At 41.8% G+C, this 144,179-nt stretch overlaps 1 protein-coding gene and 1 pseudogene across 4 annotated transcripts; one reads left to right on the forward strand and one right to left on the reverse strand.

Moving 5' to 3' along the window:
- Positions 1-21,235: 21,235 nt before the first annotated feature.
- LOC122320321 lies at positions 21,236-65,188 on the reverse strand (annotated as a pseudogene).
- Positions 65,189-122,894: 57,706 nt separating this feature from the next.
- LOC122320324 lies at positions 122,895-124,250 on the forward strand. Of its 4 annotated transcripts, none has more exons than XR_006245623.1 (4): positions 122,895-122,935; positions 123,061-123,263; positions 123,334-123,724; positions 123,815-124,250. XR_006245623.1 is itself a non-coding variant. In XM_043208505.1 (4 exons), the coding sequence occupies exons 1-4, from the start codon at positions 122,905-122,907 to the stop codon at positions 123,595-123,597; spliced, it is 426 nt and encodes a 141-aa protein (XP_043064440.1). In that variant the 5' UTR covers positions 122,895-122,904; the 3' UTR covers positions 123,598-124,250. The 4 variants fall into 4 exon arrangements, 3 of the variants coding, with proteins under 3 accessions (XP_043064440.1, XP_043064439.1, XP_043064441.1); XM_043208505.1 differs by having other exon boundaries at positions 123,334-123,487; positions 123,560-124,250; XM_043208504.1 differs by having other exon boundaries at positions 123,334-124,250.
- Positions 124,251-144,179: the final 19,929 nt, after the last annotated feature.

Raw genomic sequence — 144,179 nt, forward strand, 5'->3', positions numbered from 1 at the left:
TCGCTTAGCGACGTTCTTTTTTCGGCAAGACTGACCGATCTTCCTTCCGCTTTAGCATTAGCCCAAGAAGTAGAGGCTAATCATGAGCGATACATGTTCGCAAGTAGTTTTGCTCGTAGCACGGAGGAAAAACTCCAAAGGGCTGAACAAAAAAGTGCAACAAAAGACGCAAAGTTTAACCCACATGGTAAAATCCCCACTTTACTAAAATACCAGCAAGATTGCCACTCAGAGAGGAACCGACACAACCAATGGATGTTGATCCCTCATTATCCCGTTTTAGGCAACCAACCCGAAACCCACAAAGTGGATCGTTTTCAAGGCAAATTCAAGGCACTTATAAAAATATTTAACCCAACAGTTACAATAATCAAGGACAGACGATTAAAAGACCCAATAGTAGTAGCGCAGAATATACAGGACCGAAACACCAGAGGATAAACCATCTGGCATTAGACCACGACCCATCCAATGAAACCAATCATGAATACCCTACTGTAGCCGAAAAAGAATGTTAGGACATAGACGATGACCTAGTAGAATACGACGATATAAATTTTTTAGACATAACTCCCAGCGTGGAAAATTTAAACATTTGACCCGTCTCAGATCGCAATCCAAACGCGTACAACGCCCAAATTTTATATAAGCCAGGAACAGAGAACTACGTTGCTGACGCACTGTCCCGACAGCACATCCACGCGCTAGAAGAGGATGCTCACCCAACACCATGCATGGCCAGCCGGGTCAGCTCTTTCAGGGCATTGGGCCATCTTTTGTTTTAAGAAATAATGTACTGTAATAGGTAATGTAATTTATATATATACGATTGCCATATTCCAGCTTCGCTTTCCTTTCCAATTGCATTCCATTACATAATTACTCATATGTATATGTATGTGTAACGATTCTTCTCGCTGCTTTCTAACGATTGTTTGTTAGTGCGCTTTATTCTACCTATTCGCCAGGTGTTCAGAATAGTTCGATGCGAACATCTTGCGTGAGGTTAGAGGTTTGAAAAAGGGTTACGCACTAGACGATTGTCGTGCGTGCATGCTTGAGCCACTGCGAGAGACAGAGATGCCAGTATGTGCATTACAACATTTGCGATTTCACAGTTTTTCGGGCTTCTGGAGCAGTCTAAAACAGGCAGTGGTGCGTTCAAGTCTATTCGCCATCTACAACCGTCTAAAAGTTAAAAAAAGACATGGACAAGGAGAATCTTAACCCGACATCAGAAGTGGGATCAGTGCCAACTCCTGCATTATCTGAAGACCGGTGGCGTGCTATTGTGGAATTACAGAATCGAAATGTGTGTCCATAAAATCCCGTGGTTTTGCCAAAATTTAATCCAGATTAAACTGGGACTGATGCGACTCAATGATGTGCAACTGCAAGCATTATTATGGACGAACAGAAGATTGATGGCAGCGCACTTATCATGATGTTAAGTACTTGCATGCAGGGTAGTTCTTCGGCGTGGATTGCACAGGTCTGCTATCCAGGCATTTGTTTATACAGCGTTTCGAAATTAAAGAAACGCCGGCAGCTATGTTCTTGAATCTGCTGAATAGCCGTTCAGCCCTCAACGAGTGCCATGCAGTGACGTCATTGACCACAAAAGGGCGCAATATTTTTTTTTTTTTTAATTACGGTATTTAATTATCGGACCTTCTCTCAATGAGACTAACGATAAGTATTCAAATCTTAGCCTAATACATATAATTAATTAATTAAAATTAAGATTAAGTTTTTTTTTTTGTGGTAAAACGGCCCTTGTGAATATTTTCATTTCGTATGTACCACGGTGCACCCGTTATTGTTCTTAGTATTTTTGATTGGGCTCTCTGGATCACTTCTAGGTTACTAACGCATGCGTTCCCCCATAGCTCGAAGCCATACTTCCAAATTGGTTTGAGAACTACATTGTACAAAAGTACCTTGTACTCCAATTTAAGCGGAGAGCGAGCATTTATTAGTCAGTGTAGGCTTCTTGCTTTTAATTTTAGTTGTGTTCTCTTGGCTTCGATGTGCCTTCTCCAGGTAAGCCGTCTATCAAGGTGGACTCCAAGATACGTTACTTCCGTTGTTTGTGGAATATGGATGTTGTTCAGAGATGGTGGGGGGCAAGTTTGTCTATTAAGGGTAAAAGTAACGTGTTTGCACTTTTGCTCGTTAACCTTTATGCGCCAATCTGCTAGCCATTTCTCCAAAAGCCCGAGATGAGCTGATAGATTTTGCGTTGCTCTCGTGGGGCACTTAGATCGACTTAGAATGGCAGTATCATCAGCAAATGTTGAGGTTATTGTAAGGCCGGTTGTCGGAAGGTCTGCTGTGTAGATTAAATACAGCGTTGGTCCAAGCACGCTTCCTTGAGGTACTCCAGCTTCGATTGGATGGTAATCGGAGAGGAAATCTTTACACCGTACAGCGAAACTTCTATGCACAAGATATGACTCCAGTATTTTGTGGGTGTTCTGTGGTAGCAAATTTTGAATTTTATAAATCAAGCCGTCTAACCAAACGCGGTCGAAGGCCTGGGCGACATCCAGAAAGACTGCGGAACAGTACTCTCGACTTTCAAATGTATTTCGTATCTCTGCGGTTATACGGTTCACTTGTTCAATGGTTCCGTGTTTCTCGCGGAAACCAAATACGATTCAGCAGAAGCTTTTCAAATATTTTTGATAGGCACGGCAGAAGACTGATTGGCCTATATGATGAAGGCTGGGACTTGTCCTTTCCAGCTTTATGGATCATAGTGATAACGGACTTTTTCCATTGTTGTGGATAGTAGCCCCATTTCATCATGCTGTTGAATATGGTGGTGAGAAGATTTACTGCACAGCTTGGCAATTCCATAATCATTTTCGGGGAGATTAGATCGTGTCCTGGCGCTTTCTTTTTTCCTGAGCCTCGATCACTTTTGTCACTTCTCTTGGTTCGAATACGATAGGCAGGGTAGCCTCTGGAGTGATGATTGTTGGGAGCACAAAGCTGTTTGTTGATGGAAGCGGTTTGAAGACGTTTTCCAGATGCGCAGCAAATACATTCGCCCTCTCTTCGTTGCTGCGAGCCCACTCTCCTGTTTGTGTGTGTAATGGCGATTCGCTTTCGGTTGGTGGACATATACCCGATTTAGCTTTCCACAGTGGATATCGTCTGCTGTTAGGGGAGAGATTCTGCAAATAGAAAAATTGAGATCGATTACTTTCATCTTCTAGGGCTGTGCGTAGAAGATAGTTGGCTGTTTTAAGCCGCTCCTTTGAGGCAGGCGATCTGTGGGCTTGCCACTCCCTCCGAAGCCTTCTCTTATTGCGTAGCAGTTCGTTAATATGCCCAGAAGCTCGACTGTTGCTAAAATTAGAATTAAAATTACAAGCCGATATAGTAGGTGTGGAGTGTTGAGCAGCTAGTGACATAACAGACACTAGTGCTTCGACTGAGCTATCAATCTCTTCTTTTTGGTACATGTTTGGGAAGCCATCAATATGGGTACTTACATACTTTCTGTATTTAAGCCAATCTGTTTTACTGGAAGTTAGGAGATGTGTTTGTTTAGAAAGCTGTGGATGGTCGTAGAGAAGAATTAAAATGGGGGAGTGATCCGATGAAAGATCTGATAAGTGTTCCACATGAACATGTCCTCTAGGCACTCTTCTTGTGACGGCAAAATCCATCAGGTCAGGCTTCTTGTTAGGATCTGTTGGCCAATATGTAGGCTTACCTGGAGAGATAATGTCAAGCTTGTTTCTTGGTGTTATTATGGCGTTATACAGCTGTCTTCCTTTCGGATTGGTGAGTCGAGAGCCCCAATGGGGGTGTTTCGCATTGTAATCACCAGCCGCTATAAAACGGTCACCTAATAGGCTAAAGAACTGTAGAAATTCATCTTCGGAAATGGAGAAGCTTGGTGGGCAGTATACAGCGGATAGGCTTAAGAATCCGCTTTGGGTATCGATCTGTATTGATGTAGCTTGTAAAAAGGTTGTTGCGAATGATGGCAACTGATAATGCCTGATGCGTTTCTTGATCAGTATGCCAGTGCCGCCATGTGCCTTACCATCAGGATGGTTGGTTTTATAAAATGAATAGCCATTTAGGTGAAAGTAGTTTTTGTTAGTTAGGTGAGTCTCTGATATAAGCATGGCGTCAATGTCATACTGATCTAGGAACTGCAAGAGCTCATATTTGTGCTGAGAAATGCCATTCGCATTCCAGAAACATATTTTTAAGGAAACCATCTAAACCGATATTTGTTTAATTAATAGCTCCAAAAGGAGATTTTGAGAGCGCATAAGTTCCTGCAGCGTTTGCTGTATTGCTACCATTGTGTTGGTTATAGTTACCAACATTGCTTCTACGCCATTAGGCAGTTGTGTATTTGCATTCGCATGTTGGCCAGTAGTTTCTGGAGTCTGGTTCAATATTTGTTGCCGCACTGTATCAGCAGTGGTTTGCTGAACTGTCACCTTAGATACTGTGGCGTTCGCCCCGTTGTTGTTACTTAAAGCCTGTGCAAAAGAGACTCCCGGGATCGTGGTCGTTGGTATAAAAGAAGAACTGTTTCGGGTTACAGGATTTCGAGCTGCAGTTATGTGTTGGCCTAGTCGACTTTTCAACTCTTTGTAGACAGGACAACCTCTGTAATTTGCAGTGTGGTTTCCCCCACAATTACTACATTTTATTGCAGAATGGTTATCCTTATTTATTGGGCAGGCCTCAGTTGAGTGTGCATCTCCGCAGGCAACGCAGACTGCACGTAGAGTGCAGTAAGTCTTCGTATGACCGTATTCCTGACAATTCATACATTGCACAGGCCCATTCCGCTTGTGGGGCTCATCCACGGTGATCCTACGGTGCAGCAGATATTGAAGCTTGTAAATTGGGTGGACTTCATTATTTTTGAATTTCAAAATTTCCGGCTCCAACTCTACCTTGAACATTGGCTGTGGAACTTTGTTTTTATTTAATATGTTCATAGCCTGTTTGACATTAAAGCCCTTTTCTTTAAGTCCAGCTATTATCTCATAAGTAGGGACTGTTGCTTCGATGCCTTTTATAACTACTTGTAGTCCTTTGCAACTTTTAAGTTGGTAGGTGTAGTAATTAATTTTTCCGTTGTCAAGGTGTTTGGCAACAGATCGATGGTCATGTTCGTTGTTCACTTGTATTTTTGTTTCATTAATGTTTCCCCTTTTTAAGGATTTAACGTAGAAATTGTTTGCTGCTATTTGATCAGTTATTTTTTTGACCAATTCAGAACAATTTGCCTGACGTACAAAGATTGGTGGTGGCCTTAGTTGCTTGGTCTGAGGTTTTGGAGCGGTTTCATCTTCCTTTGGGTCACTCAAAATAGAAAATCGGTTTCTTGTTAGTGCATTGTTAGGTGCGGTGGCTTCAACTTTCTTGGTGACTTTTGATGCATTTGTTTTTTTGGCTGCTTGTGGGCTTAATTTTCTCTTAATTTGCACGTGCCGATCGATTCCGGTTTGAATTAACGATCCATTAGCATTTTTGTTATTTTTGGGTTGGGTATTGGCTAGCTTGTCAGTAAGGGCTGACGAAACAGAAACTGCAGTTGATGTGGTTGTTGTAGTGGTTGTTGTCGCCGCTAGTGTCGATGTCACCGTCTTAAACGATGGCATTGTGCTGGTCGTTGTTGTTATCAGCAGATCGTTGGTAATGTTGTAGGGGTCGGGGGACGGGCATTGGGCACTCCACGGCTGTTTTTGTGATGCGCCGCTTGGACATAATAAGGCGGGAGAGAGCGAGCGTGCTCTCTCCGTACTCACTTTTAGTGTTGCACTTGTTGTCGGTTCCAACTCTTCCGCTCTTATGGAGAAGTAAGCGTTGTTTCTAATTGACGAGAGCCGACGTTCGTCTTGTTGTTGTTGCCGAGCCTTGCTTATTATCACTCTTCGTTACAGAGCTGGTGCTCTTAAACGTTGGCTTTGTTTATGATCAGCTGTATTATTGTTTATTTTCGTATTTTGAACACAACTTGAAATTATTTCATAGGCAACACGAGTACATGTACCCATGCGTTACGATTTGCTTCGACTCTGGGGCCGAATGTTCGTTAATTCGAAGTAGCGTTGCCGATAAATTTGATGGCAAACTTATTAATAATATTTTTGTAATACGAGGTATTGGCGACGCTGGCATTTTCAGCAAGCAATAAAAGCTATCTAAAAGTATTATTAAATGAAATATTGTTGAAACCAGTGTTTAAAAAACTGCAGTCGAATTAGCAGAAGTCGCAAAATATAAGCTATTCGGTACTTCGACTGTTTGCAATATTCTAAAAGTAGCAATTGCTTCTGCTTCTGCTTTTGAAAAAATTAGAAGTCGCAGTCGAAGCATAGCACAAACTTATAAAAGCAACGAAAAGCAAAAATCATCAGCAGGCCTCGCTTTTCGTTTTCTTGCTTCTGATTTTGCTGCTGCTTTCAATCGTAGCCGAAAGTCGTTGCTGTTGCAGCTGTCGGCTTTCGGAAGTCGTCAGCAGTCGAAGCCTCAAAAAACGAGGCATTCGACTTATTGCTGCTTTTGATTTTTGATTTCGACGCTGCTGCTTTTAATTAGAAGATGAATAATTTAAAATTATAATGTTTTTATTTTCTAATATATGAACATACATGGTTAATCATTAAATTTTTTTAGAAAAATGTACATTTTTATGTACTTCTTATCTCAGCTGCTTCAGCAGCAGCTGCAAAATCAAAAATCAAAAGCAGCAATAAGTCGAATGCCTCGTTTTTTGAGGCTTCGACTGCTGACGACTTCCGAAAGCCGACAGCTGCAACAGCAACGACTTTCGGCTACGATTGAAAGCAGCAGCAAAATCAGAAGCAAGAAAACGAAAAGCGAGGCCTGCTGATGATTTTTGCTTTTCGTTGCTTTTATAAGTTTGTGCTATGCTTCGACTGCGACTTCTAATTTTTTCAAAAGCAGAAGCAGAAGCAAAATCATATAAAATGACACTTACGGCAGTTTTTCAAACGCTGGTTGAAACACTGTTTCACGTCATAGCAGTCAAGCATCTCATAAATGATATTGTAATTGGTAGAAAAATCCTTAGTCAAGGATATGAAATCATATTGACACCTGATAAATTTTAATTTGTTAAGTGAAAATCTCTAAATGTTTGTAAAGTATCTGAGCCTTCTGCCTCTGTTCTTAAAATTGATACTGAATTGATTGGTAATGACAAAGAAAATTTAATTAAATTACTTAAAGACCATTCAGCTGCATTTATTGATGGAATCCCTTGCACAAAGGTTAATACAGGTGAAATGACTATTAGGGTAATTGATCAAACAAAACTGACCAGCGGCGTCCATATCGTTTAAGTCCAAATGAAAAAGAAATTGTACGTGAAAGGATACCAGAACTGTTAAACTGTAACATTATTCGACCTAGTTATTCTCCCTATGCTAGCCCTATACTCTTGGTTAAAAAGAAAAACGGATCAGATCGATTTTTCATTGACTACCGTGAACTGAACTACAATACGGTTTCTGACAAATATCCCTTGCCACTTATTAACGATCAGGTTGCTAGACTTGCGGGTGCAAAATATTTTACTTGTCTGGATATGGCAAGTGGATACCATCAGATACCCATTCACCCTGACTCTGAATATACGGCGTTTGTTACACCGGAAGGGCACTATGAATATCTAGCAATGCCATTTGGCCTCAAGAACGCTCCATCTGTTTTTCAGCGAGCATTCATTCTTATGTAATCGTTTATATGGACGATACAATGGTGTTAGGTATGGAGAGATTGAGGATTGTGTTGGATGTATTGACTGCAGCTGGATTCTCATTTAACATATCAAAATGTGTATTTTTGAAAACTACTGTACAGTATTTGGGGTATGAGGTACGAGCTGGAGAGTTAAGGCCTAATCCGCGAAAAATTCTTGCGTTGAATTCCTGCCACCACCGCAAATGGTTCGTAGTGTAAGACAGTTTATTGGATTAGCGATTTATTTATTGAAAATTTTTGCCTCGGTTCTCACAAATTATGAAACCGATTTATTCTCTAACTTGGAGTAAAATTGTGTTTAGTTGGAATAGCGAGTTAGAAGAAATTAGAAAAAATATTATTTCTATCCTTACAAATGAGCCTGTACTTGTTATTTTCGATCCACAACTTCCGATTGAGTTACACACAGATGCAAGCTGCTGCTGGTGCTTTGTTAATGCACCGAATCAATGGTAGTCCTCATGTAATAGAGTATTTTAGTAAAACTACTTCCTCTGCAGAGTCTAGATACCATTCATACGAATTGTAAACCTTGGAAGTAGTAGAATCAGTTAAACAATTCCGCCATTATTTGGTTGGCCGTGAGTTTGTAGTGTATACTGTTTGTAATTCTCTTAAATCATCGCGGACAAAGAAAGATCTAACATCAAGGGTGCATCGTTAGTGAGCGTATTTGCAGTCGTTTGACTTCAAAATTGAATATAGGGAAGGAAAGCGTATGGAGCATGTGGATTTTTTTTATCTAGAAATCATGTGCAAGAAGACACCAAAGTTGTAATGTCTTTAGTCCCTGAAAAGTTGTAATAGGCGTAAAGTTTAAATGAATTTATTCGAGCTCAAGGCCCGTCTTTTATACGTTTCGGTTTACATTAGCTCTTATGCGTAAGCTTAAATTTAACTGTTCTTAGGTTCTTATCGTAATTTTTAATATTAACATTAGTTAATATGAAACATATGGTTATTAAAAGAGCTTTGAAGTTTTGTCAGATTGATCGAGAAAGTAGCTTTGTAGCTTTGAAGCATAGCTTATGTCTGTTATACAAAGGTTGTTATATTTGATGTTTATATACGAAAGGCTGTCATACGAATGTTACACCTCCCTTTTTTGGAAAAAAAATATAATATATGTCGGAGGGTCGTTTGTCTTTTCCATCACTTTAAGGGGTTACATGGGTTTCACGGTTTCAAAAAATCGATTTTTTTTGTCTTATTAAATTTTATAACATTTCTAGAATATTGTCCTAAATTTTCAAGTTGATCCGAGTAATAGTCTCGGAGATACAGCCTTGAGAAGGTGGACGCTTGAGACCACTTTTATTGTCTCTTAAAATTTTAAACGCGTTTTTCTCAAAACTATGTTTTCAAAGTCGGTTGTCAAAATTTCTCGCAAACTACTCAACCGATCTTAATGAAATTTTACACAAGTATTCGAGATATCATTTACAAGGTATTGAACGAATGGAAGGCATCCACCGTGCCTTCCATATCATCATTCCCCACATGGGAATCAGAAGCATCTGCACTAAAGTCGTCTAAATCTTTATCAACTTCATTATTTATTTGTCTATTTGGCAATGCCCTCAAAAACTCATGCGCATATTTATAAGTTCTTTTGCTAGTTAAAGAATTTAAAGTGTACCGATCTCCATCTAATAGTTCAATTATTTCAAAAAGACCTTTAAACTTTGGGACTCCAAACAAACACACGACGGCTCTAACAGCCTTGATAGTATTTTCAGTGTCAATTTTTAAGGTGTGATAAAAATAATAAAAAATTTCGTAAACGTATCTACCAAAACAATAACGTACTCCTTTAAGTCATTTTTTTTCCATTCATCTTTCCTGTTATGTCAATATGTAGGGTGTGCCACGGAATTTCTACTTTAGGAATCGAATGTAATTCAGCCTGCATTTTTCCAACTGGTGGCTTAGCTAATTTACAGGTGATGCAATTTTCGACAAACCTACGAACGTACTTTGACATGTTTTCGAACCAGTAAAAACCATAAACTTTATCCAACGTTTTCTCCCAACCTAGATGCATAATAGATTCGCGGACGTGATTAATCACTGCCCATCTAAATGCCCTAGGGATTACAGGCAAACATTTAGTTTTGCCGTTTCTTTGTATTTTCCTATATAAAACTCCTTTTCGCAGTTCATAGGTTTTATTTAAGTTTTCCGGCAATTCAATATTTTTAAGCTTAACTATTATCTCTGTCACCTCAGGATCACGTATCTGTTCAGAAACTAGCCAATTATCAGTTATCTATGTCAATTCAACCCGCTTTTCCACTATTTTTTTCTCTTTCTCTTTAACCAGGAGATTCCTTGACAAAAAAATCTACGTGTGCCATTCGTTCTCCCTTCTTATATTGGATGTCAAAATCAAACGACTGTAAAAAGGCCCACCATCGATGCACCCTCGGAAATAGGTCTAATTTTGTACGACTAGCTTTCAGCGAGTTGCAATCAGTAAACACTACAAATTTTCGCCCCTGTAAATAATGACAAAAATGTTTAATGGCATTGACAACTGCCAAAGTCTCAAGTTCGTAAGAGTGGTATTTTGATTCAGCAGGTGATGTGCATTTACTAAAATATTCAACAACATGGGGCTTTTTATCTATTCTGTGTAGCATTACTGTTCAACATTTATATTGGAAAGAATTTGCATTGTGCTACAGATGAAGTCGTTACCTATGCCATTCAGTTTTACAATATTATTAAGTCCTTTTCCTTTAAATTTCTCTGCAACACTTTCCTTAACTAATGAGCACTCTGCTCCGGAGTCAAAGCAAAATGGAATGAGCTCACCGGATACATTTATCGGGGCCACAGTGCAAAAGTCCACACGCTTTTCGCACATATTCTTCTTCTTCTATATACGAGGTCGACTGTTGTACACCAGGCTGAGGCGTCTGCTCCGCCACCATCGGGATTAAATTTGGGTAAGGTGTCATGCGTAGCCTTATCGTCCGCTGCCGAAGTCCTTGGTGTCTGCATAGATTTTATTAGCTCCATCAGGGTTCGGTTCTGGGCTTCCAACGCTGCCATATATTGTCCAGGAGTATTGTCTGTAGGCGAGGCGAATCCCACTTCTGATGTCGGAGGGTCGTTTGTCTTTTCCATCACTTTAACTAAAATCCTCAGCAGCAAGTTCCGTTCGATTGCCAGGCGCTTTCTGAACTGACTCCCAAGAGTCTACTTTCCAAATTTATACTTTCTACTCAATTCTTATACATTGTTAGCCATCTCTTTCTAACATGTATGTCAGCGCTTAACGAACAGACCTCACTTGGCAGCAGTCTAAATCTGTCCTGCTCTGCCATGCTTTCACTCAAAAGATTTCTAACTTCCTTTTTTAAATGTCCCTGCTTCACATTAAAGAAGGCCCCGCTTCACCTGTTCTGACCAAGAGAACAAAGTAGGCCCCGTTTCATACGATCCGACATATATAAATTTTTAAAGTTATTATTATGTTTTTTTTTTGGTTTTTTTTTTATTAACCTATTAATTTAATTCTATTTTAGTGTACAGTTTGTTTTTTCTATCTTTTTTTATGTTCTATTATGACATTCTTATTTTCACGTATGTTTACAATGGTGTATTTTCCTATGTATTGCTTGTCTAGCTTATGTCCTATTTCGTTTCTTAGCAACATTTTTTGACCTATTTTTGTGTTAACATTATTTGTGTGTTTATCATAGTTAAGTTTTTGCTTTAATTTGTATTTTTCTATCATTTGGTTTGCTTTGTTTTGGGCTAATTGTAATTTATATTTGAGTTCTTTGTTGTAGTCTTCTATATTGTAAACTGGGTCAATGGAGTTTGAAGAAAAGGGTATGTCTTGAGCTATTTTACCAAAAACGAGTTGGAATGGGCAATAGCCGTGTACTATTGGGGGTGTTATATTAGTGTTTGAGTTCGAACGCCGCCGCGTATGGACGTGTTTTTCAATCGCTCAGTGAAAAGTCCTATTTTACCAGCATCCAACTGCGAAAATATAGGCCCACTAGTGAACCCAACAAACCCCAGCGAAAAGACGCTTCCCCACACAAAAAAAACCCTGTGTTTACCTTATTTAACCTATCATAAACAAATAAGCAAGCTCCAAACAAAAATGAGTGAGCGTTGCGCTCAAACTCAGAGCGCGCGCCCTCGCTCAAGCATCAACAACGCTTACTTTACAATAAAGTCAAGCGCCGACAACAACAGTGCACATAGCACCCTCTCAGTGCAACCTCAGAGAGCACGCTCTTGCTCTCCCGCGCTTTTACAAGCAACGCCAAACACACCAGGCGCTCTCCCTATGGAGCAATTACCTTGGAGCGAGCAATGCACCTCACCGCTGCCCCCGCTCTCTACTCTCCCGCCAACCTCAACGTCAACACAACCCAAAAAATTACCAACAACGATATCCAATACCGCAGCAAGTACCAAACAAATAAACTCCAAGCTTTTAACATCGTCTCTGCCACTCTCCACAACATCTGCAACAACTTCAACAACGACAGCTTCCCTAACAACAACAACTACAACAAGCTACTTCTCTACATCTTCCTGTTCTATAACAACAACACTTACCGAATTAAACAAACTAAGCCTTAAACGGACTCGTGATAGACAGTCGCCTGGACAAGTAAACGAGCCAACGAACTCAACCAAAAAACAACGGAGTAAAAACCAAAGAGCCACTCAAAAAACACTCAAAGAGTAGGGGAGACCGGGGGGGTTTTGAGACGGGTTTTGTTTTTTGACAAAAAATATAATAGAAAAGCCATTTTTCTGCCCGTACAAATTTTTAAATCATAGTTCAGTGTAATTTCACTCAGACAAGAGTATAATTAGTTGAAATTTTAGTTCGACCTTCAAGTTTTGCCTGCCTGCTCAAAAGTTGTTTTTTATGGATTTTCGCAATGTTCGGGGGGTTGTGAGACACAAATTTATAAGAATGAAAATGGCTTCATTTTATCAAAATTGTTTATTTTAATCTTTAATAAGGCATCTTTTGTGGTCTACCATTTATTCAAATTGAAAAGATTTCGACTTTTTCTCGATAGCAACCTCTTTTATAGCAGCCACAAACACATTGTCATCAATCGCAGATTTGGCAGTCTGACTATACTTATGACGTACCATGATGACTAAAGAAAGAAAAAACGATCATCAAAAACACTGAATCCATCAAAAATATCAAAATTATCATTAAACGTTTTGGTTGTGTACAGAAACACTATATCAGGCTATAAAATACAATTTTATGTTCCTAGATGACGCGGTAATAGAATGTCTCATAACCCCCGAGAACGTTGTCTCACGACCCCCCAATACCTATATTTTAAATATGGCTACTGCTTTACGGACGCATTAAATGTTTATGCAAAATTTGTTCCGTGTGTCAAAAGGCTACTCAGCAAGGATTGTTTCGGATATATGCACTCTCGCAAATAGCTTGTAAAACAAAGCGAAAAGACAGCAAACACGAACGGTCTACAAAACTTTCGATCACAAAATTGGAGTTGCCATTTGGGAAGACATAAAGAATCGGCATGAGCGGAATATTTGTGATGTGGAAATGAAGATTGGAAACAAGCAAGAAGTTTCGAAGTCAGCTGGTAGATGTCGCGCTTTTTAGTTCAGGGCTGTAAGCGCGTCTCACGACCCCCCGTGTCTCATGACCCCCCGGTCTCCCCTATTGGCTAGCAGAACCACGCTCAAACAACCGCTTTGAGTTGCTGGCGCATGAGCAAGACGATGAAGCTGGGACAGACCGGAACCTAATCGCGCAAATATCACAGCGAAAACCCAAACCTCCACCGATCTACGTACAAAATGTAGAAAATATCCATGCACTAACAACTGCACTAAACTCACTGCCAGAGACAAAATTCGAGCTAAAAGCACTCTCAACGAACGAAATAAAAATACAACCACAAGAAAGTATACACTACACAAACATCCTAAAGTTACTTAAAGACAAAGAGACCAAATTTTACACGTACAGACCGAAAGATCAGAGAGGATTCCAAGTAATACTCCGCCATGTACATCATGCTACCGAAAAAAACGAAATAGTTAACGAACTAGCCGACCTTGGGCATACAGTACTAAACATCCACAACATTCAACGCAATGACACAAAAAAGCCGCTACCCCTCTTCTCAATTGAACTTAAAACGCAAGATAACAATAAAGACATATACAAAATAAGCCATCTATTACACTGCAAAGTTACTTTTGAGCCACCGCACCAAAAACGTATAATACCGCAATGTACAAACTGCCAAAAATACGGACACACAAGAAATTACTGTACGAGAGATCCCATTTGCGTAAAATGCGCTGGTAAACACCAATCAGCCAACTGCCACCTACAAACAACAAACTCTGACAAGAGCCAAATAAAATGCGCTCTCTGTAGCGAGAACCACACTTCCAATTATAAAGGTTGTATGGTCTACAAAGCCCTACAACTTAAAAAATATCCAAGTCTCTGGCAAAAAGAAATACCACAAATCCAGACCCCACCCGAAATTGCCACAAAAAGTACACCTGACCTGATCAATCCTTAAATATCATACGCAGAAGCTCTACAAAAAAACAAACCTCCAACATCAACCCACCAAACCTTCCTACACAATGATGAGCAGTCCATTCCAACAAACAATAACCAACAACAAGAGGACATGCAAGAACTGAAGACACTTATGAAACAACTGATTGCACAGATGTCAAGAATGATGAACATAGTTACCATACTTGTATCCAAACTTGAAAAACAATAATTTGATTATCGCATTCTGGAATGCAATTGGACTATCGCGCCATATCCTAGGAATAAAGAGCTTTCTACAAGAAAACCAGATTGACATAATGCTAATTTCAGAGACCCACGCCACAGACAAAACATATATCAGCATTCTTGACTATAAGATATTCTTCACAAACCATCCAGACAACAAAGCCCATGAAGGCACAGCAATCATAATCAAAAATGACCTAAAATGTGTAGAAGTAGAAGGCTATAAGGCTGCAAACATACAAGCCACGACAATAACAATTTCGAACCAGTTTGGACAACTTAACATCTCGGCTGTTTACTGCCCACCCAAATTTAATATCACGAAAGAGCAATACCTAGACTACCTAAATTCGCTTGGGAATCAATACCTGGCGGGAGGAGACTACAACGCCAAGAATGCCATGTGGGGATCGCTCCTGACAAATGCAAAGGGAAGACAACTTTACGAAGCTATCAAAGCAAATAATAGTCGTACAATAAGTACAGGAGAGCCAACATACTGGCCAACTGATACAAAAAAACTTCCCGACTTGATTGACTTTTGCATTACCAAAAACTTGACACACCAAAACATAAAAATAAAGTCAAGCCTGGACCTATCATCAGACCACTCACCAATCTTAGTAACTATTAAAAGCACACCAGACCTGACAAGCAACACTCCGAGCCACAACCACAAAACGAACTGGAACCTATTCAGGGAGATATTACTTGACAACATGGATACCATGGCCTCTCTAAAAACAAATGAAGAACTAGACTCTGCTATAATGCACTTAAACGACAAAATAATTAGAGCTCTATGGCAATCGACGCCGGCTCTGATCCCCGTAATAACCAAAAGGACTCCATCACACATAAAAGACAAAATCAAACATAAGCGCCAACTAAGAAAAATATGGCAGTCCACCAAGCACCCAAATGACAAGGCCAAGCTAAACCGTGCAACAAAAGATCTCAAGCAAACGCTACAAGAGTACAATGAAAGCCAAATCAGGAGTCAACTGGAAAATCTGGGAACAACGACATCTACAAACTACTCCCTATGGAAAGCAACTAAAAAACTGACAAAAGCAATTATACATAAACATCCGATAAAGACAAAGAAAAACTTATGGGCAAGAACAAACAAAGAAAAAGATGACACACTGGCAGATCACTTTGAGGAAATTTTTACGAACCGTATGGACAACCAAAACGTTGAGCTTCCATCACGTTTACCAAAACCCAACTGTGCAATCAGAAGAATAACGATAAACGAAATAAGAGAACAAATATTAAAAGTCAAAGACAAAAAGACACCGGGCTATGACCAAATCAGTGGTAAAACACTAAAAGAGCTGCCAGACAATACGATTAAGTTTATAAGAGACATTTTTAATGCAGTGATAAAACTGAAATCCTTCCCTTCGACGTGGAAAATTGCGCAGATTACAGCAATCCCAAAACCTCATAAAAGTGCATCTCTTGTTAGCTCATATAGACCAATCAGCCTGTTACCAATTTTATCAAAAATCTTCGAAAAAATTTTACTTGACAGAATCAACCCTATCTTAGTAGAACAAAATGTAATCCCACCCCATCAATTTGGTTTTCGAAAAAAACACTCAACGGTGCAGCAAGTGCACAGAGTTATCAACAAAACAACAGAAGTCTTTGACAACAAGAAAGTTTGCGTAGTAGTATACATGGACATTGCAAAGGCGTTTGACAAAGTATGGCATACAGGACTACTCCATAAGCTTCACAACATCCTACCATTTAACCTATTCACTACACTAAAAAGTTACTTGACTAACAGATACTTCTATATCAAATGCGACGATGAATGTTCAGATCGTATGCCTGTGGCAGCGGGTGTACCCCAAGGCAGCGTACTAGGACCAGTATTATCTACACTATCTATACTAATCTATACTAATATTATAAAGGGGTAAAATTTGTTTGTTTGTTTGTTTGTTTGTTTGTTTGCAGCGAATAGGCTCCGGAACTACTGGTCCGATTTAAAAAATTCTTTCACCGATAGAAAGCTACATATATTATCGTGGAGTTAAATAGGCTATAATTTATTTTGAAACAAATTAGGGATTCGTAAGAAAATTGCAATATTGTCGCATATAAAGTGAGTTGCTACCTCATCACACTGACAAACACGCTCCCATAGCATTTTAACTCAATTTTTGTGTTCACTGTGAAATTGTGAAAAAAAAGAATTTTTATTCAATTTAAGTTGAACTGTGAAAATTATGTGGATCGTACATTTGAGGATAAATTCACCACTCTCTCCATAGTCCAAAATGCTTAGAGGACGACGTGCAAACATTGGCCGCAGACATCCAAGCCAGCAGCCAGTATATTCACAAAACTTAAGCGAAGAAAGACAAATGAGCACATGGAGATCATTGGCATCATTCAATCGCTTGGCATTCCAATATGACCCCACTGCGAACTACAGTGATAATGAAAATTTAGATATTGGACCAATGGCGACTATATACCGATATTGCAGTGCGTTAAAGTTTAAAAGAGAAACGGCTGGATTGTGCTGCGCAAGTGGAAAAGTCAAACTGGAAAAGTGTTAAATCACCATATTTCTATACTTCCATATATTTGAAAAATGTTGCAACATTGACTTTATGTTGTTAAATTGTGTTGACCAGCGAAGCGGACACAGGACCTCTAGTACCTTATATACACAGCAGACATCCCAAACCCACTGACCCATGGTTCCATGATTGCAACCTTTGCTGACGATACAGTGCTATTGGCCTCTAGTTACACAGAAAAAAGAGCAGCAAACACACTTCAAGAGATATTAACAACAATAATGTCATGGTTTGAAAAATGGGGCATTGAAATAAACAAGGACAAAACCCAACAGGTGGTATACACAAAAAAAAAAAAAAAATAACTACCCCAACAAGAATAAGAATAGATGACGAAATCCTGAAACTAAGTACTAGCGCAAAATACCTGGGACTCACTATTGACTCAAAACTCACGTGGAAAAAACATATAATAAACAAACGAAACGAAGTAAAAAGTAAATTCCGACAACTCCATTGGCTTCTGGGAAGACAATCAAACCTAAACGTATCCAACAAGCTACTAATCTATAAAACAATAATAAGACCAATCTGGACATATGGTATAGAAATATGGAGAACAGCCAGCAAATCCAACCTTATCTTAATACAAAGAGCCCAGTAGAAAATATTAAGAATATTAACTAACTCAGACAGATACACAACAAATGACCACATCCACAGAGAGCTAAGAATACAGACGATCTCAGTGATAATTAAGCAGAATTGCATTATCCACATCCAAAAAATTACTTGCGCACCAGAATCATAGCCTAAGAGACATTCCGAGAAGAGAAGCACAACCACGAAGACTAAAAGGGAGAACTCCCACAGCATTAGCGCACCAATAACAGAATAAAGATAAGTAAATAAAAATAAGCGAAATTAAAAAAGTTATACCGACACAATGGTGTTGGTAATAAGTTAAGCCCACATGTTGTCTTCCAAAACAATTACTTAATATCCTATTGAATAGATGTAATAAATAAAGGGGTTGGAAAAAAAAAAAAAAAATATTAAAACAATAAGTAAAGTTTTGTGGGTATTCGTCCCAATTAGTTTTATTAATTGAAATACATGATCTTATGTATTCGTTAAAGGTTCTATGGCTTTTTTCTATGGTACCAAGAGTTTGATGGTGATGAGCTGTAGAATTTAATTTTTTGATTCTAAAATTTTTACAAAGTTCTGATAAAACAGAATTCATGTGTTCTGTTCCCATATCAGTTATATTAGGATACATTTTTCGAAAATTGCTTTTGCGATTGTGTCAGTGCTTTTATTTGGTACCGGTATAGTAACTAGATGTTTTGTTAGATCGCATATAATTGTTACTGCATATTCGTTCCTGTTTTCAGTTTTTGGTAATGGTCCTATTGTATCTATTAGGACTCTTTCGAAGGCTTTTACTGGTGTGGGTGTTAATATCATTGGTGTTTTGATATTAGTTGTTTTTTGCCTACTTGCATTTTTCACATTGTTTAATGTAGTTTGTGATATCTTTTATCATATTTTCCACTTATATTCTCTTTTTATTATGTTTAATGTTCTTGTGACCCCACTGAGACCTCCCGTTATTGGGTTATCATGAAATTGTTCTAATATAGTGATTAGTTGATCTTTTTCTTTTTTATTTATCTTTTTTATGGGTGGTAATATTATTATTTTTTTCAAAGTTTATTACCAATTTCATTAAATTGGTAATAGTCGTTAAGTGGAAAAGTTCATTATTTATTTCAATAAGTAGGGAATGTCGTCAGGGTTGGACACACTTTCGACCCTTGCCCATAATTATCGTTTTAATAAGGATTAAGATCATTTGCGTAAATAGTTTGAAAGGTAAAGGCAAAAGGTATGTCTGACAATGAACATTATGTTGTAAAATGAAAAATATAGAAATGTCGAGTATTTAAAAAAAAAAAATTGTAGTCAGGCTTGGCCACTGTAGTCAGGGTTGGACACTTGAATTGCTACTTCAGAAAAGTAGCAATAAAAGAGGACATTATCCATGGATCAGGTGTATTTTATGTCTTTTGACTCTTTTTTATTGTGCACAACTAATATTACTTTTTAATTTAACTTTCCTTTCTCCGACTTAACTGCTTTAATGGCCAGGACAGAATTATGCAAGTCGACTTTACCTCTTTCCGTCGTTCGCTTGTAGCGTGAACCTCTTCAAAGGGAGAAAATAAATTATTACTCAAAGAATTTTTTTTTTTTACTTATTTACTAATTAATTCACTTTTTGTTGAATCAAGTTATTAATTATTAAATTTATTTATTCATCCAACTCATACTTTATTTTTAGAACTTTAATCTATTCCTTTAATTAATATGTAGGTATATTTGTTCACAATATAGAAAAAAAATTATTTCATTGAATGTATTTACATGTTTTGTAGTGAATAACTGTAAAAAACATTGGAAAAATTAAAATATTCTGACAAAAGGGAAAAACCAAGGGTGTCCAACCTTGACAACAAAAAGTGTCCAACCCTGACAACATGAGTCATAACCCTACCGCACAACATAACCACCAAATCGCTTTATTTAGAACAATTTTTTTTAAGGATTTCGTTAAGGGGGAACCACTTAACGTATTTTTAAACTTACCCTGCGGATAGCATATTTTCCGCTGAATTATGCCACTTTTTTTTGCGTGTTCTCCAATACTTTTTTCATCACTATCACGACACTATGTCAACAAAACAGGAAAATTAACAGTTCTGGGATGCGGCTTGGCATGAAAAGTTTCCCACAGTGGAAACAATTAATACCAAATTCGCACACAGATGGCGATTGTTGGTTTATTAGAAAAATTGCAAGTGTCCGACCCTGACAACTGTCAAACCTTGACGACATTCCCCTAGAATATGAATTTTTAAATCATTGGCTTTGTTGAACTAATAAGCTTTTTTTATTATCTATTGAATTTATACGACTAAGTTTATGCCTTGAGTTCTGCAAAGGCAGCGATACAGCTTACAGCAGACACAGCTTATTTACTGCTCGTTTCGTCACTCCTGATGTTATCTTGAGAACTGCAACTCGAGCAACTCCATCTCCACCACACATAAGCTCAACGAGTCTCGCTAGGGGCCACTTCTTCGGAGGCAAGTTCTCGTCCTTGACCAGCACTAGGTCCTCGAAAACCAGGCCAGGCTTCGAGGTACGCCATTTGGAGCGCTGCTGCAGTAGCGTCAGGTATTCTTCCTTCCATCGAGTCCAGAAGACTTGCTGCAAGTAGGCCACACGTTGCCATCCATCCAATCGTTCCTTTGGGAGAACCGCCATTACATGCTCCACTAATCGAGGCTTCGTTCGAAAGCATCTGGCGCATTTGTTCAATTCTTCCTCCCCCTAATAAGCCAATACTGGGATCGAACTATGCAGAGTAGGGCCTGAAGTCCAGTGTGCAGATTGCGCTCATGAATGTGAGTAATGATGGCGGCTGTGACAGGATGGCTCCGTGGCAATATGATTGGATGACGGCTATTGAAGTCCAGCGACAAGTTCCTTAGTCGGCCATCCACTCTTAGAAGCCAAAACTGATCCATAAAGGGCGATAGAGATACAAGCGAACTAGATGGGGCTACTACTCCTTTAGACTGCAATTATTTTATGTCTTCCCATAAATAAGAACGCTGAACCAGACGAAGCAATAATTGAGTACCGCTTTGGATATCCGACACCTTAAGATTCGGCTACCAAATGCTATTGATGAACTTGTAGACGTATCCGAAAATCCTTTGCAGCGCAGCGAAGGAAATTGCAAATTTGGAACAGGCTACGATGTCTACGTATGGCGATTTTATTAGCAGGACCTTTCGACGATCATCAAGGTGATCTAAGCTATTCTCCTTACTAGCGAGAGGTAAAGCAAGGGACGAGATTAATGAAGAGCTATTAGAGACGCCATATTCTCCGGAGACAACCCATCCCAGTCGAGTCTTTTGAATAAGCGGTAATCCAGGTGGGAGCTTAATTTGCCTAACGCACAACAGCTCATAAAACAAACTGGCTCCAATCAAAAGATCTACACGCTGAGGGATATAAAACTTAGGGTCAGCTAATTGAATGTTTTGCGGTATTTTCCAGCTGCCACATTGAAACTAGACTGTAGCTCAGTTATATTCGGAGCAATAACTGCGGTTAGGTTCGCCGTGTATTCAGACGTTCGGGACTGCATCGTAATGTTAACTGAGTGACCATTTGTAACAAAGCTGGAATCACCTATTCCAGTAACAGAAGCCAAAGTCTTTATCTTCTTTGCTTGAAGCTGATCTGCGAAGCGAGATGTTATTAGATGCAGCTGAGAGCCGGAGTCAAGAAGGGCTCGACATGGAACGAAAACTCCAGAACGATTTTTTACGAGAACGGTGGCAGTGGCTAGGAGCACATTGTCAGTACTGAAATCCTGAGCAATAAGAGCAGTGGATAAGGAAGGCACGGCAGATGGTTCTACGAGACTAACAATAAGTGTATCAAATCTTATACTATAACCTAACTATCAGTCATATAGACTGGAACAGTAAAAAATGGCCCTGACAAATTATGGCTGGGTTGGAAGGTCGTTACGTTGCAGGCGGGTTCTTCTGGAAACCCGAGTCAGATCTCTTGCAAGAGGATTTGGGTGTGCTGAGAGTTTTTCCTTGTATGAGGCTTTTTGCTTTTCTATTTCATCTTTTACTGCGTGAATGCCAAGGTCCCTGTGGATGTTTTCGTTTCGAATATACCATGGTGCCCCAGTGATAGTTCTCAGGATCTTTGCTTGAGCGCGCTGTATGATGTCTATGTTAGTTTTGCTCGCGTTTCCCCAGAGCTGGGAGCCATACGTCCAGATTGGTTTAAGAGTGGAGTTGTAGAGCAGTACCTTGTAGTCCAGACACATGGGCGATCGGGCGTTTATAATCCAGTGGAGGCTGCTGGCTTTTAGTTTTAAATGTAGTTTCTTGCATTCAATGTGTCTACGCCATGTTAGACGTCTGTCGAGGTGGACGCCGAGATACGTTACTTTGTTGACTTGGGGGATCATTGTGCTATTCAAGTGGATCGGAGGGCATGTTTGTCTGTTGAGAGTAAACGTTGCGTGCTTACACTTCTGTTCGTTTATTTTGATACGCCAGTCGGATAGCCACTTCTCTACTACCGTGAGGTGGTTGGCTAATTGGGATGTTGCACGGACTGGGCATCTGGAGCGGCTGAGGATCGCAGTATCGTCAGCGAAGGTGGATGTTAGTAGTCCCTCACTCGTGGGAATATCCGCTGTGTAGAGGACGAATAGGGTTGGTCCAAGTGCGCTTCCTTGTGGGACTCCAGCTTCGATTTTATAGTTTTCGGATGTTGTTGTGTTGCACCTCACTGCGAAGACTCTGTTGTAGAGATACGACTCGAGTAATTTGTGAGTGTACCCGGGAAAGTGTGTTTTAATTTTATGCATAAGACCGGTGAGCCAGACACGGTCGAATGCTTGGGATACGTCGAGGAATATCGCGCTGCAGTATTCTCTATGTTCGAAGGCTGTGCGAATCTCTGATGTTATTCTGTTTACTTGCTCGATAGTTCCATGTTTTTCTCTGAAGCCAAATTGGTTGGCTGGGATAATGTTATGAGCTCCCATATATGGTAAAATGCGTGTTAGAAGGCATTTTTCGAACAGTTTCGACAGGCATGATAAAAGACTTATTGGTCTGTAAGAGGACGGAATCGTGTGATCTTTTCCGGCCTTTGGTATCATTATAATTGTTGACTTTTTCCATTTTTTTGGATAGTAGCCAAGACTTATGATCCCATTGAAGAGTTTACAGATGACCTCAATAGCACAGTTTGGAAGTTCAATTATCATTTTTGGAGTTATTTGGTCACCGCCGGGAGCCTTTTTCGGGTTCAGACTCCGGATGACTTTGGTGATCACATTCGGTCGAAACGATGGTATTGTGGATTCGCTTTCAGTTTGGATTTCCGGTAGAACGAAAGGACTTGCGGCGGGATTCGGTTGGAAGACGCCCCTGAGATGTGAGGCAAATGTTTCGGCTCTGTCTGTGTCGCTGCGCGCCCAGCCACCTGAAGAATTTCTTATCGGGGAGACGGTTTCAGCCGGAGAGCTTAGATTTGGGTGAGCCCTCCACAAAGGATGCTTTGCACTTGTTGGAGAGAGTTTCTCGATATATCTCAGTTGTGCGTTTTCGGCATCTTGCTTCAGAACCCGGTTTAGTTTGCGGGTGGCTTCATTTAGACGTTGCTTTGAGCATGGCGATCTACTGGTTTGCCACGCCCTTCGCAGACGCCTCTTTTCCAGAACGAGCTGTTCGATTTGCAGGTTGGTTTTGAACTTCTTTATTTTCACATCATGTCGTTGTGGTGTTGAGATCCTGGCTGCTGTGACGAGTACCTCTTCCAGGGCGGCGGTAGAGCAGTCGATGTCCTCTTCGATATTGAGCTGGGTGTTAAGCTCAATGTGGGAACTGACGTACTTCCTATATTTCATCCAGTCAGTTCTGTGCGACGTCAGCCTGTAGGTGTAGTCCGTAATATCTGGGCTTTGAAGAAGGGTTATCAACAATGGAGAGTGGTCTGATGAGAGATCGGGTAGGGCCGTGGCGCTTATTAGGTTGCGTGGGATGTTTTTGTAACCGCGAAATCAATTAGATCTGGGATCTTTCTAGGATCTGCTGGCCAATATGTGGGGCTACCAGGAGAAACGTAGTCCAACTTATTTCTCACATTTATAAGTGCATTATAAAGTTGCCTTCCCTTGGGAGTAACGAGGCGTGATCCCCAGTGCGTATGCTTAGCGTTGTAATCTCCAGCAGCTATGAAGCGGTCCCCAAGTGAGTTGTAGAAATCCATGAATTGACCTTCAGAGATTGTAAAGCGAGGTGGGCAGTAGACAGCGGCGATGCAAAGGTTGTCGTTTCCTGACTGCACTTTTATAGACGTGGCTTGCAAGTAATTTGTTGCAAACCTTTGGTGAAAATGGTGTTTGATGCGTTCTCTAATTAAGATGCCGGTGCCGCCGTGGGCTTTACCATCGGGATGATCTGTGCGGTAGAAGGTATACCCCCGTATACGGAAGTTATATTTGCTTGTGAGGTGAGTTTCAACCAGCAACATGGCGTCGATGTGATTTGCATTTAGGAATTGAGCTATTTCCAGTTTATGCCGTGAAATGCCGTTGGCATTCCACATGGATATTCTTAGATTGGTCATTTATTATTTGGACTGCTGTGATACAAGCAGCTGCATCACCATATTCTGGTTCTGGACCAACGTTTGCATGGTCGCTTTCATAAATGACATGAACTCCATCATACTTTGTTGCATGGTAAACATCATAGTTTCCAAATTACTTTGCGGCTGGGGTGGTACCTGTTTAGCGTTTTCTGAGTGTGGCTGGAGTGGTTTTTCCATGCCCGTTCGTAGAGCATCAGCGTAGGAGATGCTGTTGGTGGTACTGAGCGGACCGAACGAAGATCTGGCTGCCTTGGCGAAAAATACGTCTGGCGTAGTTTTTTGATTTAAAATACACGTTTTGTGTATTTTGTTGACGCGTAGCTGTCGCTTGTCGCATGCGACTCTTCAGCTCCTTGTAGACCAGACAGCCTCTGTAGTTTGCCGTATGGTTTCCTCCGCAGTTCCCACATTTTTTTGTATGGGGATCTTCTTTGTCAGGGCAGTGTGCGGCATTGTGGAAGTCTCCGCAGACTACACAAACTGACCGAAGTGTGCAGTATGTCCTGGTGTGCCCAAACTCCTGGCAATTTGTACATTGCACTGGGCGGTTCCGTTTGTGTGGTTCTTCCACTGTGATCCTCCGGTGCAGTAAGAACTGCAGCTTGTAGATCGGGTGCACTTTATTTTTCCTTAGGGTTTTGCTGTCTGGCTCGAGCTCGACCTTAAAGAGTGGTTGCGGCTTTTTATTTTTGTTAATAATATTGCTAACATTCTTAGCAGAGAATCCCTTGCCTTTAAGGGCTTCTAGTATCTCAGAGGGGGCGACGTCGGGTTCGATTCCTTTTAGTACTACCTGCAGTCCTTTGCTGCTTTTTAGTTGGTAGGTGTAAAAATTCTTTTTCGTTTCCTCCAGGTATTTGGAAACAGCTCGGAAGTGTTCTTCATATTTTGTCTGAACTTTGGTTTCGTGAATGTTCCCTTTAATAAGCGGAACAACATGAAAATTTTCGTCCCCGACCAGCGCAACAATTTTGTTGACCAGGGCGTTTGAGCTTTTTTCCCTAATGTAAATAGGTGGGGGCTTTGGTTTCTTTTTGGGTCACTTGCTCCGGCTCAGCTTGGGTCTCGCCATCTGCTAAGAGGGAAAATCGGTTGCTGTTGTTTGAAATACTGTTTCTTTCCTTGGCTTGGATTGTACGGTTGATCTTTGGTTTGTTACCAACCGTGTTCTGCGGACTAAGCTTACGCTTTATCTGGATGTAGCGATCCATACCGGTCTGTATGGCCGAAACCGCTTGTTGCTTATCAAAGCTTACGGTTTTTGTTGCTGTTGCAGTTTGCGATGGAGCCGTTGACACCGTTTTCGCAATATTGGTCGTTGCTTTAGTTGTTGCCGTTACTTTTGCTGAGGTAGTAGAAATTGAAGCACTGCTTGTTGTTGGTGCGTCTCCCATAGAAGCCGGTGGTGGTGGGGTCTGGCATTGATAACTCCAAGATGTGGGAGTTGGAATGAGTAGGGCTGGTGATAGAGAGCGGGCTCTCGTGCTTTCGACGGTCAGTAGGGCCGGGTTGCTCTTTGTAGACGTTTTCTCTACTTCGGTATCGCGGGTTGAGAAATAAGCATAACAAGCGTTTCTTTGGTTTACGGAGCTTCTACGCTCATTATTTTGCTCGCCGCTCATTTATTTGAGCTTATCGCGCGTGGCAAAATTTGTGAAAAAACTGTATTATATCACTTATATTAGCAATTAGATATAGGCAACATGAGCAGGAGTACCCACGCGTACCCTGAGCGAATTTCGCGAAATAGAAATCTGATATTTCCGATGTATTTTTAGTTACTCGGCGGAGCGATATAAAAACACGTCTGTTGTCATTGACAGTTCACTAAGTAATGTTAACTGAGTGACCATTTGTAACAAAGCTGGAATCACCTATTCCAGTAACAGAAGCCAAAGTCTTTATCTTCTTTACTTGAAGCTGATCTGCGAAGCGAGATGTTATTAGATGCAGCTGAGAGCCGGAGTCAAGAAGGGCTCGACATGGAACGAAAACTCCAGATCCATTTTTTATGAGAACGGTGGCAGTGGCAAGGAGCACAATGTCAGTACTGAAATCCTGAGCAATAAGAGCAGTGGATGAGGAAGGCACGGAAGATGGTTCAACGACAGTATTGGGTGCGACAGCGGCAAGAGCTTCTGGAAGCTGTGGTCCTGCCTGCGGAGAAGCTGAGGTTAAATTTCCCAAGTGAAGGAGGGTGTGGTGTTTAGCTCCGCATGCACGACAATTGCTGGAATTGCACTGCCTCAATTGATGCCCTATCTTAAGGCAGTTTATGCAAAGAGAGAGCCTCTTTACTTCTTGAAGCCGATTAGCAGGGGGCAGGGCTTTAAAATCTTGACAGTAATGAATGGAGTGACCAGAACTTTTCTATATTGGTCAGCTCAGTATGACTATGTAAGATAGTAGTAAGCATGAGTAAAAATCTGGCCAATTCGCATAACCTCCAGCGAATTTCTGATGTTCAAAGGCGGAAAGAGATTGTCGCTGCTGATGGTCGAAATGACCGGGCGTATTACCATCAGCAAAGGTTGAATGCTGAAGCAATTGCGAGAAGCGCTTTGTGATCTCCGATCGAACCGTCGACTTAAGAATTACGACGACGTCATCAAATTTCTCATCCAAGTCATTTTCAATTTCCTCGAAATCTAATTCCTTGAGCTCGCTGAGAACCTTTTTAAATGCACCTTGAAGTTCCTCGTTAAGTTCCAAGCTCACATGAAGGCCAGAATCGTCAAAAGAATTCAACACCGAACTTGAAAGAGATAACATTAAACTCTCCACTTTATTAAATAGTGAATTTGCCTTGCGCTTCAGAATTGCCATTGCCGGTGACGCTTACCGAATTTTCTGTAGACATGTTTGGCAGCAACAACAACAACAAAAAGTGCAGCAGACTCGGTGGGCAAAATTCGGCTTAGCGGGAAGATGAGCGCACAGAGGAATATCGAAAACGTTTCGCTACTGGTCTATGTACCGCCTTATGTACAAATTATGTAGTTCGAGTGCCGGCTGGCTGTACGTCCGTGGCGGAGGGTCGGTTGACCGTGGTTGCAGCTAATAATACTAGCCGCAGTGTATGAGGTAGGTGGCCGGTTGGCCCGTGGCATCAACTGTAGAAATACGTCGATTAGGGTGAAAACTGCCCTCTTTTTGCCCGCTGGCCTAGAGACTCAGACTGGGTACAAAATTAATAAATCAATAAGGGTGATGGCCGGAGTTTTAATTATTCAGCTTTAGCTCTTTATTCATTCAGATGGGTCAGATGGCCTTGTGAGAATTACCTCACAGTAGATACAATAGCAAGTAGCTAGGAATTTTATTTTCGACAAATTTTTCTATTTTTTGGGGGCGAAAAACTAAATTATTAGACCTCGAAAAATCGGTTTTTTTGAAAAAATAATCACTGTAACTGTAAAAATTTTTTTTCGTAAAATCCTTCGTTCACGAACTAGGTAACACTATATAATAACGTAGTTTTTATACCCTTGCAGAGCAAAAGGGTATTATAATTTCAGTCAGATGTTTGCAACGCAGTGAAGGAGGCACCTCAGACCCCATAAAGTATATATATTCTTGATCAGCATCACCATCTGAATCGAAATATGTATGTACGTCTGTCCGTCTGTCCGTCTGTCCGTCTGTCTGTCTGTCCGTCTGTCCGTCTGTCTGTTTCTCTTCAAACTAGTCTCTCAGTTTTAAAGCTATCTTGCTGAAACTTTCCCAAAAGGTGTGTAGTTATTGCACGCAGTATATAAGTCGGAACGAGCCAGATCGGCCGACTATATCGGATAGCTCCAATACGAAAGAATGAAATAAAAAATTCTCAGGCCGTTGTTCTTGATCAGATCGACTTGAATTCTTCCAGATGGCGTTTTCTAACTACTATTGAATTTCGGATTAAATTTTATCAAAATCGGATAACTCTATCGTATAGCTGCCATAGGAGAGATCAAAAAATATATATAGAATTAATGGAAATAAATTGATAACATCGTTGTTTTTTATCCCATGAGCATGATTTTTTGAATATCAAGTTTTTTTACAACTTTTATATAGAGAAAAAAGTTTCATAAAAATCGGACAACTATATCTTATAGCTGTCATAGGAATGATCGAAAAATCTATATAGAAATAACGGAAGTAAAATTATAACATCCTGGTTTTTCATCAGACAAGTATGATTTTTGAAATATAGAGTTTTCTTACGACTCTTAAAGTACGAATTAAATTTGATCAAAATCGGACAACTATATCATATAGCTCCCATATGATCTATAGTCGGAAATATGGAAAATGAATGGAAAAATCGTTATAGCTTCGATGTTGTTTAGCTTTTATGCATTTTGTTCGACACATTTGATGACTGCAAGGGTATATAAGCTTCGGCTTGCCGAAGATAGCTTCCTTTCTTGTTTTTTTTTTTTTTTAAGTTGAGGCGTTTCCTTGTTTGCCCTGCGCGGCAACACTGTTCTAATTGTCATTTCTAACTACTCTTGCACTCTTTCGCTTATCGCTTTCTGCTCTTTGCCCACGGCAAGCTTCAGTTAGTTCGAATTTGTACAAGTTATCTTGTAGTCGGTTGCTCGGTTGCTCCAGATCCGGCCGATGATGAGGTGGCACCGGTAGGGTGCTTGATGAGTAGTAGCGGTTCAAGATGGGTGAGAATTGGCGGCCGGGCTGCTGGTCCCAGGTGGCCGCTGATGGTGTGCCACCGATCTGGTGGTTGATGAAGTGTAAAATAAAGTTTATGTCGAGAGGGTGACTGCCCTCCTATATCCCTGGCCTTAAGCTCAGTGGGCGAATACAAATAATAAGACGGCGATAGCCGGAGTTAAGTTAACGGAGCTAAGTGCTCTTTATTCAAATGATTATAAAACAGAACTGTGGAACTTAGCAGTAGGGTGCTTAGTCGGCAGGCCGACCGCATGACAGTGGGAAATGCTGACGATCACAAAATGAGCATAATTCACCATACCGGGAACCAATGGGATCCAGGCACGGCCCCCAAAGGCGGGTATGCTGAGTCGGCATCTAGAAGGACTAGGGTGTCCCACGAATCACCCAAGATTTCTACCGACTGTTTGTTACCCCTCAGAAGTGTTAACTACTCCTCCCTTAGGAGTAAGACCGTCCTCGGTCGTCTTGAATGATTCGGCAACCTGTTGCATTTCCCATGCATCTCGTCTTCTCCTTTACACGAGATGGAGCAGGATGAAAGTGCTGATCAAAAAGCTTACTCCCACGCCGACAGCGATCCAGATGTCCGTTGATCCAGCCGAGTTTACTTCGTTTTTGAGGGTTTGGATCGTTTCCAGGTTTTGGTTGTTCATCCTCTGAAGCATTGGCATACTAAGCACGTGGTTATGCCCGATAATGTTTAGCAGGGGGGAGGCCGCCACGCCCGCAGTCTTTCATATGCTTTCGCGCCGGTTCAAGTATTTTGTGCCGTTTAGGGTTAGGGCTAGTCGCTCAAATGTTATTAGATGCGTGCCATTTGTTTCTATATTGGGGCCGTCATCCGTGCTGACTATTGCCGGACACTCATTGACTATCATTATACCATCGTCTACCAGCGTTATGGGGCTTAGATGGCTGGCCTGCGTTTCGCAATGCGCCGTGACTCCTGCGTGTAGACATCGGGCGCAAGTGTCCTGGGTTGCCAGTTTGCAGAATGCTCCGTACATCGTCGACACGCAATCAGTGATCGCCAAGATTTCTTGGTTGCACTCAGCTACCACATTGTTCCGTAGTTGGAGAACAGTGTGTTGGTGAGAAACGGGAAAGACGGTAACCTTTTTACAGTTAAATTTTATCTTAGGGTATGCAATGAGCACGTGAATAATATTGTCGGACTAAAGGACTTTAATATCAGATGCCTCTATTCGGCTGATAACGGGAACCTCTGTGGGATGATCAACTAAAACGGACTTCAAATCTTCATGGTTAAAAATGGCAGGGTTTATGATATTTGATTTTGCAAGTGTGACCGTGAGCATCAGATTCTGTATCTCTGTAATTAGCATTCTATTTCTGGGCAAAAGAACTTCGTATAAATGTGGTGTGTCAACCAGGTCATACTTTTTTGCCTTAATGATTTCGTTGACAGCATCTGCTTTTGCGTTTCGGTGTTAATAACTACTTGTCTATTGTTTGATTCGATTAACCGAGACTCGGACATTTTTAACATTTCGAGGTCAGCGGCATCAGGTGTGCCCGCTACCACTTTTAACGCGGTGCCTAAAAAGTCTAGGCTTCTGGCAATTCGGTGGTGTACCTTTTTATTATTATTAGGGGGGGGGAAAAGGTTACCTCGACCCAACTGGATCTATTGTACCCCCTATCTGAGCTTAGAGCTCACCCATCAGCCCGGCTCCTTCGATAAGGTTAAGGAGCTTTATCGGGTCGATGCCTCCAGAGGTCCCAAGTGTAAGGAACCTGGACCCGAGGGTTCTGCACCTCAGGCTACTTAGTGCTGGGCAATCTGATATTATGTGTAGGGCGGTTTCATCCTCGCTATCACAGAATCTGCATGTTTTCCTGTTTGTAATCCCTATATTAAATAGGTGTCTCCTTAGTTTGCAGTGTCCGGTTAGTAAACCGGTCACTATCCTAAGTGAGTTCTTCCCTAGTAGTATAAGTTTCTTAAACCTCTTCATGTCATAATTGACGATGAGGGTTTTGGCTTGTCTTTGGCCTGTGGTGTCTGCCCAGCAGGCTTGCCTCATATGTACCTCTTCTGTTCTTAGGTAATCTTTGACTGTGTGTCTGCCTATGCCACAGTAAGGCTCGGGTCCTATAAGGGGTCTTTCCGCCCCTAGTTTTGCTAGCCTGTCGGCTAGTTCATTCCCGGATATGTCTTTGTGTCCTGGAATCCATCTTAATGACAGCCTGTTGTTGCTGCCCAGGAGGTTCAGCTTTGTTCTTACTTCTCGTACCAGCTTCGAGGTGATTCTATTGCTGCATAGTGCAGTAATAGCCGCTCGACTGTCCGAGAGGATCGCAATGTCCTTGTTTGTGTACCCACGCTTCATATTGAGCTCTGCACACCGTCCTATGGCGCAAACTTCAGCTTGGAATATGCTGGTGTATTGGCCTAAGGATTCATGGTATTTGATTCGTGGTCCTACCACTCCAAGGCCAGTGCCTTGGTGTGTTAAAGACCCGTCCGTATACCATGCTAAAGTGTGACTCGCCATGGAGTGTACTTCCTTCATGGTGGTCCATTCGTTCTTGTTGCTCAGATGAGCAGAGAAATTCTTTTCAAAGATGAATTCTACTGTCATTTCGTCCCTGGGGTGTGAGCTCAGGGGAAGTTCGACTAGTAGTTTTGATGCATCCCTAGAACTGAGGATGCGGTCACTGCCATTACTACAAGAAGTGATTCTTAGTAGGGTGGCCTTCCGCTGTAACTCCACTACGCAGTGTAGCGGAGTGAGTTCCATGAGAACTTCCAGTGCCGCAGTGGGGCAGGTTCTCATTGCTCCTGTCATACATATACATGCCAGTCTTTGCAGCCTCTGGAGCTGTTTCTGTGCGGTAACGAGCCTAGCTCGTTTACCCCAGGCTACTGCCCCATATGTGAGTATTGGCCTCACAATTATGAGGTATAACCATCTGATAATTTGGGGTGAGGTCCCCCAAGATTTCCCTGCAATTTTCCGACAGGTGAAGAGAGCCCTGAGGCACTTATCCACTGTCTTTTGCATATGGGTTGCAAACGTTAGCCTTCTGTCGAAGGTAACTCCGAGGTACTTGACTTCCCGGCTTATTGCTACGGGAGTACCTAGTAGTATGATTTGTCTCATCTTCTTTAGTTTGTACTTCTTTGTAAAAGGAACAATGACTGTTTTTGCGGGGTTGAGGTTAAGCCCAACTTCCCTGCACCAGTCGAGCGTTATCTTGAGTCCGAGTTGGACAATATCGCAAAGCGTTTCTTCAAATTTCCCTTTGGCTACTATTACTATGTCATCGGCATAGCCCTGACATTGTATTCCTCTGTCGGCGAGTTTCTTTAGTAGTTCATCTACTAGTAGGCTCCACAATAAAGGAGACAAGACTCCACCTTGCGGACATCCTCTGCTTGTGGCAACGATCATTGTGCTGTTGCCAATGGTCGCCATTGCCTGCCTGGAGCTTAACAAGGCTCCAATCCACCTTCTTGTTGTAGCATCTATATTCCTTCTGGCGAGGGCCGCTAAGACAGCATCATGCGACGCATTGTCAAAGGCTCCCTCTATATCCAGAAAGGCGCAGATTGCAACTTCTTTGTTGTCCACTACCCCTTCAAGGGTGTGACAAAGTTGGTACAGTGCAGTGTCTGTTGAACGACCTGCCCTGTATGCGTGCTGCGTGGGTTGCAGCGGACAGTCCTTAAGAACTGTGCTCCTAATATGGTAGTCTACCAGCTTTTCCAACGTTTTAAGGCAAAACGAAGTTAAGCTGATAGGTCTGAAGGACTTTGGGTTGGTGATGTCTTTCTTCCCTGCTTTGTGGATGAAGACCACCCTAGCTCTACGCCACGCATTTGGGATGTGTCCAATTGCTAGGCTACTTAGCATCAGTCTCCTTAAGAGGGTTAGGAGTAAATCCAGTCCCTGCTGCAGGAATGATGGAGAGATACCATCCAGACCAGGTGACTTGAATGGTTGGAAGGTCCCAATTGCCCATTTAAGTCTCTCTGGAGAGACTAGAGACTTGGCAATTGCCCAGTCCTCTACGCTTGGTCTGAGGTGTCTTGGAGTGGACGGTGCCTCCATTGGGTTGGACGTATCTTCCGCCAGGGGTGAGCTCCCGGGGAAGTGTGTTTTAAAGAGTAAAGCTAGTTTATCCCTGTCGTCGGAAGTGTAAGAATTATCACATTTCCTCAGGGCTAGGTTACTTTCTGGTGCAACTTTGGCCATGGCCTTGTGCAATCTTGCCCCTTCATGGGCAGTGCTGATTGCCTCACAGAAGTCTCTGTAGTTCTTCCGTTTGGCCTTCCTGATCTCTTTGTTATAGAGCGTCAGGCTTTGTTTATAATGTCTCCAGTTATCCTCGCTCGTTTTTGCTCTGTTGAAGAGCCGGCGGGTGGAGATTCTGAGCCGTTCCAGGTTGTCATTCCACCATGGGGCGTCTCTATCTGCTTTCCGTCTGCCAAGAGGGCAACTGTCCTCAAAAGCATTGGTTATCTTCTTGCAGAGGTTATCCACTGCCTGATCCAATTCTAAGGAATGTCTGGGTATACCTGACGGTTCGTTAGAGAGATTAAGCTCAAGAGAGGACTTGAACCAATCCCAGTTTGTTTTCTTGGGATTCCTTTTGGGGGCGTCCCTAGCGGTGTTGAAGTCTACTTCAAATCTAATGATTCGGTGATCCGACATTGATTCCTCTGGCGACACATGCCAGTTCTTAATAAGTGGTCCTAGAGACCTGCTCATCAGAGTTATGTCTAGGACCTCCTCTCTACTCTAGTAATGAATGTCGGTGTGGACCCGACATTAGCGATTTCTAGGTTACTATTTACAATAAACTCTATTAGCTGCTCACCTCTGTTGTTGACGTCGGTGCTTCCCCATATCACGTGATGTGCATTGGCGTCACATCCTATGATTAGGGGTAACTTCTTCCTTCTGCAGCATTCCACGAGTCCGATGATTTCCGGTGGTGGGCATGCTGCATCCCCAGCGAAATAAGCCGATGCTATGGCGATCGCTGGTAACTTTCCTGTGCCGCTCAGCGTTACTGCGACACAGTCACTGGTTAGGAACTCTGAAAAGATATTATAGTTGATATCTTTTCTTATTAATATGCATGCTCTTGGGTGTGCACCCCGTTGGTCGCATATTACCTTTGGTTCCTTGGTGTACAGACCTTTAATGCCCTGATTGCACCAAGGCTCCTGAATGAGAGCTAGCCCGAGATGTTGGGAGGTGAACAACCTGGCCAGGACGGCGGATGCTGCCTTGGCCCGGTGTAAGTTCACCTGGGCTAGCTACGTGCTGCGATGTGCAGCCATTACTGGAGCGGGTGCTCCATGTTTTGTGAAGGGGGCGGGCATTCCCCTTCACTGCCTTCGGTCAGGGTGACGTCGGCCTCCTTCTCGTCGATATCTTCTCGGAGGGGCTCTTGTGCCACCTCCTGAGAGTGTGAGAGAAGTTCGTCCTCACTCTCCACGTCCATATCGGCGATAGCTTCCTCCTTTGCACCCAATGGCTCTTGTGGCTTTCCGAGGGATTCCTCGGCCTCCACTTTGCCGTCTTTGGGGCCGGGGGGCGCTGCTTCTGTTGCCGCCGTCTTCGCCGCCTTCCTGAGACCACTCACCGAAACGGTCCCGAATCTAAAGTTCAGCTGGTGCCCTTTAGAGACGATCTCATCTCGGGTGAGTTGGTCTATCCCAATAACGAGGAGTGCCCCGCCTCCGTCGTTCCTTCGGGAGATCACCTTCCAGGAATCGACCTCCATTCTGTTCTGGCGTCCCAGCATCATCAGAAGCTCCTCATCGCTTCTTTCTGCGCTTCTAGGGCAGAAGACTGTGACATTGTATGCCGCAGAAATGTCTTCCCCTACCCTAGTGTCAAGGGGCACGCCCTTCCAAGTCCTTAGCTGAGGCGTCACAGTCCTCAGCCAGTCCGCTGAATCCTGGTCCAAGCAGTCTATCAGGAGGTATCCGACCCTAAAGTGGATACCTCTGAAGGTGACTGCTGAGTCCCATTCAGACGTGACTACATCGTCCATTATGGCCTCCTCCAGCTCGGCAAGCTCTTCGTTGCTCAGGTAGACCTGCGGGTAGTCCTCAGGTAGTACCGCAACTCTGACTCTCTTGGCGGCCTCCGCGTAGGAGGTGCCCGTGAGAGGAGCCGTGGAAGTGGAGGGTGGCTGCTTCTCACCCTTGTCACCCGCCTTCGACACGCTGGGTGTGCCAGCAGATGCCTTAGGGGGGGTCTCCTCGTCGCCGCCGCCTTCGATGTGGTTGGCTCATCAGGCCTTGGTGGACGGGGGTGGGGTGCCGCTGCCTCTTTGATGCCCTCTGACTTGGCCCTCTTCGGGGTGTCCAGCGGAGGGGTGAGGGTGCTATTTGCCCGCTTGCTGGCAAGGGCAACGTTTTGTGCCACTGGTCGTGGCTCCTTCGCCTTCTTCAGAGCTTCAACAGGTGTCATGCCCTGTTGAAGGTACCTGAGGTACCATTTGACCTTGGACCCCGATAGGCCATTCCTGTAGGGGTCGCCAAGGCCTCCTGGTTGCCCTCTGGCTGGAAGGACATCTGCCTTATTGGCGGGCTTGATCTTCGGTACAGCCGCGGGGGGGTGGGCAAGCCGGCCGGGATGGTCCTGCCGGTAGCCCACGTTCCCGAACTGGAACAGTCGATCTTTGTGGGGGTTGTCCCACATTCTGCGTCCGCGACGCACTCCTGATGGAAGCTGCGCTCCTGGGTGGGGCTGGTCCCACCTGGGGTCGCACTCCGTCAAGGAGTCTTTCTTCAAGGAGCCTTGCGGCACTTGAGGCAGGGATATCCTGCGGTAATTTATTGGTATTAATCTTCTTCATGATCAAATCCCACGAGTTGCGGAGAATGTATGGTCCGCCCGGGCAGAGATCCGCCATACCCGGGTAAGGCGCAGTTAGGACAGGCGGTCGCCACTTGCCTGAACCCTCCGTGAGAGACTGGGCTATTTGTTAACCCGGGCCCCCAGCCAGGCTGACTATCGGCACGGGTCGGATGACACCTTAGTCCGGCCCGGAGTGAGATTGTGTGGGGAGGGAAGTTGATAGGTAGTCGTGAGGGAAGAGGAGTGTGTGAGGCTATACTTTCGAAGACGGCCAAACAAACGTCTCATCAGTACACCGACTCCGGTGTACCCGCTGTTTGTCCGGGGTTGCTTATTAGCTTACGCCTATTCGCAACTAACCTTATAGAAGGCCGTTCGCTATCCGCAACCTGCGACCCGCCTGGCGGCCCCAGCTAAGCCCCCTCTTGAACATCCCACTAGTTCTCGAGGACCAAGGTGCTGTACCTTTAGTACGGATAATATATTTCTAATATGATCAGTATTAACATCTAACAATTTTCGCATGTGCGATTATGGGAAGCGGACAATCTAGCTGTTTCGTCTATCATAATTGAAAACTCTGTCAAATTGCTCGAATGCCTAAAGTAATTCCTATGTTCCCACACCAATGCAGTTCCGTCGGTTATGGGGATGTACCGGAGTGTAGTCTGTCACTCTAGCGTTAACTACTGCTAATATTGTTAATATGATTCCCGCGATCCTGTAAGCAAATGACAGGTTAAATCTTTTGGCTATTTTCTAAGTGTGTGTTTGTGTTGGGTGTGTTAAGTGCATGTAAATTGGAGAAAAAGGTTTTTTAAGGTTGTCCTTGTGGACTACCCTCCCTCCAATGAGGACCGCTGTCCCCAGGTCCGCTTCTACGCGTTTTTCCGTGTATAACGGAGTTAACTTATTGCCTAGTCTTATATTGTTCTTTAAGTAGACTCTTTCTCCTACCTCAAATATTCTATTTTGTCTTGATGGGTTACACCTGTCAAGATTATCCCTCTGTGCTTTTTCAATATTAATTTTTATTGCTTCCTTAACTTTTTCGGAAGCAGAGTGGATTACATCAATGGGTTTTTGGTTAATGACCGAATGTAATGTTTTATTATATTCAACGGTCGCCCGCATAACTAGCTCCACTGTATTATTAATTTGTTTATCCATTTTGATGCACCTCGTTATTTCTGTTAGGGTGCTGTGGAGGCGTTCGATTTGTCCGTTTGAACTACTGTGCAGCGGGGGTGAATTTACAACATCTATGCCATACTGATTCTTGAGTAACGATGTGATCGTTTCAGAGCTGAAAGACGCTTCGTTATCACAGTATATTGTCTTTATATTTGGGAATAAGTTTATTAACTGGAGGATAGGGATTTTCACGTCTACTATTGCCCTAGACACTATTGGTTGTACAACCGCAAATTTGGAGAATTTGTCGATGGCCGTTAAAAATAGTTTTTTATCGGTGGAAAAAATATCTCAGGTTTTGCAAGAGGCAGGTTTCGAATTGGCAAAGTGGTTTTCGAACTGCCCAGAGATCTCCGCATCTGACAGCGCTATCATGCCATTATTGGCTGACTCAGATGTGACTAAAACCCTTGAGTGGTTTGGTTACCTGGTAAAGATTACTTCCAATTCCGGTTGGATGACTCTTTCCAGTATCTTCGTCCGAAAAAACGAAAAATACTCTCCGTGACTGCACTTTTCGATCCACTGGGCCTGTTGTGTCCTTTGGTCACGAAGGCAAAGATGCTTCTACAGGAGCTGTGGCTTCGAAAATTAGATTGGGACGAGTCGCTACCGATGCAGCTACAAACGTCGTGGGAAGCCTTCAAAGCAACTCTGCTGCAACTGCCCAAAGTCAAGGTATCGCGATTCGTTCATACAGATCCGCAAGTCCCGATTGAAATACACGGTTTCGCTGACGGTTCCATGCGAGCATATGGAGCGTGCATCTACGTTCGCACTCAAACTGCTGAAGGTTTAAAAGTGTCATTACTGACTGCCAAATCCAAAGTAGCTCCCCTCAAGACGAAAACTTTGCCTCGCCTTGAGCTGTGTGCAGCTCACCTTCTAGCAGATCTTCTTAATCGTGTAAGGCCATTACTAAATTGCCCTATCAAAAAGGTGGTCCTATGGACCGACTCTCAGATCACTCTGCATTGGATCAAAACTCATCCTTCGTCGTTGTCCGTTTTCGTCTCAAACCGAGTAGCTGAGATCCAAGAGTGGTCGGAGAATGCAATTTGGCGACACGTTCCCACGAAAGTTAACCCAGCGGATATAGTGTCTCGAGGATGTGACGTTGAAGATCTTTTAACGTCCATTTGGTTCGCTGGGCCGTCATTTTTACTCGACACAGAAAGTAGTTGACCTGTAAATCAGCATTTCGAACCCCCTTCAGAAGTTGTGTCGAGTGAGTTACGCAAGTCGGCGTTAACTCTTGTTGTCACACCAGAACCCAACTACTTGCTTCAGAAAATAGAGTCCTTTTCGTCGCACCTGAAGCTGCTGAGAGTTTTCGTGTGGGTTCTCCGATTTATTCGGAGGTGTAAGAAAGTTTTACAGCCTTTCGAAAAAAGCATTACGCCAAGAGAATTGAATTTTGCGTTCGAGAAAATTGTAGAAGTCATCCAATCTCACGAATTCAGTGACGACATAGGCAAAATTCGGAAAAAGAAACCGGTATCAACGCAGATTCAAAAGCTGAATCCCTTTGTGCAGGAAAAGAAATCAGATTGGTGCTCTTCGACATTATTGCGCGTTGGTGGTCGGTTATTGAATGCTCCTATCCCGTACGAAGCCAAGTTTCCGTTGTTGCTAACAAAAAGCTCACAGTTTGTTAAAACCTACGTGTCGTATCTGCACGTTACAAATTGCCACGCTGGTCCTCAAGCTCTTGTGAGTCTCCTGCGAGAGAAAGTCTGGTTGGTCAATGCTCAAGACGTATGTCGCCGAACAGTTCGTTCGTGCATGCGCTGCTTTCGATGCAAGCCGCAGCTCTTGACGCAAATTATGGGGAACTTGCCATCAGACAGACTCCGAGCTCTCCGCCCTTTCAATATCTGTGGCGTCGATTTTTGTGGACCACTTAGCACAACTTATCGCATCCGTGGTAAACCACCGTACAAGTCATATGTGGCCTTGTTTGTGTGTTTTGCGTCCAAAGCGGTCCACTTAGAGTTACTGTCTGACCACTGATGCATTTCTATTGGCTTTCCAAAGGTTCGTGAGTCGTCGCGGGATTCCGGAGAAGGTGTGGTGCGACAACGCGACGAACTTCGTCGGCGCGGATCGGCATCTGAGAGAGTTCCGGGCCCGTCTGGAGGAGCAGGGGGGCGGTATCGAAGCATTCGCGTCAAAAAAGGATGCGAGTTTGCGTTCATACCGCCCAGAGCACCTCACTTCGGCGGTCTATGGGAAGCAGGTGTGAAGTCTGCAAAGCACCTGTTCCTTCGGACGGTCGGTCACGACCTCTTGACCGCGGAGGAGCTCGGAACTCTCCTCGCCAGCGTGGAGGCGGTGCTGAACTCAAGGCCCATCGGAGCGCTAAGCAGCGACCTCAGCGACGGCGAAGCCCTAACATCCGGACATCTCCTGATCGGCGGCCCGCTGGTCGCTCCATCACCGTCGGCACTCCCGGACCAGATCAGCCCGACCTGCTTGCGAAGATGGCTCTTCTTCCAGCGTTGTCCTGAAGGACGTCGTCCCTTCAGAGTTGGCGGTGTTTGAAGATTTCTCTCTGATGTTCATGTAAAGCGGGAATCGGGGCGTAAATAAAGCTTTCTCGCTCAGGCGAATTCGGCCGCCGATCTCCCGCTCATTACTTTATGTTAGCATAAGAGAATTTTATGAAATTAAAGTGTTAGTTGAAAATTGAACTCCCTGTCGTACGCACTGCGTAACTTTCGCCTCGATCTCGTTTCGTCTTCGACTTAAATAAAACCAATCGCAAAGAATTAACCACTGCAATCGCAAGTTTTCGTTTCTCGGCAATAAAAACGCTTATTGTTTTTTCATGGTGACCTCGACGTGATCAGCAGTTGGTTTTTTCTCTTTTTTTCGCATTTTTTTTGGTGTGTAACAAACAACCAAAAACCAAAAACAATTCTCCGCGTCGGCTTAAATAAAGTGCAAAAGTGCCAATAAATAATTATTTGTCGTCGTTGGACTTGTTGCTGCCTTTTCGTCGCTGCCGCTGGAGAAGACTGTTGTTGCTGCCAAGAAGCCCTTTTGTTGCCGCTGGATTTGTTTGATTGCTGCCAAAGGCCTTTTCGTCGTCGCCGCTGGAACTGATTACGCAATTTGCACACCCTACGTCGAGGCAATGGATCCGAAAAGGGAAGTCGCTGATCAGACCGAATCGGCCAGCCAGGTATAGAGTGTAAAAAGTTGAAAGTTAATTTGTGGCGCTTTGTTAAAATTGTGTTCGGCCAATCTTTCAACTTTTTGCATTCGTGTAAAATCGGTAGATAGTGAGCATTCTAACCAAAAAATTTGATTTCGCATGCACTAACAATTTTAATTCGAATATTAATTATACATTCATAAATATATATATTATATTGCTTATATTTTATATTTTATATTGCTATAAATATTGAATTAAGTGAATCGCTTTGGACCTATAAAATTAAATTCGTCGTTGACCCAATAAGTGCAAATTAATTCCACCAATTTCGTCGTAGTGAGCACCAATTTAGGGTTAAAAATTAAGGCCGAAAATAAAGTGATTTTAATAGTGCATCCAGTGAACTATTGTGCAAAGAAAATTGCGGAAAAAACCTGTGCGCGCATTTTTCATTACCAAATTTGCCGCGCTTTTCCGCCATTTTCCCAAGCCTTAGTGCCATTTCCCGCGCTTCTGCATCCCGCTTATATACTCGTTGCCCTTATATATCGGTCAGTGCATCATTATCCGCTAGTCGGCATTTCCAAAGAGTGAGCCGCCAGCTAAATACATACATTCACACACACGCACTCTCACCCACAAGCGCTGCCAGTGTTTTTTGATCTCGCTTTCGCGCTTTTCGTTTTCGGTCGCTGGACTCTTGCAAGCGTTTTTGGTGTTATCGCTGTGTTTTCGGTGTTTGCGCTGAGCGTGTGCTCCTCTACAATTTGTGCGTGGGGTTTATTAGTTCCGTACGGAATTAATAAATTAATTAATATTATTCTAAACGACTTCGTTAATTTATTCGACCAATCCCCTACAGTGTAGACGTTCGGCATATACCACTCGTTTGTTTTTTTTTTTATTTTTGTTTAAATAATAAAAACTAAATTAAAATTTTTTATTTTGATTTTTGTTGTTTGAATAAAAATTAATTCCCAGCCTTTCGATTTCAAACCAAATTTAATCAAATAATAAATCACAATGAGCAACAAAGAAATCGAAGCGCTTAAAAATAAACGAGACGGAATTATGCGAAGTATATCCCGAACTCAACAATATTTGGAAGAGGGTAGATTATCTTTGAATCCAGTCGAATTAGAATGTCGTTTGGAAATATTAAGTTCGCACATTGAAAATGCTTCGACAATTCAGAATCAAATCGAAGCGAGACCCCCAGAGGATTTGTTTCGGGAAGAATTGGAAGAGACCGCAGTATTGGCCAAGTCTCTGCTAATTTCTCTAATAAATAAAAGCAGGCGTACGAGCGTCGATGAATCCGCTCCACCGGCAAGGCGCACTCCCAAATGCCGCCTGCCGAGCGTGTCTCTTCCAACATTTAGCGGAAAGCACTCCGAGTTTAAAAAAAAAATGTAACCATTTGATATCGTGTCTAGCTGGAGACGCTTTAGGCACAGTCAGGGCATTTCAAGTCACCGCGGCGAACTATCCCAAGGCCCTGGCTAGCCTGAAGCGGGTGTACGATAATGATTGTTTGATTTTCTTCGACAATATATCGACACTTTTTAATCTGCCAAAAATGTTCCAGCCATCAGCTACAGCCTTGAGGAACCTGATCGACACAGTCAGAGCTCTATACGATTCGTTGCTGTCCATTGGGGATGACAATCGTATAACGAATGCCATCCTCATTCATCTAATCATGAGCAAAGTCGATGCAGGGACAAAAAGAAAGTGGGAAGAACAGTTGGACTATACTTCGCTTCCGCTTTGGAGCGAATGTGAGTCGGCTCTGGACAGGCGATACCAACACATGGTCGCCGAAGAGGCTTCCAAGCCGAAAAATGTTCAACCAGGCCAGACTTTTCCGAAGAAGAGTGGAAATAAAAGTTTTTCATTGATCGCTGCCAGGGACGTCTCTTCTTTATGTGTGTTTTGCACATCAGCAGAGCATCAAGTAGGAAACTGCGCTTCTTTCGCAGCTCTAACAGTGCAGCAGAGGTTCGATTTTGCCAAGAAAGAGCCCTTATGCATTAACTGCCTTCGCAAGGGTCACACGGTCAAGAAATGCAAATCGAACAGGTGCAGGGTGTGCAAATCTTCACACCACACTTTGCTGCACATATACTCGCCTAAGACAAATCTCGCGTTCCCGCCTCCTCCTCAGCCCACGCTCATGCAAGAGACTCCATCCACTTCACATGTTTTGCATGCGACTGCTTCGGATAGAGTCATTCTTGCCACAGCTATCGTGAGCGTATTATCGAAAAGTGGCGAATTTGTTGTGGCTCGAGCGTTGCTTGACTCTGGTTCACAAATAAATTTTGTGACCGACGAGCTCGCTCAGAGACTACAAATTAAAAGAGAGGATGTGTGCATGAGCTTGCGGGGCATTGGTCAAACTAATGCCCAAGCAACAAAGAAGATACATACAATAGTGAAGTCGCGAGTAGGGAGCAGCCAGTTGTCGTCCGATTTTTATATCTTAAAGAATATTTCTGGTTATCATCCGGATCAAGCGGTGAACACCAGCGGGTGGAGGGTGCCTGAAAATATTAATTTGGCAGATCCATTCTTCTCCAAGCCCCAAAAAAACAGACATGCTTATCGGCGCAGATTCATTTTTTGAAATTCTGTCAGTCGGCCAGATAAAGCAGGGGCCTGAACTTCCCATCTTACAAAAAACTGTTCTCGGCTGGATAGTGTCAGGGAGATGTACCTCGGAAACCAAAATTAAGGCAGAAAATTCGGTACATCTCAGCTGCCAGGAAGAAGCGTTGGAGTCAATCCACACAACCCTGCAGAAATTTTGGTCTGTGGAGGACTTGCCGCCTAAGGCTAAAGTCCATACTCCTGAGCAGCAACTTTGTAAACAACACTTTGAGAAGAATACTCAAAGACTGTCGTCCGGGAGATTTTCGGTTCGTCTGCCGTTCAAATCTGACCCGAATTCTCTTGGTTCTTCGTATGAAGTTGCGAAACGTAGATTTTTGTCGCTGGAAAGGAGATTGTCCAAAGATCCTTCCTTAAAAAAAATATATCTGGATTTCATGGAGGAATATGCGTCAATGGGCCATATGTCTTCTACTGATAATAGAATTTCAGATGGTCCACACTATTTCATTCCGCACCAATGCGTGCTGCGGCCTCAAAGCACCTCAACCAAGTTGAGAGTGGTGTTCGATGCCTCAAGCCGCACATCGACGCAGGTTGCGTTGAATGATATCTTGATGGTAGGCCCCACTATTCAAGAGGAGCTGTATTCGACGCTACTTCGGTTCAGAATGCACAGGTTCGCCCTTGCAGCGGACATTAAAAAGATGTATCGCCAAGTGATGGTGGACGAAGCTGACCGAAACTATCAGCTCATAGTGTGGAGACGAGATCCTTCTGAGTCTCTGAAGATCTTTAGATTAAATACCGTGGCATACGGAACATCGCCAGCACCCTTCATGGCAATCCGGTGTTTAATGCGGCTTGGAGAGATGACGCAAGCTAAGTATCCAAATGCCGCAAAGGTCATTCAGAATGATTTTTATGTTGACGATTTGTTGACAGGCGCCGGATGCGTTGAGAACCTGCAAAACCTTCGTGAGGAAGTTTCTCAGGTTTTGCAAGAGGCAGGTTTCGAATTGGCAAAGTGGTTTTCGAACTGCCCAGAGATCTCCGCATCTGACAGCGCTATCATGCCATTATTGGCTGACTCAGATGTGACTAAAACCCTTGGAGTGGTTTGGTTACCTGGTAAAGATTACTTCCAATTCCGGTTGGATGACTCTTTCCAGGATCTTCGTCCGACAAAACGAAACATACTCTCCGTGACTGCACTTTTCGATCCACTGGGCCTGTTGTGTCCTTTGGTCACGAAGGCAAAGATGCTTCTACAGGAGCTGTGGCTTCGAAAATTAGATTGGGACGAGTCGCTACCGATGCAGCTACAAACGTCGTGGGAAGCCTTCAAAGCAACTCTGCTGCAACTGCCCAAAGTCAAGGTATCGCGATTCGTTCATACAGATCCGCAAGTCCCGATTGAAATACACGGTTTCGCTGACGGTTCCATGCGAGCATATGGAGCGTGCATCTACGTTCGCACTCAAACTGCTGAAGGTTTAAAAGTGTCATTACTGACTGCCAAATCCAAAGTAGCTCCCCTCAAGACGAAAACTTTGCCTCGCCTTGAGCTGTGTGCAGCTCACCTTCTAGCAGATCTTCTTAATCGTGTAAGGCCATTACTAAATTGCCCTATCAAAAGGTGGTCCTATGGACCGACTCTCAGATCACTCTGCATTGGATCAAAACTCATCCTTCGTCGTTGTCCGTTTTCGTCTCAAACCGAGTAGCTGAGATCCAAGAGTGGTCGGAGAATGCAATTTGGCGACACGTTCCCACGAAAGTTAACCCAGCGGATATAGTGTCTCGAGGATGTGACGTTGAAGATCTTTTAACGTCCATTTGGTTCGCTGGGCCGTCATTTTTACTCGACACAGAAAGTAGTTGACCTGTAAATCAGCATTTCGAACCCCCTTCAGAAGTTGTGTCGAGTGAGTTACGCAAGTCGGCGTTAACTCTTGTTGTCACACCAGAACCCAACTACTTGCTTCAGAAAATAGAGTCCTTTTCGTCGCACCTGAAGCTGCTGAGAGTTTTCGTGTGGGTTCTCCGATTTATTCGGAGGTGTAAGAAAGTTTTACAGCCTTTCGAAAAAAGCATTACGCCAAGAGAATTGAATTTTGCGTTCGAGAAAATTGTAGAAGTCATCCAATCTCACGAATTCAGTGACGACATAGGCAAAATTCGGAAAAAGAAACCGGTATCAACGCAGATTCAAAAGCTGAATCCCTTTGTGCAGGAAAAGAAATCAGATTGGTGCTCTTCGACATTATTGCGCGTTGGTGGTCGGTTATTGAATGCTCCTATCCCGTACGAAGCCAAGATTCCGTTGTTGCTAACAAAAAGCTCACAGTTTGTTAAAACCTACGTGTCGTATCTGCACGTTACAAATTGCCACGCTGGTCCTCAAGCTCTTGTGAGTCTCCTGCGAGAGAAAGTCTGGTTGGTCAATGCTCAAGACGTATGTCGCCGAACAGTTCGTTCGTGCATGCGCTGCTTTCGATGCAAGCCGCAGCTCTTGACGCAAATTATGGGGAACTTGCCATCAGACAGACTCCGAGCTCTCCGCCCTTTCAATATCTGTGGCGTCGATTTTTGTGGACCACTTAGCACAACTTATCGCATCCGTGGTAAACCACCGTACAAGTCATATGTGGCCTTGTTTGTGTGTTTTGCGTCCAAAGCGGTCCACTTAGAGTTAGTGTCTGACCTTACCACTGATGCATTTCTATTGGCTTTCCAAAGGTTCGTGAGTCGTCGCGGGATTCCGGAGAAGGTGTGGTGCGACAACGCGACGAACTTCGTCGGCGCGGATCGGCATCTGAGAGAGTTCCGGGCCCGTCTGTAGGAGCAGGGGGGCGGTATCGAAGCATTCGCGTCAAAAAAAGGATGCGAGTTTGCGTTCATATCGCCCAGAGCACCTCACTTCGGCGGTCTATGGGAAGCAGGTGTGAAGTCTGCAAAGCACCTGTTCCTTCGGACGGTCGGTCACGACCTCTTGACCGCGGAGGAGCTCGGAACTCTCCTCGCCAGCGTGGAGGCGGTGCTGAACTCAAGGCCCAACGGAGCGCTAAGCAGCGACCCCAGCGACGGCGAAGCCCTAACATCCGGACATCTCCTGATCGGCGGCCCGCTGGTCGCTCCATCACCGTCGGCACTCCCGGACCAGATCAGCCCGACCTGCTTGCGAAGATGGCTCTTCTTCCAGCGTTGTCCTGAAGGACGTCGTCCCTTCAGAGTTGGCGGTGTTTGGAGATTTCTCTCTGATGTTCATGTAAAGCGGGAATCGGGGCGTAAATAAAGCTTTCTCGCTCAGGCGAATTCGGCCGCCGATCTCCCGCTCATTACTTTATGTTAGCATAAGAGAATTTTATGAAATTAAAGTGTTAGTTGAAAATTGAACTCCCTGTCGTACGCACTGCGTAACTTTCGCCTCGATCTCGTTTCGTCTTCGACTTAAATAAAACCAATCGCAAAGAATTAACCACTGCAATCGCAAGTTTTCGTTTCTCGGCAATAAAAACGCTTATTGTTTTTTCATGGTGACCTCGACGTGATCAGCAGTTGGTTTTTTCTCTTTTTTTCGCATTTTTTTTGGTGTGTAACAAACAACCAAAAACCAAAAACAATTCTCCGCGTCGGCTTAAATAAAGTGCAAAAGTGCCAATAAATAATTATTTGTCGTCGTTGGACTTGTTGCTGCCTTTTCGTCGCTGCCGCTGGAGAAGACTGTTGTTGCTGCCAAGAAGCCCTTTTGTTGCCGCTGGATTTGTTTGATTGCTGCCAAAGGCCTTTTCGTCGTCGCCGCTGGAACTGATTACGCAATTTGCACACCCTACGTCGAGGCAATGGATCCGAAAAGGGAAGTCGCTGATCAGACCGAATCGGCCAGCCAGGTATAGAGTGTAAAAAGTTGAAAGTTAATTTGTGGCGTTTTGTTAAAATTGTGTTCGGCCAATCTTTCAACTTTTTGCATTCGTGTAAAATCGGTAGATAGTGAGCATTCTAACCAAAAAATTTGATTTCGCATGCACTAACAATTTTAATTCGAATATTAATTATACATTCATAAATATATATATTATATTGCTTATATTTTATATTTTATATTGCTATAAATATTGAATTAAGTGAATCGCTTTGGACCTATAAAATTAAATTCGTCGTTGACCCAATAAGTGCAAATTAATTCCACCAATTTCGTCGTAGTGAGCACCAATTTAGGGTTAAAAATTAAGGCCGAAAATAAAGTGATTTTAATAGTGCATCCAGTGAACTATTGTGCAAAGAAAATTGCGGAAAAAACCTGTGCGCGCATTTTTCATTACCAAATTTGCCGCGCTTTTCCGCCATTTTCCCAAGCCTTAGTGCCATTTCCCGCGCTTCTGCATCCCGCTTATATACTCGTTGCCCTTATATATCGGTCAGTGCATCAATATCCGCTAGTCGGCATTTCCAAAGAGTGAGCCGCCAGCTAAATACATACATTCACACACACGCACTCTCACCCACAAGCGCTGCCAGTGTTTTTTGATCTCGCTTTCGCGCTTTTCGTTTTCGGTCGCTGGACTCTTGCAAGCGTTTTTGGTGTTATCGCTGTGTTTTCGGTGTTTGCGCTGAGCGTGTGCTCCTCTACAATTTGTGCGTGGGGTTTATTAGTTCCGTACGGAATTAATAAATTAATTAATATTATTCTAAACGACTTCGTTAATTTATTCGACAAATCCCCTACAGTGTAGACGTTCGGCATATACCACTCGTTTGTTTTTTTTTTTATTTTTGTTTAAATAATAAAAACTAAATTAAAATTTTTTATTTTGATTTTTGTTGTTTGAATAAAAATTAATTCCCAGCCTTTCGATTTCAAACCAAATTTAATCAAATAATAAATCACAATGAGCAACAAAGAAATCGAAGCGCTTAAAAATAAACGAGACGGAATTATGCGAAGTATATCCCGAACTCAACAATATTTGGAAGAGGGTAGATTATCTTTGAATCCAGTCGAATTAGAATGTCGTTTGGAAATATTAAGTTCGCACATTGAAAATGCTTCGACAATTCAGAATCAAATCGAAGCGAGACCCCCAGAGGATTTGTTTCGGGAAGAATTGGAAGAGACCGCAGTATTGGCCAAGTCTCTGCTAATTTCTCTAATAAATAAAAGCAGGCGTACGAGCGTCGATGAATCCGCTCCACCGGCAAGGCGCACTCCCCAATGCCGCCTGCCGAGCGTGTCTCTTCCAACATTTAGCGGAAAGCACTCCGAGTTTAAAAAAAAAATGTAACCATTTGATATCGTGTCTAGCTGGAGACGCTTTAGGCACAGTCAGGGCATTTCAAGTCACCGCGGCGAACTATCCCAAGGCCCTGGCTAGCCTGAAGCGGGTGTACGATAATGATTGTTTGATTTTCTTCGACAATATATCGACACTTTTTAATCTGCCAAAAATGTCCCAGCCATCAGCTACAGCCTTGAGGAACCTGATCGACACAGTCAGAGCTCTATACGATTCGTTGCTGTCCTTTGGGGATGACAAACGTATAACGAATGCCATCCTCATTCATCTAATCATGAGCAAAGTCGATGCAGGGACAAAAAGAAAGTGGGAAGAACAGTTGGACTATACTTCGCTTCCGCTTTGGAGCGAATGTGAGTCGGCTCTGGACAGGCGATACCAACACATGGTCGCCGAAGAGGCTTCCAAGCCGAAAAATGTTCAGCCAGGCCAGACTTTTCCGAAGAAGAGTGGAAATAAAAGTTTTTCATTGATCGCTGCCAGGGACGTCTCTTCTTTATGTGTGTTTTGCACATCAGCAGAGCATCAAGTAGGAAACTGCGCTTCTTTCGCAGCTCTAACAGTGCAGCAGAGGTTCGATTTTGCCAAGAAAGAGCCCTTATGCATTAACTGCCTTCGCAAGGGTCACACGGTCAAGAAATGCAAATCGAACAGGTGCAGGGTGTGCAAATCTTCACACCACACTTTGCTGCACATATACTCGCCTAAGACAAATCTCGCGTTCCCGCCTCCTCCTCAGCCCACGCTCATGCAAGAGACTCCATCCACTTCACATGTTTTGCATGCGACTGCTTCGGATAGAGTTATTCTTGCCACAGCTATCGTGAGCGTATTATCGAAAAGTGGCGAATTTGTTGTGGCTCGAGCGTTGCTTGACTCTGGTTCACAAATAAATTTTGTGACCGACGAGCTCGCTCAGAGACTACAAATTAAAAGAGAGGATGTGTGTATGAGCTTGCGGGGCATTGGTCAAACTAATGCCCAAGCAACAAAGAAGATACATACAATAGTGAAGTCGCGAGTAGGGAGCAGCCAGTTGTCGTCCGATTTTTATATCTTAAAGAATATTTCTGGTTATCATCCGGATCAAGCGGTGAACACCAGCGGGTGGAGGGTGCCTGAAAATATTAATTTGGCAGATCCATTCTTCTTCAAGCCCCAAAAAATAGACATGCTTATCGGCGCAGATTCATTTTTTGAAATTCTGTCAGTCGGCCAGATAAAGCAGGGGCCTGAACTTCCCATCTTACAAAAAACTGTTCTCGGCTGGATAGTGTCAGGGAGATGTACCTCGGAAACCAAAATTAAGGCAGAAAATTCGGTACATCTCAGCTGCCAGGAAGAAGCGTTGGAGTCAATCCACACAACCCTGCAGAAATTTTGGTCTGTGGAGGACTTGCCGCCTAAGGCTAAAGTCCATACTCCTGAGCAGCAACTTTGTAAACAACACTTTGAGAAGAATACTCAAAGACTGTCGTCCGGGAGATTTTCGGTTCGTCTGCCGTTCAAATCTGACCCGAATTCTCTTGGTTCTTCGTATGAAGTTGCGAAACGTAGATTTTTGTCGCTGGAAAGGAGATTGTCCAAAGATCCTTCCTTAAAAAAAATATATCTGGATTTCATGGAGGAATATGCGTCAATGGGCCATATGTCTTCTACTGATAATAGAATTTCAGATGGTCCACACTATTTCATTCCGCACCAATGCGTGCTGCGGCCTCAAAGCACCTCAACCAAGTTGAGAGTGGTGTTCGATGCCTCAAGCCGCACATCGACGCAGGTTGCGTTGAATGATATCTTGATGGTAGGCCCCACTATTCAAGAGGAGCTGTATTCGACGCTACTTCGGTTCAGAATGCACAGGTTCGCCCTTGCAGCGGACATTAAAAAGATGTATCGCCAAGTGATGGTGGACGAAGCTGACCGAAACTATCAGCTCATAGTGTGGAGACGAGATCCTTCTGAGTCTCTGAAGATCTTTAGATTAAATACCGTGACATACGGAACATCGCCAGCACCCTTCATGGCAATCCGGTGTTTAATGCGGCTTGGAGAGATGACGCAAGCTAAGTATCCAAATGCCGCAAAGGTCATTCAGAATGATTTTTATGTTGACGATTTGTTGACAGGCGCCGGATGCGTTGAGAACCTGCAAAACCTTCGTGAGGAAGTTTCTCAGGTTTTGCAAGAGGCAGGTTTCGAATTGGCAAAGTGGTTTTCGAACTGCCCAGAGATCTCCGCATCTGACAGCGCTATCATGCCATTATTGGCTGACTCAGATGTGACTAAAACCCTTGGAGTGGTTTGGTTACCTGGTAAAGATTACTTCCAATTCCGGTTGGATGACTCTTTCCAGGATCTTCGTCCGACAAAACGAAACATACTCTCCGTGACTGCACTTTTCGATCCACTGGGCCTGTTGTGTCCTTTGGTCACGAAGGCAAAGATGCTTCTACAGGAGCTGTGGCTTCGAAAATTAGATTGGGACGAGTCGCTACCGATGCAGCTACAAACGTCGTGGGAAGCCTTCAAAGCAACTCTGCTGCAACTGCCCAAAGTCAAGGTATCGCGATTCGTTCATACAGATCCGCAAGTCCCGATTGAAATACACGGTTTCGCTGACGGTTCCATGCGAGCATATGGAGCGTGCATCTACGTTCGCACTCAAACTGCTGAAGGTTTAAAAGTGTCATTACTGACTGCCAAATCCAAAGTAGCTCCCCTCAAGACGAAAACTTTGCCTCGCCTTGAGCTGTGTGCAGCTCACCTTCTAGCAGATCTTCTTAATCGTGTAAGGCCATTACTAAATTGCCCTATCAAAAGGTGGTCCTATGGAACGACTCTGAGATCACTCTGCATTGGATCAAAACTCATCCTTCGTCGTTGTCCGTTTTCGTCTCAAACCGAGTAGCTGAGATCCAAGAGTGGTCGGAGAATGCAATTTGGCGACACGTTCCCACGAAAGTTAACCCAGCGGATATAGTGTCTCGAGGATGTGACGTTGAAGATCTTTTAACGTCCATTTGGTTCGCTGGGCCGTCATTTTTACTCGACACAGAAAGTAGTTGACCTGTAAATCAGCATTTCGAACCCCCTTCAGAAGTTGTGTCGAGTGAGTTACGCAAGTCGGCGTTAACTCTTGTTGTCACACCAGAACCCAACTACTTGCTTCAGAAAATAGAGTCCTTTTCGTCGCACCTGAAGCTGCTGAGAGTTTTCGTGTGGGTTCTCCGATTTATTCGGAGGTGTAAGAAAGTTTTACAGCCTTTCGAAAAAAGCATTACGCCAAGAGAATTGAATTTTGCGTTCGAGAAAATTGTAGAAGTCATTCAATCTCACGAATTCAGTGACGACATAGGCAAAATTCGGAAAAAGAAACCGGTATCAACGCAGATTCAAAAGCTGAATCCCTTTGTGCAGGAAAAGAAATCAGATTGGTGCTCTTCGACATTATTGCGCGTTGGTGGTCGGTTATTGAATGCTCCTATACCGTACGAAGCCAAGTTTCCATTGTTGCTAACAAAAAGCTCACAGTTTGTTAAAACCTACGTGTCGTATCTGCACGTTACAAATTGTCACGCTGGTCCTCAAGCTCTTGTGAGTCTCCTGCGAGAGAAAGTCTGGTTGGTCAATGCTCAAGACGTATGTCGCCGAACAGTTCGTTCGTGCATGCGCTGCTTTCGATGCAAGCCGCAGCTCTTGACGCAAATTATGGGGAACTTGCCATCAGACAGACTCCGAGCTCTCCGCCCTTTCAATATCTGTGGCGTCGATTTTTGTGGACCACTTAGCACAACTTATCGCATCCGTGGTAAACCACCGTACAAGTCATATGTGGCCTTGTTTGTGTGTTTTGCGTCCAAAGCGGTCCACTTAGAGTTAGTGTCTGACCTTACCACTGATGCATTTCTATTGGCTTTCCAAAGGTTCGTGAGTCGTCGCGGGATTCCGGAGAAGGTGTGGTGCGACAACGCGACGAACTTCGTCGGCGCGGATCGGCATCTGAGAGAGTTCCGGGCCCGTCTGTAGGAGCAGGGGGGCGGTATCGAAGCATTCGCGTCAAAAAAAAGGATGCGAGTTTGCGTTCATATCGCCCAGAGCACCTCACTTCGGCGGTCTATGGGAAGCAGGTGTGAAGTCTGCAAAGCACCTGTTCCTTCGGACGCTCGGTCACGACCTCTTGACCGCGGAGGAGCTCGGAACTCTCCTCGCCAGCGTGGAGGCGGTGCTGAACTCAAGGCCCAACGGAGCGCTAAGCAGCGACCCCAGCGACGGCGAAGCCCTAACATCCGGACATCTCCTGATCGGCGGCCCGCTGGTCGCTCCATCACCGTCGGCACTCCCGGACCAGATCAGCCCGACCTGCTTGCGAAGATGGCTCTTCTTCCAGCGTTGTCCTGAAGGACGTCGTCCCTTCAGAGTTGGCGGTGTTTGGAGATTTCTCTCTGATGTTCATGTAAAGCGGGAATCGGGGCGTAAATAAAGCTTTCTCGCTCAGGCGAATTCGGCCGCCGATCTTCCGCTCATTACTTTATGTTAGCATAAGAGAATTTAATGAAATTAAAGTGTTAGTTGAAAATTGAACTCCCTGTCGTACGCACTGCGTAACTTTCGCCTCGATCTCGTTTCGTCTTCGACTTAAATAAAACCAATCGCAAAGAATTAACCACTGCAATCGCAAGTTTTCGTTTCTCGGCAATAAAAACGCTTATTGTTTTTTCAATATCAATATGCAGCATTTCGCAGACATATGACGGAATTGGAGTTACCCCAAGTTCTTGTTTCTTGGGGTGCCTGTCATACTTTGCTGTAGTGCATATTTTGCAACTTGTCACTATTTCAGTAGCCAACTTTGACATTTTTGGAAAATAATAGTCGCGGAGGACTTGTTTGATATTTCCTGAGCAGCTCTGTGTGCACGATTGTGCTCTGCGGTGATTATTTCGATCTGCTCACTTTTATCAGAAATGTCTGACACAAAGTTTTTGCAGTGCCAAAATTTCGTAGCTGGAAAATTTGATACTAATGCATGTTGAATGCTTGCCAATTTTGGCAAGTTACAATGAACTTGACAACTTTTGGGTTAATGATTGGTCTGAATGTTTCGAAAAGGGTCGATTTTTCCGTGAAATGTATCGCTTTAAGGAATACTTTGCCTTTTCTAGGACTATCTGTTTTCTGAAACAATTTAGAGGTTTTTCCGTTGTTTCTATCGTATAAGTGCTAGATTCTTCACTGTGAACTGTTGCACAATCAGATTCGGGTTCGTTTTGAAGGGCGTTGATGTTTTATCGCGAAAGGGCGTCGGCGACAAAATTTTCTTTGACCGGAGTGTATATGAATTTTGCGCCGTAGTCATCTATAAATGCTTTCCAACGTTTTAATTTGTCATTTGGGTTCTTGTCGGAGACAGCGAACGTTAGCGGCTTATGATCTGTGTAGATTCTTATGTCACGAGTGCCATACAGATACTGCCTTAATTTTCCTAGAGCCCAGACTATAGCGAGTAACTCTTTTTCGTTAGTTGCGTAACGGGTCTCGCAGTCTTTAAGGATTCGGGATATCATGGGTTTTTTGTCTTGCGACAGTACTGCCCCGATGCCGTAAGCTGACGCATCGGTTTGTGAGGAGTTGGATAACTCCCCACAAATAATCACGGGCTGGATAAAAGGATAGCGTGGCCGCGGTGGACCTTGGACCCGGTTACGCGATCCAACCGAAGAAGTAACGGGATCTCCGCTGGACCTTGGACCCGGAGGAAAAGGAGACGCCGAGGATTAACGGGACCAGGGGGCCCTATATAAGCGCGGCCCGCAGTTCAGCCGGGATCAGTCAAATAGAAGTGAAACACAAGTATACATCAGGCAGCGAAAAGTCAAGTAAGGATACAAGCAAGGATTCAAGCGACGACGAACACGAACGACAAGAGGAGAAAGGATCAACGGCGCGGACGAAGGACGCAAGGATCCCCCGCAAGGAGTCTACAAGGAGCGAGATTGCTACGTCGAGACGTTCGGGACTGTAAGTTGCAAGTCTCCGAATTGAGACACAGGTAGCTGAGGTCCATTAGGCAGCATACAACTCGAATTAGGCGCCTGTGACGACCACTAGTTGGAGACATTGAGCCCGGCGTATTGCCTGGCGGGTCCTGACTAAGTCTACACATACGAGTCCTTAATCGAGTAAACCTGTCCTCGGTGGGGAAAACTCAAGAGCCAGACGCATACTGTAGAGTCTACCAGACCGTGATCCGGCGTACACTTGGTCCGTCTCGTGGCGAGAGTTGCGTTCTGGTGCGACAAGCCGCGAAGGACGCGCAGTTGAACGGCACGGGTGTTAAAGGCGTGCACGCCAAGAACCCTGCTGTGTCTGCCATAGTCCTGGAGCAGCGAAACCCCGAGAGCCAAGGATTGAACAGCCCCAGCACGGGGTAGTAGGGACTAGGGTGGAGCCCAGATAGTCCAACTCCATCGCGTGAAATACCCGATATCAACGGCAGCGATCGAGCGGGAGCACAGGAGGGGGATTCAACCCAGGAGGCGACATCGAAGAAAGCGTACCAAGGCGAGCATTTCGGTATAGATACAGCCAGGAGGCGGCGTCGAGAGCAGCATACCGAGGCGAGCAATATATCAAATTTTCAGATTTAGAAGTCAAATAAACAAGTTTGAAGTCAAGAAATCAACGTTGTCTTCTGATTCACTGGTGGGGCAATCACAACATATAAATTTGGTGGGACGAACGTACAACCATTACTGAGCTAGCCGCACCTCTAGTAGCGAGCATAAAAGTAACAAAATCAGTTCGTTACATCTGGCGCCCAACGTGATTGTCCTATCAAGTGAACAGAAGCAACAGAGATGGGGAAGAGCTGGATATACCTGCTGAAGTCCGAGGATTTCACAAGAGTGGCGGCGAAACTGAACATCCAGCTGGAAGGCAGATCGGAGGACAAGCGGAAAGCATTAGCCGCATACTACGATGAAACCGAAAACGACCCGGAAATGTCCAAAATATGGATAAACCTAGAAGCTACGTATAGCCAGAAACCAGCACCATCTTTCAAGATAACGCACCAGGATCCCGAACAATTAATAGCTAGCCTGGATGTAGATAGCATGAAGGAGTCAGGCAGGAGCAAAGCACCGGGCGAACAAGAGATGAACAAGGAAACCCAAGGCCAAGCCCGCCAGACTACGCAAAGATCGCGAAACAGGTCAGAGAATGGTCATTCAAGTTCGACGGAACGTAAAAGCCACTAGAATTCTTGGAACAAGTGGAGTGGTCCGCAAACACTTACGGCTTGAATTTGAACATGGTTCCGCGAGCTATGCCGGAGCTCCTACAGGGGAAGGCATTGAAATGGTTCATCTCAAACAACAAACACTGGAAAACGTGGAGCGAGTTCAGCGAAAGTTTCCAGACATACTTCCTGCCAAGGGGTTTCTTTACCAAGTTGGCGGACCGAGTGAAGCAGAGAAAACAAGACTTGTTTTCCATGCAAACGTTGATGAGGCCACTCGGATACTCTACGAAAGAAGCCCTCGAAGTGATAAAAGAAAACTTCACACCAGATCTTAGGATCTCCCTAAGAACATACAAGATCGACGACCTGGAGACGCTGATGATCCTGGCGGACGAGTACGAGGAACTAGAAAAGGAGCGAGAGGCGTTCGTGCAGGAAAACAAATTCTGCAAAAGCAAAGGGCCATCCCAAGCGCCAGTCACCTGCAGAAGATGTGAGGAAGCGGAGGCTCCGGTGACGTCTACAAGAGGCCAATGGACACCACAGATCGCAATTCCGCGAACCCAGCCGCCAAATCCGCAATGGAGACCACCGAACACAAGTCAGAGACTACAGGGACAACGAAACGGCGGAGCCCAATCGATAGTCTCCAACCCACATGAAGCCTGCAGACGATGTGGCGGACATGGACACTGGGCGCGGGGGTGCCGACAGCAGCGTTTGCTTTTCTGCTGGATCTGCGGTAAGGTGGGCGTTAGAAGCATAGAATGCTGTCAGAACTAGGGAAACGGCCAGCGATCCCCGCCGCAGAGAGGCGAGCAGGGGTCGCAGTCCTCCGCCTCTCCAAACTAACTGGCAAACTGATCGAAAAAGAACAGCAGCTATCAGCAATAGTGGCCATCGGACAGCAAAATTACAAGGCTACTATCGATATAGGAGCCACAGCAAGCTTCATAAGCGAAGCGTTGGCAAGGACACTGGCTGAAGTGGGGAAAATAGAAGACACAAGACGGCAAGTTAGGTTGGCAGACGGAAGATGCAGCGAGATATCATCACAACTTAAGGTCATGGTCAGATTCGGAAACAAAAGACTAGACATGAGCGTGTTGGTACTCCCAGGAGTGGTAGACGCTTTGGTGCTTGGATGGAATTTTATAACTGGCATAGGAGCTGAGGTCAGATGTGCCGGCCATGAACTACGAATTCCGGCGAGAAAACGGCACAACGGGTGGCTTGAAGAAAGATTGTCAGTGGCGGTAGTTACGAACGAAATCGAGGAGGAGGACATCGAGAGATTTCTAAAACCAGAGCTGAAAGGTTTTCAAGGAATGTCGGGAACCTCTAACATAGCAGAACACAGTATAACCATGAAGGACGACAAACCAATCAAGCAAAGGTACTACCCAAAGAATCCGAAGATCCAAGGCGAAATAAACGAGAAGGAGGATGAACTGCTAAAAATGGAATGCATAGAACTCTCGAGAAGCCCATACAGCTCGCCCATAGTCATGGTCAGGAAGAAGACTGGAAAATGGAGATTATGTGTCGACTTCCGACAAATAAAAGCGAAGTCCATCAAAGATGCATACCCAATGCCGCGCATAAACTACATTTTAGACCAACTCCGGGAGGCCAAGTTCATCAGCAGTCTAGATCTGAAGGACGGCTATTGGCAGATCCCGTTGGAAGAGTCAAGTAGACAATTCACGGCGTTCACAGTACCCGGCAAAGGAATCTTCCAGTGGAAAGTGATGCCTTTCGGATTACACTCAGCATCGGCAACCTTCCAAAGGGCGTTGGATCAGGTGATCGGTCCAGAAATGTCACCTCACGCATTCGCATACCAGGACGACATCATCGTGATCGGTAGGACTTTGGAGGAGCACAAGAAAAATCTACGAGAAGGGTTCAAACGACTGAGGGAAGCAAACCTGAGGATAAATCCGGAGAAATGGCAGTTCTTCAGGCAAGAGTTGCTGTACCTAGGACACCGAGTGACAAGCCAAGGGATAGGGACAGACAGAAAAAGTAGCTGCCATAGCCGAGCTAAAACCACCAGCAACAACAAAAGAATTAAGGCAGTATTTGGGAGTGGCTTCGTGGTACCGTCGATTCGTGCCAGATTTCGCAAGAATAGTGCTCCGAAAAGGCACAAAATGGGTGTGGACACAGGAACATCAAGAAGCATTCGAAGAAGTGAAGAGGAGATTGGTGGCGGATCCGGTGTTGGCATGCCCAGATTTTGGGAAGCCATTCACTCTACAGACAGACGCGAGTGACTACGGAATAGGGGCGATCCTGACACAAGAGACAGACGAAGGCGAGAAGGTTATATCCTATTCAAGCAGAACCCTGAACGGAGCGGAGAAGAACTACTCCACCACGGAAAAGGAGTGTTTAGCCATCGTCTGGGCCATACGAAAGCTGAAGCCATACCTTGAGGGATACCACTTTAAGGTGGTGACTGATCACATGGCATTGAAATGGCTAAATAGCATAGAGAGCCCCTCCGGAAGGATAGCAAGGTGGGCCCTAGAATTGCAGCAATACGACTTTGAGGTCAGCTATCGGAAAGGCCAGCTGAACGTGGTAGCCGATGCTCTATCCAAACAACCATTACAAGAAACAGTGAGAATAGCTAAGAGGGAGCAGCGGACAGTGGAGACTGGACGGAGTACATGCGCAAGAAGCTGAAAACCCATCCACAAAAATTCCCGGACTACGTGGTGGAAGGCGAATCCCTGTACAGACACATACCACATCGAGCTGGCAATGAGGATGTAGTAGCCTGGAAGCTGTGTGTGCCGCTCAACGAGCGAGAGTCAGTGCTACGGGAAAACCATGACGCAACAGCAGCCGGACATACGGGCACTCGGAAAACAATAGCACGCCTAGCAGCCCGAAACTACTGGCCAGGCATGCATAGAGACGCCAGGAATCACGTGCGAAAATGTGAAACATGCCTAAAATATAAGCCAAATCAACTGCAGGCCGCAGGGAAAATGCTAACACAGGTCCCGGAGGAACCTTGGGCCACAGTGTGTGCTGACTTTGTGGGACCGCTACCAAGATCAAAGCACGGAAATCAAATGGTGTTGGTGCTGATTCTCCAAGTGGACGGAACTCGTACCTCTGCGCAGCGCGACAGCAGATTCGTTAAAAAAAGGCATTTAGAGAAAGAATCATAGCCAGATACGGAGTGCCAAATGTGCTGATAACGGACAACGGAGTGCAGTTCACAAGTAAGGCTTTCAAGAAGTTTTTAGAAGAAATGGGTGTGAGGCAACAATTCACAGCACCCTATACGCCTCAAGAAAACCCCACAGAACGGGCGAATAGAACGGTGAAGACAATGATAGCACAGTTTACGTGGCAGGACCAAAGATACTGGGACGAAAAATGGCCGGAAATTATGCTAGCAGTGAACTCGAGCGTGTCAGACTCGACGGGCTACTCCCCAGCATTTCTCACGCAAGGGCGGGAGCCACGTCTACCAAACAGCCTGTACGACAGAGAAACCATAGGGACAGGAAAGGCAGCAGAAACGCCAGAAGAGAATGCAAAGAAGCTGTGGGAGTTGTTCGAAGTCGTGCGTCGGAATTTGGAGAAGGCGGCCCAGGACCAAAGCAGGCACTACAACCTGAGGCGGAGAGAGTGGAAGCCCAAGGTGGGAGACATAGTGTGGGCCCGAGAACACCATTTATCAAAGGCTGTCGAAGGTTTCGCTGCGAAGCTGGCACCAAGATACGACGGGCCGTACCAGGTCACGGACTGCACATCGCCAGTGATTTGCAAAATACGCCACCAGAAAACACAAAAGGAGCGAACAGTGCACATAAGCGGGCTTAAACAACAACAACAGGCAGAAGACGCCGGACCGGACGAGAAGGAGGCGCGTTCCAATCAAAACTAAGAAATACGAAAGGAAAATGGAATGGGAGGCAAGTAGTCTTTGCGTCGGACAAAGGCCAGAATCAACCGCATGGGCAGTTTCAGCGTCGGGCATAAGTCAGAGTCTGTAAGGCTAGGCCAGCAGGATCATCTTAGCGTCGGACCAATGCCAAATTCTACCGCATACACGGGTTTAGCGTCGGGCATATGCCAAAGTCTGTAAGATTCAGGCCAAGCCGTTTGGAGATTAAGGAATACATGATACACAGGAGTGATGTGGCGATGGCAATCCGTGTCGGCGTCAAGTGTACGCCGGAGCCGACAGAGGAAACACCTAGCCAGGAGCAGCCGACAGACTTATCATCAGACTAGCGCCAGATTCTGCTGATCGGAAATCCATATTTGTTTTTTTCCCGAAGTGAGGGGAGAGACGGTACAGCACAGGAAATAGAAGCTGTACCGTACGAGACAAACGATACAGCCGAGCGCACTATGAACAAAAAAAAGGGAAAACATAAAAGGAAAGGAACTAAATGGATTTAAAAAAAGGAGGGCGTATTGGAATTCAAAAAAAAAAAAAAGGAGGAAAAGAAAACAACAAAAAAAATGAATAAAATTGCCCAGGAGTTCAACGATCTGAAATAAAAAAAAGGGAAAATCAGTATGTGAAAGGAAAATGTTGGCCCACTTACGAATAAACAAACCAGCTACCGACCGAATTCCGAAGGAGGGCACCAAAGTCGTCAAGGAGGGCATTGACCCGTTGTCAAGGACAAGAAAGGGCATGGCTGCGAGCTGGATCCAGAATAAGTGGAGTCGAACGAAAATAAAGTAAAAAAAAACAACAACTGGCCGAATTAGCATATTCATTGCATATTGGGGATGGGGGCGCCTAGATAAGGCGCGATCGGTTTGCACTAGAAGGGCAATCGATGGGAGCACAATTGGAAATATCGGTATGCGTTGGGCAACACTGCACTAATCCACCCCGATCAAGTGGAAACCCTGCACTTGATGTGTGCAGGTGGAAACAGATCAACCAGCTGACAGTGTGACCAGAGGATAGTCGGGAAGGCGCGAAAATTCAAATCTGCGGAGGATAGTCGGGAAGGCGCGAAAATTCAAATCTGCGGAGGACAGTCAGGAAGGCGCGCAAATTCAAATGGAAGTTGCATCCAGAAGGCGCGCAAATTCCAAATTGAAGTTTAAGTCGGGGAAACGTCGACGAAAGAAACGAAACGTCTACGAGGGAAACGTCTACGAGGGGAACGTCTACAAGGGGAACGTCTACGAGGGGAAAATCTACGAGGGGAGAGTCTACGAGGAAAACGTCTACGAGGGTAACATCTACGAGGGAAACGTCTATGGGGAAACGTATACACCGACGAGAGAAGAGTCTGTGGGGAAAACGTCTACGAGGGATGCATCGGCGAGTCAGGCGGAGTCAGGAGGAGTCAGCCGGAGCGGAGATACGAGCTTCGTTTTCCTTTCCGAAGTAAGGGGGAATGTGAGGAGTTGGATAACTCCCCACAAATAATCACGGGCTGGATAAAAGGATAGCGTGGCCGCGGTGGACCTTGGACCCGGTCATGCGATCCAGCCAAAGGAGTAACGGGATCGCGGTGGACCTTGGACCCGGTCACGCGTTCCAATCAAAGAAGCAACGGGATCGCGGTGGACCTTGGACCCGGTCACGCGATCCAATCAAAGAAGCAACGGGATCGCGGTGGACCTTGGACCCCGTCACGCGATCCAACCGAAGAAGTAACGGGATCTCCGCTGGACCTTGGACCCGGAGGAAAAGGAGACGCCGAGGATTAACGGGACCAGGGGGCCCTATATAAGCGGGGCCCGCAGTTCAGCCGGGATCAGTCAAATAGAAGTGAAACACAAGTATACATCAGGCAGCGAAAAGTCAAGTAAGGATACAAGCAAGGATTCAAGCGAGGACGAACACGAAGGACAAGAGGAGAAAGGATCAACGGCGCGGACGAAGGACGCAAGGATCCCCCGCAAGGAGTCTACAAGGAGCGAGATTGCTACGTCGAGACGTTCGGGACTGTAAGTTGCAAGTCTCCGAATTGAGACACAGGTAGCTGAGGTCCATTAGGCAGCATACAACTCGAATTAGGCGCCTGTGACGACCACTAGTTGGAGACATTGAGCCCGGCGTATTGCCTGGCGGGTCCTGACTAAGTCTACACATACGAGTCCTTAATCGAGTAAACCTGTCCTCGGTGGGGAAAACTCAAGAGCCAGACGCATACTGTAGAGTCTACCAGACCGTGATCCGGCGTACACTTGGTCCGTCTCGTGGCGAGAGTTGCGTTCTGGTGCGACAAGCCGCGAAGGACGCGCAGTTGAACGGCACGGGTGTTAAAGGCGTGCACGCCAAGAACCCTGCTGTGTCTGCCATAGTCCTGGAGCAGCGAAACCCCGAGAGCCAAGGATTGAACAGCCCCAGCACGGGGTAGTAGGGACTAGGGTGGAGCCCAGATAGTCCAACTCCATCGCGTGAAATACCCGATATCAACGGCAGCGATCGAGCGGGAGCACAGGAGGGGGATTCAACCCAGGAGGCGACATCGAGGAAAGCGTACCAAGGCGAGCATTTCGGTATAGATACAGGCAGGAGGCGGCGTCGAGAGCAGCATACCGAGGCGAGCAATATATCAAATTTTCAGATTTAGAAGTCAAATAAACAAGTTTGAAGTCAAGAAATTAACGTTGTCTTCTGATTCACTGGTGGGGCAATCACAACATATAAATTTGGTGGGACGAACGTACAACCATTACTGAGCTAGCCGCACCTCTAGTAGCGAGCATAAAAGTATTAAAATCAGTTCGTTACAGGTTGTCAGATTGAACGGTTTCTTAAAATCTGGTTATTTGAGGGTGACATTTTCTGATGCCAAAATGTTTCGAAGTCTATCGAACGCGTCTCTTTGTTGATCGTTAAAATTTATTGGTATTTTCCTAGACATGTGTTTACTTACGGAACCGTTTTCTCCCTTAAGGAGGTTGGTTAGTGGCCTGGCTATTGTAGCGAAATCTTTTAAAAAACACCTATAATAGCTGGCAAGTCCTAAGAATGATCTTAGTTTGAATAAGCTTGTCGGTTCTGTCTATTCCTTAATGGCTGCTACCTTTTCAGGTTCAGTTGAAGCCCCGTTTCGGGTTACTACGAAGCCGAGGTATTGGACACTTTCTTTAAAAAAATGGGTTTTCTCTTTCGAGATGGTCATATTGGCTTGGCCTAATTTTTTCAGGACCCAGTCAATGTGACTGACATGCTCTTTTTCGTTTTCCGAAAAGAGTATGACATCGTCAACATAGACATAACACGACTTCCCTATCTGCTCTCTCAATACGTCATCGATTGCCCTTTGAAAAATGCTACCAACATTTTTTAATCCAAAAGGCAAACGGCAGAATTCATACTTGCCTCCGTTGACTGAAAATTAGGTTTTTTCGCGATCTTGTTCCGCTAGGAAAATTTGGTGATAACCAGATTTTAAGTTTAGAGTTGTAAAATATTTGGCTTTGCCAAGGTTTGCCAGTATTAACTCGATACTTGGCAAGGGGTATTTATCGGGAATGGTTTTTTCGTTCAGTTTCTTGAAGTCGATTACCAAACGCTTTTTCCTACCACCTGTCTCATCTGACCCTTTTTTATCGACCACCCAAGTTGGAATATTATACGGTGATCTCGACGGGGTTATAATATTAGACTTCAGTAGGTCTTTTATTTCTTTATTAACGAATTCTGCGATACCCATTGGGTGCGGGTACGCTTTAGAGTACACTGGGTTGTTATCCTCAGTGCGAATAGTAGCCACAACATTTGTGTTGTACGGCAAGGTTTGAGTTGCGTCGGAGAAGACTTTAGATCTTTTTTTCATCATTTCGATAAACTCCTTTTTTACTTACTCTGGAACGACTATGTTGAAAATCTAGAAGCGTTTTTCTAAATATTTAATACCGAAAACTTGGGTGGCTAATTAATAAATTTATTGGCAAAACGACAACGAAAAAAAAGAATACGTGCGCTCGATAAGACTCAATTTCGACGAATGCTCTATTCTCCACATTATTCTTAAGCCTAGCTTACCGAAGGTTGGCGAAGACGGAGCGAACTCGCAGAGAGCGAACGAAAGCTTTATTGCGCTCCCGCCTTCGCCCTAAACTAACTTACAGTAAACTTCAAATTCAATTCAATAAGACTTATTTTAACAATTCAAAATAAACAAATAAAACTGGCTTCAGCCAACATATGTTCTTTATGTATGTTGGTAAAGTTTACATCGTCGCAATCAAGAAACTGCAGGTCCTCAGAAACGGAACCGTACAATATTTTTTTGTTTGCATATTGAGGGTGGCTCCCACTTGCGTTAGCAAGTCGAAGCCTATGATCCCGTCAAATGTTGTTTGGGAATCTAATATGAAAAATGGGGAAGTTGTTCCCAAGACACTTGTTTGGCACTTTTTATTTATGCCGTTGGACCCGTAAATTGTATTCACGCGAAACGGTGAGGCTACTTGCGTTATGTTTTTAAGCTCGTTTACGGGCTTTATATAACTTTTCGCTGCCCCAGTATCAATAAGAATTTTTAAAGTTCTCCCAGCCAACCGTCGTTTGATGTACGGTAGCCGGGACCGCTCTCTAAAAATTTTAGAAGGTCATGGGAGTCGACCGAGTCGCTGTCGTCTTCGATTGCGCTCATCGCGGCTACCGCAGCATTCTCATACTCTTGGTCTTTGGCACTAGCGGTCTGCTCGATGTTGTTAAGCGGCTGACGCCTTTGATCAGTTATCCTATCAGAGGAGTTGGGTCTTTTTGAATTTTTTGCCTGCATATTTTGAGGTTGTGATACATTTTGGTTTTGTTTAAAATGTGGCTGTTGCTTAGTCTTAGAAGACGATGGGTTCCAGTCCATGGGCTCTGCTGCCTGACGTGGGTTGCCACGGTCGGCCCAGTCCTCTGGCTTACGCCCAGAACCATTTTGTTGGTTTTTATCTGGTTTTTTAAAGTAATGAGGGTTCTTTTCGTTTCCTTGTTTATCAGGAGTGCGGTACTGAGTCTTACGGAAGTCAGAATTCTGTGTCTTCTGTTCCATTGCCCTAGCATACGTTGCCGCGAACTGGCTTCTTTCGATGCTGGCTTCATCCTCCCTAGCTAATGCCAATGCCGAAGGAAGGTCTTTTGGCTGTGCTGGGAATACGACTGCTCTCAGGTTTTTTTTTAGGCCTGAGATAAACACATGTAGGGCGTCCGCCCTTACCTCATCGTTGAGCAGTGTGGTTCTTTCAATGTCATGGGACATGACAATTTTGTTCGTGACGAGGGTTAGCTTACGCTCAACCTCGTCATAGTATTGAATGAGGCCTCAAGCTGTTGTCGCAACAGCCTCAACGAAGTTTTGTCTGCGTAGGAGCAGTCTAATCTTGCCAGAATGGCATCGAAATTAAGTACAGTGTTGTGTGATACCAGCAACGCTCGCGCTGGGCCCCTAATTGTATTCCTGATTATGGTAACGGCTTGATAATGGGCACAGCTGCCCTGGTAAGGTTTAAAGAGTTCGTATGCATCCGTGGCGGACTGCCTCCACGCTACGTACTCGTCTTGCTCACCGTTAAAATCTGGTACTGACCTAATTACGTGGAGCGGTATGTCGCATGGGGGTACTCCTGGCTGTACTGAGACTCTTTTGTAGGCCTCCACCTGTGGGGTCTCTACGCGCAACTTTTGTAACTGCCTATTAACAGAATTTATTTGAGCTTCAAATTCAGCTCGGAGCCTAGCTTCCTGTTGCGCTAAGGCGCCCTGAATAATGTTTTGCAATTCGTTCGCGTTCATTATTTCTTCTTTCTCTTCGATTTGAGCCTGTCTTGGTCTAAGACCCCGGATCTCTTCTTCTTCACTATCACTCACAACTTCCTTTTTAATTTCTCTATACGGACCTAGAAAGTTCATTAAAAACTTGAACTTATGCCACCTAATTCATACGAGGTTCAATACATATAGCCGAATATTCCGTTCGGCTGGCATAACACTTTAATATATTTTATATTTATTTAATTTATTCAAAAATATTTTCACAAAATAAAAATTTTATATGAGCTGTAGGTCACAAATGCAGCTTTATTATTATATATTTATTTTTTTCAACGTGTACAAGTTATTTTTATTTTCGCCAATTATAAGGCACACTTTTATTGTATGCATTTTGGTGTATGTTTGTTGAAGCCGTGTTAATTAATCAGCCCACTTACATGTTTTTCTTGAAAATTTTGAGGGTCGCTAGTTTATTTTGTTCGTTAGGCGCCAGTTATCTTGTAGTCGGTTGCTCGGTGGTAAGGTTGCTCCAGATCCGGCCGATGATGGGTGCTTGATGAGTAGTAGCGGTTCAAGATGGGTGAGAATTGGCGGCCGGGCTGCTGGTCCCAGGTGGCCGCTGATGGTGTGCCACCGATATGGTGGTTGATGAAGTGTAAAATAAAGTTTATGTCGAGAGGGTGACTGCCCTCCTATATCCCTGGCCTTAAGCTCAGTGGGAGAATACAAATAATAAGACGGCGATAGCCGGAGTTAAGTTAACGGAGCTAAGTGCTCTTTATTCAAATGATTATAAAACAGAACTGAGGAACTTAGCAGTAGGGTGCTTAGTCGGCAGGCCGACCGCATGACAGTGGGAAATGCTGACGATCGCAAAATGAGCATAATTCACCATACTGGGAACCAATGGGATCCAGGCACGGCCCCCAAAGGCGGGTATGCTGAGTCGGCATCTAGAAGGACTAGGGTGATCCACGAATCACCCAAGATTTCTACCGACTGTTTGTTACTCCTCAGAAGTGTTAACTTACACGCTCATAGAAGGCACGGTAGCTGATCGCCTGCCTATTTACTCCTCGGCTATATACTCTTCGCGACGTTTAAGGCACAGACAATCGGTCTGCCTGCCCAACATACCTTTATAATAGTTCGAATTTGTACACGCTCATAGAAGGCACGGTCGCTGATCGCCTGCCTATATACTCTTCGGCTATATACTCTTCGCGACGTTTAAGGCACAGACAAATCGGTCTGCCTGCCCAACTTACCTTTATAATAGTTCGATTTTGGTACTCGCTTACACAAGGCACGATCACTGATCACCTGCCAAATCTCGGCTTTATATACTTTCGTCTAAAGCACAGACAAATCGGTCTGCCTGCTAATATACCTTTCCGCTGCAAAAAGGCACAGACAAATCGGTCTGCCTGTCCAACATACCTTATCGCTGTAAAAAGGCACAGACAATTCGGTCTGCCTGCCTAACCAACTCTACAACAAACAATAACTTTATACATTTAAGGCCTTGGTGCCAGTTTAATAAATAAGTGCAAATTATTAACGAAATTTTGTGCAGTTTATTTTATTTGGGCACCGCCAAGGTAATGGTTAGTAAAAAAGCTCACTGTCCCAACAATGTGATTGTTTCGGAGTTAAAGGAGGCCTCGTTGTCGCAGTATATGGATTTAATATTTGGGTAGAAGTTTATCGGAGCTCGTACATCTATTACACTGTGCGACAAAAAAATGTTTAAGTTGATTTTTTCTTATTTTTCACTTCTACTAGTCAAAATAAGAATATAAGTTTTTGGATTTGTTAATATCAATAGCCAATCAGCTTCTACGCACACTCAAATGTCCCAAAAACGCGCGTTTTTGCATATTTCACAGCCTTATAATCACATATTGGGAAAATATTTTTTCACCGTTATAAGCGTTTTATGCAAGTTCAATATCTATTAATTAAAATGTATAAAGCAAATATACCGTTAGGCTTTTATAACAATGCTTTAAAATTTTTTTCTCCCAGCTCTATACTCTGGGCGACTACGTATGGAACTTCTTACGCGAGGATACCTCTGAAAAAGCCAAAAAAAATCTGGAAAAAAATGTACTTTAAAAAAAAAAATAGTTTATTGGAAGTAAAAAAAAAAAAATTATTTTGTGTTAATTATTTTCATAATAATAATTTCATAAAATTTATCATAAAAAAAGAAATCCTATCACTTAGAAGGTGGCATAGATATTTTTGTGCATAATTTATGCATCTTAACCGAAAACAATCAAAAAAGTAACTTAAACAAACATTTCGTTAAATTTTGTCGCACAGTGTTATTGCCCTAGAAACTAAGGGTTGTACGATAGCGAATTTTGACAGTTTGTCAAAACAGGTTAAGAAGATTTTTTTGTCAGTTAAAAAAATGTCGATATGCAGCATTTCTCCTACGTATGAATTGATAGGTGTATTTCCTAATTCCTGCTTCTTAGGATGACGGTCGTACTTGGCTTTATTGCATACTCTGCAATTTGCGATAACTTCGCTAGCTAATTTTGACATGTTCGGGAAGTAATAATCCCGGAGGATATGTTTCGCGTTTTCCTGCGCAGCCCGATGGGCGCGATTGCCCAGGGAACTCCTGCCTTAAGGCTTGTTAAATACGAGCCAGGGTAGGGAAATCACAGTGAATCGCGTTCACAACGTTGGCGTTGATAATCTCTTTAACGGATTCAACAAGCAAGTCTTTGTTATTGAAGTTAATGATGTGGCGAATTCTATTGTCGAAAACGATAAAGTCTCTCCGAAGCAGCATTTTTGTCAGATACCGCGTATGTAAGAGGCTGGTGGTCTGGGAAGATCCGAACCTCCTTGGTACCGTATAGGTAATTCTGTAATTTGCCTTTTGCCCAGACTATCGCCAACAATTCCCTTTTAATGGTGGAGTAGTTTAGTTCGCAGTCTTTTAGTGTACGCGAAATCGGTAATGGGTCTTTTATTTTGAGATAATACCGCACCTATTCCGCTCGCTGAGGCGTCGGTGGTTAGTTCAAACGGTAGCTTAAAATCGGGATATGTCAAAATGACATCTTCTGATGCCAAGATATTACGAAGGTGGTCGAATGTATTTCGCTGGGTTTCATCGAACCTGACAGCTTTGGGAATGGCGGTAAGTGGTATTTATTGCCCTAACTTTTTCTGGGTCGGGTTTGGTTCCTCCTCTAGTGAGGATGAATCCTAAAAATTCTACGCTCTCATTGAAGAACTTCGTCTTTTCCCGTGCCACCCTCATGTTGGCATCGAGAAGGCGATTAAGCACTATGACAATGTGCTTTATATGTTCGATTTCACTTTCGGAAAAAATTATAACGTCATCAACGTAGACGCAACATATTTTGCCAATCTCTTTCCGCAGCACATCATCGATGGCTCTTTGGAAAATACTACCTGCGTTTTTTAGGCCGAAAGGTAGTCGGAAAAATTCGTACTTCCCTCCATTGACTGAGAACGAGGTTTTTTCTCGGAATTTTTCAGCCGGGTATATTTGATGATATCCTGACTTCAAGTCTAGGGGAGTGAAGAATTTGGCTTTCCCCAGGAATCATGGCTATGCTTGGCATGGGATAGCGATCGGCGACTGTCCGCTCGTTCAGCTTTCTGAAGTCAATTACTAATCGCTTCTTCCTGATGCCATTATCGTGAGTCCCTTTTTTGTCAACCACCCAAGTAGGGCTGTTGTATGGGGATCTGGACGGCCTAATTATACCATTATTCCGTAGTTCCTTTATTTCTTTGTTAACAAAGCCTGCTGCCCCCATAGGATAGGGGTACAATTTGGAGTGCTCGTCAGTCATAGTTCAAATAGTAGCGATGACCGAGGTGTTGAAGGTAAGTGCCTCGTTAGAGGTCGAAAACACCTTAATTCTTTTCAGAATAATTTTTTTGAATTCAGCTTTCGTCGAACTTGCTTTCGTCATCGATTTTGGTGAAATTGACGTTTTCACAGTCAAGGAATTTGAGCTTTTCAGTGACGTTTGTGTGTTTTATTACGCTGTTGCCTGAGTCCAGTGCTACTCCTACTCGCGTTAGCGAGTCGAAGCCGATTATAGCATCGAACGTGTTCAGTGTGTCCAACAGAAAAAATGGGGCGTCTATCCCAAAAATGCGCATTATGCACTTGTCTTTGACGTCACTGGAGCCGTGTATAGAGCTCACAGTAAAAGGGGTTTCGACCGGCATTACATTTCTTAGCTCCTTTACGGGCTTAACGTAATTTTTTCCGACCCCGTGTCGATGAGTATTTTTAGTTTTCTGCCAGCCAACTGTCGCTCGACGAACTGCAGACGGGAGCGCTCCCTAAAAAATTAAGGAGGTCATTAACTTCAGCAGTGTCACTGTCTTCCTCAATGTTGGCAACTTCAGCCTCAGCTGTGGCGGAGTAGCCTGCCTCCTCCTGTTGGGGTTGGGCTATATTATTGACGCGTTGGCGTCTTTGACCTGACTGACGCTGAGACGAGTTCTGACTTTTGTAATTGTTATTACTCTGTGGCTTCCCCCAGTTTGTTTCTTGCCTGCTACTTTATTCTGGTCGTTGTTATTCGTTGTGGGCTGCACTTTATTCTGGTCTACGGTTTCGGGATCCCTGCGTTTTTGCCAGAGGTTGTCCTCATGAGGCTTGTTTTGGCTCTGCTTAGGAATGAAGTGCGGATTTCTATCCTCACCTCTTCATTGCTTTTTCTGACCCTTATTGTTGCGTCTATTGCCGTCTTTAAAAGGGAACCTGTCTTCTATGGCTTTTGCGTAAGATGCCGCGAACGCACTTCTTTCAATGCTGTTCTCCGCCTCCCGGGCTTCGCTGTCGTATTTTTAAATACTTCATATGCATCTGATGCAGCCTGCCTTCACGATACGTATTCGTCATGGCTTCCATTGAATGTTGGCAGAGATTTTACAATGTCAAATTTGACATCACATTTTATTTCATGGTTCGGTACTGTCTTTTGATAAACCTCAGCCTGCGGCGCTTGCACCGTCAGCGCGGTAACCTGCGATCTAACAGATTCTAACTCTGAGGTAAAAGCGCTTCTTAGACGCTCTTCCTGCGCCGACAGCATTTGCGACAATCGCTTGGACCATTTCCGGGTTCATCTCTGGTTGGTCTATGTTCCTTACTACGGGACAGAATCCTATTTCTTCGCTGCCGTCGCTGTCAATTTCTTGCTTTATTTCCCTACACTCCCAACTCATTGGCAGCCAAAGGGAGCTTAGTAAGTTAACGCTAGGTATACTGGACAAATGCGAGGTATGGAACGATTGGGACACAAGACAGTTTGTTTTGATGGGGCCACTTTTCTGCAATATCGATACAGGCACCGTGGCCAATACCCCAAAAAATTAGAGAAAAAAGTCGAGATGATTTCCTTGCGCCAATATTGAAGCGTCACCTAAAACACAAAAATGTCGGATTAACTTATCCCAAGAACAAATTCAATTTACGGAACGACCAAGGAGCGACTACTAACACAGATACACTGAATTAATTCGGAACAAATTTCGATGTAAGCACAGGCACAATGGACCAACTTGTAAAAAATACAAGGTGAAAAGCGAGGTGACACCTTTGCATGTGTATAGAAACCCACACTAAGCATATAAAATACTGTGTGATTTATTTCTTTATATTATTGGTTCAAATAAAAATTTTTTGCTTTGGGACCAGTGTGCGTTATTTGAGGTTTTTGATTTTTTTTTATTTTATCATGCACTTGAAAAAATCGATAATCAAATCAACACCAGGAACATGGAATGTTTTGTCATTTAATTATTTTCGTTATTTGTTCACATAAAATTGCTAGTACAAGTGTATGTAACTTGAGTTACTTGATTTTATTTTTTGTCACGCACCCAAAAAAATTAAAAATCAGAAATCGAAATATGACTTTTTATATTTTAATAAAATTCCTATTGCTGACAAAGGAAACTGTATGCACTTGAGGCACTGGTAGTTGTGACCCTGCAGTTCCAAAAGTGGCTTGTCGTCGATGACATGGACGACGACCCACCGATGCCAGTGTCCGTAGCACCTGGTGTCGCACTGATGTCACTTCATATAAAGTTTTGTATGGCATTCTAGGATTTGACATGCATGTCGCTCTCGATGACCATTTTGTCCGAGTCATCGAGCGAGGCATCGATGGCTTATACGAATTTTGTATGGAGAAAATTCGTATAAGACATCGATGATATCGTAGATGGCGTGGAGGCGATGTTGTCATCGATGGCTTTTGCGAGGGTACCCTTAGTGAAATCATCTATGCCAATGTCTGAAATGTCATCCCCAAATTCATATGAAAAACAATATATATATATTAATTTTTTTTTATTTTATTAATAAATCTTATTTTGTAACATAAGAGATAAGTACATAAATAATATAAAATTAGAAAGTTTTTGTTTACCATTTATGTGGAATATTTACAGGACAACGGCTGTTTTGCGTCCATCTATGGTACAAAAAATATTTTTATTATTATATATTATATATGTATTACTTTTTTTTAATTTAAAGCAATCGTACCTTTCAAACGAATTTATCGTACAGCCTGTATATTCTAAAAAGATTTAAATAAGTTTGTAGTAAAAAACATAATATTTTTGTAATCTTAACGACACTTACATGATTTTTAAACGATTCCGCTGCGCGTTGCGCAAATTAAGTAATTTCACAACTAATTGTCAACGCACAACGCAAAAGAATGAGCAGTTCAATTTTATTTTTCACCCTTTTAGTATACCCTTCTTTTTTGGGTATAACCGACCATAAATGACACGCGAGTTATATTATATCTATATTTGCAATCAATGTTGTGTTATGCTTATCTTGGTTTAATAATTTATATAATGTTGAAAATATATAAAATATAATATATATTATATTTAATATTTGAAGAACTTTAACATCAAAAGAGTATACATAAGTCGAGCGCCCCTCAGCCGTATTTTCCATTGGTAACCAATTTTTTGTTTCTAACGGAGAATGACAACAGTGCAATTAGAAAAACGAAAGAATAGAAGACAAATTTGGAGTCGGACCGCCGTCGGGTGCAAGCAACGAAATCGTATTATAAGAGTGAGAAAGAGAGGGAAACTTAGGAATATCCCTTTTCCTTTCCTACACATTGATTGCTTGAATGCCACGAGACACCAGGTGACAGCCAGAACTGCAGGGGAGTTACTTATGTGTAGACCTTTAGCTATCGTTGGCGTTCAGCTACTTACATATTACAGTAGAATCCGCTTATAGCGACTTTCAAGGGACCGACTATATACCCGGAAGACGCACTAAGCAAAAGGATTTAAGTGTATAAGTCTATCTGGGGACCAATCAAGCCATCGAGTTTTCGTCGCAATACCCGGACGGACGCTATAAGCGGAGTCGTTATAACAGGATTCTACTGTATATTACTTCAGGGGTGGAGTTCGAATAAAATTAATATTATTCCTTTGGTTGCGCAACAATTATGGAGTTCGAGTGCCGGCTGGCTGTCCATCCGTAGCGGAAATGAAGCCGGCTGGCTGTACGTCCGTGGCGGAGGGTCGGTTGACCGTGGTTGCAGCTAATAATACAGCCGCAGTGTATGAGGTAGGTGGCCGGTTGGCCCGTGGCATCAACTGTAGAAATACGTCGATTAGGGTGAAAACTGCCCTCTTTTGCCCGCTGGCCTAGAGACTCAGACTGGGTACAAAATTAATAAATCAATAAGGGTGATGGCCGGAGTTTTAATTATTCAGCTTTAGCTCTTTATTCATTCAGAACATAATGTGGACTAAAGTTAAGTTGACAAAAAGTAAAACGTATGACCGGATTCTCGTGGCATCTTCGCTGAACTAGCATAAAATTGCTAAAGTCGTACGATCGCTGGCCACCAATGGCACAAAGGCACGGCCCATAGCAGTACACTTTGCTGGCTCAGCACTTGAACACCATAAGGGTGGTGCAAATATTAGGGTGGCCATACGTGAGAAATATAAGTATAATATTATATAAAAAGATTATTAAATGATATATAAAAATATAAAAATGGAATAATAGAATATAAAATTGCCCTACCTAGCTTATGCTGGGAGCTGGTTGTTAACTTACAAGCTTGTGTAATATTATTTCCACAAATCAACATACAAATTTGTATTGCTTATGGTCGGCCAACGCACAAAGAAGCTGCAAAACCGCTAAAAGAGATATGCAGCTGGTAAAATAAATTAAATTTTTTGTGACTTGCACTGGGTATATTGTTATGCACAGATCACGTCGTGGTCCCCAAATGTTGAGCTAATAAGCTTTTTTATAAGCTATTGAATTTAAACGACGAAGTTTAAGTCTTGAGTTCTGCAAAGGCAGCGATTTTATTTTAGCAGAATAGATTAACAAATGGTCCGCGGGATCGAAAGGAAGAGTTCAATTTACAAGTGAGAAGTGGATCAGACGATTTCTGACCCAAAGTAGAAGATAACAAGCAACGAGAGAGCGATAGAAAGATAGAGAGAGAGAGATGTTAACTATGCAAGTAGATAAGAGCTCGCATTAAGAGAAACTAATTCTCTGCTGCGGCTGGATGACCCGACAGGCTTCCTTTTCAAGCCTTGGAAAGAATCTGTTGTACCAGGCATGTATGTATTAGACATCTGCACGATTACATTCATAACATACGTCTAAATGAACCCTGCAGTTCCAAAATAGCTTTTTCCTGTAAGAAATCTGCGAGGAAGCACCGAGGAACCTGGGTACGGAGGTTAGGCCGCACCGAGGAATTGCGCGATGAATTTTGTATGGGATTCAAGTTTACTAGGTGCAGCTCTCGATGAACTTTTTGGCCGTTTCATCGAACGATTCCTCGGTGCCTTATACGAAGTTTGTAAGGAAAAATTCGTATAAGGCATAGAAGAATTCGTAGCGGAAGTGGAAGCGGGGTTTTCCTCGAAAGCTTTTGCGAGGATGCCCTTTCGGAATTCGTCGGTGAATTTTTCAACAATTCTATATATGAATTCCCCAATAGATTTTTTTGATAAGAGGAATGACAAAAAAAAAAACACATTTTTAATACAGTTTTTAAACATTTTTTTTAAATTATATATATTATTTTTATGACTATTATTATTCTTATTATTATTATTATTATTATTATTCCCGCAAGGACACCCCAACCGGGGTGACGGGCCTGACACACCCGCGGTCCCCTAGTCACGGCACGACCATGGATTTCACAAGGACCAACGGCTGGATAACACTATTGGAACTGATGATTGCGGGCTGACCAAAGCGCCATTCTGCTACCTTAGTAAGCAAGAGTGACATCTTGCAGAAACGGCTTTCAGGAAAATGCCTCTTTCGCCTCCGTTCAAATAAAACTTTGCAAGTCTCTAAGTACGTTCGAACCGCACACCGATATCTCGGTGGTGCAGGCGCAGTTGAACGGATTCCTGCCTAGAGTCTGTCCTGGCTCTGAACACAGATGCCCATGAAGCTCTGTGTCAACCCTCGCATGGACCTCACTGCAAGCATAGGGACCCATGGGGACATTTTTCGACTACTGCATATATGCGGGGAGATAGCGGCTTAGAGTTTGGACCCACTCACACAAGATGATAAACGCAAAACAAAATAAGGACAATGAAGGAGATGCATTCAGGAAGAGCAACTTGGTGACAAGATCACCGGACAATAACGAGACAAGAATGACCCACCCAAAGAACATCTCAGAGGCTGAAGATGGAGCAACCCTCAAACCGACGCAACAGACACCTCAGCTTACGCAGGGCTCTACGTTGGGCTCCCCACGACAGGAACTGATCTATAAGATGCGGGCATTAGAAGAGAAGGCCTTATCAGAATACAAGGCAATTCTAAGAAAAATGAAGACAGCGATGCAGAAGCAACGAAATATCAGTATGGACGTCAAGGGCGGCACTTCAGAATTGAGCGAGCTTTTTGATGTTATCGAAAACTATCGATCTAGCTGGAAAACCGCAGAGCTGGAGCGCTCAAAGGAATCGAGGAAAGTCAACGATTATATATCTGGCAATACAGCGAGCGAGACCCCCGTTTCGACACTAAAGAAGAGGACGGCCACTAGCCCAGCAACGCAGGAGCTGAGCAAGAAGGTGCGAAATAAACCAGCAAACAACGGATTTCAAACGGTCACATACAAGAAGGGGAAAGGAAACAAAAACTAATGAAGGACATGCACGGCACAGTGGAGCTGAAAAAGCTAAAGAAAAGCCTAGCGCAAGAACTCGCAATCGCCCAGAAGCCGTTCTTGTCAGACCGGCAGAGGGAAAGAGCTATGCCGAAGGGTTATGCAGCCTGCGGAGAAACCTCAAACCAGAGGAGTCCGACAGCAATATAGTGTCGGTCAGAAAAACGAAGGCAGGTGACATGCTCCTGGAACTTGCCAAAGGGAGCCAAACAGAAAAACTATGTAAAAATATCAAGGACACGCTTAAAGAGTCGGCAACAGTGAAGACCATGAGGCAACTGGTCAAACTGGAGATAAGAGATATCGACAGCATCACACGAGAAGAGGAGATAATATCTGCAATCAGAGAAGGTCTCGGCGACACAAGCCAGGAAATACTTATACACCTGACAGGAGTAAATAGCTCGGAACAGAGGCGAGCTTTCGTCACACTACCAATGAAAGACGCGTCGAAGATATTGACGGAACAAAGAATTAAAATAGGGTGGACCCGGTGCCGTGTAAAGCGTTGTCTCGATGCAAAGAGATGCTTCAGGTGTTTCGGGGCTGGACACGTGCAAAAAGACTGCAAAGGACCGGACAGGAGAGACCTCTGCATCAGATGTGGCGAAAGTGGTCATAAAATGAAGACCTGCGCTAAAGCTCCGAGATGCTGTATCTGCGCATCAGAGAACAGGAGCGACGTTGGACACCTCCCCCGGGTCAGCGTACTGCCTTTGCGTGGCCAGAAAAGAAAAAACATGAAGATTCTCCAAGCGAATATGCACAGAAGCAGAAATGCAAATGACTTGCTGCACCAAATTGTGCTGGAAAACCAAATCGACGTAGTCATTATTAGCGAACAATATAAGAACCGGGAGGACGGTATCTGGATAGAAGACGACACAAAGACGGCGACAATATGGATTCCGAACCCTATCACGGTATCTTATAGGAAATAGGAATGACAACAGCAAATGTGGGAGCAATACCGACATTTAATCGCGTAGGGAACGAGGGCACAATCCCCGACATAACGCTAGTGACAGAAAACAGCGCGCACAAAATCGTCGACTGGAAAGTCATCGATACATATAACGGAAGTGACCATAGCTACATAATGTTTGACATAGCAGAAAACGAACTGACTACAGTAGCACCAAAGAGAAAAGGATGGAACGTTAACCGACTGGACAAGGCAAGGCTGATACAAGAAATTGACACAAGACAAAATCGACAGCGAGGCGGCAATATAGTAAGCGACAACATGGCAACCATAAAACAGGCGTGCAACGCTGCAATGCTAAAAATGGGCAACCCTCGAAGACAAGGACAAGAAGCGTACTGGTGGACAGAAGAGATAAAAGCTCTTAGAGATGCCTGTATTAAAAACAGACGCCGCCTTACGAGGGCTAGAAGGAGGGGGATTTCACAGAGCAGGACAGCCAATATAAGAAATCTAAGAAGGACTTAAATGCTGCTATCCGAAAAAGCAAAACGGAGAAATGGAAATGCCTCTGCAACGACGTCAATAATAACCCATGGGGGTTGGGGTATAAAGTCGTGATGAAGAAGCTGAGAACAAAAGGTACAACACCGGAACTGGAGGAAGAGCAAATGGACCATGTAGTCAAAACACTATTCCCTGCCCACACAAATAGCATAGCAAGACCTACGCCACAAATAGCCGAAGAAGATAGAGCCCTTCACAGTGGACGAGCTGCTGAAAGCGGCGAAAACTCTAAAAAGGAAGAAGGCGCCGGGGCCCGATAACATCCCATCAGAAGTCCTCAGAGTGGTCGCTGAGAACAGACCCCAAATACTGCTGGATATGTATTATGCGTGCATTACCAGCGGGACATTTCCAGACACCTGGAAGGTGCAACGGTTGGTTCTGATAAGCAAAGGCAAAGGAGATCCCCTGACACCATCAGCTTATCGACCACTATGCATGCTCGACACAACCAGGAAGCTACTAGAGAAAATGATCAAGCCACGGTTATCAGCAGCGATCGAAAGAGGTGGAGGACTCTCCCCGAGGCAGTATGGTTTCAGACCAGGCAGATCAACCATAGGAGCAATCCACGAAGTAGTTAACCAACCGCTCAGCAGCCAACAAGGCAACCACTTCTCAAGACCGGTAGTACTACTAGCAACTCTGGACGTTAAAAACGCATTCAATAGCGTTAAATGGGACAACATAATTGAAGCCCTGCAAAGACGTTTCCAAATCCCAGGTTACCTGATGCGGATAATACAGAACTACCTTGACAACCGACGACTATTGTATCAAACAAAATCAGGAGAGAAATGTATGCAGATAACTTCAGGAGCTGCACAAGGATCTATACTTGGACCAGAGCTATGGAATATCAGCTACGACGAAATTTTCCACCTAGACATGCCTGAGGACACGACCATCGTGGGGTACGCAGACGACATAGTTGCAGTCATTACAGCTCGAAATACCGAATACGCACAGCACAAACTGACGCAGGTAAAAAGCTGGCTAAACTCACAAGATCTGAAACTGGCGGACGAAAAAACCGAGCTACTGTTAGCTACCAGAAAAAGAATCCCTTTAGAAATAGACATGAGAGTAAGGGAAAACTTAATAATGACGCAGAAGGTTATAAAGTACCTAGGAGTCAGATTGGACTCAAAATTGACATTCAGTGCACACATACAAGAGACAAGGAAGCGAGCGACCGAGACTACAAAGGCGCTAAGCAGACTCATGGCAAACGTGGGCGGCCCCTTACAATCAAGACGGAAACTCTTGATGGAGATAAACCATGCAATCATGCTGTATGGGTGTGAGGTCTGGGCAGGAACCCTTGAGACTGCCTGCAGGTCAAAACCTCTTCTGGAGGTGCAAAGAACCATGGCTCTTCGAATCGCGAGCGCGTATCGAACGGTATCCGGCCCTGCTGCACTAGTTATCGCAGGCGCGATACCAATCGACTTACTTGCTAAAGCGCGAAAACGGATATATGAGAGGCGACAGACAGGAGAGACGACGAGAGCGTTAATCGAGCGGACCAGAGAAGAAATCCTCCAACAATGGCAGGAAAGATGGGCAGCTGAAGAACGAGGAAGATGGACAGCTAGGCTGCTACCAAACCTTGTAGCATGGTCTACAAGGAAACACGGAGACGTGGATTACTACGTTACCCAGATGCTGACTGGGCATGGCTACTTTGCCGCCTTTCTATACTCGATAGAGAAAAGAAATGACACCAGATGTATATACGGAGATGCAGAGATCGACAGTGCTGAACACACCATCTTTCAATGTGAAAAGTTCGGACCGGCGCGCATTTGCCTGGAAGAAGTTGTTGGGATAATAACACCGGAAAACATCATCACGAAGATGATAGACAGTGAAGCAGCGTGGAAACTCATTGCAGGATTCATTGAGAACATCCTCATGGCGAAGAAGCCTGATCTGGATGAGACAGCTGGGTGACCTGGACGCAGAAGAAGATGAGAGCGCATAGCGCTTAACTGGCGCCACCTCGAAGTAATGCGAAAGCTTTTCCGAGGTGGAAACACGGCCAACGACGAGGGGGGTTTAGTGGGTGCAAGCCCCACATACCTCGCTTTGCGACGGCAAACGGGAGATGCGTTAGGCATTCCCCCTCCTCCACAAAAAAAACAAAATTATTATTATTATTATTTTATTATTTTATTATTTTATTATTTTATTATTATTATTAGATTACATTATTATTATTATTTTATTATTATTATTATATTACATTATTATTATTATAAAGTATTATTTAAATTAAAATTAATCTTATTATTTTTTTACATATGCTGTTTTTTGCGTTTTGCATCGCTTTCCTTATTACTTTTTCCCCACCCTGAAGGGGAAATACCTCTTGTGAGACGTCTGAAAATATAAAGAGATATTTATTAAAATTGCTGCTTCGAATTAACTGTACGCCGGCGCACATAAAAGAAATGTTTTTTTTAACACAATTTAATTTCACTTTGTTTACTTTTTTAAAAGCCCCGCAGCGCCTTATGGTTTTTTCAATAACTTAAACAAAATAGCTCTTAATCATAATTCAAGCACTTATCTGGTTTTTTTTAGTAAAAACACTTAATCGCTTTAATTTCACTTTATTTTAACCTCCACGACCGCTTCAGTGACGAACAACGAAAGAATGACGCAGGTCAGTTCTTTTTTTTTCTTAATTTGCGTCGTCCCTTTTGTTTCATCTTAGACTTTTTGGCGCGTGCCTTGTTGGCATACCCTTTAGATTTAAAGTCATACCGGACTATATATGCAACGCACATTAATAAAAGGGCAAGATTCTTAATACTAATATTAGAAATGTTTATTTAAACTATTTAGTCAAATTATAAAACCATTTAAAAAATCTTTTTTTTAAAAAAAAAAAAATTAGTTAATATTGATTTATAATTTGACTAATAAATTTAATTTAAATATTATTTCCAGACAATAGCTGGTATATAATTAAATTTATTTAAAGTAAAATATTTTAAAAACTTTAAAACCTAAAAGTATATGTCGCAGTGTGATTCCTAGTAAATGTAGCATTCTGGTAATTTGGGAGTTCGGGAATTCCTTGCTTCTGCTTTCCTAGTTGATATTGAGCGAAAGCACGGCAGCAGAGGCAGAGACGCTCTGCTGCTGAGTGAGGTTCGATGGTAGGATACCAAGAGTTAGTTGAGCTTTGATATTCGAACCGATCGGAACTCGCTGTGCAGCTGCGTCAATCATCAAAAGTATCAACATGGACAACGTACCCTTGCCGCCGACCGACATACCCCTGGCGCCGACATCAGAAGTGGGATTGGCTCCGCCAAAAGAGGACAGCTCTAGCGTATATAGGGCAGCCTAAGAAGAGCAAAATCGCAATTTGATGGAAATAATAAAATCCATGAGCACCGGCAATGGATGGGAGAGCACTCCACGTCACTCTACCCAAGTTTTGCCCTGACACCGGTGGAGCAGATGCATCAGCTTGGTGTACTACAGTGGACTTAATTTTTGCGGATAATGCTCTCGAAGGCAGTGCGCTTGTGATTGCGTTAAGCAAAGCATTGGAAGGCAGTACATCGCAATGGCTGTCCCAAATATGCTTCGCTGGCATCACATGGCCGCAGTTTAAGGAACTCTTCATCCAACGCTTCGTGGGCATCGAGACAACTTCTGCCATACTGATGAACATTTTGAACGGACGTCCCAAAACTGGAGAGAGTTTCGCAGAGTACGGCAGTCGCATTGTCACCCTATTGCTCTCTAAGTGGAAGGCAAAGAATTTGGAGGAGATTGCGGTATCAGTAGCCTTAGCTCACATGGCTCAAATGGATAATAATTTGTTGCGTTGGCTGTTTACAACGAATGTGACGACTCGTAACGAGCTGCAGCAGCAGCTACAGGCTTACGCTTTCAAGAAGCGCAACAACGAGGAGGACGGATATTCGACGGGTCCGGATAAGAAGAAAACAAGAATGCAGTCGCAGGTGGAGTGCCATTTTTGTGGAAAGGCTGGCCACAAATATGCAGAATGTCGCTCTCGAATGGAGAAAGCATCAGCCCCAACAGAAAGGAGTTATAGCGTGAGCAGCACGGCCGGATTGAGGGATCGATCACAAATTAAATGTTTTAAGTGCGGTGAAAACGGACATGTGGCTTCTGTATGCCCCAAAAATCGTACTGGTGGAAACAGCAAGAGCTACGAGAAGCGAGTTGACGTTTGTACGGTAGCTCCACCAAGTGGAACAATTAATTACCTTATCCGGTGAGTCTATTCCATATTGTTTCGATTCTGGAGCCGAATGTTCACTTGTCAAGGAGAGTGTTGCGGATAAACTCAACAGAAAATGATTTCACAATATTGTAACTTTAAATGGCATAAGTAACAATTCAATTTGTAGCACATTGCAAGTTCTGAGTAATATTAATATTGAACAATATTGTTTAGAAGTTTTATTACATGTAGTTGTGGACAAATATTTGAAGCATGACGTGTTGATTGGCCGTGAAGTTTTAGGCCTGGGCTTTAGTGTATCAATTGATGCAGATAAATTTTGCTTTTATAAGACAAAAAGAGTAAATGTTCTGAGTCTAGTGAAGTATGAAAAAATCATAAATTCTGATACCAATTTAAACGAACTAATAGACGGCGTTAGTAAGCGTGCGCCTGTGTCCCAAGAGGGGAATTGAGGACCGCACCATAACAGCTGTCTCACAGGGATGAGAAGTGTTATGGCGGGGGTCAAGGTGATTGGGTGTAACTGTGCACACCAAATTAAATTGAGAAACTAAGAGACATCAAACACAGGGGCTAGATCTGATCAACAATAGTCATGCCTGGCGTGGATGATATTGTGTGGTGCAGTTTGGATCTGAGTAGACCGTGGCACTAGAGGTGCAAAGCATCATGTGAGATGGCAAGAGCCCGTAACTGTGGTTTGATAGCGAGGATAGCCAAATGGGCGGGTTTGCGCAGAAGGGTACGAGCTACAGAGAGAGTGTTATACCAGGTCAAGCCGAAAGCACAGGTGTAGAACCAGGAGTGTTCTGTCATGGCGTGTGGCGCGGTTGACTGGTGTGGCAAAGCCTGCGAAACCGACATTTGATGACGCAATTTATAAAGTTGTGTGTGTTTACTATTTGTTTTGATAAGAATGATGTTGAGAGATGAAAAAGATGAAAAGAGAAATGAAGCAAGAATGGTACCAATCTAGTGTTACAGTTTGCAGACGAGGACGTGTGATAGGTCAGGAAGGCCGTGTCGCAGTGTGATTCCTAGTAAATGTAGCATTCTGGTAATTTGGGAGTTCGGGAATTCCTTGCTTCTGCTTTCCTAGTTGATATTGAGCGAAAGCACGGCAGCAGAGGCAGAGACGCTCTGCTGCTGAGTGAGGTTCGATGGTAGGATACCAAGAGTTAGTTGAGCTTTGATATTCGAACCGATCGGAACTCGCTGTGCAGCTGCGTCAATCATCAAAAGTATCAACATGGACAACGTACCCTTGCCGCCGACCGACATACCCCTGGCGCCGACATATACATACCGGAATTTTATAAAGGAAACTGACAGCCGAGGGTCTTCGTGAAAAACTCCTTTTATTTAAAACTTAAGAAATTTTATTCACGCCATTGACCCTTACTATGCGCGCGCGAAGGGAATTGACGCTCGTTAGAGTCGTTGGTCTGCGCACGCCCTGAGACCTAGCGCGCGGACCGTGCATGATGATCTTGAATATTCTATAACTCAAAAACTACTTTTGATACCATTCTGAAATTTTAGTATGTTCATCAGAAGAATTTGAAGGATTTATTGTGGTAAAAAAAACGAAAATAAAAATTTTCCAAGTTGGAGAAAAATTAATTTGTTATAAACATTTGAACTTTTTGTGGTGAAAAATTGTTTAAACAAATCATTTCACGAAAGTTTTGCAAAGAAGAAGGCAGGATGAATGATTTTTACTTCCTATAGATTTTTTTGTGCGACGTACGGTTATCGAATTATTGGGGCTGTAAAACGCGACTGTCATCAATAAAAAGGCAGTTCATTAAAAAATTCAAAAAATCATAACTTTGTCAACAAATTTTTCTGAGCCATATAAAAAAATACGTGTCGATTTATTTTCGATAAAAAGCATGAAAAAATATCTCGTCGAATTTCCCAATATCGACTGCAAATCTGATATGGAATCACCCATATATAATATACTAGCTGACCCGGCAAACATTGTTTTGCCACCAGATGACTTTATAATTTCTGTAAAAAAAATTACTCAGTTCTAGACTTACATATGTATTTATGTATGTATGTTTAAGTTATTATAATTGCGTCTGGCATAAAATGAATCCAGGTTATTATAATCACAACGTGCATTCACGCGATTTTCAAGTGGTCTTTCGGAATCCGCTCCGCCCATAAAGTAGATTTGTAAGAATTTATGTTGTTCTTTTGGCATTGGCAGCAGTGAGCCCATTTTATGATAAACTTGGCCTCTAATTTTGAATGTAGAATTGTAATTTTGACCATTTGCATTAGTTTTTCGAACTATTTCTGTTGCTCCGAACGAATTCGAATTGACTTCAGGAACACGTTAGAATCTAAATCCGTGCCGATAAGTGAGCCGTTCAATGGTTCAGGTGGTGTTTCAATTTCTGGTAGTTGCACTTTTCCTGACGCGCAACACATCCCAGCTGGCTCATTTTTAAATTTCAGAGCATGACATTGCAGACATTCCTTGTCCATACCACCAATTACCACTTTTGAGTGAGCATAATACTCAATATCGGGCTCATACTGGAATGCTAGACGCAGTAATGAATCATATATAAATGCTCGATGTACCTGTTGTCGTTGATGGTCATTTGTTCTGCCTCTATTGACTGTGACACGGCGTGGTTGTCGTTGTTCTAATCTTCTGACTTCATTTCGTTCAGCTCGTGTAACTTCTGGCTCTTCTCTGACTTCATTGCGTTCAGCTCGTGTATCTTCTGGCTCTTCTTGATGCAATTGCGCTATTCTTTCGGATCTTCTATTTCGCATGCATCGAGATCTACTTGTATCACGGCTCAAAGTACCCGCTTTGCGTTTTTTTGGCATAGCTCACTGGATAAAACACTCATAAAAAGAATTCATGATTTTACTTAATGATGAAGGATTTTTGCCCCAGTTTAAATTGATTTAAAATACTATGGTAGCGTGTTTTTGTCAGTGTGATAAGGTAGAAACTCACTTTGTATGCGATTTTTGGTATGTCGAACACGATTTAAGAGGATGTCAGACTTACTCAATACGCTCACAAAATTTGATGAGAATCGGTACAGCCGTTTCGGAGGAGTAAGGTAACAAAAACTGTGACACGAGAATTTTATATATTAGATAAGCTAAATGTTGTATGCCGTTATAATATTCTAAGTATGTAAAGTTGTATTCTATTGTGTGTATACCCGAACGGTTTGAAATGCAACTCTGAAAATGTGAGAGCAAAGAGCGATAACACTGTGCGACAAAATTTAACAAAATCTTTGTTTAAGTTACTTTTTTGATTGTTTTCGGTTAAGGTGCATAAATATGCACAAAAATATCTATGCCACCTTTTAAGTGATACGATTTCTTTTTTCATGGTAAATTTTATGATATTATTATTGTGAAAATTATTAACACAAAATATTATTTTTTTTTTACTTTCAATTTATTATTTTTTTTTAAAAGTGAATTTTTAACAAGTTCCATACGTAGTCGCCCAGAGTATAGAGCTGGGAGAAAAAAATTTTTAAAGCATTGTTATAAAAGCCTAACGGTATATTTGCTTAATACATTTTAAATATTAATAATAGATATTGAACTTGCATGAACGCTTATAACGGTGAAAAAATATTTTCCCAATATGTGATTATAAGGCTGTGAAATATGCAAAAAGGCGCGTTTTTGGGACATTTGAGTGTGCGTAAAAGCTGATTGGCTATTGATATTAACAAATCCACAAACTTATATTCTTATTTTGATTAGTAGAAGTGAAAAATAAGAAAAAATCAACTTAAACATTTTTTTGTCGCACAGTGTAATGAGGAAGGAGTCAAGGTTTTAAAATATTTTTTTTTATTTTTTTCTGAATGACCAATATGTCGAGAACATTGTGTAAAAATTTTGAGTCAATTAAAGTCAAACTAACGGAGTTACAGCGTTTTAAACAACCGTATTTGGACGTATTTTCACGTATAAAAATACTTTGAATCGATTTTGCCGAAGACGTTATTTTGAAAGTCGGTGAACATCAGAACTCAAAATCTACTGAAATCAAATTTTTAACACAAATTCTCAATATAAATACGCAGGTAATCAGGGTGCATGTCATAACGCCCAATTGTGTCATAGCGCCCGCGGGCGTTCTGACACTTTTAAAAGTGTCATATCGCCCGCACCGAAAATGTCACAGCGCCCGTGGGCATTATGATCCGTTAACGCCCTATGATTTTCACGGCAAAACAACTTTTTCTTTAGGCGCTTCGGAAGATTAAGCGCCACAGGCTTATTTCTTAATATTTTTTAATAATTTTTTTTCTAATACTCTTCAAAAGTTAAACTATAACATGTAGTTAAGCTCAATAAAATAAACTTACTCATTTCGCCGCAAAAAAAAAAAAAAAACAAACATGGCCCTTTCTTTGGCCTTTAAAACCTTACCCCCTTAAACAATACATTAACTAAAAAAATTTTAAATGAAATGCTAAATATTGTCGATGGTGCAAATTCTGAGGAAAACGAAAACCAGAACGAACGTGGAAAGAATGGCGACCCGGAAGAGGACGAGCGCAAACTGATCGAATCGAATGAGCCAGAAAGAGACGACAGCATCATTGTTGAGTTGCGTCAGCTTATGCAAAACAGGAGGAGGCAACAAGAGCGACATTTCTTTGAAGATGCCGAATGAAGCCTTAGGCATATACGAAGGACTAATTTGTACTCGTAGGTGGATTGCAAAAATAAGAAACATTTCGAGTATTTACGGAATTACTGGAAATCAAGTGCATATGCTCTTCGTAAGCAAGGTCAAGGGTAAAGTGAGTGAGTGGCTATACGAGAACCCAAGTCGGGCTTTGCAACCAATGTATGTCCTGTGCGAACAGATGTTATTAATGTTCGGAAATACGCAGTCTAAACTAGAAGAGCATCGGAATTTTGAGTCCCGTACTTGGCAGCCTTCTGAAAAATTTGGGAAGTACTTGGATAAAAAACTAATGCAAGCTCAAAATGTTAGCCTGGATCAGGAATAGTTGTTGGACCGCATCATCGAGGGTAAACCTAACGAAGGCTTGCGCAATCAGGCGTGAATTCAATGCTTCCGTGATATTTCACATATCAGACGTGCTTTTTCTGAAGTAAGTTTGCCAACAAAACGAGCAATATCGTTTGAGAAGAAGACTACTTCGATGGACCAAACCACAATTGCCACAATTGCAACGCTAAAGGTCACTTCGCCAGGAACTGTTTCAAGTCGAAAAGGGAACCTGGGTCGTGCTATGCATGCGGCGAAATGGGACACTGGATAGGACAATGCCCCAAAAATAAAAGTAGGGGAGGGTGGTCCCATACCGACCCCCTAAAAGGCAAAGGCGATAAAGGTGAGAAAAATCAATTTTTCAGTTCAGTTCAAAAATTTACTATGTAGAGGGATCAGTTTACTATACATCTAAATGATTAGTAAGTGCGTAGGTGCTTTGAAGCGTTAGATATTCAGGCAAAGTCCGAAACCAACCCCCTATTTCTTAACAGAAAAATTTAATAACATAAAATAAAATTTAATGATTTTGACGTTTATTAAGAAATATATTGAAGGTTCTTTCCAGAAAATAAAAATTAATGTATAAAATAAAGGGCACTGTAGTCAATTGATGAAGTCTGAGTTGTCCTCTTTCTCATAGTAAGTTTTCGCCTTGTTTTCGCGTTGTTTTTCGAAAGCCGCTCGTTGATGACTGTCTCTTCGCTTTCTTCTGATGTTTTTTTTGTTTCTGTTACTTTTCTTTACTGAATCTTGTTTACTTTTTCATATTTTTCCTCAAAAATACGCTATGACATATTAAGCTGTCAATAAATGGGGGTCGGTTTCGGACCATCACTTCGCGGTCGGTTTCGGACCACCACAACCTTTTCTAATTAACTGCTCGCCATTATCTAATGACGCAAAGAGCGATGTAATTTTAATAGCGTGAATGACAGCTAGGACTATCAACTATCAGAAAACCCTACCCTCCGATTTTTATGCGGAGAAAAAAAACTTTAAAAATATTTAAGCTGAAGTTCAGTAAAGAAAAAAACTGAATGTCACAGGCGTTGAAATAAAACAAACGGAAAAATTGCAGTGAAACAAAAGAAGTCAAATTGGCTATCTATCTCCAAAATGTCTGTGTTATAACAGCTTTTCACTGAAGTTACCGACAATTCGCCTAGCATCGCCATCTCTGAGAAACATGGGGGGGGGGTCGGTATGGTACGACCGGTCGGTATGGGACCACTCTCCCCTACATGCAAGAGAGCTGAAAACAATTACGTAAGGAATGTAAAAATTCATTTTGTACAATATGTTAATAACTTTGTGATTGCAGAATGCCTCATAAATTCGGGAAGCCCAATTTCTTTCATTAAAATAAATATGGTACCAAATACTTCCGGAGCATAAAATATATTATGGTTTAAACAAAAGTTAGGTATTTAAAAGTACATGGAAAAGAATTATGTTACGTTATCAAAAATCTGAATAAAGTATATTTTTTTGTTAATTGGGGACGAAGAATCTATGAGTCATGAAGCTATTCTGGGACGGGATTTTCTGAAAGCATGCAACTTAAACTTAGATTTAAACACTTTAAAATTAGTTACAGTGGAAATGAACGCTAAAAATGATATTAATGAAGAAAATTGTTATGAAAGAGAAGAAAATTGTTATGAAAGAGAAGAAAATTGTTATGAAAGAGAAGAAAATTGTTATGAAAGAGAATAAAATCGTTATGAAAGAGATGCAAATAGTTTTTAGAAAAATTAAAATTGTTTTGAAGGAGATGAGGATTTATACAAAGCCGATAAATATGAGTATGATAAAGATCGAAATGGTTGTAAAGTAGCTGAAGTTTATGATGATTCTCTGAGCACAATTGATTATGTAAATGAAAATGAACACAATTTAAATGAGGTTGAAACGGAATTACTAAATATAAATGTAGTAGAGAATGAGATTGATTATAGAATAGATGAAAAAGTAGAATCAAAGACTATAGAATATCAAGATGTTGCATGACCTCAAAAAAATCGTTCTATGGTGGGTCTTGATATGGAGACCCACATGACTTTGCACTTTTAAAGGCAGCTAAGACCATATACTCAATTAGTTCGCCGCGCTTCATGAACCCCGGTGGTGTTGTGGTAGATGCTATGCCTCGTGTACATGAAGGACTGGGTTCGTATCCTCGCCGAGCCCAGCCATATCATAATTTGTTTTTTTTTTTTTTGTGTAAATTAATTAATTATTTTATTTTTATTTTTTTTTTCAATTTTTTTGTTTTTATAATATTTTTTGCGTTCATGCAAGTGGTGAACAGCCTGATACAATTATACAAGGTAGTCCACTCGGCAAAATCCATAGTCCCCTAACTTTACTTTGTCAAGTAAGTGTGAGTAAAACGGCTACATTGTGCTTCAGTTTGACAAGCAGGCACGCACTGAAAATAAGGGACCAAAACCGAACGACTTCGGCAAGCCGAGTGGACTACCTTGTATAATTGTATCATGGTGAGCAGAAAAATACCCTAACACGCGTATATACACGCGCATGTGTGAAAATTTAACGACACAATTATCTGAATAAGGAACATTATTAATATTGCACCTATGAATTCTTTAATTTAATTATTATAAACGAAAAATTATGATTTAAATGAAAATTAAAGAAAAGAAAATAATAATGCTTTACAAGTCTGATATACCCTTCTACTATTGTAAAGTGTATAAAGCCCGATAAACTGAAAATTGCCAGCTGTGAACAAATTCCCAATTTGGGAACACGACGAATATTAAAAACGAAGATGAAAGCCGAAAGCAGCAGTTCGTCGTGTTTCTATTTTTAGATTTTCCCTTTTTACCCCGACCGACCGCATCATTAAGCTCGAAACAGAAACGAAAAATTTTTTGTATGAGATGCAACATCTTGATATTCTATAGCAGCGGTGCTCAACGCCTATACACTGAGTGCACTTTTGTTTTTGTAGATGCTCTGTGCTAATGGGTAGTGCGCGCATAAGCACCGTGCATATGGGCTTCTATTTGTATGCGAAACAAAAACAATTTTGCTTGTTTCTTCATTACATCTCTATCCGTCGTCACGCTTCGCTGAACGCAATGTATTTTGTTTTTGTTTTTTCCTCGAGCACATGCACTGAAACTTATTTTTCTGTCTGCGTTGGCTTTTGATTTATTTCGTGGTGCATCAAAAAATTTATGTTAAATTTTTTTGGCGGATCAAAATGAGTGATGAATTAAAGAGCAGTTTTTTTAGCATAAACTTTAAATGCGAAGTACAATGCGTAATATGCTTCATAGTTCTCTCAGTGCCCAGCTGCGCCCCAACACAAACGCGCCGCTACATACCCTGCAGTTCCAAAAGTGCCTTGTCGTGGATGACATGGACGACTACCCACTGATGTCAGTGTCCGAAGCACATGGATCCGCACTGATGTCATTTCATATAAAGTTGTTGTATGGCATTTAAGGATTTGACATGCATGTCGCTCTCGATGACCATTTTGTCCGAGTTATCGAGCGAGGGGGCGATACCGAGTTGAGCAGAAAGCCGATTACGGTAAAAAAAAATTCCGAGTTGAGCAGAAACGATTTTTGGACATAAAAAATGAACGTCCGAGTTGTGCAGAAACGATTTTTGCACATAAAAAATGAACGTCCGAGTTGAGCAGAAAACCTATTATGGTAAAAAAAAAACAAAAACATCCGAGTTGCGCATGAACGCCTTTTCCACATAAAAAACCAATGTCAGAGATGCCACAAAATCATTATTAATTAAATAATTTAATTTTTAAAAAAAATGGTTCTTTTTTTAGTTTTCAGTTTAGTTTTCTTTTTTTGAAAAATTACTTAATAATCATATAGCATATGTATCAATGCAAAAGTGCGCGCGCACTTATGCATTGATACATATGCTATATGATTATTAAGTAATTATTCAAAAAAAAGGTTATGTTTTCTGTTTTTAGTTTTTTTTTTTTTTAGAAAAATTACTTAATAATCATATATGATATATGATTATTAAGTAATAATTATTTGCAAATAAATGAATAATAAATATGTAATAATTATATGAGTAAGTAATGATTTTGACGCATCTCTGACATTGATTTTGCCCAACTCGGATGTTTTTTTTTTTTACCGTTATCGGTTTTATGCTCAACTCGGACGTTCATTTTTTATGTTCAAAAATCGTTTCTGCTCAACTCGGATGTTCATTTTTTATGTCCAAAAAGAGTTTCTGCTCAACTCGGATGTTCATTTTTTATGTCCAAAAAGAGTTTCTGCTCAACTCGGACAATTTTTTTCAATTTTCTGCTCAACTCGGCTAGCCCCGAGCGAGGCATCGATGGCTTATACGAATTTTGTATAGAGAAAATTCGTATAAGCTATTGATGCTTTCGTTGCTGGCGTGGAGGCGATGTTGTCATCTAGGCCATTGTCTAAAATGTCATCCCCAAATTCATATGAAAAACAATATATATATATATATATTTTTTTTTTTTATTTTATTAATTAATCTTATTTTGAAACATAAGAGATACGTACATAAATAATATGAAATTAAAAAGTTTTTGTTTACCATTTATGTGGAATATATCTTATAGCTGTCATAGGAATGATCGAAAAATCTATATAGAAATAACGGAAGTAAAATTATAACATCCTGGTTTTTCATCAGACAAGTATGATTTTTGAAATATAGAGTTTTCTTACGACTCTTAAAGTACGAATTAAATTTGATCAAAATCGGACAACTATATCATATAGCTCCCATATGATCTATAGTCGGAAATATGGAAAATGAATGGAAAAATCGTTATAGCTTCGATGTTGTTTAGCTTTTATGCATTTTGTTCGACACATTTGATGACTGCAAGGGAATATAAGCTTCGGCTTGCCGAAGATAGCTTCCTTTCTTGTTTTTCTTTTTTTTTAAGTTGAGGCGTTTCCTTGTTTGCCCTGCGCGGCAACACTGTTCTAATTGTCATTTCTAACTACTCTTGCACTCTTTCGCTTATCGCTTTCTGCTCTTTGCCCACGGCAAGCTTCAGTTAGTTCGAATTTGTACAAGTTATCTTGTAGTCGGTTGCTCGGTGGTAAGGCTGCTCCAGATCCGCCCGATGATGAGGTGGCACCGGTAGGGTGCTTGATGAGTAGTAGCGGTTCAAGATGGGTGAGAATTGGCGGCCGGGCTGCTGGTCCCAGGTGGCCGCTGATGGTGTGCCACCGATCTGGTGGTTGATGAAGTGTAAAATAAAGTTTATGTCGAGAGGGTGACTGCCCTCCTATATCCCTGGCCTTAAGCTCAGTGGGCGAATACAAATAATAAGACGGCGATAGCCGGAGTTAAGTTAACGGAGCTAAGTGCTCTTTATTCAAATGATTATAAAACAGAACTGTGGAACTTAGCAGTAGGGTGCTTAGTCGGCAGGCCGACCGCATGACAGTGGGAAATGCTGACGATCACAAAATGAGCATAATTCACCATACCGGGAACCAATGTGATCCAGGCACGGCCCCCAAAGGCGGGTATGCTGAGTCGGCATCTAGAAGGACTAGGGTGTCCCACGAATCACCCAAGATTTCTACCGACTGTTTGTTACCCCTCAGAAGTGTTAACTACTCCTCCCTTAGGAGTAAGACCGTCCTCGGTCGTCTTGAATGATTCGGCAACCTGTTGCATTTCCCATGCATCTCGTCTTCTCCTTTACACGAGATGGAGCAGGATGAAAGTGCTGATCAAAAAGCTTACTCCCACGCCGACAGCGATCCAGATGTCCGTTGATCCAGCCGAGTTTACTTCGTTTTTGAGGGTTTGGATCGTTTCCAGGTTTTGGTTGTTCATCCTCTGAAGCATTGGCATACTAAGCACGTGGTTATGCCCGATAATGTTTAGCAGGGGGAGGCCGCCACGCCCGCAGTCTTTCATATGCTTTCGCGCCGGTTCAAGTATTTTGTGCCGTTTAGGGTTAGGGCTAGTCGCTCAAATGTTATTAGATGCGTGCCATTTGTTTCTATATTGGGGCCGTCATCCGTGCTGACTATTGCCGGACACTCATTGACTATCATTATACCATCGTCTACCAGCGTTATGGGGCTTAGATGGCTGGCCTGCGTTTCGCAATGCGCCGTGACTCCTGCGTGTAGACATCGGGCGCAAGTGTCCTGGGTTGCCAGTTTGCAGAATGCTCCGTACATCGTCGACACGCAATCAGTGATCGCCAAGATTTCTTGGTTGCACTCAGCTACCACATTGTTCCGTAGTTGGAGAACAGTGTGTTGGTGAGAAACGGGAAAGACGGTAACCTTTTTACAGTTAAATTTTATCTTAGGGTATGCAATGAGCACGTGAATAATATTGTCGGACTAAAGGACTTTAATATCAGATGCCTCTATTCGGCTGATAACGGGAACCTCTGTGGGATGATCAACTAAAACGGACTTCAAATCTTCATGGTTAAAAATGGCAGGGTTTATGATATTTGATTTTGCAAGTGTGACCGTGAGCATCAGATTCTGTATCTCTGTAATTAGCATTCTATTTCTGGGCAAAAGAACTTCGTATAAATGTGGTGTGTCAACCAGGTCATACTTTTTTGCCTTAATGATTTCGTTGACAGCATCTGCTTTTGCGTTTCGGTGTTAATAACTACTTGTCTATTGTTTGATTCGATTAACCGAGGCTCGGACATTTTTAACATTTCGAGGTCAGCGGCATCAGGTGTGCCCGCTACCACTTTTAACGCGGTGCCTAAAAAGTCTAGGCTTCTGGCAATTCGGTGGTGTACCTTTTTATTATTATTAGGGGGGAAAAGGTTACCTCGACCCAACTGGATCTATTGTACCCCCTATCTGAGCTTAGAGCTCACCCATCAGCCCGGCTCCTTCGATAAGGTTAAGGAGCTTTATCGGGTCGATGCCTCCAGAGGTCCCAAGTGTAAGGAACCTGGACCCGAGGGTTCTGCACCTCAGGCTACTTAGTGCTGGGCAATCTGATATTATGTGTAGGGCGGTTTCATCCTCGCTATCACAGAATCTGCATGTTTTCCTGTTTGTAATCCCTATATTAAATAGGTGTCTCCTTAGTTTGCAGTGTCCGGTTAGTAAACCGGTCACTATCCTAAGTGAGTTCTTCCCTAGTAGTATAAGTTTCTTAAACCTCTTCATGTCATAATTGACGATGAGGGTTTTGGCTTGTCTTTGGCCTGTGGTGTCTGCCCAGCAGGCTTGCCTCATATGTACCTCTTCTGTTCTTAGGTAATCTTTGACTGTGTGTCTGCCTATGCCACAGTAAGGCTCGGGTCCTATAAGGGGTCTTTCCGCCCCTAGTTTTGCTAGCCTGTCGGCTAGTTCATTCCCGGATATGTCTTTGTGTCCTGGAATCCATCTTAATGACAGCCTGTTGTTGCTGCCCAGGAGGTTCAGCTTTGTTCTTACTTCTCGTACCAGCTTCGAGGTGATTCTATTGCTGCATAGTGCAGTAATAGCCGCTCGACTGTCCGAGAGGATCGCAATGTCCTTGTTTGTGTACCCACGCTTCATATTGAGCTCTGCACACCGTCCTATGGCGCAAACTTCAGCTTGGAATATGCTGGTGTATTGGCCTAAGGATTCATGGTATTTGATTCGTGGTCCTACCACTCCAAGGCCAGTGCCTTGGTGTGTTAAAGACCCGTCCGTATACCATGCTAAAGTGTGACTCGCCATGGAGTGTACTTCCTTCATGGTGGTCCATTCGTTCTTGTTGCTCAGATGAGCAGAGAAATTCTTTTCAAAGATGAATTCTACTGTCATTTCGTCCCTGGGGTGTGAGCTCAGGGGAAGTTCGACTAGTAGTTTTGATGCATCCCTAGAACTGAGGATGCGGTCACTGCCATTACTACAAGAAGTGATTCTTAGTAGGGTGGCCTTCCGCTGTAACTCCACTACGCAGTGTAGCGGAGTGAGTTCCATGAGAACTTCCAGTGCCGCAGTGGGGCAGGTTCTCATTGCTCCTGTCATACATATACATGCCAGTCTTTGCAGCCTCTGGAGCTGTTTCTGTGCGGTAACGAGCCTAGCTCGTTTACCCCAGGCTACTGCCCCATATGTGAGTATTGGCCTCACAATTATGAGGTATAACCATCTGATAATTTGGGGTGAGGTCCCCCAAGATTTCCCTGCAATTTTCCGACAGGTGAAGAGAGCCCTGAGGCACTTATCCACTGTCTTTTGCATATGGGTTGCAAACGTTAGCCTTCTGTCGAAGGTAACTCCGAGGTACTTAACTTCCCGGCTTATTGCTACGGGAGTACCTAGTAGTATGATTTGTCTCATCTTCTTCAGTTTGTACTTCTTTGTAAAAGGAACAATGACTGTTTTTGCGGGGTTGAGGTTAAGCCCAACTTCCCTGCACCAGTCGAGCGTTATCTTGAGTCCGAGTTGGACAATATCGCAAAGCGTTTCTTCAAATTTCCCTTTGGCTACTATTACTATGTCATCGGCATAGCCCTGACATTGTATTCCTCTGTCGGCGAGTTTCTTTAGTAGTTCATCTACTAGTAGGCTCCACAGTAAAGGAGACAAGACTCCACCTTGCGGACATCCTCTGCTTGTGGCAACGGTCATTGTGCTGTTGCCAATGGTCGCCATTGCCTGCCTGGAGCTTAACAAGGCTCCAATCCACCTTCTTCTTGTCGCGTCTATATTCCTTCTGGCGAGGGCCGCTAAGACAGCATCATGCGACGCATTGTCAAAGGCTCCCTCTATATCCAAAAAGGCGCAGATTGCAACTTCTTTGTTGTCTACTACCCCTTCAAGGGTGTGACAAAGTTGGTACAGTGCAGTGTCTGTTGAACGACCTGCCCTGTATGCGTGCTGCGTGGGTTGCAGCGGACAGTCCTTAACCCTTTATATGGCCGCGATGCATATCTGCAACATACCGTTCAAATTCATTTATTTTTCAACGGGCGTTGCAAAACTGTCTGAAATCTTTTTGATGCAGTTCAGAAACTTTCGTTTTTTATATAACAAGTGTTAGTCACTCAGAATTCTGTCCAATACTCAACAGCTGATTACTTTTCTCGCCAATTTGGTAAATGTGGAAATCTGAATTGGTTGTGCAGTTTCTCATCTAAATATAAATAACAAAATAAATGTGTAGTTGATTTAATTTATATTTTTAAACAAGTAAATATTATATTTAGCTATATCTTGTCGAGTTTTTGTGTTTGTTGCATTATAATACGAATAAATCAACAATTTCGCTTTGTTGCAGATATGCATCAAAGTAGCTTAACACATAAAAATATACTGCAAATATACGAACTTCACTGGATTCTTCCAAACGGATTGCGAAAAATGTGTATTTTTTTTATGTTTTAATAAAAGAAATAATTGCTTTAAAAAATTTAATTTAAATTGACATATTTAAAATATAAATTACTATATTTTAATATTGAATGAATGTTATTATCTTTCTAAAACACATATTAAAAAATTTTTCCTTTTAAGACCTTTTGATGCAGAAATGCATCACACCCCTTTTTGTAAAAAAATAAGGTAAAACCAAAAAAAATTAAAAAACTAAAAAGAAGTGTATTTTTTATTTTCACTTATCTACCAAATAAAAAAAAATCAAGAAAATCGGAGTTATTGCCATATAAAGGGTTAAGAACTGTGCTCCTTATATGGTAGTCTACCAGCTTTTCCAACGTTTTAAGGCAAAACGAGGTTAAGCTGATAGGTCTGAAGGACTTTGGGTTGGTGATGTCTTTCTTCCCTGCTTTGGGGATGAAGACCACCCTAGCTCTACGCCACGCATTTGGGATGTGTCCAATTGCTAGGCTGCTTAGCATCAGTCTCCTTAAGCGGGTTAGGAGTAAATCCAGTCCCTGCTGCAGGAATGATGGAGAGATACCATCCAGACCAGGTGACTTAAATGGATGGAAGGTCCCAATTGCCCATTTAAGTCTCTCCGGAGAGACTAGAGACTTGGCAATTGCCCAGTCCTCAGCGCTTGGTCTGAAGTGTCTTGGAGTGGACGATGCCTCCATTGGGTTGAACGTATCTTCCGCCAGGGGTGAGCTCCCGGGGAAGTGTGTTTTAAAGAGTAAAGCTAGTTTATCCCTGTCGTCGGAAGTGTAAGCGTTGTCACATTTCCTCAGGGCTAGGTTACTTTCTGGTGCAACTTTGGCCATAGCCTTGTGCAATCTTGCCCCTTCATGGGCCGTGCTGATTGCCTCACAGAAGTCTCTGTAGTTCTTCCGTTTGGCCTTCTCTCTATCTCGTCTCTATCTGCTTTCCGTCTGCCAAGAGGGCAACTGTCCTCAAAAGCATTGGTTATCTTCTTGCAGAGGTTATCCACTGCCTGATCTAATTCTAAGGAATGTCTGGGTATACCTGACGGTTCGTTAGAGAGATCGAGCTCAAGAGAGGACTTGAACCGATCCCAGTTTGTCTTCTTGGGATTCCTTTTGGGGGCGTCCCTAGCGGTGTTGAAGTCTAATTCAAATCTAATGATTCGGTGATCCGACATTGATTCCTCTGGCGACACATGCCAGTTTTTGATAAGTGGTCCTAGAGACCTGCTCATCAGGGTTAAGTCTAGGACCTCTTCTCTTACTCTAGTAATGAATGTCGGTGTGGACCCGACATTACCGATTTCTAGGTTACTATTTACTATAAATTCTATAAGCTGCTCACCTCTGTTGTTGACGTCGGTGCTTCCCCATATCACGTGATGTGCATTGGCGTCACACCCGATGATTAGGGGCATCTTCTTCCTCCTGCAGCATTCCACGAGCCCGATGATTTCCGGTGGTGGGCATGCTGCATCCCCAGCAAAATACGCCGATGCTATGGCGATCGCTGGTAGTCTTCCTGCGCCGCTCACAGTTACTGCGACACAGTCCCTGCTTAGGAACTCTGAAAAGATATTATAGTTGATATCTTTTCTTATTAATATGCATGCTCTGGGGTGTGCACCCCGTTGGTCACATATTACCTTTGATTCCTTGGTGTACAGGCCTTTAATGCCCTGATTGCACCAAGGCTCCTGAATGAGAGCTAGCCCGAGATGTTGGGAGGTGAACAACCTGGCCAGGACGGCTGATGCCGCCTTGGCTCGGTGTAGGTTCACCTGGGCTAGCCTCGTGCTGCTGTGTGCAGCCATCATTGGAGCGGATGCTCCATCTTTGGTGAAGGGGCGGGTGTTCCCCTCCACTGCCATCCGTCAGAGTGACGTCGGCCTCCTTTTCGTCGTTACTGTCGGAGGGCGTAGGATGCTCCTCATCCTCATTCCTCACAACTGTAACGGCGCTAGGGTCCTCCTCTGTACCCATAGGCTCCTGTGGCTCGTCGAGGGATTCCTCGACCTCCACTTTGCCATCTGGAGGACCAGAGGGCGCTCCTTCCGTTGCGGCCACCTTTGCTGCCTTTCTCAGCCCACTCACCGAGACGGTACCGTACCTAAAGTTGAGCTGATGCCCTCTAGCTACGATCTCGTCTCGGGTGGGCTGGTCGATCCCGATAACAAGGAGTGCTCCGCCTCCATCATTCCTCCGGGAGACCACTCTCCAGGCGTCTGTCTCCAGCCTGTTCTAGCGCCCGAGCATCATGAGGAGTTCCTCATTACCTCTTTCCGCGCTTCTGGGGCAGAAGACCGTGACGTTATATGCCGCGGGGATATCTTCTCCCACCTTGGTTTCTAGGGGCACGCCCTTCCACGTCCTGAGCAAGGGCACAACGGCCCTCAGCCAGTCCGCTGAGTCCTGGTCCAGGCATTATGAGGTATCCTACCCTGAAGTGGATGCCTCTAAATGCAACTGCCGTGTCCCATGCCGACGTGATTACGTCGTCCATGATGGCCTCCTCCAACTCAGACAGCTCTTCGTGGCTCAAGTGCACCTGTGGGAACTCCGCAGGTAGCACCGCCACTCTGACCCTCTGGGCAGCCTCCGCATAGGAGGTGTGTGTGCCAGTAAGAGGGGCTGTGGAGCTGGAGGGTGGCTGCTTCATCCGTGCTGCCGCCGCCTTTGAGGTGCAAGGCTCCTCAAGCTTTGGGCAGGAGGGAGTTGCCTTGACCTCATTTGTGCCCTCTGACTTCGACCTTTTTGGGGTGTCTGTCGGAGGGGTGAGGGTGCTGTTACCTCGCTTGCTGGCAGGTGCACTACTTGGGGCCGTTGGTCGTGGCTCCTTTGCCTTCCTCAGTGCCTCGTCAGGTGACATGCCCTGCTTGAGGTATCTGAGGTACCATTTCGCTTTGGACCCCGGCAGGCCTCTCCTGTTGGGGTCGTCTATGCCTCCAGGTTGTCCTCTGGCTGGGAGGACATCCTTCTTCGCGGCAGGCCTGGTCCTCTGTCCAGCCGCGGGGGTGGGCGAGCCAGCCGGGATGGTCCTGCTGGTCGCGCACATTCCCGGACTGGAACAGTAGACCGTTGTGGGGGATGTCCCACATCTTGCGTCCGAGACGCACTCCTGGCGGTGGCTGCGCTCCTGGGTGGGGATGGTCCCACCTGTGGTCGCTCCCCGTCGAGGAGTTGATTTTCAAAGTGTCTTGCGACACTCGAGGCAGGGATGTCCTGCGGTAACTTATTTGTGTTATTCTTTCTCATAGTGGATCCCACGAGTTGCGGAGAAAGTAAGGTCCACCCGGGCAGAGATCCGCCATACCCGGGTAAGGCGCGGTTAGGACAGGCGGTCGCCACTTGCCTGAACCCTCCGTGAGAGACTGCGCTAGTTGTTAATCCGGGCCCCCAGCCAGGCTGACTATCGGCACGGGTCGGATGACACCTTAGTCCGGCACCGGAGTGAGATTGCGGGAAGGGAAGTTGGTAGGTAATTGTGAGGGAGGAGGGGTGTGTGAGGCTACAATTTAAAGACGGCCAAACAAGCGTCTTATCAGTACACCGACTCCGATGTACCCGCTGTTTGTCCGGGGTTGCTTATTCGCTTGCGCTTATTCACAACTAACCTTGCGAAGAAGGCCGTTCGCTATCCGCAACCTGCGACCCGCCTGGTGGCCTCAGCTAAGCCCCCCTTGAACATCTCACTAGTTCGCGAGGAACAGGTTTTTTGGGTATAACCGACCATAAATGACTCGCGAGTTATATTATATCTATATTTGCAATCAATGTTATGTTATGGTTATATTGGTTCAATAATTTAAATAATTTTGTATATATAAAATATATTATATATGTATATAACTTTATATATATATAATATTTAATATTTGAAGAACTTTAACATCAAAAGGGTATACATAAGTCGAGCGCCCCTAAGCCGTATTTTCCATCGAAAACCAATTTTTTGTTTCTAACGGAGAATGACAACAGTGCAATTAGAAAAACGAAAGAATAGAAGACAAATTTGGAGTCGGGCCGCCGTCGGGTGGAAGCAACGAGATCGTATTCGAAGAGTGAGAAAGAGGGGGAAACTTAGGAATATCCCTTTTCCTTTCCTACACATTGATTGCTTGTATGCCAAAAGACACCGGGTGACAGCCAGTACTGCAGGGTACCCTCGTTGCTTCCACCCGACGGCGGCCCGACTCCAAATTTGTCTTCTATTCTTTCGTTTTTATACCCTTGCAGAGCAAAAGGGTATTATAATTTCAGTCAGAAGTTTGCAACGCAGTGAAGGAGACACCTCAGACCCCATAAAGTATATATATTCTTGATCAGCATCACGAGCAGAATCGAAATCCGTCTGTACGTCTGTCCGTCTGTCCGTCTGTCCGTCTGTCCGTCTGTCCATCTGTCCATCTGTCCGTCTGTCCGTCTGTCCGTTTCCGCGCAAACTAGTCTCTAAGTTTTAAAGCTATCGTGCTGAAACTTTCCCAAAAGTTGTGTAGTTGTTGCACGCAGTATATAAGTCGGAACGAGCCGGATCGGCCGACTATATCGGATAGCTCTAATACAAGAGAATGAAATAAAAAATTCTCACTCTGTTGTTTTTGATCAGATCGACTTGAATTCTTCAAGATGGCGTTTTCTAACTGTTATTGAATTTCGGATAAAATTTGAACAAAATCGGATAACTCTATCATATAGCTGCCATAGGAGAGATCGAAAAATATATATAGAATTAATAGAAATAAATTGATAGCATCGTTATTTTCTATCCCACGAGCATGATTTTTTGAACATCAAGTTTTTTAACAACCCTTATATTGAGAAAAAGTTTCATAAAAATCGGACAACTATATCTTATAGCTGCCATAGGAAAAATCGAAAAATCTATATAGAAATAACGGAAATAAAATTATAACATCGTTGGTTTTTATTTGATAAGCATGATTTTTGAAATTTAAAGTTTTCTAACGACTCTTGAATTACGAATTAAATTTGATGAATCGGGCAACTATATCATATAGCTCCCATATGATCTATAGTCGAAAATATGGAAAATGAATAGAAAAATCGTCTTAGCTTCGATGTTGTTTAGCCTTTATGTATTTTTTTCGACATATTTGATGACTGCAAGGGTATATAGGCTTCGGCTTGCCGAAGCTAGCTTCCTTTCTTGCTCTAATTGCACTGTTGTCATTCTCCGTTAGAAACAAAAAATTGGGTTTCGATGGAAAATACGGCTGAGGGGCGCTCGACTTATGTACATATACTCTTCTGATGTTAAAGTTCTTCAAATATAAATATAATATAACATATAATATATTATATATACAGGGTGCGCCATCTCGAGCTTCGGTATGAAAATATTGAATAACTTTGGGAAAAAAACAAAAATTCATGGAAAATGTTTTATGTTTATTTAGATTGATCCTTTACAATTCATTTGAGTTAGTTTTTTAAGGGTCTAGAAAATTTCTGGTTTCAGCAGGACGGGGTCCCATGTCAGACAGCAAACGAAACCATGCAGTTTTTGCAGCAAAATTCCTGGATGCGTTGTGTCAAAAAGAGGCGATATCGACTGGCCGGACTTGACCCCGCCGGATTTCTTTTTGTGGGGTATACATAAGCAAGCCCTAGACCATCACAGAGCTCAAGGAGAGTATTCGCACCGAAATGGCCAATATATCGGCCGATTGCTCAAGAAAATAATGGAAAATGCTCGAAAAAGGACACTTTTTGCCATCAAGAACAAAGGAAGTCACTTAGTCGATATTGTATTCAAAAACTAACTCAAATGAATTGTAAAGGATCAATCTAAATATATGTAAAACATTTTCCATGAATTTTTGTTTTTTTCCAAAGTTATTTAATATTTTCATACCGAAGCTCGAGATGGCGCACCCTGTATATGTATATATATATATTGTAACAGGCTGGGTATTAATTATGTATACTAACTTATGTTATTATTATATTACTTTGTAAACGCTGGTCACACTTCCGATCTCTCGAGAGAGGATGTGCTCTCTCGAGAGAATGAGAAGCTGAACATAAACGGGGGTTGAAAGTTAGCTGCCTGCGAGCAGCGAGTCAGTTGGTATCGAAAGTTAAAAGAGAACACAATAAAGAAGATCCTGATACAATCTCAGAAGTGGGATACGGAAGAAAAATTGAAATTTAAATTTATAAAAACAAAATAAAATGGATTTGCAAATGAATGATGTGACGGTGACTCAGTTAAAGAGGTGGTTAGTACTCCTAAATTTGCCAACAACCGGATCCAAGGCGGAACTTTTTTCACGAGCGGTTGCTATTTCTCCGGAAAACCGAGACGAAGTTTCCCAAGCGATCCAGGAGGAAGAAGAAATACTGGACATGGAGTCAATCAATTCGGAAGACGAAAGCTTGGAGCAGCAAAATCTGGTGCAGCTAGCTAGTGGTCTGGAAACTATGGAAGGAGTGCGACTGGAAATTGAGAAGGCACAGAATTTTCTAGAAGCTTTACGGCGGCAGATCGACGGCGCCAGAACCAACGGTTCGTCGAATTTGGGCAGCAAGATCGAGCGAAATACCGAGAAAAGCAGCGTTTCCAAGAATTTCAAGAACGGGCAAGAACGAAAGGCGCAGACGAACGGCGACAAGAGTGAGCGAGATGGAGAGAGAAGCAACGGTGCGGCGAGAAGTGGCGTGAATGAACAACAACTTAGCGATGAAGAGGTCGGCGCCAGCAACGTTGTCTGCAGCAGTGTTGTGCAGGAAAATTCCGGTGAACTTGTGGCGAAATTCTCAAATGGTGATGGCAATTTTTCGTCGGCTGGTTTTAATCTGGCCAAAGAAATGCTGATCGAGTTTGCTGACAACATGCCGGTTCGATCCTGGATCTCCCAATGGGACAACATATCATCGTTGTTTAATTTGGCGGACGCACAGCGAAGAGTTTTGCTGATCAGCAAATTAAAAGGCAGCGCTTTACAGTGGATGCATGCTGATGCATCTCGCTTTAGAAAACCGACGAGTGAGTTGCTGCAGCAGTTACAGCTTGCTTTCGGCGGCAGCGAGTCGAAGGCTGTTATGAGGCGCAAATTCAAGGCGCGCTTGTGGCAACCAAATGAGAAGTTTGCTGTCTATTTTGAAGAGAAGAGCAGACTAGCCAGAGAGGTCAACATGGAGGACGACGAGCTCGTGGATGGACTTGTCGTGGGCATTCCAGCGGCTAATTTGCGTACTCAGGCGAAGCTGCAGTGTTTCGAAAATTCTGGAAGAATGCTGAGAGCGTTTGCGGACATAATGCTGCCAAGGAAAATTACTGGAACCAACAGGATGCGGACAACGAAGACTGATCTGGTGAGCAAGGAGACGCGCTGCTACAACTGCAACGGAAAAGGGCATTGGGCCAGGGAGTGCGCTAAACCGAAACGGACGCCAGGAACTTGTTATGGATGTGGCTCTGCCGATCACCTGATCAACGGATGTCCGAAGAACAAGAATCGAGATGTCAACAAATATGTAAGACTGTTTAAAATTTTTTGTTTTGAAAATCCTAATCAGCCAATTATTACGGAATGCTTAATAGATTCAGGTAGCCCAATATCTCTCATAAAAATTTCGTTTGTGCCGAAAAATATTAAATTAGAACCTCAAAAAGAAACTTATGTTGGGATAAACAAAAGTGAATTAAAAAGTTTTGCAAAAATATTATGTTTCATATGGAAAAGAGAAATAAGAATTTTTTTTAACCTAATTGTTGTGGCTAATGAATCTATGGGCAGTAATATTGTGCTGGGCAGAGACTTTATGGAAGCCTGCGATTTAAAAATTAATTTAGAAACGCTAAAGATGATTACGGTTGAGAGTATTGATACCCAAGACGATAACAAAATTAATTCAATCGATGAGGTGCCTTACAATGGGAAAGATTTGAAACACCTACAGTTAGAAAATGAAATGTTAGAAAGTGAAATTTTAGGACAAGAAAGTTTAGGTAATGAAATGTTAGGAAAGGAAATGTTAGGAAGTGAAATTTTAGGACAAGAAAGTTTAGGTAATGAAATGTTAGGAAAGGAAATGTTAGGAAGTGAAATTTTAGGACAAGAAAAGTCAGATAGGAAATCTGCTGGAGAGGATCTGTTAGAAACTTTAGGAGGAAAAATTTTAGGAAGTGAAAGGTTAGAAAAAGAGAAGTTAGGAAATTCAAGTTTAGAAGGACAACCCTTACAGGAAGAAACTGTAGGCAAAATGGTACAGACTTATGAAAATTTTGAAAGACAAATTATGGAAATAAATATTTTTGATGATTTAGATAAAGAAAGATCATATAATATTGGTGAAACAGTTAGCCATACTGATCAAAAGAAGTTAATTGAACTAGTGGAAACAAATTATGTTCAGGCGAAGCGACCTGAAGTTCCGAAAATAAGATGTGAAATGAATATAGTTTTAGAAAATTCTAAGCCATTTAGTTGCTCACCTAGAAGACTGTCTTATAGTGAAAAAGAGGCGTTAAGGAAAATGTTAGACGAATACATTAGGGATGGCATTATTCAAACTAGTAGATCGGAGTACGCATCTCCGATTGTATTAGTGAAAAAGAAATCAGGAGATCTTAGATTATGCATAGATTTCAGACGTTTAAATAAGATTATGGCCAAAGATAACTATCCTATACCTTTAATTGATGACCTTTTAGATAAGTTAGTGGGAAAATCAGTATTTACGAAATTAGATTTGAAGAATGGCTATTTCCATGTGTTTGTTAATCAAGAATCAGTAAAATACACATCGTTTACTACGCCATTGGGCCAATTTGAGTTTTTACGTATGCCAATGGGTCTTAAAACATCTCCACAAGTATTTCAGAGATTTGTAAATGACATATTTTCAGACATGATTAGACAGGATAAAGTCATTGTATATATGGACGACATTTTAGTTGCAAGTAGAAATGTAAAAGAACACTTAGAAATATTAGCAGAAGTATTTAAGAGATTAGTGGAAAACAAGTTAGAACTTAGGATGGATAAATGCAAATTTTTACAAGACAAGGTGAAATATTTAGGGTTTGTGATTTCATTTGATGGAATAAAAGCTGATGATAGAGGCTTAGAAGCAATACAAAATTTTCCGATTCCCAATAAAGTACAAGCAGTTAAAAGTTTTTTAGGGTTATGTTCTTATTTCCGTCGATTTATTAAGGACTTTTCGATCATAGCTAAGCCGTTATATGATTTATTGAAAAAGGATAGGGTATTTAAGTTTGAAGAGGAAGAGTTAAATTGTTTTGAGAGTTTGAAAATTAAATTAATGGAAGCGCCAGTTTTGGCTATTTACGACCACAGAGATGACATTGAGTTGCACTGCGATGCAAGTGCGTTAGGGTTTGGAGCAGTACTTCTGCAAAGGAAGGCAGACAATAAGTTGCATCCGATTTTTTACTTTTCGAAGAGGTCAACGACAACAGAAGCAAAATATCACAGTTTTGAGTTGGAAACGTTAGCCATCATTTACGCTTTGAGAAGGTTTAGGATATATTTGCAGGGCAAGCGATTTCAAATTGTTACGGATTGTAACTCTCTCACTTTGACATTAAATAAGATTGACTTGAATCCTAGAATAGCGAGGTGGGCTCTTGAGCTTCAAGAATTTGATTACGTTTTAAAACATAGAGCAGGTAAGCAAATGCAACACGTAGATGCACTTAGTCGGTGTAACAACATAATGGTCATAGAAGCGAACACGTTTGAAACAAATTTAATAATTTGCCAGTCAAAAGATGTTAAGATTGAAGAAATTAGGAAAATTTTAGAGAATAATGAACATAAATGGTTTGAAATGAGGAATGGAGTAATATATAGAAAAAGTAATGATAATAGACTTTTATTTTATGTACCAAATCGTATGGAAGAACATGTGCTTTACAAGTATCACGACGAGTTAGGTCACATTGGAAGGGACAAAATGTTAGAAGCTATTAGCAAAAGTTACTGGTTTCCGAACATGAAGGACAAAGTTTCAGAACATATTCAAAATTGTTTAAAATGTATAGCTTATTCCCCGAAAGTGGGCAAAGGAGATGGACATTTGCACAGTATCCCAAAAGGGAACAAGCCTTTCGAAATCATTCACATCGATCATTATGGGCCCGTGGACAATAGTAGATCAAAGAAACATATATTAGCGGTTGTAGATGCGTTCACAAAATTTGTTAGGCTGTATACTACCAAAACAACGAATTCTAAAGAAGCAGCAAATGCATTAGCTGATTATTTTCGAGCGTACAGTAGACCTAAATGTGTGATCTCAGATCGTGGAAGTTACTTTACGTCAGCAGAGTTTGAAAAGTTTATGGAGGAAAATAATATTAAACACATTAAAATTGCGACGGGGTCGCCTCAGGCAAACGGCCAAGTTGAGCGAATTAATAGAAACTTAGGTCCGATGATAGCAAAATTAACGGAACCAGAAAAAGGTTTACATTGGGATAAGATCATTGAAAGAGTAGAATATTCAATGAATAACACAATTCATAGTAGCATAAAACAGAGGCCTAGTGAAACTTTATTTGGTATAACTCAAAGAGGAGAAGTTTGTGATGAATTAAGGGAAAGATTAGAAGATGATAATAATGAAGTAAATGTTAGGAAAACGTTAGAAGATATTAGGAAAGAAGCTGAAGAAACTCAGTTACAGTCGCAATCAAGAAATGAAGCATACTATGATGCAAAAAGGAAAACGGCAACGGAATTTCGAGAAGGTGATTATGTAGTAGTTAAAAACTTTGATAGTACAGCAGGAGTAGCGAGAAAACTTATTCCCAAAACTAAAGGCCCTTATTGCATTGAGAAGGTTCTGAAGAATGACAGATATTTACTCAAAGATATCGAAGGGTTTCAGTTATCTCGTAATCCATACAAAGGAGTGTGGAGTGCTAATAATATTCGGCATTGGATGAAATAGAAAATTAATAACTGTGATAAATTGTAAATGTAAGAGAATTTAAAAAACCAATTGTATAAATCCTAAGCTTAAATTGTTAATATTGTAAGATAATCATGTCAGAGATAGTGGGATATCTCAATGTCAGGACGGCCGAGTTGTAACAGGCTGGGTATTAATTATGTATACTAACTTATGTTATTATTATATTACTTTGTAAACGCTGGTCACACTTCCGATCTCTCGAGAGAGGATGTGCTCTCTCGAGAGAATGAGAAGCTGAACATAAACGGGGGTTGAAAGTTAGCTGCCTGCGAGCAGCGAGTCAGTTGGTATCGAAAGTTAAAAGAGAACACAATAAAGAAGATCCTGATACAATATATAATATTATTTAAATTATGAAACCTAGGTAACTATAACATTGATTACAAATGTATGTGGATACATATAATATAACTCCCGTGTCATTTATGGTCGGTTATATCTAAAAAGAAGGGTATACTAAAAGGATGAAAAATAAAATTGAGCTGCGTCATTCTTTTGCGTAGTGCGTTGACAATATGTTGTCAAATTTCTTAATTTGTGCAACGGGAAGCGGAAATGTTTAAAAATCATGTAAGTGTCGTTAATATTACAAAAATATTATGTTTTTTACTACAAACTTATTTAAATCTTTTTAGGATTAAGCCATACACATGTATGTCCGATAAATTCGTTTGAAAGGTAAGTTTACGCTAAATTAAAAAATTAAATATGTAATAACGAAAATATTTTTGTACCATAGATGGACGCAAAACAGCCGATGTTCTGCAAATACTCCACATAAATGATAAACAAAAACTTTCGAATTTCATATTTTTAATGTGCTTATCTCTTATGTTCAAAAATAAGGTATTTTATAAAATAAAAAAAAAAATATATATATATATATTGTTTTTCATATGAATTTGGGGATGAAATTTTGAAATTGGCATATATGATTTCCCTAAGGGCGATCCTTGAGGAAAACCCCGCTTCCACTTCCGCTACGAATTCCTCTATGCCTTATACGAATTTTTCCATACAAAATTCGTATAAGGCACCGAGGAATCGTTCGATGAAACGGCCAAAAAGTTCATCGAGAGCTGCACCTATGAAGAAAACTTGAATCCCATACAAAATTGCTCGCGCAATTCCTCGGTGCGGGCATACCTTCGTACCCCGGTTCCTCGGTGCTTCCTCGCGGATTTCATATAGGAAAAAGCTATTTTAGAACTGCAGGGACGAATTTGAGCACCCCTGTTCTATAGTCTTTGGTAGAATACAATGTTCGTCGTCAGTTTATTAAAATATTAGAAGATAAGTATCTTAATAAGCAAAGACCCGAAAATCCTGAGATAAAGTGTGCGATTAAAATAAGTTTAGAAAATGCTAAATCATTTAGTTGTTCCCCAAGAAGATTATCCTACATGGAAAAAGAAAATTTGCAAGTATTGTTGGATGAATATTTAGAAAAAGAAATTATTAGACCCAGTGAATCGGAATATGGATCACATATAGTATTAGTAAAGAAAAAGTCAGGGGATTTAAGGCCAGGTTCCTCTAAAAAAAGTACTTTGTTGAGTATTCAATTTTTTCTATATATGAAAGTACATATGTATATGAAATTACAGTAAAATCCTGTTATTACGACTCCGTTTATAGTGTCCGTCCGGGTATTGCGACGAAAACTCGATGGCTTGATTGGCCCCAGACAGACTTATACACTTAAATCCTTTTGCTTAGTGCGTCTTCCGGGTATAACGACGAAAACTCGTCGGTCTCTTGAAAGTCGCTATAAGCGGATTCTACTGTACTTAAAAAATTTTTTTAAAGTTTTTTTTTTTCAAAATGGCGCTCTCGAAAATGGCTGCTGAAACTCGTCCGATTCGTAGATGGGTAACACGATTACTTGAAAAATAATTATCTGAAAGCAAAAACCAAAATGGTTTCGTGTTCTGTATCGAAGTATGGCCGGTACCAGAATGAAAAATTTTCCATGAAAAATAAAAAAATGGCGGATTTTTGAATTTTTTTAACCCTTTTATTCACTTTTAATTGTTTATAACTTTTTTTAAAAATAATGAATATTTCTGGTTCTGGTACCGGCCATAGCCAGACATCTTAAGAGTAAAATGCCGTTTGGTTCCTCACTCTTTTATACATACTTATTGGTCTTGCTGACCTTCGGGACTAATTCTATACTATTTCGACAAGTATATAGTAGCAATTTATGAAAAAAAACACCGGTAGCACTCCGGGAGTGCCGGCAGAAGTGAAAACTTCAATATTAACGTTGTGTTTAATTATAAGTGTAAAAGTACTATCATTTATGAGAGAGGTAGAATACAATGTTTATTTATTGCGCTATCGTACACAAATATGGCAATTTATATGTTGTTATTTATAATATTATATCGTTATTTATTTATATATTACATTAAATTTTATCTCCCAGAAAAATCAACTTCCATCCTTAATTTCGACGACTTTTACACCATCGTTATTATCAGAATCATCATCGCAAATTTTTGCAACTGATACAATTGGTTTAGGATAACTGAAGTAAAAACAAACAGTTTTGATTCGAACCTATTTAAGTTAAGTGTAAGTACAAGGTAGTCTCGTCGGCTTTTTTTCCCCCTATTGGGCACTACAATGAGTACGAGTGAGAGGGTGTTTTCCCGTAAGTGCAAAAGAAACAGAAGAAGATGATGTCGTTTTACTGTTATGCTGTGCACGGGGTTTAAAAAGGACTGTGATATGACCATGAGTATTAATTTTTCCGAAATTTTTGGTTTTTACACAAAGCTGCCTTTCAGGACTCGCTCCCATATTGTTCACATTTCAAAATATTTTTCTGCAATATTACATGTTACGCCTTGTATGTGCTTGCTGCAATAATTGCAACAAGTATTTTTTAGAAGCACACAAGGGTTAACGTTTTGAGAAAAAATCGTCCGCGGACAACCTCTCACTTCGAAATCCCGAGCGCACTGAACCATAGGGGGAAAAAACCCGAGCGATTTTGCACCCGACGAGACTACCTTGTATAATTGTACCATGACTCAGGCAAGGTAGAAAGGATGGGAGATACTAGTTCCTCTCCCTTTCCCACGATCTTACGATTTTTCGATCAGCATAACTGGACCCTGACGCGAGTTTGAATGTTTTTACCCTGCTCAGCGTCGCTAAAGAAGTTTTCACTTCAAAAATTGTTTTTATTTTTTCAAAATTGTTTAGAGTAACCTGGCCTTAAGGTTATGCATAGACTACAGGAAATTGAACAAAATAACAATAAAAGACAACTATCCGTTGCCATTAATTGACGACTTGTTAGACAAGCTTGTCAACTAAACAATATTTTCAAAATTAGACTTGAAGCACGGACACTTCCATGTGTATGTGGATAAGGAGTCGATTAAATATTATACACATCGTTTATCATCGTTTTTCACCGTTAGGTCAATATGAATTTTTGAGAATGCCAGTGGGCTTAAAACGCTCCTGCAGTATTTCAAGGTATTCAAGCAAATAATAAAGGTATAGAGGCAATTCAGAATTTTCCTATTCCAGACAAAATACACTTAGTAAGAAGTTTTCTAGGATTATGCTCATATTTTAGTAGATTTATCAAAGACTTTTCGACAATAGCTAAGCCAATGTATGATTTACTTAAAAAAGACAAAGATTTCGTTTTTAAAGAAAAAGAACTAGGGTGTTTAAATAATCTCAAGTTTTTTTTTTTCAAAGAAAAGGAGATAAAAAACTACATCCTGTATTTTACTTTTTAAAAGCCACTATAAAAGATGCAGCCAAATTTCATAGTTTCGAACTAGAAACATTAGCAATTATTTACGCTTTAAGAAGATTTTTTGTTTCAAGGAAAAGAAGATAAAAAACTATATCCTGTATTTTACTTTTCAAAAGCCACTACAAAAGATGCAGCCAAATTTCATAGTTTCGAACTAGAAACATTAGAAATTATTTGCGCTTTAAGAGGATTTAGGATTTATGTTCAAGGAAAAAAGTTTAAGGTAGTCACAGATTGTAATTTGTTAACATTAACATTAAATAAAGTGGATTTAAATCCAAGAATAGCGAGATGGGCGTTGGAGTTATTGGAATATGATTTTAATTTAGAACATCGATAAGGAAAAAGGATGCAGCATGTGGATGCATTAAGCAGAAGTTAAAATATAGGGGTAGTAGAAAGTAATAGTTTTGAATATAATTTAGTAATGTGTCAACATAGAGATATTAAATTACAGGAAATAATAAAAAAAATTAGAAAAGTCTGAAGATAAACTGTTTGAGATGAGAAATGGGGTCGTTTACAGGAAAACAAATGATAGTAGGATTATTGTTTAGTGCTCTAAAAGATGGAAGAACCGGTGTTGTTTAAGTATCATAACGAGCTAGGGCATGTAGGAAGAGACAAAGTGATGAACGCAATTATTAAGAGATATTGGTTTCCAAAAATGAAGGAAAAAGTTATTAGACACATAGAAAATTGTTTGAGATGTGTGGCATTTTCCCCTAAAGCTGGGAAAGCCGAAGGATTTTTGCATAGCATTCCAAAAGGTACCTTTTGAGTTAATACATATAGATCATTACGGACCAATAGAGGCAGGTAGATCAAAGAAGCATTTGTTTGTTGTTATAGATGGATTTACGAAATTTATCAGATTACAAAAACTACAAAACTAAAGAAGTTATAGTAGCTCTATCAGATTATTTTCGTGCTTATAGCAGACCAGTATGCATTGTAACAGACAGAGGTAGCTGTTTCACATCAGCGGAATTTCAACAATTCTTAGAGGAACGAAATATAAAACATATTAAGATATCAACAGGATCCAAAACCAATGGACAGGTAGAAAGGGTGAACCGAAGTTCGGGTCCTATAATAGCCAAGTTAACGGAGTCTGATAAAGGTATGCACTGGGACACAGTAATTGAAAATGTAGAATATACGCTTAACAATACATTGCAAAAAAGTATTAAGCAAACTCTAAGTAGGTTGTTGTACGGAGTTAAACAAAAGGAAAAATTATAGATGAACTGAAGGAAAACCTTGATGAATTAGATAATAATGAAGAACGTATAGATATTAGATTAATAAGAAGCGGGACAAAATCAAAAAGAAACTCAATTAAGAAACGAAAAATATTATAATGAAAAAGGAAAAGGTGTTGGTAAATATAAAGAAGGTGATTATATCATGGTAAAAAACTTTGACAGCACTCATCATTATTCCGAAACATAAAGGCCCATATACTCGTATGATTGATAAAATCTTAAGAAATTATCGATTTTTAATAAAAGTCGTTGAGGGTTTCCAATTGACCCGAAATCCTTACAAAGGAATACGGAGTAGCCAAAATATAAAGCATTGGGTTGGGAAAGAAAGATGAGATACAAAAGTAAAACAAATTATTGTTAAATAAGTATAACTGTTAAGATCAGGTGGTCTTATAAGTCAGGAAGGCCGAATTGTAGCAGGCATGTATGTATGTATGTATATGTATAATTACGCATTACTCTACACGAACGCTTGAAATGCAACTCTGAAAATGTGAGAGCAAAGAGCGATAATGAGGAAGGAGTCAATTCTGATCAAGCAAGCAAGCAGTGCAGACGCGAAAAACAAAGATTGTGAAAGAATCTAATTAGAGTGGTGTAATAAATAAAATAAAAACCATTAATAAAGACTATAATAAAAACGTTTAATAAATACATTTGTACCCTACACTATCTAAGTCGATTTTTCCTTTAATGACAAAATCCTTTATATTGAAAGATACAATTTTTTTTTCCTTGAAATATTTTGCAGCTGTGTTTGTGTGTTGTTAATTTAATTGCTCCCTTTTTAATTCTGAGATTCCTTCTAATTTTTGGTTGTTTTCTTTATTATTACTACTTTCAGTTTGTATTTTCAGGTCTAACCTAGTTGTCATTTTTCTGACATTATTTGTATTATTTCTAATACTCTTAATATCCTCAAAATTAATTCTTTATAGTGCATCTGCTATATAACTTTCACGTTCCCTGATATATTCTATTGTAAAATCTTATTCTTCTTAGTCTAACCTCATTCTTTTTAAGTTTTGATGATGGATTTTTTTTTTTTTTTACGCGCGTAGTCCCACGGCCCACAATCCCGCCCAACCGACCGAGGGGCGACCGCCGTGTATCGTACGGCACGATTCGCGATAATTTTCACGCGATTTTTAAAAGAAAAAAAATTATAAAACGAAAGATAAGAAAAGAAAGTTTAATTTTATTTTAATTTTAAATTTAACGATCTAATTTTGTGCCAGAAATGTTAGTATTGATCGTTTTAGGAGCTCCAGCGAGTCAGAAGAAGATAATATAGAATACAGTCTTTTATAGTCCGAACAAAGTACCCTGAAAGGCTCATGCATGTCGTAATTAGATCTACAAAGATTTAAAACTAAAGGAGCATAATTTCTAGTAAATCTACTTGGTACCGAGAAATTTAGTCTACTCAGCAAGTAAGGATAGTCAATTTCACCACGTTTAAGGTTATGAATAAATACAGTACCAAGCATCGTTCTACGGTTAGTAAGGGAGGGCAAGTTAATGAGGAGCAATCTATGAGAATATGAGGGTAGGAATAGGTTTGCATTCCAGTTAAGGCGGCGTAGGGCAAAAATTAAAAAGTTTTTTTGTACTGATTCTATGCGATCAGCATGTACTCCGTATTGAGGACTCCAAACGGGTGCCCCATACTCAATAATTGGCCGGACCAACGATATAAATAAAGCCTTGATAACGTAAGGATCCTCAAATTCCTTCGACCGTCGTTTAATAAATCCAAGCATTTTCCTAGCTTTATTAACCGTGCTCGAAATATGAAGAGTGAGTTTAAGTTTGGGGTCCAATAGGACGCCAAGATCGTCAACAAGCGCTATTCTTTCCAAGGCACCACCACTTAGCGAATAGGTGACATTATGCGGATTGACCCGACAAAACGTCATCAGCTTGCATTTAGAGCTGTTTAATTTCAGTAAATTGTCGTGACACCAGTTTTGAAAATTGTTTAGGTCTGCCTGAAGGCTTAAATGACGGGAGCAATCATTATATTGCAGACACAGTTTTACATCGTCCGCGTACAAGTTAACACGGTCTCCCAGCCAAACGGAAGTTCCCAGGCTGATAATGCTTAACAGAATAAAATAATGCAAGGCTAGCGACACCTGCAGACGTTGCACAACGACGTTGCCAAAATCCCAGGCTTCGGTCAGCATAATCAGCGGGCAATGCACTCCGATGCAAAGGCGGCTACCCAACACCATGCATGGGCAGCCGGGTCAGCACTTTTACGGCATAGGGCTAGCTTTCGTTATAAGAATTAATGTACTTAGCATTTAGTTGAATTTTTGAAATAAACGGTGACGGTCAAACCTCGCAATTACAAAGTCTTCTCATTCGCAAATTAAAATCGCGTCTTAAATAAATCCTAAAAAGGACATATTGTTAATTTACATAAATACGTGGGAATGCGCAATGATCGATGGAAGATCATTAATGAACAAGGTAAAAAGTAATGGTCCCAGATGGCTTCCTTGTGGTACACCAGAGGTAACTCTGAGGAGACCACTTAAGGAATTTTTGAAAAGGACTCTTTGAGTTCAGCCACTGAGATAACTAAAGATCCAACTTAAAAGATCTGCTGGAAACCCCATCATGTCAAGTTTGCGAATCAATAGGAAGTGATTTACAGAGTCAAATGCTTTACTGAAGTCTGTGTAAATGACATCAGTTTGAAAATTCTTTTTAAAGCCATATTTCACGAAGGATGTGAGCTCTAAAAGATTTGTTGTGGTAGATCTGCGTTTTATAAATCCGTGTTGGCATGGAGATATGATAGATCTACAAAGGTGCTGCAAGTGGGGAGTTACTGCACGTTCGAAAAGCTTTGGAATTGCTGACAATTTAGAAATACCTCTATAATTGCAAGCATCCGACTTGTTTCCCTTTTTATGAAGGGGAATAACAAATGACTCCTTCCAAACAAGGGGAAACTGACAAGTTTGTAGGGATAGGGTAAACAGCTTGAGAAGGGGTTTACACAATGCATTTGCACAGTGTTTAAGAACACACCCAGGAATCCCGTCAGGACCTGGGGAGTAAACTGGTGTAACACGTTGAAGATCCAAAAGTAGGGAGCTTTCGTTTAAGGTGGGACGAAATATTAGGTTCGACTTAGGTATTGCGTATAAATATTGCTCACTTGAATGAGACACTGTTAAGTAAGTTGTTTGAAAGAATTGGGCAAACAGATCGGCTATTGCCTGATCAGTGTTAGCCGTCCTACTTTCAAACGAAAGTGAAGGCGGAAAGGAACATGATCTGCGCTTAGTGTTGACAAAATTATAGAACTGTTTGGGATCCCGTAAAAACTGGGACCTGCAACGGACTAAATAATTTTTGTAACACTGAGCGTTAAGCACGGTAAAGTTTGACCGAGCTCTTATGTATTTTCCAAAAACAGAGTGACAACCTGAAATTTTATATTTTTTATAAAGTCTTATTGCAGGAATAGAGATCGGACCAGTCATTGCCAGATATAAGACGGTTAAGTCTTAGAAAGTTAGCCTTGCGAAAACAATGAATTCGCTTGACTGCCTTTATAGCATTATTTTTAACTGTTATACCAGTGTCGATAGTCACAAATAGGCACAAATCAAGTAAGCGATCTAAAGAATTTCGAACATGGTTTACCTGACACAGAGGTATGTCAAGTAGACCGTCAATGAATTCATTTTGGCCTAGGGGTTGTAAAGCATTGGAATTATCATCCGAGAACCACGTAGTTCGAGGTATATTAAAATCACCTAGAACTACTAACTGATCCATATCGGACAAAGAACTCGAAATTGACTTTATAACTGATAAGTGCCTAGTTCAGTTCAAGTTCGGACGAAGGAGGTATGTAAGAGCAGGTAATAAAAATTAACCTGCCAGCGACAGACAGTTTTACGCATAAAAATTCTAGCTCAAAGTTCAAATGATCTTCTGTCAAAACCTCTTCTGCCTCGAGGTTAGCGTCCACTGCAATAAGGACGCCCCCCCCCGTCTAGAGGGACGGCCATGCCTATATATTGTGTACTTACCGGGAAAAACTTCGGAGCTACAGATATCCGGCTTTAACCAGGTTTCTGTGAACACAAAAACTTGGGATGCAAACGAAAAGCTATCAGTATACAATTTGGTTAGCTTGCTACGCAAACCTCTTGTATTCTGATAGCTAGTTAGGAAGTTAGTGGTTAGTTTTTTGTGGAAGGAGCTAAGAACGGCGGAGTTTGTTGGTCCCGGCCGGGGAGTTTAATTCCCGCAGGGCCTTTCTTTTTATTTTCGCTACGAACTTTTTAACCACCATTTTTGCCGGCCAAAAGTCGCTCGAGCATATGGTGTTAAAAAGTTCGTCAGGAACACTTATCTTGAAAGATGAAATGTTCCTAGCGTATGGAAAGTTGAATTTTTCTACCTTCACTTTATCGGCATTAATTTTGTCTTTAACTTAAGACGAGACATCAAATGATGTGAGATCAGGGGCCAGCCGAGAAACAAATATTTGTCTCATTTGTGGAACCACTGTGAGGGGTTTTGCTACTGCAGGCAGTTAGAGTTAGACTGAATCCACTTGAATCAGGTAAGCTCTACTCGCTAATCCGGGCTCGTTGTTAATACACTGAGTTACCATTACGTTTTATGAGCTACACATTCATAGACCGGTCACAAACATTATTTTTTTTGGAATACATACCTTGAAATTAATAAAAAACCAAACTTTTAATAAATTTACTAAAAATTGTAAATTTCCGAGGAACTTGAATTCGATGCGCGCAAAAAGGTACAATTTTGTAAAGCTCTTTGTAAAATCATATGCTGTGTTTGTCCGTTCATAGCTGATGATCAGCTGATCGTAGAGCTTTTAAAATGCTTGGATAAATCTAATCAAAGTATCTATTATCGAATTGTGAAAAAAAATCATTGCTTTTTGAAAGTTGAAATTTGAATTAAATGCCGATAGCGAGGCCAAATCGCCCACTGTGCACTGTGCCAAGAGAAAATGCAATCGACATTTTTAAGCGACAAACTCAAATGTACCGCAAGAGCGTATAAATTGCACGCTTAGAACTTTCGAGTTTGTTAGTACAAAAAGAGAAGAGCGGGGGAGCGAGAGAGCGGAAGAGCGGGGACAGTTAATGTGCATGCACTTGTAACAACAACACTACTGTTGACGGACGAAGCACAAAAGAAAGTCAGTAAGACAAAAATTAAATCGTTAAATAAACACAATATGCACAAAAATTCACTCGCGAAGCGAACGGTTTCGAACACAAGGGTATTTAAGCAATTAAATATTCATATTTAAGAACAGAACCACCGCTGGTTGTATCGAAAAATGAGAAATTCGGAGCGCACAAAAAAACACGACCGTTCGCTTGAAAAGAGAATCAATTTAATGAGAATAAATAGGTTAGTGGTTTGTGGTCTGTTTTTATTAAAAGTTTGACTCCATAAATGTACAGCTTAAAATATTGAACAGCCCAATGGATTGCCTTGTTACTTTCTCCTTTTGTAAATGATATAGATGCAAAGGATATGGGTAACTGATTTGTTGTAAACAATTTTTTAGATATTTAAATGCTATTTGACATTCTGTAGACCAGTCAAAGGTAATGTTTTTTCGAGATAATCTTGTAATATGGCGTGCTGACTTTGCAAAATTAGGTATAAATCGGCGATAGTTATTGCAGAAGGCTATGAATCGTTTTGCTTCTTCTCCGTTTTTAGAAGTTGGGAAGTTTTTTATTGTTTCAAATTTACTATCATCTGGCAATATTCCTTTATTTGTACATTTATGGCCTAAAAATGCTACTTCATGTTTAAAAAAATATGAATTTTTCTAGGTGTTGCTTTAAGTTATACCGTCGACATTTTTTAAAAACGTCTTTTAATTTTTCAAGCATGTGTTTTTCTGAGCATCCTATAATTATTAGATATAAAGGAACGCTTGAGAGGGTTTTAACCCTACAAATTCTTTGGAATGAGTTTGGGGCTATTTTTAATCCGTATGGTAGCCTTTTAAATCTGTAGAATTCTCAGTCTGTGGAAAATGACGTGATGTCACGAGATGTTTCTTCCAGTTCTATTTGGTGGAAGCCTGACATCAGATCTAGACAGGAGAAATATTTTGCACGTCCTAATTGCTCTAAAATGTCGTCCACCCACTACCTAGTGGAAATTTGTCGGCTATTAGTTGCTTATTTTTCAGTGCTGCCAGGCAATGACTTTTTGGAGCTAATAAAATTGGGCTGTTGAATTCAGACATTGTTGGTTCTATTATTTTGTCGTTTATAAGTTTGTCTATGTGTTTATTTATTTCTCCGTTTTGATTATGTGGGATTCTGTAGTTCTTTGTATACTGTGTATACTGGTGTATTATCTCTCACGGTTAGTCTCTGTTTGTTAAAGTTATTACATGTAATTTTATCGTCTTGCTTAGCAAATATGTCTGTATATTCACTGCAAAAATTGAATATTTCTGTTTTCACGAATAATGGGAAGTTCTTTTCTAGGGTTGACATTATGTCCTTTTGATGTTTTTTTATTTGTGTTTGTAGTCAGAGAGTTGTTCATTCTTAAGTTTTGTCTTCTGTATTTGGACTTCTATAGAGTTGGTGTTAATAATGTGTCATGTCCTGCCTTTTTTTTTCTCTGGTTGTGCCGCTTGCCGACCAGCCTCGATATCCCAGGGAGGGGTACAACCGTAGCGAACACTTACACGGCAGTCACAACAAAAATAAACAAAACGGAATTTTAAATGGACTATCTGAACATGGACAAAAAAACAACGGATTTTGGGACAGATACATATGGACTCAAAAGATAGGATTAGAGTCCTCGGAGGCCCTCCCAACCATGGGTGCATCTTATGTTGCACCTCCCTATTATCTTATTTGTGGAAATACGTACTCATCTCACCCCCCTCGTTAAATACTCTATTCACTCATGTTCTTTTTTTTAACTCGTTATAATTTCAATTTTGTACTTATATATTAACATATATGACACCTAACACCTAACCACGGTACCGCGGGACGAATCACAAGGAACATCAAATAATAATTTAGAAATAAATAATAAATAAATAATAAATATTAAATAAATAAATAGTGCATAATAAATAATAAATAAATCTGGCTATATTACATGTTAATATCAAGATAAATAAATAAATAAATATGTGATTATTTTAATTCTTTTTGGAATAAATATTTGGAGTATCTGATTAATTCATTTACAGTCGAGTCCCGATAATTCGAAATGGCAAGGGGATCACTTTTTTTTACGAATTAGACGGGAATTCGATTTATCGAGATTTCTATTTAACGGGGATCAAAAATGAAAAATTCGAATAAACGGGGTTTTTACATTTCTCATCATGTTTATCATGTTTTATTATACATATGTATTTAGCTGTATTGAAATTAAACAAACATAATTTAACATTCATTTGTACGTTTTCATATTAAAGAAAAATTGCAATGCGAACATTACTTTGACGGCATTGTGTAAGCCACAAAAGTAGAGACTTTTCTATATTCGGGTATACAGCATGTTTCTGTCGTTCCAGTTTACTACTAGGGGATGCTTGCATTATAAACTCTTTTTTCTGTAGAATTGATGTTATTGTTGATGGAGCGACATCGAATTGTTTTTCCACCTCAATTTTTTTTGTTCCATTGTCAATTGCTAAAAAAATGTTTTGTTTTTACGCGTTTGATAACGTCTTATGCGTACGTTTTTGTGACATTTTCACAGAACGCTGTTACTCTCCGTAAAGAATCAGCAAACTAAACGAAAACAGCGAGAGAAACACAAAATTCATAATGCATAGGCGACATAAAGGCGGAATAGCTGTCTGCAAAATCTAACGGTGCTTTAACTGAAAAAATTTCGCATCGCATTACGATTTATAAGAGGTTCAATATTCTTTGCTTTGCGCAAAATACTACGAATTAACGAGGGGACCAAAATGTATGGAATTTTTACGAATTAACGAGTTTTTTTCAAGGGGACAGAATTTTTTACGAATTATCGCGATTTTCGATTTAGCGGGGTACGAATTATCGGGATTCGACTGTATATGGACTTCACATTTGGGTTTCTGCTTTTGTTTACTTAATTCTAATTAGTTTTTAATAAATAAATAGCTAAGCTAACAAAAACCTGGGGGCCACCCAGCAATGAGTGGCCAGTTTTTTCTTTATAAAAAAAGTTGCCCTCTTCTTTTGGGTGTGTCTCCTCCTTCAACTTGTCCAAGAAAATAAGCTCCAATATCTTCTCCGGGATCGATTCTAAACAACAATTTATTTATTTTTACTTTAAGCACTTTATCTTTTATTTATATTATTTAACTCACTTTTCATGAAAAATTTGTTTATAATTTTTGAAAATTTTTGGCCTTCTTGATTACTTCGATATAACCTCTTGGACCTCATGCACTTTTTCTTTTCTATTCTCTCTTTGCCAAAAAAAATACTCAAAATTTTTCAAATTCACCTTTTTGGAGTCAGTCATTCTTGGGGAACCAGTTCCAGAGGCTTAAAAGGTCGCAACCCTGTCTGGACTCACGCAGAATCGATAACCTGTTATCGGCGGCCGTTGGTAAACATATATTGTTTACATTTTTTTTTTTTGGTTTTTTTAAATTTTTCCGTTTGGCCGCACATAACAAGCAAACTACGGTTTCGGGGCTTGCCGTGGAACAGGAGTGGAGGATGTGCGTTTGCAGATGGTGTGTTATTGCTGTCCAGCCCAACGTAGGCCACCGCCCACAACCCTGAGATTAAGATCTGGTGAGTATGATTTGCTAGCCGGGCACTTTGTTTTAAATCCTTTGCATGAAAAATTCCCAAAGGATGGCCGCGCAAGTTCTCCAAAGCGTACAAAGCGTTTCCCAACGCTTTCGGCATCGCTTTCAACCATACAAATTTGGTTAAGTGGTCTAACACGATGAACAACATGGTATTTCCTCGGTGGGAGCGCGGATATTTTCCTAGGAAATCCAAGTACAACTTCTGAATGGGTCGGTCTGTCTCTACTTCCTTTCCCATCATTGGTCGTTTTATCTGTGGTGTATGCTTGCTTTCCTTGCAGTTTTCACAAGCTGCTATGAACTCTCGGACTTGAACTACCATTTTGGGCCAGTAAAACATCTGTTGGAGTCTCGCTAAGGTCTTTCCCATACCTCCATGCATTGCCGTGTTGCCGCAGTGAGCTTGTTGGATCAAAGTCGTCGTCAGAGCTTCAGGAATCCATAGTTTCCATTCAAACTCTTCACTCTCTTCCCTATTAAACTGTGTCTTCTTGAAGAGAAGTCCTTCTTCCACACGTAAGTCCGGAAACTTATCATTTCCATGCTCTTCAACTAATCGCAGTCTTTCCAGATATTCGGGACTCTCAAACTCCGTTGTCTCGAAATCGAAGAACTCTACTTCGGCTACATCGTTCGGTCGGGATAACATGTCAGCCACGATGTTGTCTTTCTCTTTCCGGTGCTCGATATTGAAGTCAAATGCCTGCAATGCTAGAGACCACCGCGCCAGTCTTCCGTTTAAATCTTTTAACGTCATTAGCCATTGTAAGCTAGCGTGATCTGTGACTATAGTGAACGGCATCAACTCCACATATGGGCGAAACCTCTCTACAGCCTTAACCGCAGCTAGACATTCCTTTTCGGTTACGCTGTAGTTGAGTTGCGCTCCCCTCAATTTCGCCGAAAAGAACGCAATTGGCCGATCGAAGCCTTCCTGGTCTTTCTGGTATAGGACTGCTCCAATCCCTACGTGACTAGCATCACACTGGATCCAAAAATGTTTCTCGAAGTCTGGATGCACTAATACCGGTGCACACGTAAGTGCCTTTTTTAGAGCTTCAAATGCCTCTGTCGCTTCTTCCGTCCAAATAATTTATTTATTTATTTTTCAGGCAATCAGTAAGCGGTGCACTTACTCCGGAGAAATTTTGGATAAGTCTGCGGTACCAGCCAGCCGTTCCTAAGAAACTGCGAAGCTGTCGAGTATTCTTGGGAACTTCGATTTTGTTAATCGCTTCAACTTTCTTTGGATCAGTTCGCAAGGCTCCATCACCGACGATATATCCCAAATATCGCATGTATTTAAAACAAAATTTGGATTTTTGCATGCCGATCGTCAAATTTGCTTTCCTTAAACACTCTGCCACTTCTTTCAGCAATTTGCAGTGCTCTTCGAAGGTCGGGGATATCATCAGCAAATCATCGAGATACACAAATACTCGACTGCGCAGTCGTTGTGGGATCACCTTATACATCACCCTGCATAATCTCTGAGCCGAATTGCATAGACCGAACGGCATTCGCCGAAACTGGTACAATGGTCGACCCGGGATTGTAAAAGCCGTTAGCGGACGAGTTTTCTCATCCAGCTCCACTTGCCAAAAAGCATGCTTGAGGTCGATGCTGCTGATAAAAATTGTATCATCTACTCGGCTTAAAATGGACTCGATATTCTGCAATGGGTAAGCATCCTTAATTGTGAGTGTATTAAGCTTTCTGGCGTCTAAGCACAGTCTATTTTTGCCAGGTTTCTGTACCAGTGTCGTTCGGTTATTCCAAGGACTTTCACTTACTTCGATGACTCCTAATCGAAGCATTTCATCGACTTCGGCGAACAGCAGTTGTTGTTTTGCCGGAGAAACTGGAATGAATCTCTCCTTGACGGGTACGGCTCCTTCAACTAACTGGATCGAATGCTCTTCCACCTTGGTGAGTCCTAATCCCTGCCTTTCGTAGGTCAAAAAATGTCTTTTTGCTTCTTCCAGCTGCTCAGCTTGTTCTGGGGATAGGATATGCGCTTCTATCGGTTCACCTTTGGCCATGAATTCGGCTTCCACCTGGTGTAAGGATTCTACACCCACTACCTCTGGGGCTAATTGGAATTTCCTCCAGAAGTCTATCCCAAGGTATAATTTTTGTTTCAAGGAAGGACAAAGGAGTATCGGCAATCGATGTAACAGCCCATTGTACGAGACGTTGGGCTGAATCTTTCCCACTACTCGATGTTGCGTACCTCCTGCTGACTTCATTATCGATTGTGATCTCTCTACTCTCAGTCTTAACCTCTCTACTATTTCTAGGCAACCTTCCCCGAGTAAGCTAACTGATGCCCCGGAATCCAAGAGACCGACGATTTCCAAGTCTTCTATCATGACCTTTGCGAATGGTCTATTGTCGCCTTCCATCGCAGCTCTGATGGCCGAGCAAATCATCCTTCTTTCCTTTTTTCGCTGCTGACTTCGCCTACGGGCTCTGGCAATTTTTGGAGAAGTGTGTCGGTCTGGGCTGTATGTCCCCATTATCCGATTCCTGGCCTCTTGGTAATTTGCTTCTCGGACTGCTAGTGGTTCACGTTTCGACCATTTAATGCTATGTGCGGGTTTGTTTACATTTATCATAATCCTACTAATTTTATTAATTTTTTTATCGCTATTCTTATCATTAGGCATGCAATTTGACGAGGTTTTTATTTGTTCGTTGCAAACGGGTTGGAGCGTGGTTCCTCGTTCTTGCCCATGCTCCTCCCGCCGTTTCCCGTTTGACATCGCGTGCATCTTGGAGTTATCACCACATTTGAAGCAGAATACCTTCAACACCTCTGACTCACACGCATTGAACGTATGTCCCACGGTTCCACAATTCCAGCAGGTAAGTGGTGGTCGTTCTCTGTGGCTCTCCCAGTGCCTAGCTAAGGCCTCCACTTCTTCTTGATCCACAGGTCCACTCTCTTCTCCGACGGGTTCTGGACAAAGCGCTTCTACTCTCGAACGATCCTTATATCCCCGGTGAGTCTCGAGATGGTTCGGCTGTCTGGTCCATCGCGTCGCCAATATTCTTTCCGCGTCGTGGACTTCGTGTCGGAGTTGGTCCAGGTTTGTTATGTATATCGGGTATATTATTCTCGAAATCTGATCCCTAATATTCATCTTTATCACCTTTATCAGTTCGAAGTCAGAAAAAGGCATCTCTAGTCGAGATCTGAGCGCTAGCATGGTCTGGATGTATACCTCATTGGATTCTCCCGGCTTCTGCTTTCGCTCTCGCAACTCATATTCTCGCTCGAAGTTGGATCGGTGACTCTGGAACTGCTGCTGTAGTGCGTACCTCAGGTAAGGCCACTCTTGCTTCTCCGTCGACCTCACGTACATCCAGTACCATTCCATTGCTTGTCCTTCTACTAATATGTGAAATTCTCTTAGAACCTCCTTCCATGGAACCTGGTACGACCTTTGTAGATGTTCGAGGCGAAATATAAATTCGGATACAGGCATACTTCTTGGACTTCCATCGAAGCTTAGACCCCACTTCCGCAGCTGACCAACTTTAAACGCGGACTCGACTGCTGTCCCGTTTGCTCGCCGCGGATCTTGCCCTGGATTTCCGTTTTGCTGTGTCCCACCGTTTCCAGGATCCGTCGACCAGTCGGCGTGCGGATATCCTTCCGAGGCGTGGCGATTCAGCTCCTGCCTCTCTGAGAATGCCCCCGAGGTTGGCGGCGGGAATCCCATCTGGTGACGCACGGACGGCAGCATGTTTGGCGGAGATGAGACGTCACCATTTCCACTACTCACTAGGGGAGGGTGGTCCCATACCGACCCCCTAAAAGGCAAAGGCGATAAAGGTGAGAAAAATCAATTTTTCAGTTCAGTTCAAAAAAGTACTATGTAGAGGGATCAGTTTACTATACATCTAAATGATTAGTAAGTGCGTAGGTGCTTTGAAGCGTTAGATATTCAGGCAAATATAAAACTCTACTTTTTGGTCGTACTCAAAAGTAGTGGTCCGAAACCGACCCCCTATTTCTTAACAGAAAAATTTAATAACATAAAATAGAATTTAATGATTTTGACGTTTATTAAGGGGTTACATGGGTTTCACGGTTTCAAAAAATCGATATTTTTTTTTTGTCTTATTAAATTCTATAACATTTCTAGAATATTGTCCTAAATTTTCAAGTTGATCCGAGTAATAGTCTCGGAGATACAGCCTTGAGAAGGTGGACGCTTGAGACCACTTTTATTGTCTCTTAAAACTTTAAACGCGTTTTTCTCAAAACTATGTTTTCAAAGTCGGTTGTCAAAATTTCTCGCAAACTACTCAACCGATCTTAATGAAATTTTACACAAGTATTCGAGATATCATTTACAAGGTATTGAACGAAGGATTTTTTTTTTCAATTACAACTATTTAAAAAAAAAAAAATGTCGAGAAATTTTCATCGAAATTTGCATTTTTTTGTAAAAACGTCTGCCAAAAATCCAATTTTCATTTTTTTTCCTTTCCTTCGTCCAATACCTAGTTTATTGTCTATACTGAAAGACGTTTTTTTTATTTTTACTTTGGATGATCCTGAAAGAAGTTCTGCTGACAACGCGGAGGCACCTTTTTCCGAGGGACTGCCGGAAATGGCGTCGTAATGGCCGACATTTTGATATTTTTTTTGAAAATTTCACAAAATCTTTATTAAATATGTATCTTTTAAATAATAAAAAGTTTCATTGAAATATTTCATTTTTTATATGCAAAAAAAATGTTTGAAAAAAGGCCGTTTTTTACCCGAGGAAACCCATGTAACCCCTTAAGAAATATATTGAAGGTTCTTTCCAGAAAATAAAAATTAATGTATGAAACAAAGGGCACTGTAGTCAATTGATGAAGTCTGAGTTGTCCTCTTTCTCATAGTAAGTTTCGCGTTGTTTTTCGAAAGCCGCTCGTTGAAGACTGTCTCTTCGCTTTCTTCTGATGTTTTTGATGTTTCTGTTACTTTTCTTTACTGAATCTTGTTTACTTTTTCATATTTTCCATCAAAAATACGCTATGACATATTAAGCTGCCAATAAATGGGGGTCGGTTTCGACCACCACGACCTTTTCTGATTAACTGCTCGGCATTAACTAAAGACGCAAAGAGCGATGTAATTCTAATTATGTGAGTGAAAGCTAGGACTATCAACGATCAGAAAAATTTACTCTCCGATTTTTATGCGGGAGAAAAAAAACTTTGAGCTCAAGTTCAGTAAAGCTCAAAAATAAATGTCACAGGCGTTGAAACAAAACAAACGGAAAAATTGCAGTGAAACAAAATAAGTCAAAGTGGCTATCTATCTCCAAAATGTCTGTGTTATAACAGCTTTTCACTGAAGTTACCGACAATTCGGCTAGCATCGCCATCTCTGAGAAACATGGGGGGTCGGTATGGTACGACCGGTCGGTATGGGACCACCCTCCCCTAATTTTTCTCTCCTTTCCTTCAGTTCCTAATCCGTTGTGTACCTTTAAATTACTGGCAATATTTTAATTTATCTATTATTTACTTTAAATTTTTTTTTTTCAGAATCCGTCTGCAATTTTCAACGGGCAACGATGTTACGACTGGATATTATCGTACATGGGCCACATTAAATTTTTGCATAATACGGACAGCCAAATTAGGTACGTGAACTTTTTACTTTACAAGAAAAATAACAACCTTAAAAGACAAATATTTACTTTACATTTTACATTTACTACAAACAGATTTCGCCTCAACTCAGTCTGGCTGCGCATGTGCCGCTCTTTACTCGGCCATGGGTCCACTACTGATTGGAGAATTTTTCTACCACTTCGGAAGAGTTTCGCAGGAAGAAATTCAGAATTGTCCCACTGTGGCTTCAAGGATCTCCACCCTGATGGTAGGTCCTCGGTCCAAACAGCTGGTTTCCGTTTCTGTTTCCTGTTTTCTTCGCTTCCGGTAAGTATCTGAATTTTCTTTTTGCCTTTAATCAATTTAATTTAAACTTCTTTTTTTTCAGTCTATACTTGCAACTGTTGGGCATCGATGCTACACCTCATAAACAGTGTACACGGACCACACCAATTACAAACACAGACACAAAATATTTAGGTAAGTTACTTAAAATTTACTTTACTTTAGACAACATTTAAATAAGACAACTGTTTATTTTTTTCAGGCACATTCTAGCCTGTCTTCCTTTCACCTCAAGGACTGTGCTCAGCAACAAGGACTCCCCAGAATTTTCCCCACTGTGGCTACGATGGGTCTGGTCTACTTCGCCTGCCCACGGTCCAAACAGATGGTTTCTGAGATCTTCTTTACTGGCCTTTACCTTGGTGAGTGTTTACTTTATATTTTTATTGATTCCATTTTATTAATTTTCTTCTATATTTTTTTGATTGGGCGCCATTTGTCATGTCCTGCCTTTTTTTTTCTCTGTTGTATTGTGCCGCTTGCCGACCAGCCATCGATATCCCAGGGAGGGGTACAACCGTAGCGAACACTGACACGGCAGTCACAACAAAAATAAACAAAACGGAATTTTAAATGGACTATCTGAACATGGACAAAAAAACAACGGATTTTGGGACAGATACATATGGACTCAAAAGATAGGATTAGAGTCCTCGGAGGCCCTCCCAACCATGGGTGCATCTTATGTTGCACCTCCCTATTATCTTATTTGTGGAAATACGTACTCATTTCACCCCCTCGTTAAATACTCTATTCACTCATGTTCTTTTTTTTAACTCGTTATAATTTCAATTTTGTACTTAGGTATATATTAACATATATGACACCTAACACCTAACCACGGTACCGCGGGACGAATCACAAGGAACATCAAATAATAATTTAGAAATAAATAATAAATAAATAATAAATATTAAATAAATAAATAGTGCATAATAAATAATAAATAAATCTGGCTATATTACATGTTAATATCAAGATAAATAAATAAATAAATATGTGATTATTTTAATTCTTTTTGGAATACATATTTGGAGTATCTGATTAATTCATTTATATGGACTTCACATTTGGGTTTCTGCTTTTGTTTACTTAATTCTAATTAGTTTTTAATAAATAAATAGCTAAGCTAACAAAAACCTGGGGGCCACCCAGCAATGAGTGGCCAGTTTTTTCTTTATAAAAAAGTTGCCCTCTTCTTTTGGGTGTGTCTCCTCCTTCAACTTGTCCAAGAAAATAAGCTCCAATATCTTCTCCGGGATCGATTCTAAACAACAATTTATTTATTTTTACTTTAAGCACTTTATCTTTTATTTATATTATTTAACTCACTTTTCATGAAAAATTTGTTTATAATTTTTGAAAATTTTTGGCCTTCTTGATTACTTCGATATAACCTCTTGGACCTCATGCACTTTTTCTTTTCTATTTTCTCTTTGCCAAAAAAAAATACTCAAAATTTTTCAAATTCACCTTTTTGGAGTCAGTCATTCTTGGGGAACCAGTTCCAGAGGCTTAAAAGGTCGCAACCCTGTCTGGACTCACGCAGAATCGATAACCTGTTATCGGCGGCCGTTGGTAAACATATATTGTTTACATTTTTTTTGGTTTTTTTAAATTTTTCCGTTTGGCCGCACATAACAAATGCTGACGAAAGGGCTATTTTTTTTAAATTATTGTATTAGCTATGAATACACCTGGATGGATTTCTTGGTTTGGGATTAATATTTCGTTTTCTTTGTTGTTAATTCTAATTTTTTCAATTATTTGTTATGTTCTGCCCTTTTCGGGTGTCCAGTGCTTGCCGACTAGCCATCGATATCCCAGGGAGGGGTACAACCATAGCGAACACTTACACGGCAGTCACAACAAAAACAAACAAAACGGAATTTAAAACTCGAATATCTGGACATGGACTAATTTTTACACAATGGATTTTAGGATTACCTGGATTGGAATACATAGCTAAATTGGTAGCCCTCGGAGTCCCTCCCGACCATGAGTGTATCCTAGGCACGGTTGCCACTTCAAAAATTTTTAATGAGCCAAAAAAAGATTAAAAATTAGCCAATTTGAACAAATAAGAGCCAAATTTTTATTTATTGTTTTTTTTTTTTTAACTTTTATCATAAAAAACTCATATAAAAAAAATAAACAAAAACATCACATCACATTTTTCTGCAATGAAACTAAGGATCACTTGGTAATTTAAGTCATTCTGACATATGATCAGAGCTACCATACCAGCGGAACAATTTTGTTTCGATCTGACACTTTTAGATTTCAGACATTAATCACTTAAAAAAAAAATGCATAAATAAAAAATTAATTCGTTTTTTTTCAAATATAAAATATTTTGTCTCGCTATTAGCAAAAAAGAGCCAAAATCAATAAAAATGGGCCAAAGAGCCAATGAGAAAAAAAAGAAAATGGGCCAAAGAGCCAATGAAAAAAAAGAGCCAGTTTTGCCTCAAAAGAGCCAAATCTGGCAACCGTGATCCTAGGACATGCCTTGGACACATCTCCCAATTTTATGTTGTGGGTTGGGGTACCTCGCCTACTATATCTCATCCCCCCAACAGGAATTTTTGCTCACAAAAATTCATCTTTTTCAACTCGTTATAATTTCAATTCTTATCCTTAAATACTAACACATTTATACCGAAGGACGAATTATAAGGAACATACATATAAATAGATAAATAAATAAATTTTTTTTTTTTATACCCTTGCAGAGCAAATTTCAGTCAGAAGTTTGCAACGCAGTGAAGGAGACACCTTAAACCCCATAAAGTATACATATTCTTGATCAGCATCACCATCTGAATCGAAATATGTATGTAAGTCTGTCCGTCTGTCCGTCTGTCCGTCGGTCCGTCTGTCTGTTTCTATGTAAACTAGTCTCTCAGTTTAAAAGCTATCTTGCTGAAACTTTTCCAAAAGTTGTGTAGCTATTGCACGCAGTATATAAGTCGGATCGGGCCGGATCGGCCGACTATATCGGATAGCTCCAATACAAGAGATTGAAATAAAAAAATCTTACGCCGTTGTTTTTTACCAGATCGACTTGATTTCTTCCATATGACATTTTCTAACTAAAAAACTATTAAATTTCGGATTAAATTTGATCAAAATCGGATAACTCTATCATATAGCTGCCATAGGAAAGATCGAAAAATATATATAGAATTAATGGAAATAAATTTATAACATCTTTGTTTTTTATCCCACGAGCATGATTTTTTGAATATAAAGTTTTTTAACAACTCTTATAGTGAGAAAAAAGTTTCATAAAAATCGGACAACTATATCTTAAAGCTGCCATAGAAAAGATCGAAAAATCTATATAGAAATAACGAAAATAAAATTATAACATCGTTGTTTTTTATTAGATAAGCATGATTTTTGGAATATAAAGTTTTCTAACAACTCTTGAATTACGAATTAAATTTGATCAAAATCGAACAACTATATCATATAGCTCCCATATGATCTATAGTCGAAAATATGGAAAATGAATAGAAAAATCTTTTAAGCTTCGATGTTGTTTAGCCTTTATGCATTTTGTTCGACACATTTGATGACTGCAAGGGTATATAAGCTTCAGCTTGCCGAAGCTAGCTTCCTTTCTTGTTTTTTTTTTTAATTACGGTATTTAATTATCGTACCTTCTCTCAATGAGACTAACGACAAGTATTCAAATCTTAGCCTAATACATATAATTAATTGATTAAAATTAAGATTAAGATTAAGTTTTTTGGTAAAACGGCCCAAGTTATTGTTGCTGGGTGGGGAGATCTCTTCACCGGAGTCGTGTGTGGCTAGTGTTCCACGTTAAAGACCGCGCCAGCCTGTTTGGATGAGCCTTTAGCTTGATCGTATACTTTGCTTTTTCTTTGTCGATTTCCTCTTTAACAGATCGCACGTTTAAATCCTTGTGAATATTTTCATTTCGTATTTACCACGGTGCACCCGTTATTGTTCTTAGTATTTTTGATTGGGCTCTCTGGATCACTTCTAGGTTACTAACGCATGCGTTCCCCCATAGCTCGGAGCCATACTCCAGGTAAGCCGTCTATCAAGGTGGACTCCAAGATACGTTACTTCCGTTGTTTGTGGAATATGGATGTTGTTCAGAGATGGTGGGGGGCAAGTTTGTCTATTAAGGGTAAAAGTAACGTGTTTGCACTTCTGCTCGTTAACCTTTATGCGCCAATCTGCTAGCCATTTCTCCAAAAGCCCGAGATGAGCTGATAGATTTTGCGTTGCTCTCATGGGGCACTTAGATCGACTTAGAATGGCAGTATCATCAGCAAATGTTGAAGTTATTATAAGGCCGGTTGTCGGAAGGTCTGCTGGATAGATTAAATACAGCGTTGGTCCAAGCATGCTTCCTTGAGGTACTCCAGCTTCGATTGGATGGTAATCGGAGAGGAAATCTTTACACCGTACTGCGAAACTTCTATATGTTCTGTGGTAGCAAATTTTGAATTTTATAAATCAAGGCGTCTAACCAAACGCGGTCGAAGGCCTGGGCGACATCCAGAAAGACTGCGGAACAGTACTCTCGACTTTCAAATGTATTTCGTATCTCTGCGGTTATTCGGTTTACCTGTTCAATGGTTCCGTGTTTCTCGCGGAAACCAAATTGGTGGCTTGGGATGGCATTGTGGGACTGCGGGTGTTTTTTTATACGATTCAGCAGAAGCTTTTCAAATATCTTTGATAGGCACGGCACAAGACTGATTGGCCTATATGATGAAAGCTGGGACTTGTCCTTTCCAGCTTTATGGATCATAGTTATGACAGACTTTTTTCATTGTTGTGGATAATAGCCCCATTTCATCATGCTGTTGAATATCATGGTGAGAAGATTTACTGCCCAGCTCGGCAATTCCATGATCATTTTAGGGGAGATTAGATCGTGTCCTGGCCCTTTCTTTTTTCCTGAGCCTCGATCACTCTTGTCACTTCTCTTGATTCGAATGCGATAGGCAGGGTAGCCTCTGGAGTGATGATTGTTGGGAACACAAAGCTGTTTGTTGATGGAAGCGGTTTGAAGACGTTTTCCAGATGCGCAGAAAATACATTCGCCCTCTCTTCGTTGCTGCGAGCCCACTCTCCTGTTTGTGTGTGTAATGGCGATTCGCTTTCGATTGGTGGACATATACCCGATTTAGCTTTCCACAGTGGATATCGTCTGCTGTTAGGGGAGAGATTCTGCAAATAGAATAATTGAGATCGATTACTTTCATCTTCTAGGGCTGTGCGTAGAAGATAGTTGGCTGTTTTAAGCCGCTCCTTCGAGGCAGGCGATCTGTGGACTTCCCATTCGTTGATATGCCCAGAAGCTCGACTGCTGCTAGAATTAGAATTAAAGTTACAAGTCGGTATAGTAGGTGTGGAGTGTTGAGCAGCTAGTGACATAACAGACACTAGTGCTTCAACTGAGCTGTCAATCTCTCCTTTTTGGTACATGTTTGGGAAGCCATCAATATGTGTACTTACATACTTTCTTTATTTAAGCCAATCTGTTTTATTGGAAGTTAGAAGATGTGTTGGTTCAGAAAACTGTGGATGGTCGTAGAGAAGAATTAAAATGGGCGAGTGATCCGATGAAAGATCTGATAAGTGTTCCACATGAATATGACCTCTAGGCACTCTTCTTGTGACGGCAAAATCCATCAGGTCAGGCTTTTTGTTAGGATCTGTTGGCCAATATGTAGGCTTACCTGGAAGATAAGGTCAAGCTTGTTTCTTGGTGTTATTACAGCGTTGTACAGCTGTCTTCCTGTGGGGTTGGTGAGTATTCAGCAGATAGGTTTAAGAATGATGGCCACTCATAATGTTTGATGCGCTTCTTGATCAGTATGATGCATGAGTATGAGCATTGCCATCAGGATGGTTTGTTTTATAAAATGTATAGCCATTAAGGTAAAAATTGTATTTGTAAGATGAGTCTCTGATATAAGCATGGCGTCAATGTCTTACTGATCTAGGAACTGCAAGAGCTCGTATTTGTGCTGAGAAATGCCATTCGCATTCCAGAAACATATTTTTAAGGAAACCATCTAAACCGATATTTGTTTAATTAATAGCTCCAAAAGAAGATTTTGAGAGCGCATAAGTTCCTGCAGCGTTTGCTGTATTGCTACCATTGTATTGGTTATAGTTACCAACATTGCTTCTACGCCATTAGGCAATTGTGTATTTGCATTCACATGTTGGCCAGTAGTTTCTGGAATCTGGTTCAATATTTGTTGCCGTACTGTATCAGCAGTGGTTTGCTGACCTGTCATATTAGATACTGAGGCGTTCGTCCCATTGTTGTTACTTAACGCCTGTGCAAAAGAGACTCCTGGGATCGTGGTCGTTGATATAAATGGAGAACTGTTTCGGGTTACAGGATTTCGACCTGCAGTCATGTGTTGGCCTAGTCGACTTTTCAACTCTTTATAGACAGGACAACCTCTGTAATTTGCAGTGTGGTTTCCAATACAATTACTTCATTTTATGGCAGAATGATTACCCTTATTTATTGGGCAGGTCTCAGTTGAGTGTGCATCTTCGCAGGCAACGCAGACTGCACGTAGAGTGCAGTAAGTTTTCGAATGACCGTATTCCTGATAATTAATCCTACGGTGCAGCAGATATTGAAGCTTATATATTGGGTGAAATTCATTATTTTTTAGTTTCAAAGTTTCCGGCTCGAACTCTACCTTGAACATTGGCTGCGGAACTTTGTTTTTATTTAATATATTCCTGGCCTGTTTAACATTAAAGCCCTTTTCTTTAAGTCCAGCTATGATCTCATAGATAGGGACTGTTGTTTCGATACCTTTTATTACTACTTGTAGTCCTTTGCAACTTTTAAGTTGGTAGGTGCAGTAACTTTTTTTTTCCCGTTGTCAAGGTGCTTGGCAACAGATCGATAGTCTTGTTCGTTGTCCAGTTGTATATTTGTTTCATTTATGTTATCCTTTTTTAAGTATTTAACATAGAAATTATTTGCTCCTATTTGATCAGTTATTTTTTTGACCAATTAGTGGCCTTAGTTGCTAGGTCTGAGGTTTTTGAGCGGTATCTCTTCTTTTGGGTCACTCAAAATAGAAAATCGATTTCTTGTTAGCGCATTGTTTGGTACAGTGGCTTCAACTTTCTCCGTGACTTTTGATGCATTTGTTTTTTTAGCTGCTTGTGGGCTTAATTATACCCTTGCAGAGCAAAGGGTATTATAATTTCAGTCAGAAGTTTGCAACGCAGTGAAGGAGACACCTCAGACCCCATAAAGTATATATATTTTTGATCAACATCACGATCTGAATCGAAATCCGTCTGTACGTCTGTCCGTCTGCCCGTCTGTCTGTCTGTCCGTCTGTCCTCCTGTCGGTTTCTATGTAAACTAGTCTCTCAGTTGTGTAGTTGTTGCACGCAGAATATAAGTCGGAACGGGCCGGATCGGGCGACTATATAGGATAGCTCCCATACGAGAGAATGAAATAAAAAATTCTTACTCCGTTGTTTTTGATCAGATCGACTTGATTCCTTCCAGATGGCGTTTTCTAACTGCTATTGAATTTCGGATTCAATTTTATTAAAAATTGGATAACTCCATCATATAGCTGCCATAGAAGAGATCAAAAAATATATGTATAAAAAATGGAAAAAAAATTATAATGTCGTTGTTTTTAATGCCACAAGCATGATTTTTGGAACATCAAGTTTTTCAAACACTCTTAAATCCAGAAAAAAATTTCATAAAAATCGGATCATATAGCTGCCATAGGAAAGATCGAAAAATCTATAGAAATAACGGAAATAAAATTATTACCTCGTTGTTTTTCATCAGACAATCATGATTTTTGGAATATAGAGTTTTCCAATGAGTCTTGAGTTACAAATTAAATTTCATCAAAATCGGACGACTATATCATATAGCTGTCATATGAACATTATGGAAATCGTCATAGATTCGATGCTGTTTAGCCTTTTTGTATTTTCTTAGACATATTTAATGACTGCAAGGGTATATAAGCTTCGGCTTGCCGAAGCTAGCTTCCTTTCTTATTTTCTTTTAATTTGCACGTACCGATCGATTCCGGTTTGAATTAACGATCCATTAACATTTTTGTTATTTTTGGGTTGGGTATTGGCTAGCTTGTCAGTAAGGGCTGACGAAACAGAAACTGCAGTTAATGTGGTTGTTGTAGTGGTTGTTGTGTTGGTGTTGGCATTGTGCTGGTCGTTGTTGTTATCAGCAGATCGTTGGTAATGTTGTAGGGGTCGGGGGGTGTCCACGGCTGTTTTTGTGATGCGCCATAATAAGGCGGGAGAGAGCGAGCGTGCTCTTTCCGTACTTACTTTTAGTATTGCATTTGTTGTCGGTTCTAACTCTTCTGCTCTTATGGAGAAGTAAGCATTGTTTCTAATTGACGAAAGCCGACGTTCATCTTGTTGGTGTTGCCGAGCCTTGCTCATTATCGCTCTTCGTTACAGAGCTGGTGCTCTTAAACGTTGGCTTTGTTTATGATCAGCTGTATTATTGTTTATTTTCTTAATTTGAACACAACTTGAAATAATTCCATAGGCAACACGAGTACATTTACCCATGCGTTACCTCAGCGTCTTTTCGCGAAATGGAATTCGGCTATTTACGATGTATTTTTAATTACACGGCGGAGCGATATAAAAACACGTCTGTTCTCATTGGCAGTAGCAAGAAATAAATAAATATTAATAAATATATAAATATGCCGAGTATTACATGAGGTTAAGTATTGTTTAAATAAATATTGTAAATAAATAAATAAATAGGTGGCGTTAGATTATTAATTAATTTTTGAAGCTTTTTCTGGGACTAGTACATTTTAATTTGGTGTGGGTTTTTTTTATGCTTTACTTAAATCTAATTAATTAAATAAAATAAATAGCTAAGTAAATAAAAACCTGGGGCCACCCAGCAATGAGTGGCCAATTTTTGTCCAAAAAAATTTGCCCTCTTCTTTGGGGGGCTGCTCTTCCTCCAACTTGTCCAAAAATCCAGTTTTCCAGTTTAGCCTTTATTTTCGGAATTACATAACATTGAGCACATGTCGAGCACCGGCCATTGGAAGCCAACACTTTTAACGCGTTTATCTCGGAACCACGTTTTCGAACCTTACTGAAGTAATTGAAGGCGTTGGGGTTAACCAATCGTCATCAATTTTTTTTAAATGATCCTAATTGTTTCCATTAACTAATGAACTAGGATTATCCAAAAATATTGAAAACTGTTTAATTGAGAAAATAATTAGTTAGAAAAAAAGCACGAAAATCGAAATTTTTTTTTCAAAAGCTAATAACTTTTGCAATTTTTATTTTATTTTTTTTTTGATCCTAGTTCATTTTATGCACAGTACTGTACACTTTAAGAATCTTTTTGGTTTTTGTGTTTCCGATTACCCGTTTTGGCTGAATCACTTCCGTAAGTGGGACACCTTTTGCCGAAATGTTGCAACTAAGGAACGCCTCCTCCCGCCCCTTTTTTTGATTTTTCAATTTTGAAATTTTTTTCACAAAATAAATATTTTTTTAAATTAAAGTTTCAAATTTCTGATTTTTATCTTTAACCGTTTTCTCAAAATAATTTTTTTTTTTAAATATGAATTGCAGCTGTCAACGTGGCTTTCGGCATCGCTTTTAACCATACAAACTTGGTTAAATGGTCTAACACGATTAATAACATGGTATTTCCTCGGCGGGAGCGCGGATATTTTCTTAGGAAATCTGTTCGGTCATGCCGCAGCCTAACTCGAATGATTACATTTAAATCGTAACGTAAAACTAAATTCTCGATGTTTGCTTTGTTTTGCTATTTGCCCTGCGCGGCAACACTGTTTAATTGTCATTGCTAACTACCTTTGCACTTTTTCGCTTATCGCTGCCTCACCCTTCGTCCACGCCAAGCTTCTATAATTCGATTTGTACTCGCTTACAAGAAGGCACTATATAATTTCGCTAAAGGCACAGACAAATCGGTCTGCCTGCTAAAATTCCTTTTCGCTGAAAAAAAGGCACAGACAATTCGGTCTGCCTGCCTAACTAAATCTTCAAAAAAAAACAATAACTTTATGAATTTAAAGCCTTGGTGCCAGTTAATAAATAAGTCCAATTTAGTTCGAAATTTGTGCGGTTTTATTTACTTGGGCACCACCAAGGGTAATGGTTAGTAAAAAAGCTTACTGACCCAATAAAATCCGAATACGACTTTTGAAAGGGTCGATCTGATAGTACTTCCTTTCCCATCATTGGTCGTTTTATCTGTGTCGTATGTTTATTTTCCTTGCGGTTTTCACAGGCTGCTATGAACTCTCGGACTTGAACTACCATTTTGGGCTAGTAAAACATCTGTTGGAGTCATGCTAAGATCTTTCCCATACCTCCATGCATTGCCATGTTACCGCAGTGAGCTTGCTGGATTAAAGTCGTCGTCAGAGCTTCAGGAACCCACAGTTTCCATTCAAACTCGTCGCTTTCTTCTCTATTAAACACTGTCTTCTTGAAAAGAAGTCCTTCTTCCACACGTAAGTCCGGAAACTTATCATTTCCATGCTCTTCAATTAATCGCAGTGTTTCCAGATATTCAGGACTTTCAAACTCCGTTGTCTCGAAGTCGAAGAACTCTACTTAGTCGACCTCATTCGCTCGAGATAATAGGTATGTTGGTCACGATGTTGTGTTTCCCTTTACGGTGCTCGATATTGAAGTCAAAAGCCTGTAATGCTAGTGACCACCGCGCCAGTCGTCCGTTTAAATCCTTTAACGTCATAAGCCATTGCAGGCTTGCATGATCGGTCACGATAGTAAATGGCATCAACTCCACGTATGGCCGGAATCTTTCTACGGCTTTTACTGCGGTAAGACACTCTTTCTCTGTGACACTGTAATTCAGTTGTGTTCCTCTGAGTTTTGCCGAAAAGAAAGCTATTGGTCGGTCCGATCCCTCTACGTCTTGTTGGTACAACACTTCCCCAATTCCGACATGGCTGGCGTCGCACTGGGTCCAGAAGTGCTTCCCAAAATCTGGATGAGCCAAAACGGGTGCACAGGTAAGGGCTTTCTTTAGCGTTTCAAATGCCGTTGTTGCTTTTTCCGTCCAATTAAATTTTGTTTTATTCTTCAGGCAGTCGGTGAGCGGCGCACTTACACCGGAGAAGTTCTGGATGAACCTCCGGTACCAGCCAGCCGTTCCTAAGAAACTGCGAAGCTGTCGAGTATTTTTGGGAACTTCGATTTTGTTTATCCAGGGACTTTCACTCAACTCGATAACTCCTAACCGCAGCAATTCATCGATTTCGGCAAACAGCAGTTGTTGTTTTGCCGGAGAAACTGGAAAGAATCTCTCCTTGACGGGTACGGCTCCTTCAACTAACTGGATCGAATGCTCTTCCACCTTGGTGAGTCCTAATCCTTGACTTTCGTATGTCAGAAAACGTCTTTTTGCTTCTTCCAGCTGTTTAGCTTGTTTCGGGGTTAGGATATGTGCCTCTATCGGTTCTCCTTTGGCCATGAATTTGGATTCACACCCACTACTTCTGGGGCCAATTGGAATTTCCTCCAGAAATCGATCCCAAGGTATAATTTTTGTTTCAAGGAAGGACAAAGGAGTATCGGCAATCGATGTATCATCCCATTGTACGAGACGTTGGGCTGAATCTTTCCCACTACTCGATGTTGCGTACCTCCTGCTGACTTCATTATCGATTGTGATCTCTCTAATCTCAGTCCTAACCTCTCCACTATTTCTAGGCAACCTTCCCCGAGCAAGCTGACTGATGCCCCGGAATCCAAGAGACCCACGATTTCCAGGTCTTCTATCTTGACCTGTGCGAATGGTCTATTGTCACCTTCCATCGCAGCTCTGATGGCCGAGCAAATCATCCTTCGTTCCTTTTTCCGCTGCTGACTTCTCCTACGGGCTCTGGCAATTTTTGGAGAAATGTGTCGGTCTGGGCTATATTTCCCCATTATACGGTTTCTGGCTTCCTGGTAATTTGCTACTCGGACTGCTAGAGGTTCACGTTTCGACAATTTAATGTTGTGTGCAGGTTTGTTTACATTTATTATAATTCTACTAATTTCATTAATTTTTTACAGCTTTTCTTATTATAGGCATGCAATTTGTCGAGGCTTTTATTTGTTCGTTGCAAACGGGTTAGAGCGTGGTTCCTCGTTCTTGCCCAAGCTCCTCCCGCCGTTTCCCGTTTGACATCGCGTGCATCTTGGAGTCCTCACACCAGGTAGTCCACATTTGAAGCAGAATACCTTCAACACCTCTGACTCACACGCATTGAATGTGGGTCCCACAGTTCCACATTTCCAACAGGTGGGTGGTGGTCGTTCTCTGTGGTTCTCCCAGTGTCTAGCTAATGCCTCCACTTCTTCTTGATCCACAGGTCCACTCTCTTCTCCGACTGGTTCCGGACAAAACTCATCCACTCTCGGACGATCCTTAAATCCGCGGTGAGTTTCGAAATGGTTTGGCTGTCTGGTCCATCGCGTCGCCAATATTCTTTCCGCGTCGTGACATTCGTGTCGAAGTTGATCCAGGTTTGTTACATATATCGGGTATATTATTCTCGAAATCTGATCCCTAATGTTCATCTTGATACCCTTTATCAAAAAGAATAATCGAATCGTCGTCGCATGCAGACGTGTATTTATTGTGCTCCGGGAAAAAAGTATTCAATAATATCAAAAAGTGCAGTGACTGGTTTCGTAAATCAACAACAACGCGAAAAGACGCTTTTAGCGATGAAACCGCTAATGTTTATATTGATTAATTAATATAAAACACAACACTTAAAACTCGAACAATCTCAACCTCGATTGCAATGAGTCTAAACGACGTTCGCACACAACGTCAACGTGAGCCGGCTCAAAGAAACAACGCTTACTTCACTTTCAAAGCAACCGAAAGTAATGCAAGCTCATCACAAACACAGCCAATTACCCCAAACTTGACCGAATTTTTAAACGTAGAGAGCGAGAGAGCGCGATCTTGCTCCCCATCGCTACCATCGATGTCTCTGCAGCCAAAGAGCACTGTAACTAGCACCGCAATTTCTTTGACAACGTCAACCGTAACAACAACAACAACCGCAACTGTAACGACAGCGCGTTTAACGACGTCATCAGTTAGCAGCGCAAACATTAATACTTCTGCCGCTGCGCTGCCCGAAAAAGAGAACAATAACAAGGAAGATATTAAGCCGGCTGTGCAGACTGGTGTAGATCGGTACATCCAAATCAAAAGGAAGCTGAGCCCCCTTAACTCTCAACGGAAAGTAACCCGTGGCAATGCTAACATAGCTGCAATAGAAACGCTCACGAACTCAAACCGTTTCAAAATCTTGGCAGACTATGAGGATGACGCCGAATCTACAGAAGTCGAAAAAAGGAAGCCTAAGCCCCCGCCAATCTACATACGAGAAAAAAGTTCCAACGTTGTGGTCAACAAAATTATAGAGCTTATTGGCAAGGACAACTTCCACATAATACCACTCGTAAAGGGCAATATACAGGAAACAAAAGGTCAAACGAAGTCTGAAGATAATTACAGAGTATTATCGAACTACCTCACCGACAAAAAAAAGAACTTTTACACGTATCAGCTAAAAAGCAGCAAGGGCCTGCAAGTCGTACTTAAGGGCATAGAGCCCGAAGTATCGCCTGCAGAGATAACAAAGGCGCTACAAGAGAAGGGATTTAGCGCCGAGACAGTCTTCAATATCCTTAACAGGGATAGAAAGCCACAGCCACTCTTTAAGGTTGAGCTCGAGCCACAAATTAAGCCCCTAAAGAAATACGAAGTGCACCCTATATACAATCTTCAGTTCCTGCTGCACCGCAGGATTACAGTTGAGGAGCCGCACAAACGCAATGGCCCGGTACAATGTGCGAACTGCCAAGAATATGGCCATACAAGGTCTTACTGTAAACTGCGCCCGGTGTGTGTAGTTTGTGGTGAGCTTCATGACTCCGCACACTGCCCAGCGAGCAAAGATGACCAGAACTCGAAAAAGTGCGGCAACTGCGGTGGAAATCACACTGCTAACTATAGAGGTTGTCCAGTTTATAAGGAGCTGAAAAGTCGCATCCACCAGAGGGGATCTACTGCCCGCACCCAAAATAATCAGTTCATAGCCTCCAGGTCAAACCCTGAAGTCTTCTTCTCGACTTCAGCCAGATCCTCACTAAGACCCATAAACTCTGCCAAAAATGTCACATACGCAAGCGCTTTAAAATCAGGACTGGCTACCCCAGCCCCAAAAATCTCACTGCCGCAATCAGCACACCAAGAACAGAACACGGCTTAGCAGCATCAACCGCCGGAGCAGCCAAAAAGTAACTTTGAATCTTTGATATGCAGTCTACAACGAAGCCTTACGGAGTTTATGTCATTTATGCGTACAACTATGCGAAGATCTAATGCGAAACCAAAATCTACTTATACAAATGCTGGTTTCACAACAATCCAAATAATGACTTCCCTACGAATATCTACGTGGAACGCTTACGGCGTTTCGCAGGACAAACTCAAGTTAGCGCAATTCCTTCTAGACAATCAAATCGACGTAATGCTGCTTTCAAACACATCTTACAAACAAATACAATTTCCAACTACGAGGATATACATTCTATGGAACAAATCATCCAGATGGTAAAGCACACGGCGGGACTGGAATTTTAATCAGAAGCCGTATTAAGCACCATTACCATACGAAATTTGCTAAAAACTACATACAGGCCACATCAATAAATATACACCTAAATACTGGCAAGCAACTAACTCTAGCCGCCGTATACTGCCCCCCACGCTTCACCATAGCCGAAGATGAGTTTATGCAGTTTTTCAACTCACTCGAAGACCACTTCATAGCAGCAGGATACTACAATGCCAAGCACACACACTGGGGATCTCGTCTCGTGACCCCAAAAGGAAAGCAGCTCTATAATGCAATTATCAAAGCTAAGAACAAGCTAGACTATGTTTCTTCTGGCACTCCAACATACTGGCCGGCAGACCCAAAGAAACTTCCCGATTTAATAAACTTTGCGATTACCAAAAACATTCCTAAAAATATGATAAGCGCCGAATGCCTTTCGGATCTTTCATCTGACCACTCGCCTGTCCTCTTTACTCTACTCAGACACCCAGGAACATGGGATCACTCATCAAAACGGACCTCACATAAAACCAATTGGGGTAAGTACAGGAAGTATATCAGCTCACACATTGAGCTGAGTCCTCACCTCAACGACGAAGCCAACGTAGACAGTTTTGTTAATTCACTGGAGTCAGTACTCGTCTCTGCAGCTCGAGTTTCAACACCTCAAACTACAAACACACAATACATTCAAAAGAAGACAAACCTACAAATCGAACATCTCGTCCTCGAAAAGCGACGCTTACGTCGAGAATGGCAATGTCACAGATCGCAATCTGCTAAGCAACGCTTAAAACATGCCTCACGTCAACTTGATCAAGCTCTACAGCAAGAAGAAACGTATGTCCACCGCCGCTACATAGAGCAATTGTCAACTAACAGTACAAAACACTCACTATGGAGAGCTCACCGAAAGAAACCGTGATGCCAATTAGAAATTCCACAGGCGGGTGGGCGCGCAGCGACGCAGGCAGAGCCAGCACGTTTGCCAAACACCTTAAAAATGTCTTCCAACCAAATCCTGCCACCAATGCGTTTACTTTGCCGACTCTATCATATGAACCCCAGCCTCAACATGAGCCAATCGAGTTTCGCCCAAACGAAATCGTTAACATCATCAAAAGACAACTGAATCCGAAAAAATCCCCGGGCTGCGACCTCATAACTCCCAAAATGATCATTGAGCTCCCATACTGCGCCGTTTGCACTCTCACCCAGCTATTTAATGCCATCGCAAAACTTGGCCACTTTCCAGTGAGATGGAAAAAGTCAATTATAATAATGATAGCAAAGCCGGGGAAAGACCACACTATCCCCACGTCGTATAGACCTATAAGCCTACTCTCTTGCCTATCCAAACTCTTTGAAAAATGCCTAATGACTCGGATAAACACATACCTGAGAATCCAGGAAGAAATCCCGTCACACCAATTTGGGTTCCGTGAAAAGCATGGAACAATTGAGCAGGTCAACCGGATAACATCCGAAATTCGGAACGCGTTCGAAAAACGGGAGTACTGTACTGCCATATTTTTAGATGTCTCTCAAGCATTTGATAGAGTCTGGCTAGAAGGTCTAATGTACAAGATCAAGACAATGCTCCCCTACAGCACCCACAAGATTTTAGAGTCTTACCTTTACGACAGAAAATTTGTCGTGAGGTGCAAGACTGCTATTTCTGACGATTACACTGTTGGAGCTGGAGTTCCTCAAGGTAGCGTGCTAGGACCAATTTTAAATGTCCTGTACACAGCAGACATCCCGACAAGCACACGTAACATACACCGCGACTTAAACATTCTACCAGTCAAAGAAGTAATCGCTGAACAGAAGGCAAAGTACTTAACCAAGCTATCGGTGCACCCTCACCACCTGGCGAGAGGTCTAACAAGGTTGAGCAACCAATCACGCCTTCGTCGCAACGACTTACCCACCCAGCGAACGACCTGAGGGACGCGCAACCAGAATGCAGTCTTAGTATACTGTTAGTTAAATTTTTATGTTAAGATTCGCCAACCTATTGTTAGTCTCAAAATTAAGAGTAGATTCAATAAATAAAAGCAAAGCTATAAAAAAAAAACAAAAAAAAATTTACCAGCAGGTCCTTTAAAAAATTCCTGGAAGAGTTGGGTGTGCGACACCAGTTTACTGCGCCATATACGCCCCAGGAGAACCCGACAGAGGGCAAATAGGACCGTGAAGACGATGATCGCCCTTTTTCGCAAGCCTCGGGCAGGCTGCGCTGCTCGGCCGACTTGCTTGCGCCGGCCCTTCGGTTGACTTCGCCTGCCGATCGTTGATTTTCTTCCGGTTGCCAGATCGTAGCGATCGGGAGGGTGGTCGTTGCAGTGTTTACCATGTTTACTTGGGCCTAGTTTCGGCGGGGTGGCAGGGCTATTGTAGTTTTGTGGCGATGTGTGTCGAGGGTGGCAACCTGTTTTATTGTGGGGTAGGTCGCGAATTTGTGACTTCGTCACACATGATTAGTACAAAATTTTTCTTTACTGCTAATAAAGCGTCGTTCCTAAAAGACCATCTGGTAGGGCATACCCTTTTAAGAGTAATCAAATATTTTTCAGATGAATTGTCACTTAGCATAGCCCAGCGTTTTATACTATTGCCAAAAAGAGTATATATTTTTTCTAAACTATCGAAAAAAGTCGATACTTCACGAACATGTCTCGCAGCATCGTTCAAAACCAAGTTTAAAGCGTACGCAGCACAATGAGCATAATCGGCATTTGGAGCATGCTCTTTTATTAGGGTTTGTAATCCTCCATACACACCCGACATAACATTTGCTCCATCGTATCCCTGTCCTCTACATTTATTCAAATCAATTCAATATTCTTTAGTCAAATTTAAAATGACAGTTTTCAGAACTGCAGCACTGCAATCGGTTACTGCTATAAATCCTAAAAAGGACTCACAGATTTTTATTTCCTTAGGCACATTATCATCATCTTCTGTGACCGAGATATATCGAATAACTACAGATAGTTGCTCAATTTTCGACAAGTCTTGTGTTGTATCCAGAATTATTGTCAGAAATGGAGCTTTTTTAATTTCTGAGATAATATTGTTCCTAACGGTGGTACCAAGCAAACTA

This window comes from Drosophila ficusphila, unplaced genomic scaffold (genome assembly GCF_018152265.1).
Source record: "Drosophila ficusphila isolate 14025-0441.05 unplaced genomic scaffold, ASM1815226v1 contig_470, whole genome shotgun sequence".
Classification (NCBI taxonomy): domain Eukaryota; kingdom Metazoa; phylum Arthropoda; class Insecta; order Diptera; family Drosophilidae; genus Drosophila; species Drosophila ficusphila.

Bases quoted from the DNA above. Each gene is read 5' to 3' on its own strand.
- LOC122320324 (XM_043208504.1), top strand. From the start codon at position 122,905: ATGTCCCCATTATCCGATTCCTGGCCTCTTG. The intron at 122,936-123,060 runs GTAATTTGCTTC...TCTTATCATTAG, and splicing joins ATCCGATTCCTGGCCTCTTG to GCATGCAATTTGACGAGGTT. The intron at 123,264-123,333 runs GTAAGTGGTGGT...CTTGATCCACAG, and splicing joins CGGTTCCACAATTCCAGCAG to GTCCACTCTCTTCTCCGACG.